General features: G+C 44.4%; 1 protein-coding gene across 1 annotated transcript; it reads left to right on the top strand.

Annotated features, from left to right (window-relative positions):
• Nucleotides 1–23,550: 23,550 nt before the first annotated feature.
• On the top strand, nt 23,551–110,221 carry cyp4t8 (cytochrome P450, family 4, subfamily T, polypeptide 8). Its single transcript, XM_068037241.1, has 12 exons — nt 23,551–23,895; nt 30,222–30,366; nt 51,381–51,425; nt 63,459–63,586; nt 76,662–76,789; nt 86,978–87,129; nt 89,847–89,953; nt 97,580–97,770; nt 103,315–103,448; nt 107,312–107,376; nt 108,593–108,675; nt 109,923–110,221. Exons 1-12 carry the CDS (start codon nt 23,674–23,676, stop codon nt 110,089–110,091), a joined length of 1,569 nt encoding a protein of 522 aa, XP_067893342.1. The 5' UTR covers nt 23,551–23,673; the 3' UTR covers nt 110,092–110,221.
• The last annotated feature ends 2,315 nt before the right edge of the window (nt 110,222–112,536 follow it).

The following is a 112,536-nucleotide window of genomic DNA, read 5'->3' as shown; positions in this document are numbered from 1 at the left end:
AACGGCCTCTCGACGCTGCGGGTCATGGCGCAGGGGCCGGTAAAATGCTACAGGGAGAGGCCCGCCTCGACTCGCGACATTGAGACGGGCCCGCCACATTTTACCAGGGGCGGCAGGACCTCGGTGCAACCCCCCGCCGCATGGCGGCAGCACCACAATTTGCATATGGTAATGATTACTTACCTATGCTGATTATGCAGCCTGCCGCCTCTCCACCAACACTGCCGGATTTTTCGTTGAACGGGTGGCCATCACGTGCCGTCCCATTCACGATCTGAAAAGCCGGCGAGTCCTCACTCTGCATTACAGAAGGGAGGAGGGACGGGGGATACACAGGCGTCTAATTCTGCATTCTGGAAGGGAGGGGGGATATGCAGGAGTCTAACTTTGCATTCTGGAAGGGAGGAAGGTAGGGGGATATGCTGGGATCCATCTCTGCATTATTAAAGTGAGGAGGGAGGGGGGGGATACGCAGGGGTTGTATTCTGCATTCTGAAAGGGAGGGGATGACTGGAAGGAAAGTTGTGCTGGCATGAAGAGAGGTACCATGTACCATCCCTCCGTTAACAGTGTACGCTCTGTGTTTTTTGAGGGGACTATGGCACACTCGGCACCCTGTGTGTGGGGAGGGTGCCAGAAAGGGCAGGAGCATTAAGGTATTCTGGATGGTGAGGGCAATCGATTCAGCTGGTAGGATCTTGGTGTGGTCATGTTGTGCCACTCTGAGTGTTGACCAAGATGGGCAATGCCATGGCATGCCACAAAGTTGATCCAGGAAAGCAGCTGTTGTACCCATCAACACCAATGCCCTGATAGGAACCTTCGAATACATGCAGGGTTCAACTTTATTTATCACCTGGAAATAGGTATGGCTCATACTACCTTGTGTGATCCTCTGCACGTGAGGATCTGTATGCGCCAAAGGCAATATCAACAGGCAGGTGTGATCCACGTAGAGGTCACCGGTCGTGAGCAGCAGCATCTACAGGCCCCACATGACAAGCCATCAGATGTCAGAGCACCAGTGTCAGAGGAGATTGCGCATATAGAGGGGGTGGTGACACATCTTTGTGCGCTGCTCAAGGATGACCTGCAGTCCACGGGCTCCGGTGGACATCCCATGCCTTTGTTCTTCTTCATAGTGGCAGCGGTTCTCAAGCCTGATGTCTCTGCAGCCTTTTAGGGGCTCACCAGAGACCTTTGTGACGTCACACAGTCAGCAGTGCACCGCTATATCAGGGAGGTCACCAATGCCCTGCACCGGAGGGCCAGTGAGGATGTCCGCTTCAGGACGGACTCTCACAGCCAGGCCCAGAGGGCAATTGGTTCTGGCACCATTGCCGGAGAATCATCGGTTGTAATGTTCATCGACTGTACTCATGTGGCCACCAGGCCTCCCGCCAGGCTACCACCTGCAGACGTCACCATTAAAGGAGCCCTCTCAAACAAGGTAAAGCTAGTATGTGAACACTGCAATTGCTTGCAGCGAATATGTGACCGCTTCTCAGGCAGCTGCCATGACACCTGGGTCTTGTGCCAGTCCCGGCTGCCACCGCTGTTCATTGAACTGGCTCAGATAGAGGGGTGGCTTCTTGGCGACAAGGGCTATCCTTTGCAGACATGGCTCCCGACACCGGTGAGAGACTCCACCACTGCTGCAGAGGAGAGATACAATGCCAGCCACTGAGCTACATGAGCCACCATTGAGCAGGAGATCAGTATGCTGAAAGAGCGCCTCCAATGCCTGTATAGGGTGATGCCCTGTACTATGGGCAAAAAGGCCAGCTCCTTTCTTTGCTGCTCTGCACAACTACACACCCAATAGGCCTGGCATGATGAGCAGAGACGTCAACAGGATTCCTCCTCAGACCATGAGGATGCTGAGGACATACAATACGAAAGATGCATGGGAGGGCAGATGGCGCCCAGGCTCTACACACAGGGCTAACAGTGAGCTAGAGCTGTACGGAAGTGGCTTATCAGACAAAGGCTGCCTGCTCCATAGGAACCGACATGAGCTCTGCAAGCCACACATCACCCTCGCTCACCTGCTGTGCACCAGTCCACATCTGCAGCATCCCTGTGTAAACCATTAGAAGCAGCAGCTGACTGAGCCAATGTCCATGTCACTGCATCCGTGGAGACGCTCGTGTGTAATGGTGGCATGGCAATGATATTGCATACATTGGCTCATCTGAAAGGCCAACGGTGCAAAGGAATGTGACATTGGCGCTACTTGCTGGCACATGTCATTCGCACAGAGAAAAGGACACACATGTTGGTGAGGAACATTTAGTGAAAGACGTAGTTACATTGCTGTGACACCTGTGCATCCCCATTTGTGTCAGTGTGTTCTCTGTAAATCTCTGTAATACCTTTTATGGTCTGGCCTGCTGGATTTCAGCAGCATTTTCTACTTTGCTGCCAGATTGACAGCAGCCCCACTCTTCAGCAGTCAGGTAAGTATTCTTTGACAGCTGTCAGGAAGCAGGTGCTGGGGTGCTTAAAATAGGGCTCCAGCACCAACTGCACAACTGTCAAAGGGTTCCTCACTGCACCGAATGTCCCACCTTTGCCCACATAATATCGGGGGGGGGGGGGAGGATCGGCGCAGTGATGCTAATGAGCCCCCGCACGGAATATCGCGGGGGCTCTGCCATGGCCGCTAAATGCGGGCACCGCGCTGAGTTCAAAGGGCGCCACCACGGATGGTGCGCCCCAATAAAATTCAGCCCAGTGTTAATCAATTGTTTCACCCATGCTTAATCAACAATATATTAAATTGTTTTGATGCCAGTAAATTCTTTGTGTATGAAAATATGAGAATGTTGAGTAATATTGCCAATAAGAAAGTCTTCAGGATCTAAATGTACAATGTTATCAGACCACCTTTTTTGTATTGGAGCTATAGAAAGCTGGTCCTATACTAATAAGACTCCCTGACATTCTCAAGTGCTTCAGAGATGAATTTATCACTGTAAATGGTTTCCATTTTAATCAATTTACTGCCATTATAAGGATTTCCAAAAGACATGTAATTCACCATTACTTTTAAAACATTTAGTACTATTAGGAACAGGTAGTTAATTTTGAAAACAAATTTCTCTATATTTTCAACAGCCTGGCCGTAAGCAGATTGTGATTTAAAATTTTCCCTTTTCAAAAAAAAACCCCTGATGGTGTATTTCACCACTCCCTCAATTTGTGAACCCTGACTTTTAAAGGATCGCAACAACACTGTTTTTAAAGATTTTTTAAAAACTAGTGTTTATTAACATCCTTAAACTCGGGAGGGGGTGAACTTTGCAATGAACGCTCACAAACATACAAGGAAAGGTAAAGGCATCAAAAGGGTAAGGACGTTTACCAAGTAGAAAATAGCTTGATTACAAATTGACAGAGGTCCAAGTTGAAACCATAATCCATTTTTTCTCAAACTAACATAAAGGTCCAAAGCTGGAATAAACCGACTGGAAATGCCAAGTGAGTTGTAGGAAATCTCTTCTCTTTAACTTTCTTATGCACTTTCAGAGATAAGCTGAGGCAGCTTAGTTTCTGATTTCACCCTTTCTGACGAGAGAGATACTGGCAAACAGCAGAGACAGATTTTTGCTGCTTTTAAGACTGTGGATTTTTCTTCTTGCAGTCCCTGGAGATAGAGAGGTGCAGGACTTCAAGGCAGCTGTTTCTTGTATGAGCTGTTCTCTTTAACTGAAACTGTTTCAAAATTAGACAGGCTAAAAAGGGTGGCTTCTAAGTCATGTGACTGGACCCCTTGAGTAGCTGTCCCACCTCCTGTTGGCCTTACTACATGTGAGAGTGAGTGAAGTGATCTTCTGCCTCCATTTTAAGGTGAACACAGAAGTAAAGCAACTTAACATGCTATGTATATACAGAGATCAGAGAAGAAAATGGCTGTTCTCAAACTCAAGATCCTTCAGTAAAAACATACCGCACCCACAACAAAAGGGTTAACGTGCAAATTAAGAACTGAGTTTTTAGCTTATTTGTATCCTAGTTCCTACTATTTTCACTGTGTCCAATGGCAACTGAAAATACCACCCACAAAAATACTATACAGTAGGTTTTCATTTGTTTGTGACAGTACCATATTTTGAATATTTCTTCTGTGCTGACATTTCATTACAGCTCATTTATTGAAAGCTGAATGTCTTCCTTCCAAGTGGCATATGATTTCATTTATGACTGAATACCAGAAAATCCCAACCATAGATTATGCGTAACTCAATATAAGCAGACTAATTTATTTTTTTTAGAACATTACAGCGCAGTACAGGCCCTTCGGCCCTCGATGTTGCGCCGATCTGTGAAACCATCTGACCTACACTATTCCATTTTCATCCATATGTCTATCCAATGACCACTTAAATGCCCTTAAAGTTGGCGAGTCTACTACTGTTGCAGGCAGGGCGTTCCACGCCCCTACTACTCTCTGAGTAAAGAAACTACCTCTAACATCTGTCCTATATCTATCACCCCTCAACTTAAAGCTATGTCCCCTCGTGTTTGCCATCACCATCCGAGGAAAAAGACTCTCACTATCCACCCTATCTAACCCTCTGATTATCTTATATGTCTCTATTAAGTCACCTCTCCTCCTGCTTCTCTCCAACGAAAACAACCTCAAGTCCCTCAGCCTTTCCTCGTAAGACCTTCCCTCCATACCAGGCAACATCCTAGTAAATCTCCTCTGCACCCTTTCCAAAGCTTCCACATCCTTCCTATAATGCGGTGACCAGAACTGCACGCAATACTCCAGGTGCGGCCTCACCAGAGTTTTGTACAGCTGCAGCATGACCTCGTGGCTGCGAAACTCGATCCCCCTACTAATAAAAGCTAACACACCATATGCCTTCTTAACAGCCCTATTAACCTGGGTAGCAACTTTCAGGGATTTATGTACCTGGACACCAAGATCTCTCTGTTCATCTACACTACCAAGAATCTTCCCATTAGCCCAGTACTCTGCATTCCTGTTACTCCTTCCAAAGTGAATCACCTCACACTTTCCCGCATTAAACTCCATTTGCCGTCTCTCAGCCCAGCTCTGCAGGCTATCTATGTCCCTCTGTACCCTACAACATCCTTCGGCACTATCCACAACTCCACTGACCTTCGTCTCATCCGCAAATTTACTAACCCACCCTTCTACACCCTCTTCCAGGTCATTTATAAAAATGACAAACAGCAGTGGCCCCAAAACAGATCCTTGCGGTACACCACTAGTAACTAAACTCCAGGATGAACATTTGCCATCAACCACCACCCTCTGTCTTCTTTCAGCTAGCCCATTTCTGATCCAAAGCTCTAAATCACCTTCAACCCCATACTTCCGTATTTTCTGCAATAGCCTACCGTGGGGAACCTTATCAAATGCCTTACTGAAATCCATATACACCACATCCACTGCTTTACCCTCATCCACCTGTTTGGTCACCTTCTCGAAAAACTCAATAAGGTTTGTGAGGCACGACCTACCCTTCACAAAACCGTGCTGACTATCGCTAATGAACTTATTCTTTTCAAGATGATTATAAATCCTGTCTCTTATAACCTTTTCCAACATTTTACCCACAACCGAAGTAAGGCTCACAGGTCTATAATTACCAGGGCTGTCTCTACTCCCCTTCTTGAACAAGGGGACAACATTTGCTATCCTCCAGTCTTCCGGCACTATTCCTGTCGACAATGACGACATAAAGATCAAGGACAAAGGCTCTGCAATCTCCTCCCTGGCTTCCCAGAGAATCCTAGGATAAATCCCATCTGGCCCAGGGGACCTATCTATTTTCACACTTTCCAAAATTGCTAACACCTCCTCTTTGTGAACCTCAATCCCACCTAGCCTAGTAGTCTGAATCTCAGTATTCTCCTCGACAACATTTTCTTTCTCTACTGTAAATACTGACGAAAAATATTCATTTAACGCTTCCCCTATCTCCTCTGATTCCACACACAACTTCCCACTACTATCCTTGATTGGCCCTAATCTAACTCTAGTCATTCTTTTATTCCTGATATACCTACAGAAAGCCTTAGGGTTTTCCTTGATCCTATCCGCCAATGACTTCTCGTGTCCTCTCCTTGCTCTTCTTAGCTCTCTCTTTAGATCCTTCCTGGCTAGCTTGTAACTCTCAAGCGCCCTAACTGAGCCTTCACGTCTCATCCTAACATAAGCTTTCTTCTTCCTCTTGACAAGCGCTTCAACTTCTTTAGTAAACCACGGCTCCCTCGCTCGACAACTTCCTCCCTGCCTGACAGGTACATACTTATCAAGGACACGCAGTAGCTGCTCCTTGAATAAGCTCCACATTCCGATTGTGCCCATCCCCTGCAGTTTCCTTCCCCATCCTACGCATCCTAAATCTTGCCTAATCGCATCATAATTTCCTTTCCCCCAGCTATAATTCTTGCCCTGCGGTATATACCTGTCCCTGCCCATCGCTAAGGTAAACCTAACCAAATTGTGATCACTATCACCAAAGTGCTCACCTACATCTAAATCTAACACCTGGCCGGGTTCATTACCCAGTACCAAATCCAATGTGGCATCGCCCCTGGTTGGCCTGTCTACATACTGTGTCAGAAAACCCTCCTGCACACACTGGACAAAAACTGACCCATCTAAAGTACTCGAACTATAGTGTTTCCAGTCAATATTTGGAAAGTTAAAGTCCTCCATAACAACTACCCTGTTACTCTCGCCCCTGTCGAGAATCATCTTCGCTATCCTTTCCTCTACATCTCTGGAACTATTTGGAGGTCTATAGAAGACTCCCAACAGGGTGACCTCTCCTCTCCTGTTTCTAACCTCGGCCCATACTACCTCAGTAGACGAGTCCTCAAACGTCCTTTCTGCCGCTGTAATACTCTCCTTGATTAACAATGCCACACCCCCCCCCTCTTTTACCATCTTCTCTGTTCTTACTGAAACATCTAAATCCCAGAACCTGCAACATCCATTCCTGCCCCTGCTCTACCCATGTCTCCGAAATGGCCACTACATCGAGATCCCAGGTACCAACCCATGCTGCAAGCTCACCCACCTTATTCCGGATGCTCCTGGCATTGAAGTAGACACACTTTAAACCAAGTTCTTGCTTGCCAGTGCCCTCTTGCGTCCTTGTAACCTTATCCCTGACCTCACTACTCTCAACATCCTGTACACTGGAACTACAATTTAGGTTCCCATTCCCCTGCTGACTTAGTTTAACCCCCCCCCCCGAAGAGCACTAGCAAATCTCCCCCCCAGGATATTGGTACCCTCTGGTTCAGGTGAAGACCATCCTGTTTCTAGAGGTCCCACCTACCCCAGAAAGAGCCCCAATTATCCAGGAAACCAAAACCCTCCCTCCTACACCATCCCTGCAGCCACGTGTTCAACTCCTCTCTCTCCCTATTCCTCGCTTCGCTATCGCGTGGCACGGGCAACAACCCAGAGATAACAACTCTGTTTGTTCTCGCTCTAAGCTTCCACTCTAGCTCCCTGAATTTCTGCCTTAAATCCCCATCTCTCTTCCTACCTATGTCGTTGGTGCCTATGTGGACCACGACTTGGGGCTGCTCCCCCTCCCCCTTAAGGATCCCAAAAACACGATCCGAGACATCACAAACCCTGGCACCTGGGAGGCAACACACCAACCGTGAGTCTCTCTCGTTCCCACAGAACCTCCTATCTGTTCCCCTAACTATGGAGTCCCCAATGACTAATGCTCTGCTCCTCTTCCCCCTTCCCTTCTGAGCAACAGGGACAGACTCTGTGCCAGATACCTGTACCCCATTTCTTACCCCTGGTAAGTCGTCCCCCGCAACAGTATCCAAAACGGTATACCTGTTGTTGAGGGAAACGGCCACAGGGGATCCCTGCACTGCCTGCTGGTTCCCTCTCCTTCCCCTGACGGTAACCCATCTACCTACTTCTTTTACCTGAGGTGTGACTACCTCCCCATAACTCCTCTCAATAACCCCCTCCGCCTCCCGAATGATCCGAAGTTCATCCAGCTCCAGCTCCAGTTCCCTAACGCGGTTCTCGAGGAGCTGGAGTTGGGTGCACTTCCCGCATATGCAGTCAGCAGGGACACTCTTGGCGACCCTTACCTCCCACATTCTGCAGGAGGAACATACAACTGCCTTAACCTCCATTCCCACTATTCTAAATTCCTAACAAATCTACTGAAAAACCAAAAAAAAAGTCAAAACTTGTTAGCTTAGCAATCCGACGGACAGAACTTTTTAAATAAAAAGCTGACCTTATCAACACACCAGAGTCCTTTTTTTTGGTTAGAAGAGGAGGGTGGGTGGGAGACACTACACGTGTAGTGTCTCGGGTACAGCCACCGCCCAAATATATAGTTTTTACTTATATATTTAATATATTCATTGTCACTGAATAACACAAAAGAGGTAATTTTAACTTAATCTTATCAACAGGAGACTGACAGGATTAGATTGACCACCTGTTTCACATGTGCGTTGAATTTGTTGAAAAGTAAAATCAGACAGTTTATAAAGTGGGAAAGCTTGAAGCTCTACCCACATCTGGGCCTCTGAGATTCTGCTAAGGTGTTTATCTTCTCGTTCTCGTGCAGCAGGCTGCATGTTTGCACACTCTGCTGGATTTCTGCTAAAGTTTACTTTTTTATGAGTTGGTCCCTTTGAAAACCTTTGGGGTCAATGAAGGCCCAAATCACAATTCCCCATCAAGTCACCTGTCAGCCGCTTTTACCCAGGGTGTATTACAAGCAGGATTTTTTTTTAAAGTTCAGTAAGACTCAGTATAACAATTAAATTAAAAATGTGCAGTCATAGGATTTTAGTTTTCATTAATTAGCAAGAAAATCCAATGTAGGGATTTCCCAGGATTCTTATAATATGGTTTTTTTTTTTAAAAAGTGGCCTGGCTTTTGAAGGTTTTACATTTCTTTATGGAAGTGAACAAAAAAATATATTTATGGACAGCCAGAAGAAATATTAGATGCAGTAGTTCTGTGGAGTTTTCCCAATCATTCAGCAGACTTTTTGAAAATTCTGAAGAACCAATTAGATCTCAGACTTTGGAATCTATTTTCAGCAGCTTTTACCATAGTTATTCTTGCAAAGACTATGCAAAAGAGAGGCTTGGGCAGAGAACACTAGAAATAGCAGTGACTTTGATGTATAAAAAATGGGAAGGATCAGCGAGACAGTAATTATGTAATGATATTTGCATTCAACACAATTACACAATTAGAAAAAAGGTATGTGGTGGCTAGTAAAATTAGAAAACCTTCTCATGTAATTTCTAGGTAATCTGAATTAAATTATTTACATCACAGAAACATTCAGACTAACAGCTCTATGCTGAGAACCTCCTCCCAGTTTACTTCGTCTCAACCTATCAACATATCGCTCTATTCTTTTTGACCCTCATGTGCTTATCTGACTTCCCCTTAAAAGTATCTATGCTGTTGACCTCAAATCACTTCTCAGTCTTCTCTTTTCTAGAAAAACAACCCCAACCTTTCAGTTTTTCTTGATAGTCGTATGCTCTCAATTCTGGCAACATCCTTGTATTTCTTTTTTGCATTTTCTCCATAGCTTCTATAATATGGTGGCCAGAACTCTGTACAGTGTAGTCTAAACAAAGTTCTATATAGATTTAGCATAACGTCTCTGCTTTTGAATTCTGTTTCTCTGGACATGAACTCCAGTGCTTTATTTGCATTTCACAGAATTGTTACAGTGCAGAAAGAGGCCATTCAGCCCATCGTGTCTGCACCAGCTCTCTAAGCAATTCACCTAATGCCATTTCCCTGCCTTCTCCCCATAACCTTGCACATTCTTCCTTTTCAGATTACCGTCTAATTCCCTTTTGTATGTCTTGATTTAACCTGCTCCCACCACACTCTCAGGCAGAGCATTCCAGACCTTAACCATTCGCTGCATGAAAACGTTTTTCCTTATGTCTCTTTTGACTCTTTTGCCAATTACATTAAATCTGTGCCCTCTCGTTCTCTATCCTTTTATGAGTGGGAACAGTTTCTCCCTATCTATTCTATCGAGACCCCTTATGATTCTGAATACCTCTATCAATTCTCCTCTCAGCATTCGCTTCACTAAGGAAAACAGTCCCAACTTCTCAAAACTGTTGTCATAACTGAAGTTCCTTAACACTGGAACCATTCTTGTTAATCTTTTCTGCACTCTCTTCAATGCCTTCACATCTTTCCTAAAGTGCAGCTCCCAGAACTGGATGCAATACTCCAGCTGAGGCCAAACTAGTGTCTTATACTAGTTCAACATAACCTCCTTGCTCTTGTATGCTATGTCCCTATTAATAAAGCCCAGGAGACTGTATACTTTATTAATCACGCTCTCAACCTGCCCTGCCACCTTCAATGACTTATGCACATATACAGCTAGGTCCCTCTGCTCCTGCACCCCCTTTAGAATTGTAGTCTTTATTTTATATTGTCTCTACATGCTCTTCCTACCGAAATGAATCACTTCACATTTCTCTGCATTGAACTTCATCTGCTACTTGCCTTCCCATTCCACCAACTTATCAATGTCCTTTTGAAGTTCTACACTACTCTCCTCATAGTCCACAAGACTTCAGTTTTTATGGCTTTGTTAAGCTTTGTGCTACTTCTAACAATTTGTAAATCTGTACCTCTAAACCCCATTGTTCCTGTACCTCATTTAGAGTCTTAGGGGACTTTTTGACCCACCACAAGCAAGGTGACCCAGTAATGCACAGGGCGGCACAGTGGCGCAGTGGTTAGCACCGCAGCCTCACAGCTCCAGCGACCCGGGTTCAAGTCTGGGTACTGCCTGTGCGGAGTTTGCAAGTTCTCCCTGTGTCTGCGTGGGTTTCCTCCGGGTGCTCCGGTTTCCTCCCACAAGCCAAAGACTTGCAGGTTGATAGGTAAATTGGCCATTATAAATTGCCCCTAGTATAGGTAGGTGGTAGGGGAATATAGGAACAGGTGAGGATGTGGTAGGAATATGGAATTAGTGTAGGATTAGTATAAATGGGTGGTTAATGGTCGGCACAGACTTGGTGGGCCGAAGGGCCTGTTTCAGTGCTGTATCTCTAAATCTAAACCCAGAAGTTGGGGTTTCCCTGGATGCTGCAGAGTTTTAACTCCATAGCATGCGTATGACATCATGGGTAGGTTCCCTGCCCAGAAGTCAGCCTGATTGACAGACTTGGCTTTCACTTGGGCAGGGGACACTGGAGAAGAGGATGCAGGATCAGCTATGGGGTCGAGTAGGCCAGTTCTTGACCCTGAAGGTAGGGGTCCAATCCCAGGAAGTGATGGGGTTGGAGACTTCAGGGGGAGATCAGATGCCTTGAAGGGATGGTCAGGGTTGGGGGAGATAAGAAGGGTCAGGGCAGTGTCCAATTGCAGAGGGTTGGTATGGCAAATATGCTGGAACCAGCAGTATTCGCCTTTCTTTAGCTGACAGTTTTCTTGAGGCTTCATTAAAACCAGAAGTTGGTGGGTTGGGGGTGGGATTCACATTTTTAATACTTTAGCATCCCACTCAACCCAAACCCGCACATTTTTTGGGTTTTAAATTCCGTCCTTAGTTTCCAAGTAGTATGTGGCTTCCTTTAGCTACCAAAATGCATTACCTCACACTTACTTATATTGAAATTAATTTGGCATTTACATGCCCATTCTGCAACTTTGTTACCGTTGATGACTTGCTTCCACTCCGTTTCAATGAGTCTCAGATGGCTGATAAGTTCAATGCGTGATCTGCAGACTCTGCCACATGAGGGGCAGGTGGTGCTTGAAGGGTCAGGTAGATGAGTAGTTTGGAGGATTGTGCGCTCCCTCCAACACCTCGATTTAGTTTCCGTATATTCGCAACGAGGTCCCTCAAGGTGTACGATGCCTTCTCGAATGAGCTTTCTCCATCTAGGATGGTCACAAGCCAGGGACTGCCACAAGTTGACAGGGATGTTTGATCTCTTCGGGGATGTTTTAAGGACATCTCTAAAGCATTTCCGTTGTCCTGGGAGTCTTCTGCCGTGACCAAGTTCTGAGTAGAACAGCTGCTTCGGGAGTCTGGTGTCAGGCATGCAAACGACATCTGTTGCTATTGGACCGTCTTTCTTGCCACTGAATTTGGAGGATCTTGCGGAGGCACCTCTGGTGGTACTTCTCCAGTGCTTTGAGGTGCCTGCTGTAGGTTGTCCAAGTCTCTGAAGTATATAGGAGTGCAGGAATCTCTGCTGCCTGGTAAACCAGGATCTTAGTCTCAGGGTTGAGATCCTGATCCTCAAATATTCTCTTCCTCAGTGAGCCCGAAGGCTGAGCTGGCACATGGAAGGCGATGCTAAACCTTGTCATCTATGTCTGTCTTTGCCAAGAGGAGGCTCCCATGATATGGAAAATTGTCTACATTTTCCAGGATCTCGGCATTGATCTTAATTGATGGGATGTTTTGTGCGATGTTGTGGGAGCTGGTTGGAAGAAGACCTTTGTTTTATGAATGTTTAATGAAAGACTCATTTTCTCATATGCTTCAGAGAGGAATCGACAATGATCTGGAGCTCAGTTTCAGAGTGAGTGCACGTTGTCTTGTATTTTGTCACTATCTTCCTCAGTATTAACTATACTCCCCAATTTGGTGTTGTCAGCAAATTTTGATATAGCACTTCCAATTCCTGAGTCCAAATCATTTATTTAATTGGCGAACAACAGGGGTCCCAGCACCAATCCCTGTGGAACACCACTTCCCATCTTCTACTAGTCTGAGTTACTACTTTTAACCCCTATTCTGTTTTCTAACCAGTTGCTATTCATTCTGCTACATGTTCCCTGACTCCACATGCTCTTAACCTTAGCCATGAGTCTACCTTATCGAAGGCCTTTTGTAAGTCCATTGTGTGGGTTTTACAAAATGAGCATATTATTCCAGTGAAGTGCAAATTTACTTTTAAAAATCATGCATGTTAACTGGCGCCCTTTCAAAGAACATCAGTTTGTCAGCACTTCACAGGAACAATGGCCTTTCTCAATGGCATTGGAATTTGTCAATATCACCCAATCATATCATTTGGAAGGTGGGACAGGAGTGTAATAAATTGGATGTTAATTTCTCCATTTGTTTGTTGTGCACAAACCAGAGATAGAAAAATTAAAATGGATTGTTAGTTTCTGAGAGTTCTAGTTGTGGGTGTGTTTATTTCATATTTGCCCTCAGTCATATGTACCAAATAATCTGCTAAAATGTAACTTCTAAACACTTTTTCATTTTCTTCAAAAGGAACTTTCTGGCACATCCCTGACTGGCTGGTTGCAGCTGCTTTTTAAAGATATGATGAATATTTCTTGATGTTAATGCATTTACTAACTTTATTTGTCAATTCCAGTCACTGAACTTGTGGTGTGGGATTGTAGTGATAGGTTTACTTAGTTTTTTAAAAAGAATATGCAGAGATGCTGCAGTCAGCTCGAAATGACAAGAAATGCACTGCATCTGCTGTCAAAAATCAAAATATTATATAGGTGGGCATGTGGTATAGAATGTAATTCTCATGCCTTCAGCAGTTGCATCCCCTTTCTAAATTGCCACAGCTGCTAACTTTGCTTCTTGGTACTGCAATGGAAGTATGGAATGTTGGTTAAATACTTGAGGGGAAAACATTTTCAGGACTATGGAGAAAGAGCAGAGGAGTGGGATTAATTGGATGGCTGTACCAAAGAGCTGGCACATGCATGATGGGCCGAATGGCCTCCTTCAGTGTGGTACCATTCCATGATTCTATGACTTGACGTGACATAGACACCTTGCAAATCATACTTAACAATAAGATGAGCCAATAGTTACATTAGTGGATCTGATCCTGCTGGGGTTTTTTTTTGCCAGCGCTGAATTAAGACTGCTGCTGAATTTATTATTTTTCTGTTGATTAGGATTTTGCTGTGGTGATAATTCAGTTTTATAAATGCCTGATATTAAGTAATTCCATAAACTGCAGCCAGATGGTGCAATCCAAACTTTGCAGGCAAGCAGCCACTGTCCAGAAAGCAAACTGCTGCTGAACTACATTTGAACCCTAGACCTGTTTGTATTTGGCTGTAGTCTTGAGGCTACATTCTCAATGAATTTAGCCAACTCCACTCCCAGCCCTGTTTATTCCTTCACAGCACCGCAGCCTCACAGCTCCAGCGACCCGGGTTCAATTCTGGGTACTGCTTGTGTGGAGTTTGCAAGTTCTCCCTGTGTCTGCGTGGGTTTCCTCCGGGTGCTCCGGTTTCCTCCCACATGCCAAAGACTTGCAGGTTGATAGGTAAATTGGCCATTATAAATTGCCCCTAGTATAGGTAGGTGGTAGGGAAATATAGGGACAGGTGGGGATGTGGTAGGAATATGGGATTAGTGTAGGATTAGTATAAATGGGTGGTTGATGGTCGGCACAGACTCGGTGGGCCGAAGGGCCTGTTTCAGTGCTGTATCTCTAAAACTAAAAACTAAAGTAACACTCCATTTTTTCCAGCAATTTTCCTGTTCACTCAATCCCATGCACCAGCTGTGACGGGCATACATGCCAACCATGCAAGTTTTAAGAGTCTAACCAGACAGATTCTACATATTAAAATATATATATGTTCAGCCATTAATCATTAGCCTAAATTTTCCAATTTTAGTTAATTGAAAATTGTCAGGCAGAGCACCCACAATTTTGATGCAGGGAGTGGAGTAGTGGTAATGTCACTGGACTAGTAATCCAGAGCCCAGGCTAATGACCTGGGGGCAAGGGTTCGAATCCCACCATGGCAGATGATGAAATTTGAATTCAATTAATAAATCTGTAATTAAAAGCTGGTCTAATGGTGATTGTTGTAAAAGCCCATCTGATTCACTAATGAATCAGTACGTACCTGGTCTGGGCAGTGACGCCCACAAGCGAATAAAAAAAGTGAGGTAGTTTGTTTCTGGTGCAGATTTAGAAAATTTACCCAACTATTTATTTTTACACGATGTTGGAGATTTATGGCAAGGGTTACAAATTTCCACAGCCCAAAAATGTCCAAATTCCATGGCAGTCCTCCTTATATGCTCATGATTTCATATTGATTGTTTCTATATTGATGAAAGGTGTTTTCATCCTTGTCAACTGAACGTACATTTAGTTAGTCAGTTTGAGAAGACATTTTTATATATTTCTTTCTAACTTTGCATTATGGTGAAGAGGTGATGCAAGAAAAGTTTGGTATTCTAGTTAATTATTGGGGTTGGGAGTTCATGTTGACAAATTATCTTATGATAAGCACTGCTTGCAAAACAATCCTTTTGTTGAGCTTAGTAAAAGGTAGGCAAGACAGTGGAACAGTTTTGCACCTAAAGCAGTAAAGTCCGAGTTCCAGAATGTGGATGTTCAATTCCAAGCATGCATTCTGGAACCTTACACTTCAAATCTCATTGATACAAACATAGCGTGAATTTTACAAGTTCATACTCTTGCTGCAGAATTTCGCACAATAAATGGACAGATAAGAGGTCAGCATTCCCAATTAGAAGCCATACAATTTTTCCAGTTAACAAGTAAACTTCACCCTATGAATGGCACATTTAAGAACAAAGTTGATTTGAGTTCTGGTTGGAGGCCTTTAAACAGGGATTTCAATTCTGATAGCTCCCATAGCCTCTCCAGATTTGCCAGTTTGGGACAGCTACTTCGTGACACTAACAAGTGATCAAAGTGAATAGAGGATTAGGTGGCAAAATGGAACAACAGTGGCCAGTAAACATGGAAACATACCCAAAAACATGTAATAGTACCCATAGTAAAGTTATGTGAAGAAAAGAGAAGCAACAGCAATATACTGTGAGCAACAATCTAAATTTTGCAGAAGACAGATGTTGTCACTGCTGCCCATGAATTTGACTTGTATAAGAAAAGTATATTATTGCAGGAAACAACAGCTGGTTGACATCTCCCTGTGACAAAAATCCAGTAATTAAGCATGAAATATGGTTACATAGAAAGGCATCTGACCTTCAATTTCACACAGTTCTTATTAGTCCTGTCAAAAAATGACAATGCAATAATAATTGAACCAAACACGGAAAACTGCAGAAAACAAAAAGTCAGATGATGAGTTTGAAAGAGGAATATACTGTTTAATAAGGACATGAGGGTGAATGATGAAACATGGGCAACTTAAAGCTACCAGGAAAAGAAGCTCAATAATTTCCATCTTCGCTGTATGCGGCACATTATTGGTTTATCCTGGCAGGACAAAATCACAAATGCAGCAGTCCTCTCAAAGGCAGAGCTCCCACGTGTGTTGGCACTAATCAAGCCGAGTTGGTTTCAGTGGATCAGACACGGCTGCAGGATAGAGGGTGCTCGCATATCCAAGGACCTTCTGTATGGTGAGGTAGCTGGGGCCAGATGACCAGTGGAGTGCCTAAAGCTTTGCTTCAAGGATGCTTGCAAGTGTGACATGGAGGCCCTAAATGTCGACTATCGCATCTGGGAATCACTAACTGGCAAAAGAAGGAAATGGAAACGCACCCTGTGGACTGATGTGCACTACCATGACGACCAGTTGCTACAGCAGCTTGGCAACAGGCACCAACATCAAAAACAACTCACAGCAACATATGGCAGCTTCACGTGCAGCACTTGTGGGAGAACCTGCCTCTCAAGGATTGGTCTTCACAGCCATCAGCAAATGTGCACCAAGAGAAGACACTGCAAGCCCATCATCTTTCGTAGATGGAAGGATGCCAACCTGTAGAGGATGAATGAAAGAAGATTCTCTACCACTTGCATTAGACTGCAGGAAACTCAAACCAGAGATGAACTGCCCTGTTGGCAAACATGGAAGATGCCAGGAAAGTATTCCATTTGTGATACTGAGATGAAAGACATTAAGCAAAGAAAAAATTCCACGGTTATCTGGAGCTAAGTGGCAAAATCCTAGCTTCCAGTGATAGATCTATCTTTCCATCTCCCATTGATGGTTGGTCAAACATCAGCAGTGCCCTGGAATACTGAAGAATCTGCCAGGCCCATGTATTAGATTAGAAAATCTGTATTCAAGGGTTAACTAGTTCCAATCTTTCATTGTCAGGTGTGTGATCTTCGAGCCAACTTACCTCAAAGGAAGTTTCAATTACTTATGGAAAAGAGTAATTTTTTGGCTGAGTTGACCATTAGACAACTGAGATCAGTAGTAGCCCAGGTGAGAAGCTTTAATTATAGAATGAGACACTTACACAGTCAGTTTCCATTATAAATGTGGAAAAGGAATACATACTGGAAATATAAAAATAAGGATAGAATGTATGACTTCAAAATGGGAACTGAATTCTGTCAGCGAAGCCTCGGTTTGGCCGCTTTCGCCTGAGACCTCACTTCAGCTGCAGAATTCCCCGCGTGAATGAGATCAGCTAGTAATATAGTAGAAATCTTGCACCTGCATACACTTCGTCTTACAAAATGTGACAGGAAGTAAGTTTTTGTATCAGCTTTCTCCATTAAAAATTTATATGTCCACATTTAGAATGAATAAAGTTGATGCAAAATTGTGACAAAAATGGAAACTTCATATGTAAATTTATCACTCTGCATTTACATATTTTAGCATATTCCAGTCTCCCAGTCTGGACTGCAAAGAAACATCTATGCACCAACCAATTCTATTTAGCTGTTTCATAAATTGTTATAAAGTTTTGTTATTTAACCTCAAGTGGCAATATAAAATATTCTAAAATATATGTAAGGGCAGAGTGTATGGGCTGAATTTTCATCCAGAGGTGCAGGTGGGTTCCGAGGCAGGTGTGCTGGCAATTTCATGCTTTTGGCCAGCATGTGGGTCTGCCAAAATGTTCCCTCCTACAATCTATTTTCTTGGAGGTGGTGGCAGTTTGCCAGTTGAGGGCACTCTTCACACACTGTCTGGATTTTCCAGATGGCTCCCTATATCATGGCTGATCCATCTCAATGCCATTTTCCCGCACTATCCCTATATCCCTTGATAACTTTAATATCTAGAAATCTATCGATCTCTGTCTTGAATACACTCAATGACTGAGCCGCCAGAGTCCTCTGGGGTAGAAAATGTAAAGATTCACCACCTTCTGAGTGAAGAAATTCCTCCTCATCTCAGGCCTAAATGGCCTACCTCTTATTCTGAGACTGTGTCCCCTAGTTCTAGACCTCCCAAACAGAGGAAACATCCTTCCTTCCTGCATCTACCCTGTCGAGCCCTGTAAGAATTTTATATGCTTCAATGAGATCACCTCTCATTTTTCAAAACTCTAGAGTATACAGGCCCAGTTTCCCCAATCTCTCTTCATAGGACAGTCCCGCCATCCCGGGAGCAAGTCTGGTGAACCTTTGTTGCACTACCTCTATGGCAATAATATCCTTCCTAAGATAAGGAGACCAAAACTGTTCACAATATTCCAGGTGTGGTCTCACCAAGGCTCTATACAATTGCAGCAATACCTCCTTACTCATGTACTTAAATCCTCTTGCAGTGAAGGCCAACATACCGTTTGCCTTCCTAATTGCTTGCTGCACCTGCATGTTAACTTTCAGTGACTTATGAGCAAGGACACCCAGATCCCTTTGGACATCAACATTTCCCAATCTTTCATCATTTAAGAAATACTATGCATTTCTGTTTCTCCTACCAAAGTGGATAACTTCACATTTTTCGACATTATATTCCATCTGCCACGTTCTTGCCCTGTCACTTAGCCAGTCTAAATCCCCTTGAAGCCTCTTTGCATCCTCCTCACAACTCTCAACCCCACCTAGTTTTATGTCATCAGCAAACTTGGAAATGTTACATTTCATCCCTGCATCCAAATCATTGATATAGAATGTGAATAGCTGGGGCCCAAGCACTGATCTTTGTGCTATTCCACGAGTCACAGCCTGCCAACCTGAGAATGACCCATTTATTCCTACTCTGTTTGCTGTCCATTAACTAATTCTCAGTCCAGGCCACAATATTGCCCCAATCCCATGTGCTCTAATTTTGTTTACCAACCTTCTAGATGAGACCTTATCGAAAGCCTTCTGAAAATCCAAATACACCACATCCACTGGTTCCCCATTATCTATTCTGCTGGTTACAACCTCAAAAAAACTTTAACAGGTTTGTCAAACATGATTTCCCTTTCCTAAATCCATTTTGACTCTGTGCAATCCTACCAATATGGCTGGAAGCTGTGGATGGCTTGGTGGCAGCCTCCCAGTGGCAGGCTGGGGGGCACAGAGTGGAGGGGGTGCCAGTCAGAGGCGCATCCTGCAAAGTAGCCCAGCACAGATCCACTGGCTGTGAGGGCTACTGCTGTGGCCGTAAGCCATCCTGTCAAGGGGTTCCCCTTCCTCCTTGATGACCTGGCACCTGTGACTACAGTATAATTTGTACAATTTACAAGTCTTCAGAGGGCACCTCCATCATGCAGCGCCCACGTGGCCACCCACTAACAGCAACAGCGCTCACCGCTACTGGTGGGGCTGCGGCAGCCTGGATGCTCTGGTGCTCCCATTGCTCTTCATGGCTGTGGATCCTGCCCGCCGTTTTAAATTTGTCGAGGCTCATGAATGCAGCTTCTTAATATAGAAACATAGAAAATAGGAGCAGGAGTAGGCCATTCGGCCCTTCGAGCCTGCTCCGCCATTCATTATGATCATGGCTGATCATCCAACTCAGTAGCCTGTTCCCGCTTTCGCCCAATACCCTTTGATCCCTTTAGACCCAAGAGCTATATCTAACTCCTTCTTGAAAACATACAATGTTTTGGCCACAACTGCTTTCTGTGGTAGTGAGTTCCACAGGCTCACCACTCTCTGGGTGAAGAAATATCTCCTCATCTCAGTCCTGAAAGGTTTACCCCGTATCCTTAGACTATGACCCCTGGTTCTGGACTCCCCCACCATCAGGAACATCCTTCCTGCACCAGGTCCTGTTAGAATTTTATAGGTTTCTATGAGATCCCCCCTCACTCTTCTCAACTCCAGCGAATATAATCCTAACCGACTCAATCTCTCCTTATACGTCAGTACCAACGTCCCAGGAATCAGTCTGGTAAACCTTCGCTGCACTCCCTCTATAGCAAAAACATCCTTCCTCAGATAAGGAGACCAAGACTGCACACAATATTCCAGGGGTGGCCTCACCAAGGCCCTGTTTAATTGCAGCAAGACATCCCTGCTTCTGTACTCGAATCCTCTCGCTATGAAGGCCAACATACCATTTGCCTTTATTACCACCTGTTGGACCTGCATGCTTACCTTCAGCGACTGCTGTATGAGAACACTCCAGTCTCGCTGCATATTCCCCTCTGTCAGTTTATAGCTGTTCAGATAATAATCTGCCTTCCTGTTTTCGCTATCAAAGTGGATAACCTCACATTTATCCACATTATACTGCATCTGCCATGCATTAGCCCACTCACTCAACTTGTCCAAATCACCCTGAAGCCTCTCTGCATCCTCCTCACAACTCACCCTCCCACCCAGTTTTGTGTCATCTGCAAATTTGGAGATATTACATTTAGTTCCCTCATCTAAATCATTAATGTATATTGTGAATAGCTGGGGTCCTAGCACTGCTCCCTGCGGTTCCCCATTAGTCACTGCCTGCCATTCGGAAAAAGACCCATTTATCCCTACTCTTTGTTTCCTGTCCACCAACCAATTTTCTATCCATCGCATACACTACCCCCATGCACTTTAATTTTACATGCGAATCTCTTATGTGGGACTTTGTCGAAAGCCTTCTGAAAGTCCAAATAAACCACATCCATTGGCTCCCCCTCATCAACTCTACTAGTTACATCCTCGAAGAATTCTGGTAGATTTGTCAAGCATGATTTCCCTTTCGTAAATCTATGCTGACTCTGCCCAATTCTGCCACTGTTCTCTAAGTGCTCTGCTATAATATCTTTGATAATGGACTCTAGAATTTACCCCACTACCGACGTCAGGCTGACTGGTTTATAATTCTCTGCTTTCTCTCTACCTCCCTTTTTTAAATAGTGAGGTTACATTAGTTACTCTCCAATCTGTAGGAACTGTTTCAGAGTCTATAGAATCTTGGAAGATGACCACCAATGCATCCACTATTTCTAGGGCCACTTCCTTAAGTACTCTGGGATGCATACCATCAGGCCCTGGGGATTTATTGGCCTTCAATCCCATCAATTTCCCTAACACCATTTCTCTACTAATACTGATTTCTTTCAGTTCCTCTCTCTCACTAAACCCTGTGTTCCCCAACATTCCTGGTATGATATTTGTGTCCTCCTTTGTGAAGACAGAACCAAAGTATGCATTTAGTTGGTCAGCCATTTCTTTATTCCCCATAATAAATTCCCCTGTTTCTGACTGTAGGGGACCTACATTTGTCTTCACCAATCTTTTTCTTTTCACATACCTATAGAAACTTGAACAGTCAGTTTTTATGTTCCCCGCAAGCTTGCTCTTGTACTCTATTTTCCTCTTCTTAATCAATCCCTTGGCCCTCCTTTGCTGAATTCTAAACTGCTCCCAAACCTCAGTTCTGTTGTTTTTCCTGGCAAATTTATAAGCCTCTTCCTTGGATCTAATGCTATCTCTAATTTCCCTTGTAAGCCATGGTTTGGCGACCTTTCCCGTTTTACTTTTGCGCCAGACAGGGATAAACAATTGTTGCAGTTCATCCATGCGCTCTTTAAATGTTTCCCATTGCCTATCCACTGTCATCCCTTTAAGTAACGTTTCCCAATCTGTCATGGCCAACTCACGTCTCATACCTTCGTAGTTTCCTTTACTAAGATTCAAGACCCTTGTCTCAGAATCAACTATGTCATTCTCCATTTCGATGAAGAATTCTATCATATTATGGTCGCTCGTCCCCAAGGGGTCTCGCACCACTAGATTGTCAATTATTCTTCTCTCATTGCACAATACCCAATCTAGGATGGCCTGTTCTGTAGTTGGTTCCTCAATGTATTGGTCCAGAAAACCATCCCGTATACACTCCAAGAATTCCTCCTCTACGGTATTGTGACTAATTTGATTTGCCCAATCTATATGCAAATTAAATTCACCCATAATTACAGATGTTCCTTTATTACATGCATCTCTAATTTCCTGTTTAATGCCATTCCCAACATCACCACTACAGTTTGGGGGTCTATATACAACCCCCACTAACGTTTTTTGCCCCTTAGTGTTTCTCAGCTCTACCCATACAGATTCCATACCGTCAGAGCTAATATCTTTCCTTACTTTTGCGTTAATTTCCTCTTTAACCAGCAATGCAACTCCACCACCTTTTGCTTTTTGTCTGTCCTTCCTAAATACTGAATATCCCTGGATGTTCATTTCCCATCCCTGGTCACCTTGCAGCCATGTCTTTGTAATCCTGACTATATCATACCCGTTTACATCTATTTGTGCGATTAATTCATCCATTCTATTGCGAATGCTCCGCGCGTTAAGGCACAAAGCCTTAAGGTTTGTCTTTTCAACATAATTTCCCACTATTTTTCACTGTGGCCCTGTTTGATTCTGGCCCTTGATTTCTCTGCCTATCACTTTTCTTATTCCCCTTACTGTCTTATTCCCCTTACTGGGCCAAGTGCTGGCAAATGGGATTAGGTAGACAGGTCAGGTGTCTTTAATGCATCGGTGCAGACTCGATGGGCCGAAGGGCCTCTTCTGCGCTGTATTATTCTGTGATTCTGATTCTGTCTTTTGTTCTTGTCTTTGATCCCCCATCCTCTGACTCCTTGCAAAGTTTCCCATCCCCCTGCCATTTTAGTTTAAACCCTCCCCAACCACACTAGCAAATACACCCCCTAGGACATCAGTCCTGGTCCTGCCCAGGTGTAACCCGTCCAGTTTGTACTGGTCCCACCTCCCCCAGAACAGGTCCCAATGCCCCAGGAATCTAAAACCCTCCCCCTCACACCATCTCTTCAGCCATGTATTCATCTGATATATCCTGCTATTTCTACTCTGACTAGCACGTGGCGCTGGTAGTAATCCTGAGATCACTACCTTTGAGGTCCTACTTTTCGACTTACTTCCTAGCTCCCTATATTCTGCTTTTAGGACCTCATCCTTTTTTCTACCTATGTCATTTGTACCAATGTGTACCACGACCACTGGCTGTTCACCCTCCCCCTTCAGAATATCCTGTAACTGCTCTGAGACATCCTTGACCCTAGCACCAGGGAGGCAACAGACCATCTGGGAGTCTCTTAATTGGCCAACTCCTCGACAGTCTCCCCCAGGGTCCCATGGCCAACTCAGTTCCTGATCTGAAATTCAGCCCGGCGTCAGAATTGGGACCCTTGAAGTAAAATTTAGCCCGATGAATTTAAACTGTGCACTAAAGTAGATTGTGTGCTCTGATGCAATTATCCACTCTCTAACCCCAGTTTTCCTGCAGACTACATTCGGTTTTGACTATGTTACAAAACATAGTGACACAAAAATGATGAGCAATGGGCAGGTGAATTGCCTGGAGTTGCTGTTGAGAATCACGGGGAGGGAATCTAGCTTTAAGAGTGAGCGCACGTACAGCGGAGGGTTGTCTCATTTATCGGCGTTGGGGCGCGGCTACAGACAAAGTCAAATGTAATGTTAATCCTGAGAGTGGGGGCATCAGATCTATTGGGCTTTTTTTGTGTATGATCCTTTTCTCTAACCGAGAGATGGCATTTATCGAAGCTTTGAAGACGCTGTGTTTTCCTGTCGAACTCTGTCGGCTGTTTCACTTGATCGCTGTGTTTTGTTTCGTGTCCTTCCTGGTCAAAACAGTGAAGCTCGTCCGTAGAAGATGGGACATGATTGAAGCGCTGAAACTTTTCCCGGGACCCGCAGCCCACTGGTTATTTGGCCACGTACTGGAGGTCAGTATTGATTACCATCGTAGACATTTGAATCTCTCTTTGTGGTTGAATGGGTCCGGATAAATAATGGCAATTCGAGGGGGAAAAATAACTGCAGTTAAATGCTTTAACAGTAAACCATTGACCCAATCCGAAGGAACGCAGAAATGAAAATTGTTTTCTAGCAGAAACGCCCGAGTGACTGCATTTTGGTGTAATTTAGAGAATAATGGATACATGTCAACAATCGGAGGGGTATGAATCTCACCACTTTCCTGCTGTATAAACATGAAACAGTTATAGAGTTAATCCACACAGAAACAGGCCCTTCGGCCCATCGTGTCCGTGCCGGCCATCAAACACCTAACTATTTTAATCCCATTTTCCAAGCACTTGGCCCGTAGCCTTGTATGCTAAGGCGTTTCAAGTGCTCATCTAAATACTTCTTAAATGTTGTGAGGGTTCCTGCCTCTACTACGCTTTCAGGCAGTGTATTCCAGTCAGGCTTGTTCCAGGGGTGTGCTTTGGTTTAACCTGAATTTATTCACATCTATTTAGTTGTGGTTTGCCTTGTCACACAGCTCCAAATGACTGCCTGGATAGCAATTATAGTCAAACCCGTGCTGAAGGACAGTCTGCAAGGAGTGATGACAAATATGTTTAAGAACGTAGACTGTTAGATTGTTTACTTATGACATAAGTCAAAAAGAACAATTCCAACTGTCTTCCCTTCACAGAGGTGACTCATACTGGAATAGGATTCCACCAGCACTTTGGTAACTCAGCCAAGTGGTTATTATGTGAGTTCAGGTACTGAGGAAATCTGTCCATGTAGGATGGCATAGCGTTATCCAATCTTGCCCTCATCCAATGCATGCATCTATCTGCAAGGATGGCTAGATAGGAATGGAGAGCAGCACAATTGTATTAGCTAGTTAGCAAGAAAAATAGTATGCAATGTCAATGTGAATTACTTTAGTTGAGAGAGTAGAGATAGCTACACCATGTCACGGGGTGGAAGATGGACCTTATCGGATCTCTGTGGATTCACACTGTGACTGGAGTGCAAATTCATCCAAGAAATCATGAAACTCAAGGAGAGGATTATTATTATGGTAATTGAGCTGAGGCAGTAGAAAAATCAGCAATAGGACGACATACCATTTCTCACACTGCTGTTGCCACGAGACAATTTAACTCGTGGTCAATGTTTGTGCAACTTCTCCACCAGCTTTCAATATGTGTCTGAAGACAGTGCAGTCAACAAAATGGTAGTGATCTCCAAATCAGGAGAATTTTATAGAATGGAGCAGATAGTACTTCAATAAAGTCAAGTAAAACAGAAAAGCAGAGTGGGACAGGAAGGGACAGAGAGATTAACAGTAGGTAGCCAAGACTAGTTTATTCATCTTGTCATGGCACTGTAGTTTTTTTTTCGGGAATATGTGGTTTGCGTTTAAGGCTTGCAAACGATCAGTATTGCTTTAAGAACCCAGCAAGCCTCAGGAGTTATAGGAAGGTGCATTTTCGTTGCCTTAGAAACAGCCATTTGGAGACTGCAATTCAAAGGGTGCATTCTCATTACCATAGATACAGCCACTGGGAGTGAGTATAAAGCGATACATTTGTTACAATTCAATTTTGAACTGGCTTTTTATTTGAAGACAGTTTGTTCTAACAGAAGACAGACACAGAGGACACACAGACAGACAGCTGTGGTGACAGCACCTGGAAGAAGAACTCTCAACCATTTAAACTGAAGGAATAGGATTTTAATCTGTTTAATTATGATCTCTCAAAATTCTAAAAAAATTCAATCCAAAAACTTGTGTCCCCCTCGCATGTGTCCCCCGCCCGTGTGTCCCCCGCCCGTGTGTCCCCCGGCGTGTCTCCCCCCCCTTGTATCTCTCCCCCCGTGCCCCCCACACTCTCCGTGGCCCCACTCTCTCTCTGCCCCCACTCTCTCCGCCCCCCCAATTTCTCTCCACTCCCCAACTCTCTCTCTGCCCCCCCACTCTCTCTCCGCCTCCCCCACTCTCTACCCCACTCTCACTGCCCCCCACTCTCTCTCTGCCCCCCACGCTCTCTCTGCCCCCCTCTCTCCACCTTCCACTCTCTCTCTGCCCCCCCACTCTCTCTCCGCCCCCCCCACTGTCTCTCCGCCCCCCTCGCTCTCCGCCCCCACTCTCTCTGCCTCCCGCCCTCTATCTCTGCCTCCCTTCCCCCCTCTTCTCTCCGCCTCCCCCCTCTTTCTGCCTCCCCCCCTCTCTCACTCTGCCCCTCCCCTCTGTCTGGCCCACTGTCCCTCCCTTCTGCACCCCCTTCCCTGCCTGCCCTTCCCCTCCCTCTCCACCCCCCCACCCCTCCGGTTAATCCAATCATAACGATTTATTTTGCTATCTGAAAATTTAAACGAAACATGGATAAAAACGTGCTTTCAACTCCCTGATTTCCTGCCTGTGAAAATACTTAATTGTGATTGGCTGCTTACTGATATCACTGCTGCTGCTTGCTAAGTCCTTGACTTGGCGCAAGATTTAAACTGCTATTGGGAAAGAGGAAAAACCATGCCACAGAGATTGCTGTGGGCACTTTCTTCGAGGTCAGTGCTGAATGCCGTTGCTTTACCGTTAAGTGCAAAATCCAGACCATTTTTCTGTTGTTTACTTTAATCTTAACAGGAACTATCTCCAGATTTAAAGGAAACACTTTCAGAGTGCTGATTGTTTTAAACTTACTTTCACCAAAGAATGGTTATTGAAATTGACTTTTAAATATTGTAATATTGTAATATTGACTTTTAAATATTGCCCATCCCTAATTGCCCTTGAGAAGGTGGTGGTGAGCTGCCTTCTTGAACTGCTGCAGTCCATGTGAGGTAGGTAAACCCACAGTGCTGTTAGGAAGGGAGTTCCAGGATTTTGACCCTGCGACAGTGAAGGAACGGCGATATAGTTCCAAGTCAGGATGGTGTGTCACTTGGAGGGGAATTGCAGCTGGTGGTGTTCCCAAGCATTTGCTGCCCTTTTCCTTCAAGTTGGTAGATGTCGCGGGTTTGGAAGGTGCTGTCTAAGGAGCCTTCGTGCGTTGCTGCAGTGCATCTTGTAGATGGTACACACTGCTGCCACTGTGCGTCGGTGGTGAAGGGAGAAAATGTTGAACTTGGTGGATGGGGTGCCAATCAGGCCAGCTGCTTTGTCCTGGATGGCGCTGAGCTTCTTGAGTGTTGTTGCAGCTGCACCCATCCAGGTAAGTGGAGAGTATTCCATCACACTCCTGACTTGTGCCTTGTAGATGGTGGACAGGCTTTGGGGAGTCAGGAGATGAGTTTCTTGCCGCAGGATTCCTAGCCTCTGACCTGCTCTTATAGTCACAGTATTTATATGGCTACTCCAGTTCAGTTTCTGGTCAATGATAACCCCTAGGATGTTCATACGAGGGGATTCAGCGATGGTAATGCCAAGGGGAGATGGTTAGATTCTCTCTTGTTGGAGATGGTCATTGCCTGGCACTTTTGTGGCGCAAATGTTACTTGCAACTTACCAGCCCAAGCCTGGCTATTGTGCATTTCTCCACGGACTGCTCCAGTATCTGAGGAGTCACGAATGGTGCTGAACATTGTGCAATCATCAGCAAACATCCCCACTTCTGACCTTATGATTGAAGCAAGGTCATTGATGAAGCAGCTGAAAATGGTTGGGCCTAGGACACTACCCTGAGGAACTCCTGCAGTGATGTCCTGGAGCTGAGATGATTGACTTCCAGCAACCACAACCATATTCCTTTGTGCTAGGTATGACTCCAACCAGCGGAGAGTTTCCCCCAGATTCCCTTTGACTTCAGTTTTGCTAGTGCTTCTCGATGCCACACTCGGTCAGATGCTGCCTTAATGGCTGGGGTGTCTCAGAACCAGGGGTCACAGTCTCAGGGTACGGGGTGTGCCATTTCGAACTGAGATGAGGAGAAATTTCTTCACTCAGAGGGTGGTGAACCTGTGGAATTCTATACTGTAGAAGGCACTGGAGGCCAAATCATTAAATATATTCAAGAAGGAGATAGATATATTTCTTAATGCCAAAGGGATCAAGGGATATGGAGAGAAAGCAGGAACAGGGTACTGAATTAGACGATCAACCACGATCTTTTTTGAATGGCGGAGCAGGCCCAAATGACCTACTGCTGCTCCTACTTTCTTTGTTTCTATGATGTCAAGGGCAGTCACTCTCACCTCACTGCTTGAGTTCAGCTCTTTTCTCCATGTTTGAACCAAGGCTGTAATGAAGTCAGGAGCTGAGTGGCCCTGGCGGAACCAAAACTGAGCGTCACTGAGCAGTTTATTGCTAAGCAAGTGCTGCTTGATGGCACTGTCGATGACACCTTCCTTCAGTTTACTGATGATTGAGAATAGGCTGATGGGACGGTATTTGGATGGGCTGGACTTGTCCTGCTTTTTGTGTACAGGACATAGCTGAGCAATTTTCCACATTGCGGGGTAGATGCCAGTATTGTAGCTGTACTGGAACAGCTTGGCTAGGGGCGCAGCAAGTTCTGGAGCGCAGGTCTTCAGTACTATTGCTGGAATATTGTCACGGCCCATAGCCTTTTCAGTATCCAGTGCCTTCAGCCGTTTCTTGATATCACGCGGAGTGAATTGAATTGGCTGAAGTCTAGCATATGTGATGCTTGGGACTTCAGGAGGAGACCGAGATGGATCATCCACTCGGCACTTCTGGCTGAAGATTGTTGCAAATGCTTCAGCCTTATCTTTCGCATTGATGTGCTGGGCTCCCCCATCATTGAGGATGGGGATATTTGTGGAGCCACCTCCTCCAGTTAGTTGTTTAGTGTCCGCCACCATTCACGGCTGGATGTGGCAGGACTGCAGAGCTTCGATCTAATTATCTAGTTATGGGATCACTTAGCTCTGTCTGTCGCATGCTGCTTATGCAGTTTGGCATGCAAGTAGTCCTGTGTTGTAGCTTCACCAGGTTGACAGCTCATTTTGAGGTATGTCTGGTGCTGCTCCTGCCATGCCTTCCTGCACTCTTCGTTGAACCAGGGTTGGTCTCATGGTAATGGAGAGTGGGGAATCTGCCAGGCCATAATGTTGCAGATTGTGGTTGAGTACAATTCTGCTGTTGCTGATGGCCCACAGTGCCTCATGGATGCCCAGTTTTGCATTGCTGAATTGCTAGGTGTTGAAGTAAGCAAGCTATTTAACTCAGGCACTAAGCACAGCACTAAAGAGCACAAGTACAAAATTCACAAGCCCCAAGCAAGTTTAGAGATTTCCCATAGGACACTGAATGCATTGGATAAACTCTGAGAGTAGGCAGTTTATTTAGCAGGAAAAGTACTTCCCAAAATATTCTTCTTTAATTAAATCCACCAAGACTTATGGTGTTTCTCCATCTTTTGCTGTTGTTTGTGGGGTAATGATAGGGGAAAATGTGATAGAGGGATGACAGCTAGTATGAAATTCCATTATTTTATTTGTAAAATTTTTATGCTCCCTGCTCAATAACTTTTAAATTTCAGCTCCTGGTTCTGATGTTGAATTTTCCCTTTTCTTTCTGTGTCCTTTATACAGCTATTGGTATGCAATGAAAAACAACCCAGAATTCACTAGGATTTATTTTTGCAGTGATGACTTCAGGCAGTAGCTTTTCTTCTTTTTCAGCACCTAACTGATGAAAGAACTAATGCCTAGGTTTTGTGGTCTGACCACTAAGAAAGCTGTCCACAAAGATCTAGCAATCTCTGTCAGTTGGATTTCCCCTTTCCTGACATTAGTTTGAATCTGGCGTCAAGTCAAGGGGACTTCAGACATCCAGCAACAATAATGTCATCAAGCAGGCTAAGCAGCCAATCGCTTTGAAGTATTCTCACAGACAGCAAACCAAGAATTAAAATGCAGTTATTAACCTTAATTTTGAATTAAATTTTCCAGAGTGAACTAAATGTTGAAATAGTGTAAAAAGATAAGTTCTCGCCCATTCAGTGATTTATCATTGACTGCAGGCTGGGGGAACTTAACAGTACACCTGATAGAGAAGTGTAGATTCCGTAACAGTAATTTGTGGATTTCTGCATATATGCATATACGCATGTATGGATTCTAGAGGTTGCTGTCCATTTCATAGGAATGCTGCCATCATGCAAAATCCGAGCCATTATTAACTTCTTGAAATGATCAAGAAAATATCCTTATGCTAGCTTAGTCTGCTTTGAGCCTTTTGTTTCTTATCTGGTGATTGCTCATCCTGAGAATGCCAACAAGGGCTTCCAGAGATAAAATCTTTCAAATTTGTTAATGTTTTGTTTCATCTTATTAAATCTCGTTACAGTTTCGTCAGGATGGGACAGATTTGGACAAGACCGTGACATGGACAAAACAATATCCATATGCCTACCCAATCTGGTTTGGTCCCTTTACAGCTTTCTTAAATATCAACCACCCTGACTATGTTAAAACTTTACTTACAACTGCAGGTAAGAATCTTAAAGAAGTTTTTATTGGAATGCAACCACTGAAATATTCCGAAGAAGGGTCACTGACCCGAAACGTTGACTCTGCTTCTCTTTCCACAGATGCTGCCAGACCTGCTGGGTGAGTCCAGCGTTTCTTGTTTTTGTTGCACTGAAATATTAACTCTGTTTTTCTGCACAGGAATTGCCAAGCATGCTGAGTATTTCCAGCATTTTCTGTTTTTCTTTCCGATTTCTAGGATCTGCAGTATTTTGCTTCTGCAGCAGTTATTTTAGTTGCAAGACCCAGCTTCTTACTCTTACTTATTTTCATCACCATTGCAAAGAGACGAACAGCAGTAAGATATTTTTGTGTTGCGCACAAGCAACTGATTTTAACTTTTAGCAACGGTGTAAAATAGGTGATATTGGATTGGCCGCTCATTATGTCTCATCCGACTTTCCTTACCAACAATGGGTGGCGGATCCGAAATCATTCTTTTACCGCATCACTGAAATTTAAAATTGCTTTCCCCAACCCTCTCCATGCTTTAATGACGCAATTATATTTTTGAACGCACATCAGATTCTGTTGCGTGTTTATCCAATGGTGAAGTAAGTTTGCCTAACAATATATTACAGTAACAATACCTCTTTAAAATGTTAGTTAATGATTTTTATTTTGATTTTATAAATGTTATTCAGTAGGCCACAGGTTTTTAATCATTTTTTTATGTCCAAGAAGCAGCTTAGACATTTATGCTGCAAAATCCAGTTCCATAGCGCTGCAAGTGGTGGCTAAATTGCTTCCAGCCACATCGGGCATGGTGCGCCATGCTTGTAAGGAAGTTAGCATGGTGTGCTGTGCATTCACCAGAAATATGCAGAGTGGGCAGATTGTGACATTAAACAGTGTCTAATTTGATGTCTGACCTGTCATTTTGGACCTCACAGGTCCTGTTAAAGCCCCTCTTAAACACTCCCATATTCAGGTGTATAAGGGAGCCATCGGTAGCACTATTTAAAGGCATCAGCTAGAGGTGAGATGCTTTTGACCTTTTTTTACGCGGCGGCAAAGTAAGTGGAAGTATTGCGTTCATTGTTGTTGGAGGAGTTTGAAAAGATTGTTGGATTCAGCAGGGAGTGGTGCTATGTTTTGACCAAGGAGGTCAGAGGCATTTGAAGGTCTGTCAGCAGAAATCCTGCTCTCATGAATGTGGTCCATAGTTGCAGTCCCTCTTGGGCTCCAGCACAATAGGGGTATTGAAGCACAGGCAGTGGAGAGGGGAAATTGTGCACCGAGGGAGGAGGAGGGCCCTGAATGGAAGACTGTATTCACCAAGGGTCTTCCTGGTGGCAGCATGCCTCTCATTGCAGGCAAGCATGGAATCTCTACCCAGCCAGGAACAGTGTCTGAGGCTACTCTGTTTTACCAAGGAGGTGGCCACAGAACCTCCTCCAGCTGGACCTACAGCTGCACAGCAGGACAAGGGCGGTGCTGCCAATGGCCAGTAAGTTCACTGTCACCTTCAGTTTCTACATTTCAGCACCCTTCCAGGTGGGAGCAGCTGGCATTGCCAAAATACTGTAGTTCATCATATATCGCTGCATCATGGAGGTGACAGATGTCCTGTACACCAGGACAGGGGACGTCATAGTATTTTACCTTACCAGAGAGAAGCAGGAGGAGTGGGCATGTGGCTTTGCCAAGCTAACTGGATTCACAATGGCGCAGGGAGCCATTGACTCTGTGGGCCCCAAATTTTAACAGGGAGACATACCACAACTGCAAGAGCTACCACTCCCTGAATGGGATGAAGTTAAAATGATCCTTTCATGAAAGATCCATAATGTTCAGCACTTACATCACACACATGCCTCAGGTAGTGGTTCTGCAATGATGATTGCCTCTCCCACCACTAGAAATTTCTTAAGCACTGGGTATGCTGTGAAGGTTTTGTACAAGCCAATGAGAGTGAAGGTGATTTTCTGACCTCTACAGAGTGGACATGAACAGTTCAACACTCAGTGTGCTAAGGGCAAAAACTTTACCTCCTCCAAAAGCAAATATTTATGTTCCTATCAGAGATTGTGCTACAGCCCAAGGTCTGGAATAAAATTGCGTTTTTTGATGATACACGCCAGTTTAACTGGTTGTAATCTACTTTGCAATCACACAGGCTGCCATCTCCTAGTAGGTGGAAAAGTTTTATTGTTTTCACTTGAGAGCTGTGATTCCTTTACAGGAGTGAAAGTGTTTTGTATTTTATCTCTGGAGTAGTACTCCATTTTCTGTGTAGGCAGTGTTAAACTCAGGCCACTCGCAATACTGTTTATTTGTGCTCAATGCAAATGCCAGCTTCCATAGACAATCATGTATTCCTAGGACCTGAAACATGACTTTGTGTGCAGTATATGTAGGATAGTGGGCCTCTGTACAAACAATGAATTCTTTTATCATTGGGGTATGCATTGGAAATAGTATGCAATACAGCTGTACCCTCTTCAAGTGATAGAAAACATCGGCCCAGATCATTAGATTAGAGATACAGCACTGAAACAGGCCCTTCGGCCCACCGAGTCTGTGCCGAACATCAACCACCCATTTATACTAATCCTACACTAATCCCATATTCCTACCAAACATCCCTACCTGTCCCTATATTTCCCTACCACCTACCTATACTAGTGACAATTTATAATGGCCAATTTACCTATCAACCTGCAAGTCTTTTGGCAGGAAACCGGAGCACCCGGAGAAAACCCACGCAGACACAGGGAGAACTTGCAAACTCCACACAGGCAGTACCCGGAATCGAACCCGGGTCCCTGGAGCTGTGAGGCTGCGGTGCTAACCACTGCGCCACTGTGCCGCCCATCATGCGGACCCAATAGCGACGAAAGCTGAGACTTTCGCCACTATTGAGGGCCACAACGGCACTACAATTTCTGGCGATTGCACTTGCACTGGAAACCAAAACTTGCAGCGTGCATCAAAGGGCTCCGGTGGAGCACACACTGATAGTTCCGCCGGGCCGCCGGGCTGGTTTCCAAAAGAGCTGGTACCTGTAAAATGGGAACTTGGACTGATTGCCCAGAGGTTACATATGTTTTCATGAAGATCTTTTTAGGGCTGATACTAGCAGGTGCAGAGCCAACTCTGGAGTGCATCGTTAAATACAAATCAACAGAAGTGTTGAAATATTATTGCTGTTGTATCTTCTGGTTCGCATAAGTTAGAAATAATCAAATTTTAAGCTTAGAAATACTGGAGTTCTATGTTTATTTCATTTAGCTTTCCTGCTCCCTGATAGGGATTACTCCAGAGTGGTGTAGTGTTACACATGACAGGATTGCAATGCAGCAGTGAATATGACCCCTCCCCGGAACACACTTACCCATAACAATTAGTTCCCAGCCAATTAGTTTCTAGTTCCATACAAATAATAAAACAATATATAAAATCCCTCTTTAAAAACATAATGCCTCTATATACTATAACTGTTCCAGTCGTTAACTTTTTTCTAAACTGAAGAAGATTAACAATCGACTTTGGAAATAAACTGAACCCCTTGTAGAGTTTTTTATAGCCTGTTTTCTTTTCTAAAAATATTATTCACAATGTCACTTCGGTGGAAAAATGTTCTGCCTCCATCTTGTAGATTTGGCATTTGTTGCTCTCAGTGGTGAGTTGGTAAAGTGCACAGGCGATGTGCGTGTTGCTCCTGGTGTTTTAGGAGTCATGCTGGCTGTTACTAATGTGTCACTTACTCGTGACGTTGTTAATGTTGTCTCATTGGATAGTAATGTTTCTGGTGTTGTTGATGGTCTTTTCTGCTTTTCCAGCTCAGGTGTACGTTGAATATGGACTCTGTTCCTTCTCACTTGTTTACCAGTTTCGGTCTCGATGATTATAACCTTGGAGCCTCAGCTTCACCAACAACTTTTGCTGCGCTCGAGGTTTTCATGATTGGATCCTGTAAATGTACAGTTTGTCCCTTCAACAGCTAAGGTAATGACTTAGCCTGCTTGTTGAAGTGTTGCTCTCCTCTTACCTGTGCTTCAGTGAGTTGTTGTTTCATTTCCTCCTGGTCACTTTGAGGGAGACAGTGGCGTAGAGGTAATGTCACTGAGCTCGTAGTCCAGGGGGCTGGGATAATGCCCTGGAACATGAGTTCAAATCCCACCATGGCAGCTGGTGGAACTTAAATTCAAATAATTAATTTTAAAAATTCTTGAATTGAAAGGTAATCTCAGTAATGGTGCCATGAAACTAGCATCAATTGTCATAGAAACCCATCTGGTTTATCGATATCCTTTAGGAAAGGAAATCTGCCCTCCATACCTGGTCTGGCCTACATATGACTCCAGACCCACAGCGATTTGGTTGACTCTTAACTGCCCTCTGAAATGGCTTAGCAAGCAATTCAGTTGTCGAGGGCAATTAGGGATGGGCAACAAATGCTGGCCTTGCCAGTGACTCCCACATCCCATGAAGACATTTTGAAAAAAACGTCCTCCTTTCCTCTTAAAGGATGTATTTTGCTTTGCCGAGTTATCTTATGCTTTTTTACATTCTACAGCTGTATAGGTGATTTCATGCCAGCCTTGAGAGGTGTAGATCGAAGTGACATTGAGGCAATTTTGAGTCACCTTCGTTCTTCCTTCGTCTCTCGGCATTTTGCAAGGGTTCTTTTGACTGCCTGGATGTGTCTTTCTATAAACCTGTGCCACCATGGATAGTGTGGTGATGAGGTGATGGTGTTGAACCCATACTGTTCAGTGAATTCCTTAAATTCTCTGGAGGTGAATTGGGTGCCATTGTCACATATTAATCTTTCAGGAATCCCTTGCTCAGTTTATTAGAACTCGTACTGCTGAGAGGAATGTTGTGGCTGTCAAATCTTTCACCTTCCAGATGAAAGGAAACTTTTAGCAGTAGTCTGCAACTATGAGATACCATTCTTCATTCTGTGTGAATAAATTGGCTCCTACAGGTATGCCAGGGTCTTCCTGGTACTTCAGTAGCTGTCATCTCCTCTTTCTGCTGTGTGTTTCTGTACTTCTGGCATACATTGCATGTAGTCACCATATTTTCGATGTCTTTGTATGTGCCTATCCAGTACTCAGCTGATCTGGCTCTGAGCTTACACTTCTCCATTCCCATGTGGCATTTCATGTATCTTCTGGAGAAGTTCTTCCTGCATTGTTTTGGATATGATTATTCTGGTTCCAGCCAGCAGAACACCATCTTCTAGTGAGATGTCACCTCTGATAGACCAGTATTGCTGTATTGCTGGCTGTGTTTGCTGTGTCTTATCAGACCATCCCTGGATCACTTGCTGAGAGAGCATCTCCTCGTCTTTGCTGGTCTCATCTCTAATTTGACTCAGTTTTGGTGATGTTTCGTTCACTAGGTGATGAGTCTTTATACTTGGATCTTCTGTCTCATGTTTCTCCTGTGATGACAACCCAGATAGGGTATCTGCCAGCACCATTTCTCTTCCTGGCTTGTATTTCAGAGTGAAATCGTAACTCTGAAGCCTCAAGAGTAACCTCTGCTGTCTTGCTGGTGCTTTACACGGATTTTTCTTGTAGACCTGCTCCAGCAGACGATGATCACTCTCCACTATGAACTTTCTCGCATGGAGATATGTGTGGAACTTCTCACATCCATACACTACTTTCTATATTGGCATATCTGGTCTCAGTTGAGGTTAAAGCTTTGGATGCAAATGCCATTGGCTTTCCTTCTTGTACCAGGGCTGCTTCCAGTCATTTTGTAGAAGCATCTACTTACAGAGTGACAGGTTTCTTTCTGTTGTAGTATGACAGACTTGTCTTCTTGCATACGACCTTTTAGATTTTGTTGAAACTCCTGTTTTGCGACTCTGACCACTGGTACTCTACATTTTCTTTCGGCAGCTCCTGCAGGTTTGCTGTGTGTTCTGACATATGCGGAATGAAGGAGCTCATGTATTGGATCAAGCCAAGGAAACTTCTCAACTCTCTCTTGTCTCTTGGGGCTTCCATACCAGAGATAGCTGAGATTCTTTCAAGACTCTGCTTGACTCCATTGGGTGTGTACACCATTCTGAAGAACTGGCATTCTGTCATTTTCAGTATGCATTTATCTGCGTTTAGCTAACCCCAGCTTCCTGGTTTTCTCCATGGCTTCATGTAGATGGTAGTCATGATCTTTTTCATCCACACCATATATCTGGATATCGTCTGCTATGCTGACTGTTCCTTTACATCCTCAGTATGTCTTGTTTACGTTCTGCTGGAACACATCCTGGCTCATTTTAAAGCCAAAAGGTAGACACAAGAATTTGTACCGACGAAAACGTGCATTGAATGTTGTCAACAGTGAAGATTCTTCATCAAGTTTCATGGTCCAGTAGCCATTTCTGGGATTAAAATTGCTGAAGACTTTTGCCCCTGCTGGTGCTGGTGTGATCTCTTCCAGTGTTGCAATTTGGTAGTGATTCTTCTTTTTATGGCTTGATTAAGATCTTTGGTATCCAGGCAAATTCCTAGCTGTCCGTTTGGCTTCTCTGTCACCACGATGGAATTTACCCAATCTGTAGGCTCTGTGACTCGGGCGATAAACTTCTTTTCTTCCATCTCTTGGAGCTCTCTTTCAATCTTTCCTTTTAGTTCTGTTGGCATTTTAAATGGGGGATGAATCACTGGTTTCATTGCTGGGTCTAAAGTGATGTGATGCACAAAATCTTCAAAGCATCCAACTGTCTTATCGAGACACTCTGGTACATTTATACCAGATCTTTTTTGATTCTGATCGGAGGGCACTTTTCATTAGGTGCACTACCTTCAGCCCTCAGTGTCACCTCCTTCCTTCACCCCATGGCTTACTGAGATAATCTGCAATTGCTTCACAATTACTCAACCCCAGGATAGCAGGACCATCTGTTTCAGTGATGTAGAACATACAGTTAGCATCTTTTCCTTCGTGTGCCCCTCTAATTTGGGTTGCTCTTTGCTGCCGAATCTCAGTTTTGCCCCCCACCCCACCCCCCGGATGCCATTAGCAAGGTGTTGTTTGATTTCAGAGCACCTTCCCTTGGATAACCATTTTCTTCTAAATTTTCAGGAAAAATCTGGTAAAGTCTGAGTGGGATGATGTTACTCTGTTCTCCAGTCTGGATGGTTGTGTGAACTGAATTTCGTTTCTCTGGGAACTGTCGCACCCAGACATTTCATGCAGTTGTATTGTTCTTATGTCTTTTTTATTCATTCATGGGAAGTGGGCATCGCTGGCCAGGCCAGCATTTATTGCCCATCCCTAATTGCCCTTGAGAAGGTGGTGGTGAGCTGCCTTCTTGAACCGCTGCAGTCCATGTGGAGTAGGTACACCCACAGTGCTGTTAAGAAGGGAGTTCTATGATTTTGACCCAGCGACCGTGAAGGAACGGCAATATAGTTCCAAGTCAGGATGGTGTGTGACTTGGAGGGGAACTTGCAGGTGGTGGTGTTCCCAAGCATTTGCTGCCCTTGTCCTTCTAGTTGGTAGAGGTCGCGGGTTTGGAAGGTGCTGTTTAAGGAGCCTTGGAGCGTTGCTGCAGTGCATCTTGTAGATGGTACACACTGCTGCCACTGTGCGTCGGTGGTGGAGGGAGTGAATGTTTGTAGATGGGGTGCCAATCAAGCAGGCTGCTTTGTCCTGGATGGTGTCAAGCTTCTTGAGTGTTGTTGGAGCTGCACCCATCCAGGCAAGTGGAGAGTATTCCATCACACTCCTGACTTGTGCCTTGTAGATGGTGGACAGGCTTTGGGGAATCAGGAGGTGAGTTACTCGCCGCAGGACTCCGAGCCTCTGATCTGCTCTTGTAGCCACGGTATTTATGTGGCTACTCCAGTTCAGTTTCTGGTCAGTGGTAGCCCCTAGGATGTTGATAGTGGGGAATTCAACGATGGTAATGCCGTTGAATGTCAAGGGGAGATGGTTAGATTCTCTCTTGTTGGAGATGGTCATTGCCTGGCACTTGTGTGGTGCGAATGTTACTTGCCACTTGCCAGCCCAATCCTAGATATTGTCCAAGTCTTGCTGCATTTCTACACAGAGTACTTCAGTATCTGAGGAGTCACGAATGGTGCTGAACATTGTGCAGTCATCAGCGAACATCCCCACTTCTGACCTTATGATTGAAGAAAGGTCATTGATGAAGCAGCTGAAGATGGTTGGGCCTAGGACACTACCCTGAGGAACTCCTGCAGTGATGTCCTGGAGCTCAGATGATTGACCTCCAACAACCACAGGCATCTTCCTTTGTGTTAGGTATGACTCCAACCAGCGGAGGGTTTTCCCCCTGATTCCCATTGACCTCACATTTTATTGCAACATTTAAACCAGACTGATTTTAATTGCTAGGGCTCCTTGATGTCATACTCAGTCAAATGCTGCCTTGATATCAAGGGCAGTCACTGTCACCTCACCTCTTGAGTTCAGCTCTTTTGTCCATGTTTGAACCAAGGCTGTAATGAGGTCAGGAGCTGAGTGGCCCTGGAGGAACCCAAAACTGAGTGTCATTGAGCAGGTTATTGCTAAGCAAGTGCCACTTGATGGCTCTGTTGATGACACCTTCCATCACTTTACTGATGATTGAGAGCAGGCTGATGGGGCAGTAATTGGCCGGGTCAGACTTGTCCTGCTTTTTGTGTACAGGACATACCTGGGCAATTTTCCACATTGCAGGGTAGATGCCAGTGTTGTAGCTGTACTGGAACAGCTTGGCTAGGGGCGCAGCAAGTTCTGGAGCGCAGGTCTTCAGTACTATTGCTGGAATGTTGTCATGGCCCGTAGCCTTTGCAGTATCCAGTGCCTTCAGTTGTTTCTTGATATCACGCGGAGTGAATCGAATTGGCTGGAGTCTGGCATCTGTGATGCTGGAGACTTCAGGAGGAGGCTGAGATGGATCATCAACTCGGCACTTCTGGCTGAAGATTGTTGCAAATGCTTCTGCCTTATCTTTCGCGCTGACGTGCTGGGCTCCACCATCATTGAGGATGGGGATATTTGTGGAGCCACCTCCTCCAGTTAGTTGTTTAATTGTCCACCACCATTCACAGCTGGATGTGGCAGGACTGCAGAGCTTAGATCTGATCTGTTGGTTATGGGATCGCTTAGCTCTGTCTATTACATGCTGCTTATGCAGTTTGGCTCGCAGATAGTCCTGTGTTGTAGCGTCACCAGGTTGACACCTCATTTTGAGGTATGCCTGGTGCTGCTCCTGGCATGCCATCCTGCACTCTTCATTGAACCAGGGTTGGTCTCCTGGCTTGATGGTTATGGTAGAGTGGGGGATATGCCAGGCCATGAGGTTACAGATTGTGGTTGAGTACAATTCTGCTGCTGCTGATGACCCACAGCACCTCATGGATGCCCAGTTTTGCATTGCTAGATCTGCTTGAAATTTATTCCATTTAGCACAGTGGTCGTGTCACACAGCACGAAGGAGGGTATGCTCAATGTGAAGGCGGGACTTCGTCTCCACAACGATTGTGCAGTGGTCACTCCTACCAATATTGTCATGGACAGATGCATCTTCGGCAGGCAGATTGGTGAGGACGAGGTCAAGTATGTTTTCCCCTCTTGTTGCTTCTTCACCACCTGCTGCATATCCAGTCTAGCAGCTCTGTCCTTTAGGACTTGGCCAGCTCGGTCAGTAGTGGTGCTACCAAGCCACTCTTGGTGATGGACATTGAATTCTCCCAGCTAGAGTACATTCTGTGCCCTTGCTACCCTTAGTGCTTCCTCCAAGTGATGTTCAACATGGAGGAGTACTGACTCATCAACTGAGGGAGGGCGGTAGGTGGTAATCAGCAGGAGGTTTCCTTGTCCATGTTTAACCTGATGCCATGAGACTTCATGTGGTCCAGACTTGATGTTGAGGACTCCCAGGGCAACTCCCTCCCTACTGTATACCATTGTGCCGCCACCTCTGCTGGGTCTGACCTGCTGGTGGGACAGGACATACCCGGGGATGGTGATGGCAGTGTCTGGGACATTGTCTGTCAGGTATGATTCCATGAGTATGACTATGTCAGGCTGTTGCCTGACTAGTCTGTGGGACAGTTCTCCCAACTTTGGCACAAGCCCCCAGATGTTAATAAGGAGGACTTTGCAGGGTCGACAGGGCTGGGTTTGCTATTGTCGTTTCCGGTGCCTAGGTTGTTGCCGGGTGGTCCGTCTGGTTTCATTCCTTTTTATTGACTTCGTAACGGTTAGATATAACTGAGTGGCTTGCTAGGCCATTTCAGAGAGCATGTAAGAGTCAGCCACATTGCTGTGGGTCTGGAGTCATATGTAGGCCAGACCAGGTAGCATCATGTTCTCAGACATCCTCACCTTCCAGGATATGAATGTTTTGGTTTCTTTTCCTACTCATTCACCCCGTTGCTCTGTCTCTAGTGACTCGTCTACCACCTTCTTCCTTTGTTTTGCACTTCTTTTCCCAGTGATTTGCCTTTTCGCAAGCTCTGCAGATTGATTCATATGCGGGACATTTCTTCTGTCTGAATTTGTGTGGTCATCCATTGCTCCTGCATGTCTTTCTCTCAGTTTGGTGTACATTCTTTTGTTGCTGTTTCACTGCATTAACTCTGTTGCCTTTCTCTTTGTGTAACTGAAGGCTAGGCGTTTGTCTAATCAGTGTCTTCATCTGTCGGCTCGTGGCTGCATGTGCTCTGGCAGTGTCTCTCTTTGGCCTCCTTATCTCGAGAGACAATGGGTAAGCGCCTGGAGGTGGTCAGTGGTGTGTGGAGCAGCGCCTGGAGTGGCTATAAAGGCCAATTCTAGAGTGACAGGCTCTTCCACAGGTGCTGCAGAAAAATTTGTTTGTCGGGGCTGTTACACAGTTGGCTCTCCCCTTGCGCCTCTGTCTTTTTTCCTGCCAACTACTAAGTCTCTTCGACTCGCCACAGTTTAGCCCCGCCTTTATGGCTGCCCGCCAGCTCTGGCGAACGCTGGCAACTGACTCCCACGACTTGTGATCAATGTCACAGGATTTCATGTCGCGTTTGCAGATGTCTTTAAAGCGGAGACATGGACGGCCGGTGGGTCTGATACCAGTGGCGAGCTCGCTGTACAATGTGTCTTTGGGGATCCTGCCATCTTCCATGCAGCTCACATGGCCAAGCCATCTCAAGCGCCGCTGACTCAGTAGTGTGTATAAACTGGGGATGTTGGCCACCTCGAGGACTTCTGTGTTGGAGATACGGTCCTGCCACCTGATGCCAAGTATTCTCCGGAGGCAGCGAAGATGGAATGAATTGAGACGTCGCTCTTGGCTGACATACGTTGTCCAGGCCTCGCTGCCATAGAGCAAGGTACTGAGGACACAGGCTTGATACACTCGGACTTTTGTGTTCCGTATCAGTGCCCCATTTTCCCACACTCTCTTGGCCAGTCTGGACATAGCAGTGGAAGCCTTTCCCATGCGCTTGTTGATTTCTGCATCTAGAGACAGGTTACTGGTGATAGTTGAGCCTAGGTAGGTGAACTCTTGAACCACTTCCAGAGCGTGGTCGCCAATATTGATGGATGGAGCATTTCTGACGTCCTGCCCCATGATGTTCGTTTTCTTGAGGCTGATGGTTAGGCCAACTTCATTGCAGGTAGCCGCAAACCTGTCGATGAGACTCTGAAGGCACTCTTCAGTGTGAGATGTTAAAGCAGCATCGTCAGCAAAGAGGAGTTCCCTGATGAGGACTTTCCGTACTTTGGACTTCGCTCTTAGACGGGCAAGGTTGAACAACCTGCCCCCTGATCTTGTGTGGAGGAAAATTCCTTCTTCAGAGGACTTGAACGCATGTGAAAGCAGCAGGGAGAAGAAAATCCCAAAAAGTGTGGGTGCGAGAACACAGCCCTGTTTCACGCCACTCAGGTTTAGGAAATAGCAGTGTCTACAACCTGCAATATTGTGAGTTTGTCCTTTCCAATTAGTGCTATTTGTACTTCAGGGTGTGTCGCCTTTCATCTGTGTCCTTAAATTTACATTTTCTGGCTGCATTTTTCAATCTAGTTACAAAATTGTCAATCGACTCATCTAATCCCTGTCTGAGACCTTGAAATTCATATTGTTAATCTGATGATTGATTTTGGCTGAAAATGGGTGCTGAATTTTTCAAAAAATTTGGTTTCTGCTGTCCTCTTCACTCAGCTCCCAGGTTTAAACAAATGTAATACTCCTGTCAACAGAAGGATATAGCTGACCCTCTCTTCATCATTCGTGCCTTTTAGAAAACTGCTGAATGTCAGTCTGTACTTTTGTTTAAACTTCTCAGATGTCTGTACAACATCAGCTTCCCAATTCATTATGGGCTCTGGCTGTGCATTCATTGCTCTGCCGGTTGATATTTAGTTTTTTTGTTTTCGCACATCTCTCAGTGTTTTTTCTCTCTCTGGCACTAATTTGGGTCGATTTGTCCCAATCTAATTCAGCATTAAATTCATTTAAAATGTTTTAGGCCTACTCACAGACACCTGCTGCCACCATATTATTTCTTCCGGTTGTCTTCTGCTTCCCATAAATTAGAAATAATCACATTTTAAACTTAAAAATACTGGAGCTCTTTATTTCATTCAGCTTCCCTGCTCCCTGATAGGGACTACTCCAGAGTGGTGTAGTGTTACACATGACACAAGACTGCAGTGCAGCAGTGAATGTGGCCCCCCCAGAACACACTTGCCCATAACAATTAGTTCCGAGCCAATTAGTTTCCAGTTCAATACAAATAATATAATAACATGTAACACTCACTCCTCTGGCTCATGCCCTGCCACTTTTCCCTGCCAGCACACCAGGCTCATCACAGGGTTCCTTCCCCTCACCCCCCTTCTCCAGCGGTTCCTCCCCTTGTGCCACCTGGCTTCACCCCACCCCTGCTCCTCACCAGCATGCCCAGCTCTCCCCAAGCTCCCCGCCACCCCCAGATTCTTCCCCGGCTTCCTGCCAGCACACCCAGCCCCCTTCTCCCCGGTTCCATGCTGGTGCACCCAGCTCCCTGCCAGCACAACCGGCTACCCTTCCCACCCCGGCTCTAGGCCAGCACACCTGTCTCCCCAATGGCACAATCGCCTTCTCCTCAGGGTCCTCCCCCCCCTCTGCTCCCTGCCAGCACACCTGGCACCCTATGGTGTTCCACTGGAATGCAATAAGTATAGTTTATATATAAGTCTTTGTTTTGATGAACCAACAAGGATTATGTAAATTGCATACCCATAAGGATTAGCTAAATCATTAGGAGTCGTTTTGATAAAAGGAGACTGGCTTGTCTAAAAACACTCCAAACTCCAGTTCAAATTTACTGGTTAGTTTGCCATCTCTTTGGAAAGGAGACCAGTTCTTTAATTCTGTTAAGGTTATCAGTCATAGAGGCAAAAAAGTTCATTAGGTACTAAGGACCTTCACTGCTTAAAACATGCTAAATTCAGTGTATTTATCCTTATAAGTTTCCTGTACAGTACAATCGATAAAGCTTATTTTATTCAAATGAGAGACACCCAGCTGTTACTCAAGGCACTATTTGCAAACATTAATTCATAGTAAAAACATTGGGAACGGATTGGGATTGTTTTAGTTTTGTTTTTATTTAAAACTGCTTCCTTTAATGGAGTGCTTAAACCATTAAAATCATTTTTTAAAAAATTACCTGTCAGTGAGCTAAACACAGACATCCTGGGGCATGTTTTCAGCTTGTGATGTCAAAAGGGGGCATGGCTTCGCCAGCAATGTACCATGCTGGAACCCCACGCTTCGTGTCCGTTTGGTAGGTTCTGCTGTAGAAAGAACAAGAAGTTCTCCTGCAAAACTATAAACCAGGTAAGTTTGTACTTTGTTGGGCAGTCAGTGGCATAAACTGCAGCTTCCCTGCTGACAGGAAGATCTGGGCCATCATGTTGACGGTCTGTTAGCTCAGAGTAACAACTGCTAATTTGTGCAAGAGCAAAGTAATGCGGATGCTGGAAATCTGAAATAAAAACAGAAAATGCTGGAAATACCCAGCAGGTCTGGCAGCATTTGTACTAATTTGTGTTTATTATGAAGTCAGATTAAATCAATGCAAGACCAAATCAGCAGATTATATTACTTCACTTAACTTTTCACCACCTGTTCCAAAGCAGTTATAAAAAATAATCTGTTTTGACAGTTCTCTTCAGTAATCTTGGATTATGTATCCCTGGCGTAAAGGAAGGGATGAAAAACACAAAGATACTGATTTGCCTTCTACTAATGTCATGGCACAGTGATGTGAAAAAAGAACATGGTCGTTTCTCTGCTTATTTTTCTCTTTTCACTTTGATGTTGGCATAATGCAAGATAAGAGGAGATCCAACTCAGTTAATCAAAACTGTTTCATTTTGAATCATGAATGCAGTAAGAGACATGGCAGTCAAGTGAGGTTTTGCCAAAGCGTCACATCTTGCCTCCTGGGCTGATACAATTTTTATACCTCCAAAACAAAGCAAAACTCCCATAATGGATGAGAATCTCTCCATTTATCTCTCTGCTGGGACTGCATTCGCTCTAGGGCTGTGTGTACCCAACCTTCGCCAATTATAGAGGGACAAAGAGCAGAATTTTGTAAGTGAAGCCATCCTCAAGTTGTTACAAATGTGGCTTGGGAAAAATTCTCACATTCGTATAATAATAGAGATTCAGAAAGAGGATAGATCATACAGGTCCATTACAATGTAGCTTCTCTTAGAACTATAAGGGTATCCTTTGTTCACATATAGCTAGCTGACAGCTGTTTGTTACTATTTCAAATACTTGAATGGTTTATGATGTAAGCATCAGAATTTTCTGATTAAAATTAATCTGCTATTTGTCAATGTCAGAATTTTAAAATCACCAAGATAAAACTTTCTCATAACATTTCCTCCCTCCTTTCAGAGATGCAGCTGGATTCTGTCATTCTGTTTATATTAGGAGCTTGCTTCAGCTGAGGGCTGCTGTTGGTAGCAAATTTATAATATCATTTTAGCAGTACAACTAGCATAATGCTGCTATAAATAGTACTTTTAATTTCAATTCAAGTTTCATTTATTATTTACTTGGAAGAAATAAATATTCTATTTGCTATTTCAGGTAAAATTATAAACATGTTCTTTACAAAAGTATTTATTGATGTTGCAACAGAGGCAATCTTCCCACATAACGAGGAACAATTAAGCAATACACAAGTTAACAGAATTATGATTGTACCTAAAAATTGTTCAGCAAAGATAGAAAATGCAAACATTTTAACAGTTAGTGACAAAGTATTTAAATAACAGTTGGATAAACCAACCAATAAAGATATTTTTCCTCTTACTCCACCTCATCTGACAAAGCTGTCATTGGATAGAAATTCGTCTTGCACGATAGTGTGAAGCAAGTGGTATTGCATTGGTTGCCCACTGTACATCCCATTTAATATTCGTTGCATTGACTTCAATTGAACTGATTATCGGGTGGGGTGCATAACAGACATTCAATGCGATTCCACCCATTTTATATGACTGTCAAAGATGAATTTCTGTCCCATCATGTCTACATTACGAAGAGGCCATTCTGAGTTTTACTCAGAAATTTCAGATTTTCGTTGTTCATTGATGGAATTAGTATTGAATATGTACTGTTGGCTCTTAAGGCAATGTTATAGAGCAACAAAAACTGATCCACAGCAAGCACATTGAATGAATTCTGTGCAACTGTTGTTTTAGCAGTTGGAAAAAAATGAATAAATCTAAAATAAAAGCAAAATACTGCAGATGCTGGAAATCTGAAATAAAAACAAGAAATGCTGAAAATACTCAGCAGGTCTGGCAGCATCTATGGAGAGAAAAGCAGAGTTAACATTTCAAGTCAGTGACCCTTCTTCAGAACTATCAAAAACTAGCAGAACTAGAATAAAATCTAAATGTGGGTTGTAGCCATTCCATTGGAACTGCATATTAATGGCCTTATCCATGGTTCAAGCATGATTTGTATCCACTTCACTGCCTTCGAAAATCATTCATTCAGCTGACTAGATTGGTTTGTCATGAATTTAAAAGCTCATTGGATTTTTTCCTGTTAACAGGCTTTACTGTGTCTATCTTGAATCATTTGGACATAGCTTGTAAAACCTCACATACTTGCAATCAGAATGTTGTGTAGCAGAGTAATTGAGGGCCGGTATGTCAGCCACAGGCTGATGAGGGCTTTGAACATGTTAAAGGATATGGCCCCTTCAAGAACCTCCCCTTTAAAGATAATTGCACCTGGAATAGGAGCACCTGAAGTGGGAAGAGACCTTCCCTAGTCAGGTGAGCATAAAAGGGGAGGTTCAGAAAAATAGGGGGCTGAAAGAAACTGGGAGTTGGAAATCTGAAAGATGTATGTTGTGCTCTGGCTCTGTGGTATATGCAGTAAAAGGAAAAGGGCTGCAAAATTGGGCTCTGGAACAAAAATGGCATCTGCGCCACACAAGTACACTTCTGGCATGGACTGCACTGAGTACCATCTTGGTGAGGGTGTTCAGAGCGTGCACCAGAAGTATGCAGAGCAGACAGATCGTGACTTCAGTCAGTGTGTAATGCCGATTTGGCACCAGTGCTGCCATGTTTGACTTCGCCACTCCAGCTAATAATCTGTCTCAAACACGCACAGCTGAACATGTGATCAGTAGCAGGAAGGACCCCTCCCTTCGCCCCCACTCCCGTACCAGTGTTATTTAAAGGGATCAATTTGCAAGTTAGTTGTTGATTAACTTCCACTGGCTCTGTTTGAGTTTGTAGAAGTGCTTGCAGAGTTGGTTAAAGTTGATGAAGTCTGCAGGAGTGGTGCTGCATATGGAGAAGGCCTTGGTTGTGACTTCAAGGGTTCTGGTTAGACCACTTGCTCCCAGGCATGGGTGCTATAGTTGCAATTCCCCTTGGGCTGCAACATGAAAATTAGATTTGCAGAGGCAGCAAAGAGGAGGGCAAGCTGCTTACAGAGGGAAGTGGTTGAAGTGGAGAAGGAGCAGGAAGCTTTATTCATCTACGATCTTCCAGTAGCACTTCTGTTGCCACCACCTAAGCCAGGAACAGTGTATGTGCCATGTGTGCTTGACGAAGGAAGTGCTCATAGACCTCTGCCACCTCTTGCAACCAGATCTGAAGCCTAAGAGCAGGGTAAGGACAGTGCTGCCAGATGGTCTGTGAAGATGACCATGGCATTGGATTTCTTCATGTCAGGATCCTTCCAGGCTAGAGCAGATGACATCGTTAACATTTCCCCAGCTAACTATCTACTGCTGCATCAGAGAGGTGACAGACACTCTTTATGCCAGGAGAAGGAAGTTCATTGTGTTTTCTCTGACTAGAGAGAGGCAGGCAGGGCATGCATGTGGCTTTGCTGGGATAGTGGTCTTCCCCATGGTACATGGTGCCATCAGACTGCACACATGTGGTTTTTCAGGGGTTGTTTCTCAATGCTGAGATGTACCATAACCACAAAGCGTTCCACTCCCTAAATGTGCAGTTGGTGTGCGATCACACTCAGCACAACACGCTGTTGAATGCCCACTATCCTGGCAGCAGTCATGATGCTTTCATTCTGTGCCAGTCCCCTGCTTCCTCAGTATTTGAGCCACCACGTCGCACAAGAGGGTGCTGGTGGGTGATGAGGGCTATCTGCTTAACATCTGGCTCATGATTTCACTCCACAACCCAACCACACATTGCCAGCATGTGTACAATAACAGCCCCCATGCTGCCACACGGAACATGATAGAGGACACCATTCGGGTGCTGAAGCACTGGTTCTGGTGGCTGGACTGCTCTGGAGGAGCTCACCAGTACTTGCTGGAGCATGTGTCCTGATTCATAGTGGTCTGCTGATAAACCTGGCAATCATGATGGCACAGCCCTTGCCACCAAGGTTACACTGAGCATCAGGAGGAGGAGAAAGGGAGGAAGCAGACAGCATATCTTCTTTCCAGCTGGGGTGTCCATGATCGTCTCATTTGACTACAGTTCCACTGAGCATGACCTCAAACTCCCAATGTACAACAGTCATACATCTTACCATCACTCTGTTATGGGTCATCACAGTGTCCTCTCGGCCACAATGTTGAAATTAAAACCACCACAAATAACCTATCCAAACCAAATTTAGCCAACAAACCATCCAGTATTACATACTAAACTGTTCAGCCTTGTGCATTCCCTTAGTGCCTGTCTTGCGAGTGCCTTAGCCTGGCCTAGTGTTCCTACACAATGCTACCTCAGTGGCTGCAACATGGCTGGTGGAAGGCTGCTCACTTTCAGTGGGAGAGACTGCAGATGGCCTCACAGGATGCCCTCAAGTAGCTCTGGACTTTGAATTCCTGGCTTCGAATGGCACCATCCTAGCTCAGGCAGCATCAGTCTAGCTGAGAGGCAACAGCTAGGATACGGATGGTGTGGCAATGGTGGGAGCATGAATGTGGTCATGCTGAGAGAGGATAGCACATTTGTCGTTCGTGCTCCACGGAGCCACTGCCACTTCCCCAGGGCAGCGCCTCAGCAGTCCTATTAATCTGCTGGAGCACAGTTTGCTGGACTTCTGTGAAAGCCTAAAAGCTTCTTTCAGCACTGTCTTCTGCATTCATATTGGCAGCAATCTGAGCTTGCATGGCACAAAGCTGAGATTTCATGACCTCAGCCGAAGATTCCAGTGCAGCACTCAGACATTAGGTGACTTCTGCTTGGGCTGCGGTGAAAGCTGCAACATTAGCCATCAGACTCTGAATAATGGTCCAGTCCACAAGTGTTCTCATGGAGTTCGCCACCACTTCAACACGGAAAAGGAGTCCGTGCTCTATGCAAAACCTTGTGCCAAGTTAGAGCTGGATTTCTCCATGCTTTTTTTTATTCATTCGTGGGATGTGGGCATCGCTGGCCAGGCCAACATTTATTGCCCATCCTAATTGCCCTTGAACTGAATGGCTTGCTCGGCCATTTCAGAGGGCATTTAAGAGTCAACCACATTGCTGTGGGTCTGGAGTCACATGTAGGCCAGACCAGGTAAGGACGACAGATTTCTTTTCCAAAAGGACATTAGTGAACCAAATGGATTTTTTTACAACAATTGACAATGGTTTCATGGTCACCATTAGACTAGCTTTTTAATTCCAGATTTATTAATTGAATTCAAATTTCACCATCTGCCATGGTGGATTTCGAACCTATGTCCCCAGAGCATTAGCCTGGGCCTCTGGATTACTAGTCCAGTGACATTAACACTATGCCACTGCCTCCCGACTTGACATTGACATCAGGTTTACTCGCAGGTCTGCCAATGCACCAAGCATTTTTCTGTATGCCACCTCATCGAGGTCCTCATCTGAGTCTTGTGCAGCAAAATTCATGTGCGACCTTGCCCTCGAGGGAGCTGCAGGCCACTTGTCTCCAGTGATTCACCATGTGCAGATCCCACCTCCATGTTACCCTAGTATCTGAGCTGATGGTTGCGAATATGTGATCGAGTGACAGTGTTTCATCATCTTCATTCCTTTGTTCCTCTTTAGTATCTGGGAGGATAAAGGCACAAGGGTAGGGTTGAGTAAGGGAAGGGAGGGAAAGCAAGCGGTGCTCACACCATGTGCTGCTTGTAAATCAGAAAAGATTGTGGAATGAGAACGAGTGGGATGTGAGAAGGAGGATTAGGTAGGAACATAACATCATCCTCTACGGTTTCAGCCCCATCGCTAGCCACGCCCTCAGTGATGGCCACTCCAATGATGGTGAATACCGACTCCTCCACGAGGCTGAGGATGTAGAGCTGTGCCTGCCCCCACCGATAAGCTCCTGCTGCCTCTGATTGTGGGTCACCTTGTCATGCAAGAGATAGTGAAGTGTATCAGTGAATGTGGTGCAATGCAATGTGTTTGGATGATGTGCCTATCATAGTTGAATAGCTGGAATGTGTTCAAGCTGTGAGATGTGAGTGAGAGGCTTGCAGCAATGTTAGGTGTGTGAGGGTGAGGTGAGGCTATGAATGTTAGGTATGAGTCATGCGTGATAAAGACTGTTGATTGGTAAGTGAAATGGATGCGGTGAATGGAGCACTGAGTAAGTCTAGTGGTTCAGTTGGTAGGTTCAGGTGCATTCACTCTCCTTGACGGCCCATGTGAGGTCATTGAACCTTTTGCAGCACTGCAGCCAGGTCCTCAGAGCTAGATTGCTGGCCTTGACCATGACAGCTGTCTGCTCCCACTGCCCTCGTAATGTCTGTCTGGAGGACCTCCTTACCCTTTGGAGATTCCTGGCTTCCAGGGAAAACAGGATCTCCTCCTGTCAGCCTCCTGCACCAAGGCCTCCAGTACTGCATCGGAGAATGTCTGGCTGTGTGGCCTGTTGCGCCATTTCCACTCCTCTTTCTGCTCATAAATATTTTAACCAGTTCCTGTACCTACTGCAGCCAGAATGCACTTCCCTTTAAGAGGTGCAGGCTGGCTTTAAATGTTGCAGGCTAGCACAAAACTTGGACCACCCCCCCCCCCCCACCCCCTTGCTGAGGCATGCAGCTACGCAGCAGCGTGCTTAGCACGGGGTTTTATGCTATCATTAAAATTCACAGGTAGCACCAAGTTTGTGTGCATCACAACAAACGGGCCCTGGTTAATCGTGCATCACGATTCCCACACCCGTTTTCTAGCCTGGTCCAATTTTCCCCCAATCCTCCAAATGTTGGATTGTTCAAAAAAAATTGTTTATAAAGGCAAGGAGGCTCTGAACTGATAAGAACCTGTAATAGTTGGTTTTGGACATTCTATCCAAATTACATTTTTGTTATTGCTGTTAATTAAACTTGTGATTCAATAGCAGTACTAGATTCCAAAGAATTTAATTCTTATGCTTGACTATCTTTCATGTGAAAGCATTTCTCAACGTGATAGAACGTTCCCTGATGATCACTTTATTTCCTGTACAATGTTTCAAATGGAATAATAGAAAAACCCAAGTAAAAGTTCACTTGTTTTTGTCTCTGACTTATATGTTGTTGTGCTTAAATGTTTTACAGAGCCAAAAGATGATGTGGTGTACCAGTTTATGAAACCCTGGATTGGTAAGTAGTGTAATTCTTACTTCCAGAAACATTACAGTTTTTTCCCTTCATTCATGGGATGGTGGCATCACTGGCAAGGTTGGCATTTATTGCCCATCCCTAATTGCCCTTGAGAAGGTGGTGGTGAGCTGCCTTCTTGAACCGCTGCAGTCCTTGGGGGTATCGGCACACCCAAAGTGCTGTTAGGAAGGGAGTTCCAGGATTTTGACCCAGTGACAGCGAGGGAACGGCAATATAGTTCCAAGTCAGGATAGTGTGTGATTTGGAGGGGAACTTGCACGTGGTGGTGTTCCCTTGCATCTGCTGCCTTTGTCCTTCTAGGTGGTAGAGTTCGCGAGTTTGGAAGGTGCTGTTGAAGGAGGCTCCATGAGATGTTGCAGTGCGTCTTGTGTGCTCGTGGTGGATGGAGTGAATGTTTAAGATGGTGGATGGGGTGCCAGTCAAGTGGGCTGCTTTTGCCTGGATGATGTCGAGCTTCTTGAGTGTCGTTGGAGCTGCACTCATCCAGGCAAGTGGAGAATATTCCATCACACTCCTGACTTGTGCCTTGTAGATGGTGGAAAGGCTTCAATGAGTCAGGTGAGTCATGTGCTGCAGAATTCCCTGCCTCTGACCAGCTCTTGTAGCCAAGGTATTTATGTGGCTGCTCCAGTTAAGTTTCTGGTCAATGGTAACCTCCAGGATGTTGATGCTGGAGGAATTCAGCAATAGTAATGCCATTGAATGTTGAGGGGAGTTGGTTAGATTCTGTCTTGTTGGAGATGTTCATTGCCTGGCACTGTACATTTAAAAAGTATGTGAAGCATTGGGCCATCATTACTACAGAAATCTGCCTATGTAAACTTGTCATGCAGAATTTTCTTGCCAGTGGAGGCAGGTATAATTGCAGCTTGACGAGCTTTACAGTGGCATGTGCAATTATAAATATGGTCATCAAAATATTTCATGGAAAATGCTGACATGAAGTGCATACAGATAGTAGGTTTCGAAAACTGCATTTTTCTCCTTTCTTAGCATTCTCCTCTTCTCATTCACCCCATTTTCTCCCATGCCCATTTCCCTTCGCCCACCCCCCGCGCCTCCCGTACCCTATTCTTTCACTGGCTACTTTATCCCTTTCCTTGTCTCTGCTAACCCCACCCCCACCCCACCCATCTATTTACCTCTTCCTTCCTTCTCGCACCTTGACAATGGTTCCAGTAACCCCCTCCTTCTCACCTTGCTTGACCTAAAGAATTTAAATTAGTCCTGTGCAGTGTGCTGGGAGATTAACGACACATAAACATTCACGGTGCTGCAGAAGGGGATTCAAGACCAAGTGTACTTCTCGAAGAAATGGAGATAGAGGGCAGAAGATAATTGGACCAGGGTGGACAGATATAATTCAGTCCTCATACCTCTGTCCTTATTTTTGTATTTCCACTATTATTTACTGCCAACATTACTGCAGAAATCTGCCTATGTAAGCTTTTCAGGCAGAATCTTCCTGCCAGTAGAGGCAGGTTTAATTGCAGCTTGACAAGCTTTACAGCAGCATGTACAATCATGAATATGGACATAAAAATATATATTGGAAAATGCTGACACGAAGTGTGTACAGACAGTAGGTTTTGAAAACTGCATTTGTTGTCTTTTTCTCCATCTTTGTGCCATCACACAGTTCAGATATTTTAATTGATTCACAGCATCATTTAGTTTGTTCTCCATGAAATAGGGATGTAGCTGCTGATATATTGAAAAATTACTGATAAATCATAGAATCTTAATGCATAGAAGCAAGCAATTTGGCTCATAGGAACATAGAAACAGGAGTAGCCACTCGAGCCCATTCTGCCATTCATTGAGAATCCAACCACCTCCCCTTGACATTCAACAGCATTACAGTTGCTGAATCCCCCACCACCCCACCATCAACATCCTGGGGTTATCATTGACCAGAAACTTAACTAGACTAGCCATATAACTATACTGTGGCTACAAGAGCAGGTCAGAGGCTGGGAATTCTGTGGCAAGTAAGTCACGTCCTGACTCCCCGAAGCCTGTCCACAAGGCACAAGTCAGGAGTGTGATGGAATACTCTCCACTTGCCTGGATGGGTGCAGCTCCAATGACACTCAAGAAGCTCAACACTATTCAGAACAAGGTAGCCTGCTTGATTGGCATTCCATCAACCACCTTAAACATTTACTCCCTCCATCACTGGCACACAGTAGAAACAATGTGTACTATCTACAAGATGCATTGCAGCAACTCACTAAGGATCCTTCGACAGCACCTTTCAAACCTGCAACCTCTACCACCTAGAAGGTCAAGGGCAGCAGACACATTGGAACACCAGCACTTGCAAGTTCCTCTCCAAGCCACACACAATCCTGACTTGGAACTATATCGGCGTTCCTTCACTGTAAAAACCCTGGAACTCCCTTCCTAACAGCACTGTGGGTGTACCTACAACACATGGACTGCAGCAGTTCAAGAATGCAGCTCACCACCACCTTCTCAAGTGCAATTAGGGATGGGCAACAAATGCTGGCCTAGCCAGCAACAGTCGCATCCCATGAAGAAATTAATGAAAAATTTGTATTATGGTTAATCTATACCAGGGTTCACCAACCTTTTCTTTATTGAGAGCTACTTCTGACAAATGAAAAATATCATAAGCCACTTAAACACATATTGAAAAAATATGGATAGATAAATGTAAACTAAATATGTAGCTGTTCTAATTACATTATAATATATTTAATATGAAGGAAAACTGATCTTAATATTATTTCAATGTGATACTTGACACTGCATGCAAGCCTGGTCAAGAGATCACTGTACTTGTTAGTGTCCAGAAGCCCAGCAGCGGCTTCATTGAGTGATTACAGTCCATTTAGTAATGTCATCTCCCCTGGAACCTATCTCCCTTGACAGTCTCACATTGGAAATTGTTGGGCCCAACTGGGCTCAAAAATACTCTGGGTTAAACCCAGCAGCTTTTCCTCCATCTGCGCTCCAGCTCAAATTGATGCAACAAAAAAGACCTACACAGGAGGCCAGGGACCAAATTCTGCATCCAACACACACCCTGATACAAACTGGCTGTGTTTCTCGATTCAGTTCCGTGAGCAATGCCTGCAATAAAACGAAAGCATAATACTGCGGATGCTGGAAATCTGAAATAAAAGGAGAAAATGCGGGAAATACTCAGCAGGTCAGGCAGCATCTGTGGAGTGAAACAGAGTTAATGTTTCATAGCAAACATAGGAACGTAGGAGCAGGAATAGGCCATTAAACCCATCAAGCCTGCCCCGCCATTCAATATGATCATGGCTGACCTTCCACTTCAGTGCCTTTTTCCTACACTATCCTCATCTCCTTATGTCATTTGTATTTAGAAATCTGTCAATGTCTGCTTTAAACATACTCAATGACTAAGCTTCCATAGCCCTCTGGGGTAAAGAATTCCAAAGATTCACAACCCTCTGAGTAAAAAATTTCTCCTCATCTTGGTCCGAAGTGGCTTCCCCCTTATTTTGATATTGTGTCCCCTGGTTCTAGACTCCCCAACCAGGGGAAACATCTTAGCTGCATCCATCCTGTTTATCCCTTTAAGTATTTTGTAGGCTTCAGTGAGATCACCTCTCATTCTTCGAAACTCTAGAGTATACAGGCCCAGTTTCCCCAATCTCTCTTCATAGGACAGTCCCGCCATCCCAAAAACAAGTCTGGTGAACCTTCGTTGAACTCCCTCTATGGCAATAATATCCTTCCTAAGGTAAGGGGACCAAAACTGCACACAGTACTCCAGGTGTGGTCTCACCAAGGTTCTATACAATTGAAGCAAGACTTCACTACTCCTGTACTCAAATCCTCTTGCAATAAAGGCTAACATACTATTAGCCTTCTTAATTGCTTGCTGCACCTGTATGTTAGCTTTCAGTAACTTATTGACAAAGATACCCAGGTCCCTTTGTACATCTACACTTCCTAATTGCTTATCATTTAAGAAATACTCTGCACATCTATTCCTCCGACCAAAGTGGATAACATTTTTCCACATTATATTTCTTCCCCATTCACTACGTCTGTCCAAATCCCCTTGAAGCCGCTTTGGATCTTCTTAACAACACACATTCCCACCTTGTTTTGTGTCATCTGCGAACTTGGAAATACTACATTTGGTCCCCACATCTAAATCATTGCTATATATTGTGAACAGCTGGGGCCCAAGCACTGATCCCTGCGGTACCCCACTAGTCACAGCCTGCCAACGCGAGAATGACCCGTTTATTCCTACTCTCGACTTTCTGCCTGTTAACCAATCCTTAATCCATGCCAGCATATTATCTCCTATCCCATGTGCTTTCATTTTGCTAACCAACCTCCTGTGGGGAACATTATCAAGAGCCTTCTGAAAATCCAATTATACCTCGTCCACCCACTCCCCTTTATCAATTCAATTAGTAACATCCTGAAAAAGACTCCCAACAGGTTCGTTTAACATGATTTCCCATTCATAAATCCACGTTGACTCTGCCCAATCAGATCATTATTAACCAAGTGTCCATTTATCACATCCTTTCGAATAGATTCTAGCATTTTCCCAAAGACTGATGTAAGGCTGACAGGTCTGTATTTCCCTGTTTTCTCTCTCCCTCCCTTCTTAAATAGTGGGGTGACATTTGCCACCTTCCAATCTGCAGGAACCACTCCAGGATCTATAGAATTTTGGAAGATGATCACCAATGAATCCACTATCTCCATAGCTACCTCTTTCAACATTCTGAGATGTAGAATATCAGGTCCTTGTCAACCTTCAACCCCATTAATTTCTCCAATACAACCTTCTTACTAATACAAATTTCCTTCAATTCCTCATTCCCCCTAATTCCCCCCCTTGGATCTCTAATTCTAGGAGATTTCTTGTATCTTCCTCAGTGACGACAGACACAAAGTAATCATTTAGCTTCTCTGCCATTTCTCTATTCCCCATTATAAATTCTGCTGACTCTGCCTGTAATGGACCCACATTTGTCTTAACCAAACGTTTCTTTTTAACGTACCTATCGAAGCTTTTACAGTCCATTTTTATATTTTTTGCTCGCTTACATTCATATTCTATTTTTCCTTTCTTTATTAGTTTCTTCATCCTCCTTTGCTGTATTCTAAAATCCTCTCAATCCTCTGTCAAATTTATAGGCCTTTTTAAATCTTATACAATCCTTAACTTCCTTTGTTATCCACACTTGACTGCCTTTACCTTTGGGGTTTTTGTGCCTTGAAGGAATGTATAGATGCTGTAAACTATGTAATATTTCTTTAAAGACTATCCATTGCCTATGTAATGTCATACCTTTGAATGTATTTTCCCAATCCACCTCAGCCAATTTGCCCCTCCTACCTTCATAATTTCCTTTGTTCAAATTTAACACCCTGGCTTCAGATTGAATTACCTCACTTTCAAACATAATGTAAAATTCTATCATATTATGGTCACTCATCCCTAAGATTACTAATTAGCCCTTTCTCATTACATAAAACTAGATCTAAAATAGCCTGTTCTCTAGTCGGTTCCTCAACATACTGCTGTAGCAGACCATCCCTAACACACGTCAGAAACTCGTCCTCCACAGCATTAGTGCTCATTAGGTTTACCCAGTCTAAATGCAGATTGAAGTCACCCATGATTACTGTATTATCCATGCCACATGCTTCTCTAATCTCTTGATTAATACCATGCCCCACATTACCACTGCTGTTAAGTGGCCTGTAAACAACTCCTACCAATGTTTGCTGCCCCTTTCTGTTTCTTAACTCCACCCAAACAGATTCCACACTGTGTTCTTCTGATCTGAGATCCTCCCTTACTAAGTACTGATCCCATCCCTTATTATCAGTACAACACCACCTCTATTTCCTTTTGCCTGTCCTTCCTAAATGTCGAATATCCTGGAATATTCAGTTCCCAGTCTTGGTCACCCTGTAGCCACATTTCTGTTATAATAATTAGATCATACCCATTTACCTCTATTTGGGCTTTCAAATCATCTACCTTGTTGCCAGTGCTGCATGCATTCAGGTCGAGTGCCCTTAACCTTGACTTCTGGACATTCTGCATTCTAAACCCAGTTGATGCTCACCTTTGTTTCCCCTTCCCTCTAATGTCACCTTTTGCTTTTCTACCTCCTGTTACCAGCTTTACTTCCTTCCAATTTGAGCTACCCTCAGTTTCTCATCCCTTTGACAAGCTAGTTTAAATCCTCCCCCACAACATTCGCAAATCTCCCTGCGAGGATGTTCGATCCAATCCTTTTAAGGTGTATCCCATCCATCTTATACAGGTCCCACCTGCCCCAGACCCAGTCCCAATGCCTCAGAAATCTGATGCCCTCCCTCCTACACCTATTGTCCAGCCATGTGTTCAATCAGTCAATCCTCCTATTCCTATGCTCATTAGCACGTGGCACTGGGATTAATCCTGAGATTACTGCTTTGGAGGTCCTGCTTTTTAATTTCCTTCCTAACTCCCTAAAATCTGCTTTCAGGACCTCTTCCTATCTGTGTCATTGGTACCAATGTGGATCACGACCTCTGGCTGTTCACCCTCCCTACAGCCACTCCAGGACATCCTTGATCCCGGCACCAGGGAGGCAACACACCTTCCTGGAGTCACGTTTACTGCTGCAGAAACGCCTGTCTGATCCCCTGACTATCGAATCCCCCATCATTATTGCTCTTCCACTCTTCTTCCTGCCCTCCTGTGCAACTGAGTCACCCGTGGTGCCATGGACTTTGCTCTGGCTGTGCTCCCCTGAGGAGCTATCGCTCTCATCAGTATCCAAAATGGAAAACTGATTAGCAAGCAAAGTAGACTCAGGGGACTCCTGCACTGCCTGCCTGCCTGGTTCTCTTAGACTGCCTGGCGGTCACGCATTCCCTCTCTGCCTGCATGCTCCTAATCTGCAGTGTGACCAACTCCCTAAACGTGCTATCCACGTAGTCCTCTGCCTCGCAGATGCACAACAGTGACTCCAGCTGCCGGTCAAATTCCGAAACCCGAAGCTCAAGCTTCTGCAGCCGGTGACACTTACTGCAGATGTGTTCATCTAGGAGACGTGGTGCGTCCATGACTTCCACATACCGCAGGACGTACATTCCACTTGGCCGAGCTGACCTGCCATAATGTAACTTTAAAAAAATTTTATTCCAATGAGAAGTAAAATAACTCACCAGTTACTCACCAATCAACGTCTTCCCCTGTACCGAAGAGAGAGGCAGCTACTAGAGGTTCCTCCCTCCCCTCCCCCAAGCCCCTTTATAACTGAGCTAAGTTTCCTTTAAAGTTTTGGAGTTTGATGCTACAATTTATTAATCCTTAGTTCCTCCAAAAGAGCTAGAAAGCTGGTGGTTGTTAACCGAGGCCTGTCACTGGGAGAAGCCCCAGTGCAAACACGGGCCCAGTAGCTTCTTCTTGGGGGTGTTTGAGGCCTACACCAGGTGTTTATGAAGCCTCCCCACCTACCCGACAGCTTCACTCCTCTCCTGCACTCGGCAGTTTCTCACCCGCTGCAGATCTGACACGACTGCCTCTGCCCAGCTCCCAGCTCCAGCACCCAACTACGCATGCTCCACACAGCCCCCCGTGACCCCCAGTGGACCTGTGGTTTCATCAAAGCTTTATGTGAGCTACTCAAAGACCGTCACTGAGCTACCAGTAGCTCGTGATCGATGTGTTGCCGATCCCTGATCTATATCTTGCCTCCATTCACTCGCCCTTGATTCCTATCCTTTGCGGGAGCACAGTCTCAGGATAAGGGGCCAATCATTCAGGAATGAAGTGAGGAGAAATTACTTCAATTAAAGGGTTGTGAATCTCTGGAATTCTCTACGTCAGAGGGTTGTGGATACTCCATCGTCAAATATATTTAAGGCTGGAATAGATAGATTTTTGGTCTTGCAGGGAACCAAGGGATATGGGGAGCGGGCAGGAAAGTGGAATTGAAGCCCAAGATCAACCATGATTGTATTGAATGGCGAAGCAGGCTGGATGGGACATGTGGCCTACTTCTCCTATTTCTTATGTTCTTGATACCTTTCACCCGACAAAATGTCTCAAACTCAAGACCTGAAAATTTCAATTGTCCCTGCCTTTCAAGATTGATAATTCCAGATTTCCATTATCTTTTGTGTTTATATATTTAAAAAAGCTTCCTGATTTCACTCCTAACTGGCCTAGCTCTGCTATAAAGATTATGCACTCTTGTTCTGGATTCCCCACCAGAAGCGATAGTTTCTCTGTATAAACCTTATTGAATCTCTTTATCGTTTTAAGCACCTCAGTTAAATCATCCTCAAGCTTGTAAACTCATGGGGTCTAAAGCCTCGCTACCCAATCTGAACCCAACTAGATCCGACTACATGTTTCAGGTTTGAGTCGGGTCGGGTCTATATTCCGAATCCAGCATTCGGATTCGAGTTGGATCGGGCTGGACAGTGCTGCCCTTGGGAACTCACGGGATCAGGCTCACCCATGATTCCCCACAACTTGATCTGCAGGAATAGCCTGCTGCCGGAATGGATGAACAGGATCACAAGTATTACAATTTGGACAAAGTAGAGCACAATAACATGTTTGATATCATTAAATTTATTGCGATATTCGTGTCAGGTCAGGTCGGGCACGAAAAACAATTAACGAACTTGGGACGGGTCGGGAGCAGGCATTTAATGGGGAATACAGTTACAACTGAGGTGAGAGGAGTACACTGTTCATTCTAGTCCCACTTCTCCACAGGTCGTAACATATATTTAAATTTTCCCACTTACCAATACGATTAGTCGTGTACTCTATTTTTCCAAGAATAAAACACACTAACAAGGTTTCTTTAATAAACAACAAAATTATAAATTTATTACAAAACAAGTCTTAACCAGTAATGAAGTAAAGCATAAACACACAGATGGAAATATTAAAGTTCCCTTTTTACCTTAGCCCCTCACACTCATACACATATAACATATACCCAAAAAAAAGGGATTTTTGTTTTTAGAGCTCTATTACAGGCAAAAAAAAAGCACTTGGGCTGAATACTTGCTCATTATTGAAGAAACAGCAGTTGCGATATGTTCTGTTCCAAAACTGGCATTCAGTCTGGCCTCCAAATACACGTAGATGGGTTACTGGGATCTTTTAGAACAGGCGGCACAGTAGCACAGTGGTTAGCACCGCAGCCTCACAGCTCCAGTGACCCGGGTTCAATTCTGGGTTCTGCCTGTGCAGAGTTTGCAAGTTCTCCCTGTGTCTGCGTGGGTTTTCGCCGGGTGCTCCGGTTTCCTCCCACCGCCAAAGACTTGCAGGTGATAGGTAAATTGGCCATTGTAAATTGCCCCTAGTTTAGGTAGGTGGTAGGGAATATGGGATTACTGTAGGGTTAGTATAAATGGGTGGTTCTTGGTCGGCACAGACTCAGTGGGCCGAAGGGCCTGTTTCAGTGCTGTATCTCTACATATAAAATATATAAATATAGTTCTTTTCAGGAAATGTTGAGAATTAATTTAGCAGGCTTTTCTTCAAAGACAGGAGATGAGATGAGTTTACACAGGCTTCTCAGGGTCTTTTAGAGAGGTGCTGGAAAGCTGAGCTGGGTTGTCGCCTTCCCTCCTTCCTTGGGAATTCTCTTCTCTCCTCGTAAGTTCCCTTTTTATGCAGTTCAATCCCAGCTCAAAACAATTCAAAAGTGAAACCAAAACCAGGAGGTCAACCTTTTGACCTCCACCAGTCTTGACCTGTCGCTTCTTTATAAACAACTTCTCCAGGTGTCCAAAGTACTCTGTTGCTTATTGAGCTGAAAGTCAGCTGGTTTCCCGGAAAGACTTGTTTTCCTCATAATTTCTCTCAGTGCCCCTTTTAAAAAAACATTTCCAGGGACTGTTTTTCAAAGTCATGGGGCCTTTACATGATCCCCTTTGAAAACTCCAAAGTTTAACATTTCTTCAATCTTTCAAAAATGAATCCTCAAAAAAATATATTTAACAAAACACAGAGACACTTTCATAACAATACAAACCTAGTTTATGCAACCTGCCCTCATAATTTAATCATTGAAACCTTAGTACTGTTCTGATGAATCTGCTCTGTATACCTTCCTAGGTCTATATGTTTCCTGAGGTTTGGTATATAAAACGGAATGCAATACTGCAGATTGGATCTGATCAACACAGTACAACTGAAGCATCACTTTCTCACTTTTGAGTACCAGCTCCTTTAAGATAAAAGCTAACATTCCTTTAGTTTTTTGATTGTTTTTTGTACCTATGCACTGGCTTTTAGTGATTTGTGTACATGGACACCCAGATCCCTTTACCCCATCCACAGCAGTTCCTAGTCTCTCACCATTAAGAAAATATTCTGATTTGTCTTCGATGCAAGAAAGTGGCCTTAAAATCCTCCCACTGACTCCATCTGTCATAGTTCTGTTCACTCACTTAGTCTGTCCAGTAATTTCCGACTCCCTCAGTGAGGAACAACAGAAGTTTATATTTTTTATTCAGCCAAGCGGTCTTGCCTGCTTGCCTGGCGATGCTCACTACTGCGGGCTTACAGTTACAAGACTACCAATGGCTTTCCAGTACCTCTCCCAGATAACTATTCATACTTGGATCAAAACAGTGACAAGGCCTTCAATAGTACTGAAGTGCCAGCCTGGTTTGTGTGCTCAAGTCCTGGAATGGGACTTGGACTTGGGAAGCAATTTCATTCTCTACATGAATTAGTAAAAATGTGGAACAGACACTGGTTATAAATAACTGAAAATCAGTTGGATAAGTATAGGCAAAAATCGTGAAATATCTCATGAAATGCTACAGACTCGGTTTTGTTGGGAAACATGGAACTAGCCATCCCATCCTTTATAAAACTACTATTACTTCATCTGAATAATTTGAACTAAAAGCTGGACACAGTTTTCTTCCCCTAATGCCAGATTCTACATCCTGAATGGCCAGCTCAGTTCTAGTTGCATGTTTAATTATGGAAGGCTTGTCTTCTGGGTAAAAATTTGAGGAGATACTCTTCCTTTTCAACAGAAGTTTATAATTTTTATTCAGTCAGGTGGTCTTACCTGCTTGTCTGGCGATGCTCACTCCTGCAGGCTTACAATTCCAAGGCTACCAATGGCCTTGCAGTACCTCTCCCAGATAGCTATTCATACTTGGATCAATACAGTGAGCATTAGCAGAATCTGAGCATGGAGGATGTCTCAGCGATGCCAAGTCTTGTTCTTGCCCAAAACCTGTCCACTCACTTTTCGAACATGAGTAATTGGATAGAGATCAGGAGGAGTAGTCCTGTTTGATCTATTTCCTTCCCTAGCACAGGGTTGGTGAGACCAATTGTAATGCCCAACAGTTGCCCAGCTACAATCAACTCAGTCAGCACAGAAAAGCAACTGAATCTAGGACTGTTTTGGCTGTGTAGGTTAGTACTATACCTTAACCACTATATTTTTCTTCTGGAGGGGGGGCATTTCTAAACACAATGTATATCAGAACATGTAGGTTCTTAGCCTTTGGAGCATGTCTTATAAGAGGAGCACAAATATTTTGACCCAAAATTATATGCTTGTCTGTCAACTAGGCTGTTGTTTTGTAGTTTTCCATGTGTATCACCTGTCATGAAAACCTCAGCCAACTGTAATTGTAGACAACAATTGTTTGCAATTATAGAGGCCATTGTATCTAACTAAATCTTGTTCTCACCTGACATCATTGCAGTTGGGAGCAAGCACTCTCGCTAGTTTTTTTTCTCTCCTTAGTCAATCCTGCTGAAGCCAATTGTACTGCCCCGGCCACCAACCTAACTGAAGATCAGCAATTCCATAGAGATCAATGATTTGAACCTGGCCTGTGTGGTTCAATCAGATGAATAGTACATTTGCTGATTGAATCACTGAAAAAAACCAGGATAAGGGGCAAATGATTTCACTGGAAAATTGAGATATACATTTTAAAAATTGATGTTCAAGAGTGAATATCTTTGATTCCCAGGTGAGGGTTTACTGGTGAGCTCTGGACAGAAATGGTTCCGCCATAGACGACTGTTAACGCCTGGATTTCACTACGATGTTTTGAAGCCATATGTAAGACTGGTTGCAGATTCCACCAAAATCATGCTGGTATGTTCTTTTGGGAGATCTCTGATGATGTTTAACTCATGATAATTTCATTGTTCTCTTCTGATTAAAAACTGTTTCTTAATTATTTTATGTTTTAATTTTCCAGAAAACACTTAGTAATTTCCTCTGGTGGTAAAGAGATCATTTTAGTACAAGTATATTCACAAATTGCAACTAGTGCATATTTTACATGTGTTTTTTTTGCTTGTGTAATAAACAGTAATGGTACCTGAAAGAGGAATAGTGCTATTGAGGAAGGAATAAGGGAACATTCATCTGAGTGAAGTATAGGCTAGAGGTAATCCCCCACCCTCCCCACCACCCCTCACAAAAGCTGTAAAGATATATGCCTGTGTCCTGAATCACTGGAAAATACAATTGAGCCAACCCCAGCCTTACAATGGGAAAAGGGAGACTCTGGGGGCTAAATTGGATACTCCCCTGAAAATGAGCGCAGGGATCATGATGCACAGTTAACTCACGTCCATAATGCAGGTAGCATGCCAATTTTGTGTTGCCTGCTTGGTTGAATGATCACTGCGTGCAGTCAGTGCTAACTGCCCTGTTCATCGCTGGCGCATCAGCAGCGGGCCCAAAATCGTAATTTCCAGGTGCGCTTAGAGTAGCCTGCACCTCTTAAAGGGAATGTGCATTGTGGCTGGAGCAAGTCCTGGCAGTCGTTCAGGAAGTGAACATGGGAAACATTGAATAATGGCAAAACGTGGGAGAGAGTGGACTCCCAAGTTTTTCAGACGCTGCACTGGAGGCCTTAGTGGTAGAGGTGAAAAATAGGAGAGATGTCCTGCATCTACAGAATGCCCTCTAGACAAACTCAAAAGGCAGTGGGAGCAGATAGCCATGGAGTCAGACACTGAGGACCTGGATGCAGTGCCACAAGAAGTTTTATGTCATCGTACAAATGGTCACGGTCAGTGAATGCATCTTAAAATGCCATATCCCACCAGCTGCTCCAGTCGCCGCAGGTATTGCTCAATTCACCATACTTACCAACACTTACCTACCAACAATCTCTATCAATCAGGACTCATCCTAACATTCATATGCTTCATCTCACCTCACACACTTAGCACTGCTACAAGCTTCACACCCACATTTCATAGCTTGCACACACTGCCAGCTATTCAACCATGGCAGCCATATCATCCAAACATATTGCACAACCCTCACTGATATATTTCATGCTCTTACAGGGCACTGTGACACACAACTGGAGGGAACAGGAGCTAACCAGAGGGGGACAGGTGCAGCTGCAGCCCAGGTCACACATGAGTTTTGTTGCAGAGGGCTCAGATGAAGACTTCAGTGGGGAGGCTACAGAAGAAGGCTGATGGGTATGAACAATAAAATGCTTGGTGCATTGGGAAGCCTGCCTGAAAGCCTGTGCTCAATGTCAAGGACTGTGGAGAAATCTGGCATCAGCTTGGCAAAGGGCTTTGCACATAGCTTAGAGCCCATCCTTTCCAACATGGAAGTGGTAGCCAACTCTATTTTCCCACTTGTAGGCCCAACCATGATGTAGTGTCTGATGGCCAATGTCACAGCTTCCATTGCAGCACAAGCAGCACACTTCCAATGTGAGAGTACTGTAAGGAAGCGCAGACTGTTGCCATGCAAGGATTACAGTGCAGAGGGTCTTGCTGAGTATCACAGCAGTTGCATGCCAGGTTTACTTGTTGACTGTTTAATTGAGCTGCACATGTATATCGGGCATTGGCAAGGTGTTCCCACAGTGAAGCTCATTCCTTTCTCGGGAACTCAGTGACAGTTTAATGTAGGTCAAAGCCCTCCCTCTCTGCAATTCTTTTCCTTTATGCCATAAATCCATCTCAGCTAAGGTTCTGAAATTTGCCTGTCCATTGCATGGCTGGGAGGTCTGGGAATAACCAGAGATGTTTGGATATGTCTTATAAGCCACAAACCTGATCTCTACTGTGGCTTTGCTGGCATTGAGGAAAGGCAAGACTGAAGTATCCTATACCCCATCTCAGCATTGTCCCAAAGCACTGTGACCAGGCTGAAGGCAGTATCCTTTATGGCTCCAAGTTCTAATGTGAATCAACAATTGAACCCCGAGTATTCTCTAGTCAATGAATTTAAGCCATCCTCTTGAGTCCCCATACTAAGCCATTACTAAGCACCACTAAATCTCACTGTTCAATTATTCAGGATTGAGTACAGTACACTAGATTTCCAGATGAGACCAATAATAACACAGTATCTGCAAAAATGAGTTAAATGCAATGCACAATGCAATGTAATAAAACACGGGAACTGGAGACAATAACACCTTGCGAGAAACCAGAGATAGCAGTGATTACTGAGAAATAGCTACAGAAAAATCAGAACTGGGAATTAAACATTGCAAGGTAGAACATATTTAGAACAGAAAAAGTAAGACTTGCATTTATATAGTACCTTTCACAACCACAGGATTTCCCAAAGTGCACTACAGCCAATGAAGTACTTGTGAAGTGTAGTCACTTTTGTAATGTCGGAAACACGGCAGCCAATTGGCATGCGGCAAGGTCCCTCAAACTGCAATATGATAATGACCAGATCATCTGTTTTTTGTGATGACACGAATATGAGGTCAGAAGCTCATCTCAAAAATCCAACCCTTGAACCCACCACTCTTGCAAACTACCATCCCATCTCCAACCTCCCTTTCCTCTCAAGTCCTTGAATGTGTTTTCGCCTTCCAAATCCATTCCCATCTTTCCTGGAAGTCCATGTTTGAATCCCTCCAATCAGGTGACCACCTCTGCTACAGTACTGAAATAGCTTTTATCAAAGTTACAAATGACATCCTATGTGACTGCAACAAAGGTAAATGATCCCTTCTTGACCTGTCTGCAGCTTTTGATATGGTTGACCACACCGTCCTCCTCCAATGCCTCTCCATTGTAGTCCACCTGGGTGGGACTGCTCTCACCGGTTCCACTCTTATCTATCTAATTGTAGCCAGGGAATCACTTGCAATGGATTTTATTCCTGCTGCCACACCTTTACCTCTGGTGTTCCCCAAGGATCTATCCTTGGCTCCCTCCTATTTCTTATGCTGCCCTTCAGTGATATCATCTGAAAGCACAGCGTTAGTTTTCACATTTATGCTGATGATACTCAGCTTACCTCATCACTGCTTTTCTCTACTCCTCCACTGTTGCTAAATTACCAGACTGCCTATCTGACATCCAGTACTGGATGAGCAGAAATTTGCTCCAATTAAATATTGGGCAGACTGTTTTCCGTCCTTGCTCCAAACTCAGTTCCCTAGCTACCGACTCCATTCTTCTCCCTGGCAGCAGTCTGAAATTAAGCTAGTCTGATTGCAACCTTGGTGTCACATTTGACCCCGAGATGAGCTCCCAACCTGATATTTGTGCCATCACTAAGACCGCCTATTTCCACCCCCGTAAAATTGCCTGACTTTGCCCCTGTCTCAGCTCATCTGCTGCTGAAACCCTCATTCGTGCCTTTGTTATCTCTAGACATGACTATTCCAATGCATTCCTGGCTGGTCTCCCATATTCTATCCTCTGTAATCTTGAGGTCATCCAAAATTCTGCTGCCCGTGTCTTAACTCACATCAAGTCCCATTCCCCTATCACCCCTGTGTTCACGGACCTACATTGACTCCTGGTCAAGCAACATCCTGAATTTAAAATTCTCGTCCTTGTTTTCAAATCCCTCCATGGCCTTACCCAGCCCTATCTCTGTAATCTCCTCCAGCCCCACAACCCTCCAAGATAACTACGCTCATCTAATTCTGGCCTCTTTTGCATCTCTGATTTTAATTGCTTCTCCATTGGTGGCCGTGCCTTCTGTTGTCGAGGCCCCAACCTCTGGAATACCCTCCCTACACCTCTCTGCCCCTCCTTCTCACTTTCCTCCTTTAAGACACTCCTTAAAACCTACCTCTTTCACCAAGCTTTTGGTCATCTGACCTAATATCTCCTTTTGTGGCTCAGTGTCATATTTTGCTTTATAATGCCTTTGTGAAGTGCCTTGGGACATTGTATTACATTAAAGACGCTATATAAATATCAGTTATTGATGTTGATTGTGGAATAAATATTGGCCAGGAATAACTGCTCTGCTGTTCTTTGAAATAGTGCCGTGGGATCTTTTACATCCACCTGAGAGGGCAAACAGGGCTTCGGTTAAATGACTCATCCAAAAGACGGCACCTTTGACAGTGCAGCACTGCCTCAGTACTGCACTGTAGTGTCAGCTTAGATTTTTTTTTTGCTCAAGTCCTGGAGTGAAACTTGAACCTACAACCTTCTGACTTAGTGGCGAAAATGCTGTCCATATGCTGAGTGTATGCCTCTTTCCTTACCCTCAATTTTTCTCATGTATTATTCATCCACGATGTCTCTTTGGGATTTAGTTTGTTCTTGTTTTGTTGTGGACTTTTTTTTCCCTGGGCTCTGCTGAAACTGAGCTGACACAAGATAGAGATGATATAACCACATTTAAAATAACAGAAACATTGAATAAACTAATCAGATTCAAAAAGGATAAAACCCCTGGTGTGGATGGATTGCATCCATGCATTTTAAAAGAATCTAGAGAGGAGATAGCAGAGGCACTATTACACATATTTAATAATTCACTAGAAAAAGATGTAGTGCCACAGGACTGGTGGATAGCTAACATTGTACCTTTATCTAAGAAGGGAGATAGAACATGTCCAGACAACTTAACATCAGTGGTAGGAAAAATAATGGAATCCCTACTAAAAGAGAAAATAGAAAAACATCTAGAAACCAAAAGTAGAATAAAGAGTAATCAGCGTGGAATTCAAAAGAGAAAGTCTTGCTTGATCAAGCTCATTAAATTATTTGAAGAGGTAACAGAGAGCATAGACAAATGTAATGTAGTAGAAATCATTTATTTAGATTTCCAAAGGCCTTCAATAAGATGTCACATAATAGACCGTGGCTACAAGAGCAGGTCAGAGGCTAGGAATCCTGCAGTGAGTAACTCAACTCCTGACTCCCCAAAGCCTGTCCACCATCTATAAGGCACAAGTCAGGAGTGTGATGGAATACTCTCCACTTACCTGGATGGGTGCAGCTCCAGCGACACTCAGGAAGGTCACCACCCTCCAGGACAAAGCAGCCCACTTGATTGGCACCCCATCCACAAACATTCACTCCCTCCACCATTGACACACAATGGCAGCAGTGTGTACCATCTAAAAGATGCACTGCAGCAACACACCAAGTCTCCTTAGACAGCACCTTCCAAACCCACGACCTCTACCACCTCGAAGGACAAGGGCAGCAAATGCATGGGAACACCACCATCTGCAAATTCCCCTCAAGTCACACACCATCCTGACTTGGAACTATATCGCCGTTGCTTCACTATCTCTGGGTCAAAATCCTGGAATTCCCTTCCTAATAGCACTGTGGGTGTACCTACCCCACATGTACTGCAGCGGTTCAAGAAGGCAGCTCACCACCACCTTCTCAAGGGCAATTAGGGATGGACAATAAATGCTGGCCTCGCTTGCGACACCCACGTCCCATGAATGAATAAAACGAAAGACTAATGAATAAGGTCAGAGCATGTGGAGTCAGGGGAGTAGCAGAATGGATTGCAAGCTGGTTGCAGGACAGAAAGCTGAGAGTAGGGGTGAAGGATAGCTATTCAGGGTGACAAATGGTGGAAAGTGCCCCCATAAGGATTAGTGCTGGGATCACTGTTGTTCACAATATATATTAACAACTTAAACCTAGGAATCAAAAATACAATTTCTAACTTTGTGGGTGATACTAAGTTGGCAGGTGGGGTCGGAGGTGGGCTGTGGAGGACTGCAACAAATTACAAGAAGGCATTAATAAACTTGTAGAATGGGCAAATGAATTTCAATACGGATAGGTATTATATTTTTCTAAGAAAATTAAGGAGGTCACATATTACTTGGAAAATAAGAATTGAAATGGGGTAAAGGACCAAAGGGATCTATAATACAAGTTCACAAATCACTGAGCTTAACAACACAAGTTAATAGAGCTATACCAAAAACAAACCAAGTACTAGGCTTTATTTCTAGAGGGATTGAATTTAGAAGTAGGGAAGTTATGTTAAAATTGTATCGAACCTTGGTTGGAGTACCCTTGGAATACTCCTTATAGTTATTGTCATCATATTATAAACAGGATACAGGTGCACTGGAGAGGATGTAAAAAAGATTTACAAGGATAAAAACAGAAATGTCAGGTTATACCAATCAGGAAAGGGTGAACTGACTGGGTCTCTTTTCTCTTAAAAAGAGAAGGTTGAGTGGGACCTAATGGAGGTCTTTAATATTTTGAAAGGTTTGGTACAGTAAACATAGAGAGAGGGTTTCCACTTGTGGGGAAGAGCAAAACTAGGCCAGTTTTAAGGTAGTCACCAAAAAATCAAAGAGGAAATTTAGAACAAACTTCTTTACCCAGAGAGTGGTGAGAATATGGAACTCGCTACCAAAGGGAGTAATTGAGGCAAATCGGTTAGATACATTCAAGGAAGGATGGGAGGAGGTTTCTGTGATGCATAAACGCTGGCATGGACTGGTTGGACTGAATGGCCTGTTTCTGTGCTATATATTCTGTGTTTTTTTTTCTTTTTTTTTCTTTGGCCTCCTTATCTCGAGAGACAATGGGTAAGCCCCTGGAGGTGGTCAGTGGTGTGTGGAGCAGCGCCTGGAGTGGCTATAAAGGCCAATTCTAGAGTGACAGGCTCTTCCACAGGTGATGCAGAAAAATTTGTTTGTCGGGGCTGTTACACAGTTGGCTTTCCCCTTGCGCCTCTGTCTTTTTTCCTGCCAACTGCTAAGTCTCTTCGACTTGCCACACTTTAGCCCCGCCTTTATGGCTGCCCGCCAGCTCTGGATAATGCTGGATATTCTATGTAGTTCTACGTAAAAAGGAGCACACCAATATATTCAGAAGTGCCTGAAGCAGATACTCCAAAGCCATTTTTTATGTTGTCATCCAACATATCTTGAGCACATTTTAAGATGTCTTGCAACACATCCTACATGTATAATGCTGTTTTGGTAGGCACAGTGAGTACAATCTGAGCCACATAAATTGACTAACAATCTTTGACCTGTGAGGTTGATTTATATCAGACAAAGCAGAGATTGATATTAGAAATCTTTTGCAGACTTTGTCCCATGAAAATTCTGCTGGATAATTGGGATGGCAGATTGTTGGAGGTTTCCCTGTCGCTTGTTGATATTACTGTATACTGCAAAGCATGCCCTTCGACCCCATGAAGTTGCATTCGCGCAACTTAAAAATGTCAGTGAATCCTTTTTGAATGATTTTATGCTTGCTCCTTTGATGAAAATAATCCAGTGTATCTGGATAGAGCTGTTAATTGTTCCATTCTCCACATTTGAAATGCTGAGGTCAAAGTCCCTGTTGTTATTGGCGAGATAGGAATGTACAACAGATGCAGCTCAATTTTGAGTGTCAGATTTAAGGGTGGGACCTGTTTCTGCCGGTATCATTACAGCAAAATTTTCAGATCAGGTGCAAGGGATCATTTCTTTTGCCTGTCACTATACATGCAACCATGACAGATGGTGTAACATGTCAGAATTTCCATAATTTTGCACCGATTAGACATCATTTCTGTCAGTGCAGATTCCAAGGAGGTGATGTAACTTTGTCATAAACAGATCCATCCAGTATAAATTATCAATTTAAAAGGTGCTCACTGCTGGACAACTTCAGCCCATAGGTTTGCCTGCTTCTTTCAGAAAATATTTCTTTTAAGCTTTGGGGAGCTGTTAAACTACACTTTAAACTGCCAGAGTGAGTGACTGTCTGGTCACCAGGACATTTTGGCCCACAACCACAGCATGAGATTTGCTATGAGGATTCCTTTGTTTGCATTCTTGATGGAGGAGGTCAATGGAAAGGAGCCAACAACAACAACATATTTATATAGTGCCTTTAACATTATAAGGTACCTCACAGGAGCATTATAAAACAAAATATGACACAGAGCCAAATAAGGAGACAATAGGTCAGGTGACCAAAAGTTTGGTCAAAAGGTAGGTTTTTAAGGAGTGTCATAAAGGAAAAAAGTGAGGCAGAGAGGTGTAGGGAGGGTAAAAATACAATGAGGCTGCACCAAAGGCGGATAAGGCCAACCTACTATTATGTCCACTATCCAACCATTAATCTATAGGCCCTGGAGATATTACAAGGAACTCAATGATGATCTGTGCCTTCATCAACTTCCATTCTCTAATGAAGTTCTGGATCAACTTTGTCACTTTCTATACAATGACCTGAAGCCCAGATCAATAAAAGAACAGCTATGCCAATAGCTTCAGTCAGTACAGCTCAAAACTTTTATGTCAGTGAGTCCTTCCAAGCTGCAACCAGGAGCTAATGCACCATTAGCCAGGATGCCATGTGATCCTGCATAAGACAGGCCACTAGCACCATCCTCCGAAAAGCTGTTTAATCAGCTATTTTGAAATGACTCCTAATCAGCAGCAAGGCAGTTCTGGTTTCTTCAAATTTCAGAGAGCAACAAATAGCTTTGTGATTTGGAAGTTATATTTAAGCTTTGAGAAAACGTAAGAATCTCTCAGAAGCAACATGTGTGGCTTTTTGTACAAGATTAATTTGAAATTGTATTGCAGAGTGTCTGTGCTGCATGCAGATTAGTAATCTTCCAATGTCCTTAACAGTTTATTACTTGCTTATCTCTATACCCTCTCTGTCAAGTTTAGAAGAATTTATACACAAGAATAAATAATTTAAACATACCCAAATGTATTTAATTTCTTGTCCAGGTACTTAGTAAAACCACAAATTATCAGGGGAAACATTGAGGAACCTGTCCCAAATTTCCATGTAGTTGGAAGGTTGATTTAACAGTTGACTTTTCCACTTGCTAATAGCTTATCTCATCCACTGGAAAGTTAATTTTTTGTCTCCGATCGGATGATTTACAGAATCGCCAACAAAAGTCTGCAGTCCTGTTTAATTCTCCCTACCCAGGTAACAGCATCTTGTTAAAGGAACCAGAGTCGGATTGGACCCAACAAAAAGGAAAAGAATTACCCAAAATAAAACTGAATTCTTATGTGGATTGCTACATGTTTACAACCCAGTTTTACAATGGATTTGCCTGTTGTCCTTTAGTAATACTTTTCTCACTGGCACCTACTGACTGCAGGAATAAGGCGGGTTAGAGAAGATGGTAGCAATTCCATTTCATATCACTTTGATCAGGAAAGAATGGTAATAACAGTTCACAGAGGGTGAGAAATTGACCTTGCTAACACCCATTCTTGGACACTGCGAGTGCCCTTAGAGCTGCAAAATTGTGTCTGCGGCATGCACACACACGTGGGGAAAATCGCAACAGATGCCATATCGGTGGGGGCATTAGTGTGTGTGAAGTGACCATCCACTGGAAGCGGATGAAGACCAGGCATATCATGATGTTAATCAGCATGCAACTCTGATTTAACGCCTGCAGTGCCATTCTGAAACTCAGTACTTCAGCTAACACCCTTTCTTAATCTGCATAGTAGAACACACACTCAGCACCTGGAAGGACTCCCTCCCCTCCACCCCCTGACAATCCACCAGTGCTATTTAAAGGGTTCATCAATTACTTATAGGTCACTGGCTGATTTCTGCTGCCTATTGCTCGATTCTGAAAGTGTTTGCTTTTTATAGATGTTTCAAGTTATAAAAGTCTACAGGGAGTGGTGTGACAGGTGGTGAAGGACATTTTGTTGATTTTAAGGCTTCTGCACAAACTAGTTGCTCCCAGGCAAGGGTGCACTAATAGGCATTTCCTTTGAAATACAGCAAGACTTGGAGAATGAACAGAGGTGACACAGAGCAGGACAAGCTGCTGGAAGAGGGAGAAGGATTCTCAGCGGGAAGTATATCCACCCAGGTTGTTAAGGAAGCAATTCTCCTACCTGAACCTCTTTGCTTCAGTAAGGACATCCTCAGTGAAATCAGCCACCTGCTGCCGCTACAATCCAACCTGGGAGCTAGGCAAGGATGCCACTGCCAGTGACTCTGAAGGTGACTGTGGCAATGAACTTCTATGCGTCTGGCTCCTTCCGGGCTAGATGTTTGCAACATCTCATAGTTTGCCATCCATTGTTCCATAAGGGAGGTCACTGAGATTTCTTACTCAATGAGAACTAATTACATTGCATTCTGTCTTGCCGGAGACAAGCAGGCAGAATGAGCAAGTGGCTTTTCTAGGATTGCAGGCTTCCCCATGGTGCAGGGTGCCGTTGACTGCACGCATGTTGCTTTGTGGGCTTCACATGTCAACTCTACCCTATACTGGAACCGAAAACAACTCCACTCCCTCAACATCCAGTTGGCGTGTGATAGGTATTGAATCATGCAGGTCAGTGCACGGTATCCTGGCAGCAGTTATGATGCTTTCACTTGCAGCAGTCTGCTGTGCCAACTACATCTGAGTTACAACGACAAGCTAAAGGGTGGTTACTGTGCGACAAGGAATATCTTCTGATGGCATGGCTGATGCCTCCGGTGTTCAACCTACACACGTGTGCAACATTCATACAGTGAAAGCCATACTGCCACAAGAAATGATTGGCAAGCTAAAACCATGCTTCCACTGCCTAGACCACCTTGGAGGAACACGGCAGTACTCTGCAGAGTGGGTGTCAAGATGAGTGGTGGTCCGCTGCTTACTGCACAACTTTACCACCATGAGGGAACAGCCCTTGCCACCAGCTATATGATGAGCAGCTGAGGAACATCAGCATGAAGATGAAGAGGAAAGGAGGAGGCAACCTAGACAGCCGCTTTCTGCCTGGAATGTCAACCCAAATTCCCCATTCGTAAACACTCCCACCCCTTTCTATCCATCTGTCAATGATCATCACATGTCTGCTTGGCCACAATGCAAAACTAACAACTACCACAAAATAAACATTCCAGGCTAGATTTATAAATGAAAACATGTCATATTGCATACAAAAGTCAACTAACCATCCTTGTGCATTCCCTTAGCGCTTGCCTTCGGTGTACCTTCTGGTGCTCCTATGCAGTGCTATCCCAATGGCTGCAGCATAGCTGGTGGAAGGCTGCTGACTTTCAGTGGGGGAGGAGACTGCAGATGGCCTGGGAGAATGACCTCAAGCAGCTCTGATCTAAAAGGCCCAGCTGTGGATTGAATCACCTTGACGTTGGAGGCAGCAGTCTGGGCTGGCTGGCTGACAGGCAACAGCAAGGACACTGGCAGAGTAGCAGGAATGGGAGGACCCCAGGGCAACGCCTCATCAATCCTAGTCATCTATTGGAAGCCAGATTGCAGGGCTGCTATGACACCCTGCAAGCCTCTTTGCGCACTGAAATCCACAGCCATGATGACAGCAAGTTGACCTTGCATGAGCTTCCACTGTAGCACTCAGACATTGGCTAGCTTCTGCTTGTACTGCAGTGGAATTCGCAACATCAGCCATAAGGCGCTGCATCATGGTTGGGTCCACAAATGTGCAAACGGAGTTGGCTACCACTTCCTGGAAAGGATAGGCTCCAAGCTCTGCACAAAGCCCTGTGCCAAGTTGGTACTGGTCTGTCTCCTCCATGCTTTTTAACATTGACCACAGTCTTTCTCGCAGGCATCCCAATGCAGCAAGCATTTTGTTGTTAAAATGACCGCAGTCTTTCTGGCAGGCATCCCAATGCAGCAAGCATTTTGCTGTTAAAATGGCAAGCTGGCACCTGTACTACCATTGCTGTCTGCCTTGGCTGCAGGCCATTAGTGCCTGGTGTCTCACCACGTGCAGATCCACCTCTTATCTATCGTCTACGATATGTGCAGTGTCTGTATCTCAGCTGGTGGCTGCAAGCATGAAATCAAGTGACAATGCTGTCAATATTTCCCAGGGTAGCTGCACTTCCTGCATGACTGTCTGCATCTGCTCCAGCCATAAGATGCTTCTCCTATAAGAGGTTCAGGCTAACTTTAAGTGGTGTTAGCTACTCATGATATTGGCCTCCTGCTGATGCATCCGGCCATTCAACAGCAAGACTATATTAAAGACAGAAAGTGTTGGTAATACTCAGCAGGTTCAGGTAGCATGTGTGGAGTGAGAAACAAGAGTTAGCATTTCAGATTGATGACCTTTCATCAGAATCATGGAACGGTTACAGCACAGAAGGAGGCCATTCAGCCCATTGTGTCTTTGCTAGCTCTCGCACGAGCACCTCAGCTAGTCCCACTCCCGCCCTTTCCAAACATAAAATCTGGATTGTCAACTGGGAAAAGTGAGAAATGTAATAGTTTTTAAGCAAGTGAAAGGGGGAGAGTGAGGGGGGAGGGGAATGAACAAAAGGGAAGGACTTTGTTCGAGTGGAAGACAGGAGACATTAAATGACAAAAGAGTTGGTGGTGCAGGGGCAAAGAAAGTGGTAATGGGACAAGGCTGGTATTGGCTTGACTCTGAAAATGATTGAAATGAGTAGGCAGCACAAAGTTAGCATGCTGTCTTTATTGCAATCAATGGGCGTGGGTCAATCCCCCATCTCAATCCCCCCGCCCATTTTTGGGGGCTGTCATGCAGTAACGCATGAGCTCATCGTAGCTTAAGCTGCAGACATAAAGTTAATGACTTTGATTACTTTTATTATTGGATGTTTATTTGCCATCTTTTGCTCTAAACTTTACTGCTGGACCTCACCAGTCACAAAATTTTACCTGACATAGGCTGCCCTGCCTGCCCCCTGGACACCAGTAATCTCCTGCCTCACTTTTGCACAAAACACACAGTTGAAACTCTGCCACCAACATGAACTGCAGTACTACTTAAAGAAGCAGCACCAGCACGTTTGTGTTCCTGCCCAGAAAATCCTTACCTCTGCACCAACTGTATTTAAATAAGAGGCTAGAGAAAGAGGAAGTAGAGAAAAGAAAAATAAATGCGAGTAGTGCATTGTGTTTTTTCAATGCTGATTAATAACCTAATACCTGTTTGTTTATAAATGGATTTGTAAAATGAGCTAAAAATAAATGACTCTCTGCACAGGATAAATGGGAACAACTTTGCACAAAAGAAAATTGTACACTGGAGCTCTACCAGCATGTGAGCCTCATGACATTGGATAGTATTCTGAAATGTGCCTTCAGTTACCGTGGCAACTGCCAGATTGAAAGGTAAGCATTTGAAAGCGTTACAAATTAACTTGCAGTGCATATTTTACTTATTGATTTAAAGGAAAGCACGCAAAAGCTTGTTTGGAATAATTTATGGCTGTCTGTTATTTGAATCAAATTCTATAATATGTATGCACTAATGCCAATGTCACGCTCTCAGAAATTAGGAGTCATATTTTGTTTTATAATACTCCTGCGAAGCGCCTTGGGTCGTTTCCTTATGTTAAAGGCACTATATAAATACAAATTATGTTGTTGTCTGAAAGCGGAAAATCAGAAGGGGAAAGTTGGTGTGACGGAAGTAGGGTGAGGTGGAAAGCAAGAGGTCTATGGTCACACCATCAGCCGATTACTCATTGTGCCATATATGCAAGGTGAGGGTGTGCTGAGAGTTGAGAAGGTGTTTGGGTGGTGTGCCTGCCACAGCTGAATAACTGGAGGTATGTAGAGGCAGTGAGAGGTGGATGTGAGGCTGGCAGGATTGGTAGGTGTGGGAGGGTGAGGCGGAGTATCTAGATGCTACGTATGAGTCCTGAATGCCAGGGAGTGCTGCTGGATGAGTGATGGGGATGTGGTGAATTGAGCAGCATGTGAGGTTGGTGATATGGAGTGTAGGAGATGTCATCTGAAGATGCAGTCATTGTTCTTGACCACCCACATGAGGTCATTAGACTTCTCATTAGACCTCTGGTGGCACTGCTGATAGGTCCTCGGGTCCAGATGTCAGGACTTGCCCTCCCTGGCCACCTACTTCCAATCCCTTCTGAGGGTCATTCTTGAGGTCCCCCCACCAAACCATATTGTCTCTCCGCCTGTCTATCTCCATCACTAGGACCACTTGAGCAACTGCCATAACCCTGGTGCCCTCTCCTTGTTTAGAATTGCAGCAATAGTATTCAGTAGGAGCCTCGTGTCATTCAGTGCAGCTTCCCTTTACGGGGAACAAACTAACTTTAAGAACAGAAAGCTGGCTACACCACGTGCTGCCAGCACAATGCTGCTCAGCTCCTTGCTGAGCTTAGAAGCAGCTGGCAGCGCGGGAGCTGCTCGGGCCAACGCTACTATCATGCTGATGAGGTAGGTGCACCAAATTCGCATGCTGCCCACTTGCATCGGAACCAGTGCGGACAGTTCGCGAATCACAAATGCCATATCCAAATGACAGTGCAATTCAGATTTTAGCCCTGGATACCCACATCCCCAACCTCAATGATGGCAGAGCCCAGCATTTGAGAACAAAAGACAAGACTGAACCATTTGCAACCACCTTAAACCAGAAGCGCAGAGTGGATGATCCATCTCGGTCTCCACTGAGATCCCGACCATCACAGGGGTCAGTCTTTAACTAGTTCGATTCACTCCACATGATGTCAAGAAATGGCTGAGCTCACTGCCTACAGCAAAAGCTATGGGCCCTGATAACATTTGCACTGTAGTGCTGAAGACCTGTGCTCCAGAACTAGCTGTGCCCCGAGCCATGCTGTTCCAGTACAGTTACAACACTGGCATGTAACAGAAAAAGTGGAAAATTGTCCAGTTACTCCTGCCCATAAAAAGCAGGACAAATCCAATCCACCTAATTACTACTCTCAATCATCAGCAAAGTGATGGAAGGTAGCGTATAAAGTGCATTTACTGAGCAATAACCCTGATTAGTCAGGATATTGCTGCTCAGCTGCATTGTTGGAAATCATCTGGTAAAAGCTTTCTATGTGCCAGAGTTGAAGTCAATTGCCACAAAAAATTTGACAGAATTTTTTGTTGGAAGCTGAATATTGTGGAATGAATTACTCAGTTTGGGTTCTGCCAAGACTACTTCACTCCATACCTTGTTACTGTCTCTGTCCACATGGATAAAAAAGCTGAACTCCAGAGGTGAGGCGAGAGTGACTGACCTTGACATTGAGGCAGCATTTGACTAAGTGTGGCATAAAGGAGCCCTAACAAAAAAAAAACTAAGGGAATCGGGCTGGAGACATACCTAGCACAAAGGAAGCTGGTTGTTGGAGGCCAGTCATCTCAGCCCTAGGACATGAGTGCAGGGATTCCTCAGGGAAGTGGACCGGGCCCAATTGTCTTCACCTGCTTCTGTATTGATCTTCCTTCCATCATAAGGTCAGGAGTGGGATATTCACTGATGATTGCACAGTGTTCAGTACCATTCACAATTCCTCAGGTAATGAAGCAGTCTGTGCCTGCATGCAGCAAGACATGGACATCATTCAGGCTTGGGCTGATAAGTGGCAAATAATATTCGTGCCGCACAAGTTCCAGGCAATGACCATCTCTAACACGAAAGAATCTAACTATCTCCCCTTGGCATTCAATAGCATTATCATCGTTGAATCCCCTACCATCAACATTCTGGAGATCACCATTGACCAGAAACTTAACTGAACCAGCCCTACAAATACTTTGGCTACAAGAGCAGGTCAGAGGTTGGGAATTCTGTGACAAGTATCTCAACTCCTGACTCCCCAAAGCCTTTCCATCACCTACAAGGTACAAGTCAAGTGTGTGATGGAATGCTCTCCACTTGCCTGGATGAGTGCAGCTCCAACAACACTCAAGAAGCTCAACACCATCCAGGACGAAGCAGCCCGCTTGATTGGCACCCCTTCTACAACCTTAAACATTCACTCCCTCCATCAACGGCACACAGTGGCAGCAGTGTGTACCATGTACAAGTTGCACTGCAGCAATTCTCCAAGGCTCCTTCAACAGCACCTTTCAAACCTACAACCTCTACCACCAACAAGTACAAAGGAAGCAGGTACATGGGAACACCACCACCTGCAAGTTCCCCTCCAAGTCACACACTATTCTGATTTGGAAATGTATCGCCATTGCTTCATCATCATTGGGTCAAAATTCTGGAACTCCCTCCCTAATAGCACTGTGGATATAGCTGCACCCGTGGATTACAGTGGTTTAAGAAGGTGGTGTCAAAGGCAATTAAGGATGGGCAATAAATGTTGGCTTTGCCAGTGACACCCACATCCCATGAATGAATGTAAATAAATTTTAAAAATGCATACTGTAGTAGAACTTTTGTCCTGCATTATCAGAGACCCCAAAGCAGCAAAGGGAATACGAGAAATAGCAACAATAACGTAATAAGGCTGCAGAACAGAATGAGACTGCTTCTAACTTTACTATTTTCCTGTTGCATTAACAGTCCTGCCTATATTTTCCCATATCTTTCACCCGTACAGCCTTCAGGAAACTCACAAACCTCCCACTTCTGTCACTTTATGAATATGCTTGCAGAACTTTGCATGAACACCATGAGCAGAATCATCTGCTGATTGTTTGCTTATCTTCAGGAATCAGGACGATATGATTTCCTGGTCCCGATCCTGCACCAGTTTGAAATCTGCACTCCAAAACGATCTTCAGGGAGGCAGCCTCCTAACTGGCCGCCTCTGCATCTGCCATCAATTAAGGATATCGGTGGGGTTTCCAAGACTGCAGGCCCAGTCAGAGGGACCGCAGCTATGGAAGGCCAGCAGCCCCACAGGCAGAAAAAAATGGAGGCAGCTTCAGAAGTGTGCTTAAAAGTTTAGAAAATAATATGGTGACGCTCATCTCCCAGTAACTGATCCTGAGATGGACCAGATACCTACTCTGTCACATCTGCAATTGCATAGGTGACCTGGCTTTGCGTGTTTGTAACGTGCAAAACCACCAGAGGGGATTGGCAGGGCTGTCTGGATGTGTTGCCGTGGCAAAGCACACAGCTCACTATGTAAAGAAATGTCTCTTAGCCTCTCTTCCCCACACTGTATGACAATTTTGAATTGATCTCACGTTACTGATCACTCAAAGAGAGGAAATAGTCTTTCCTTATTCATTGAATAAAAATCTTTCCTAACTTTCTGTAAGTTCCACTGAAATCTTTCCTTCATTTTCTGTTCCATTGTAAATAAACCTAGTATCTGAGGTCACTTCTCAATTATAGTTTCCCATTTTTGATATGATCCTAATGCATGTATGCTAAAATCTCTCCACAGCTTTAATGTCCTTTCTATAAAGGAATGTCCAGAACTGTGGCCTAACTAATGTTTTGTACAAATTTGTCATAACACATTGGCTGGTACTTCCTGCAATTCGTTGTGAGCAAATTGTCTGGCGGGCAAGTGAAAAGAAACTTAAAAATAAAGAAACATTGGGCGAGATTTACTTATGACCATCAGAGGAATTGCAAGGCAAAAACCCTGTCTGTCCACATGATCCCAGCTAGACCTGACTGCACTTTCCCTGAGGGGAGCCTCATTGAGTATGCAGGGTGGGTTTACCACTGTCGGAAGGGAGGGAATTTGGTCTAACTGCAGTAGTTAATAGGTTAATGGCCAAACGCACAGCAGGAGGATGAGAAGTGGGGAAAAAGTGAGAGAAACTAGAGCTGGACCTTAAAGCAAAATTGTGATGGTAGAGGAGCGTTATCTGGAGAGTGTGCAATGATTTGGGCCCCAAGGTTTTCAGAAGCTGCAGAACTGATAATACTGGCAGATATAAGATCAAGAAGAGAAAGACTCTTTGACGCCCAAGGAATCATGCCCCTGAAAAAGGATGTGTAGGCAGTCTGGAGGGACAAGGCACTGTTCTCAGTGCCAACTGTACAACTTTATGAATTACTATGCAATGCTAAAAACATTTAATTACGTTTCAATTATGTTTGGGGGCATAGTCTGTATATAGTCTGTAGAGACCATACTCTTGTGATGGTGTACAAGTTGAAGAAGTCCGCACATTACATTTGCAACACCGTGCAAGAGGTATGCATGATATGAGGAACAACCTGGTGAGTGTTGCAGTCCAGTTGAATACAGCCATGAGGAAGAGGCCCTGAAGGCAGTTGTCATTTTCAGAGTGACAGCAATGACTCTTCCACAAATACCTCAAAGAGCATCAGCACTCAGAGCTTTCAGAACTTGATTGGATCTATTCTGTCTGCTCTCACTCAGACCATTAAAAACAACTGTGCTAATCACCAGGACTGAAAGAAGTAGTCACAAATGTTAAAGCAAAATGCTGCAGAGGCTAGAAATTTGAAATAGAAACAGAAAATGCTAGAAATACTCAGCTGATCTGGTAGAATCTGTGAAGAGAGAAACAGAGTTAAGGTTTCAGTTTGTGGCTTGTCATCAGAACTCAGAATGGTTCTGATGAAAGGTCACAGACCTGAAAAGTTAACTCTGGGCTGAATTTTCCCAGTTCCACAGAGACGGGTTAGGAGGCAGGACTGGGAACAAAAGTGGAAAAGAATGCGTCGGGTCAGCTACCCGATGGGTTGCAGCCTTCGAGCAGTCTTGCCCGGCAGTGGCAGGTAACCAATCAGGCCCATTGTTGGGCCAAGTGTGGGAGTCATGCTGCCACCAGGATGCTGCTGACAGTGGACAGGCCCTCTGCTGAGGCCGGAGCCCGTCATTTAACTAAAGGCAGCCGGCCAGGAGGCTATCAACACCTCCTCATCCCAGCATGGACCCGCTGGGATGCGACGGCCAGGGCCACAGGCCATCCAGTCGAGGATTCCTCTTCCATGCTGATGGCCTGACAGCTGTGGCCATGAGAGATTTTAACCTTTTACAATCCTGCAGAGAATGCCTCCATTTGAGGCATCCTCGCAGTCTCCTGCCTGTCTCAGCAGCACCCATCTCTCCTGGTGGGGCAGCAGACCGGACATCGCTCTCCCACTGGGCCTCCCACTTCACTGGTCCTCCTGCCGTCCTCAATTGTCCGACCTGGAATTGAGACTGATGTTGGGATCACAACCCAGCCGGTAAAATCCAGTCCTCTGTTTCTCTGTCCACAGATGCTGCCAGACCTCCTGAGTATTTCCAACATTTTCTGTTTTTAGTCGCAGATGCTGCTGTTTCTCATAACAGTGATGATGTACTGGCAACAATTTAGCCCCTTCAAGTCCCAGTACAAATGGGAACTGCCAGCCTGGGTTGCATAGGTATGGATATAGAAAATGGTATGCCACTGGAAGCAACTCCTGCAAGGACATCAGTATCTGTGCTGAGTGGCACTCCTGCTCCTATTTCTTATGTTCTTAAGTAGATGGGCCTTAATAGCCACATGAATTGCATTATTGGCACCCTGCACTTGTGGGAATCCAAGCACTTTAAAGAAGTTGACAGCTCTCTCTTTCTGCTTTGCTGGGACCCTGCAGAACTGATTAATTGAGAAGTCAGACTGAATAGAACATCTGTGATATGTATAATTTTTTTTTATTCACTCATGGGATGTGGGTGACACTGGCCAGGCCAGCATTTATTGCCCATCCCTAATTGCCCTTTAGAAGGTGGTGATGAGCTGCCTTCTTGAACCGCTGCAGTCCATGTGAGGTAGGTATACCCACAGTGCTGTTAGGAAGGGAGTTCCAGGATTTTGACCCAGCGACAGTGAAGGAACGGCGATATAGTTCCAAGTCAGGATGGTGTGTGACTTGGTTGGGAACTTGCAGATGGTGATGTTCCCAAGCATTTGCTGCCCTTTTCCTTCAAGTTGGTAGATGTCGCGGGTTTGGAAGGTGCTGTCTAAGGAGCCTTCGTGCGTTGCTGCAGTGCATCTTGTAGATGGTACACACTGCTGCCACTGTGCGTCGGTGGTGAAGGGAGTGAATGTTTGTGGATGGTGTGCCAATCAAGCGGGCTGCTTTGTCCTGGATGGTGTCGAGCTTCTTGAGTGTTGTTGGAGCTGCACCCATCCAGGCAAGTGGAGAGTATTCCATCACACTCCTGACTTGTGCCTTGTAGATGGTGGACAGGCTTTGGGGAGTCAGGAGGTGAGTTACTCACCGCAGGATTCCTAGCCTCTGACCTGCTCTTGTAGCCACGGTATTTATATGGCTACTCCAGTTCAGTTTCTGATCAATGGTAAGCCCCTAGGATGTTGATAGTGGGGGATTCAGCAATGGTAATGCCATTGAATGTCAAGGGGAGATGGTTAGATTCTCTCTTGTTGGAGATGGTCATTGCCTGGCACTTGTGTGGCGCAAATGTTACTTGCCACTTATCAGCCCAAGCCTGGATATTGTCCAGGTCTTGCTGCATTTCTACATGGACTGCTTCAGTATCTGAGGAGTCACGAATGGTGCTGAACATTGTGCATTCATCAGCGAACATCTCCACTTCTGACCTTATGATTGAAGGAAGGTCATTGATGAAGCAGCTGAAGATGGGCCTCGGACACTACCCTGAGGAACTCCTGCAGTGATGTCCTGGAGCTCAGATGATTGACCTCCAACAACCACAACCATCTTCCTTTGTGCTAGGTATGACTCTAACCAGCAGAGAGTTTTCCCACCTGATTCCCATTGACTCCAGTTTTACTAGGGCTCCTTGATGCCATACTCGGTCAAATGCTGCCTTGATGTCAAGGGCAGTCACTCTCACCTCACCTCTTGAGTTCAGCTCTTTTGTCCGTGTTTGAACCAAGGCTGTAATGAAGTCAGGTGCTGAGTGGCCCTGTCGGAACCCAAACTGGGTATCACTGGTTATTGCTAAGCAAGTGCTGCTTGATGGCACTATTGATGACACCGTCCATCACTTTGCTGATGATTGAGAGTAGACTGATGGGGCGGTAATTGGCCGGGTTGGACTTGTCCTGCTTTTTGTGTACAGGACAGACCTGGGCAATTTTCCACATTGCCGGGTAGATGCCAGTGTTGTAGCTATACTGGAACACCTTGGCTAGGGGTACGGCAAGTTCTGGAGCACAGGTCTTCAGTACGATTGCTGGAATATTGTCAGGACCCATAGCCTTTGCAGTATCCAGTGCCTTCAGTTGTTTCTTGATATCACGCGAGTGAATCGAATTGGCTGAAGACTGGCATTTGTGATGCTGGGGACTTCAGGAGGGGGCCAAGATGGATCATCAACCCGGCACTTCTGGCTGAAGATTGTTGCAAATGCTTCTGCCTTATCTTTCACACTGATGTGCTGGGCTGCCCCATCATAGAAGATGGGGATATTTGTGGAGCCACCTCCTCCAGTTAGTTGTTTAAATGTCCACCACCATTCACTGCTGGATGTGGTAGGACTGCAGAGCTTAGATTTGAACCGTTGGTTATGGGATCTCTGAGCTCTGTCTATTGCATGCTGCTTATGCAGTTTGGCATGCAAGTAATCCTGAGTTGTAGCTTCACCAGGTTGACACCTCATGTTGAGGTATGCCTGGTGCTGCTTCTGGTATGCTTGATGGTAATGGTAGAGTAGGGGATATGCCGGGCCATAAGGTTACAGATTGTGGTTGAGTACAATTCTGCTGCTGCTGATGGCCCACAGCGCCTCATGGATGCCCAGTTTTGCATTGCTAGATCTGTTCGAAATCTATCCCATTTGCCACGGTGATAGTGCCACACAACACGATGGACGGTATCCTCAATGTGAAGGCAGGACTTCGTCTCCACAAGGACTGTACGGTGGTCACTCCTACCAATACAGTCATGGACAGATGCATCTGCGGCAGGCAGATTGGTGAGGACGGGGTCAAGTATGTTTTTCCCTCGTGTTGGTTCCCCCACCAGCACCTGCCGCAGGCCCAGTCTAGCAGCTATGTCCTTTAGTACTCGGCCAGCTCGGTCAGTGGTGGTGCTACCAAGCCACTCTTGGTGATGGACTTTGAAGTCCCCCACCCAGAGTACATTTTGTGCCCTTGCCACCCTCAGTGCTTCCTTCAAGTGTTGTTCAACATAGAGGAGTACTGAGTCATCAGCTGAGGGAGAGTGGTAGGTGGTAATCAGTAGGAGGTTACCTTGCCCATGTTTGACCTGATGCCATGAGACTTCATGGGATCTGGAGCCGATGTTGAGGACTCCCAGGGCAACTCCCTCCCTACTGTAGACCACTGTCCCGCCACCTCTGCTGGGCCTGTCCTGCTGGTGGGACAGGACATACCCAGGGATAATGATTGCAATATCTGGGACATTGTCTGTAAGGTATGATTCCGTGAGTATGACTATGTCAGGCTGTTGCTTGACAAGTCTGTGGGACAGCTCTCCCAACTTTGGCACAAGCCCCCAGATGTTAGTAAGGAGGACTTTGCAGGGTCGACAGGGCTGGGTTTGCCGTTGCCTTTCCCTATTCCTTCTGCCAAATTTCATCACTTCATACTTGTCAGTATTAAATTCCATCTGTCACCTCACTGCCCTTTCTGCTGTGTCCTGTTGCAGGTGGTGCATATCCCCACTGTTTGCCTCACCTCCAAGTTTGCTGTCATCAGCAAATTTTGTGATAGTATTCCAAGATCCAAGTAATTTATATATAGCAAAAAAGCAATGGTCCCAGCACTGACCCTTGGGGAACACCAATCTCTACCATCCTCCAGTCTGAAAAACAACCATTTACTACGACTCGCTGTTTCTGTCCTTAAGCCAATTTTTAAAATCCAATTTGACACTGACCCTCCTATTCCATGAGCCTCAATTTTGTTAACCAGCCTTTTTATGTGGTACCTTATCAAACACTTTCTTGAAATCCATATAAACAACATCCACCACATTCCCTTCATTAATCTTCTCTGCTCATTTATCAAAAAATTCAATTAGATTAGTGAAGCATGATCTGTCTTTTACAAATCTGTGCTGGCTATCCTCAATTAACCCAAACCTCTCCAATGTGTGTGTTGATTTTTCCTCCGATTATTGATACTAAAACCTTACCCACCACTGATGTTAAACTAATTGGTCTGTATATGCTAGGATTGTCCTTATACCCTTTCTTGAGTAAAGGTGTCACAGAGGGATCCATATTTTTCATGTTCTTCTGGGGCTTGTACACTCACAGATCATTACTTTATACAGGCTGAAGAGGAGGCAGTGGCAAAGCTCCATCCCCAGTCTGATACGACACCCCAGTGAATGCACAAAATATAAATTACCCCAAGGCTGGAACATGAGCCAGAATCAGGGGAAGGTTGAGTCCTACCCTTTTTTCTGCCTCCCCGGCTATCCCTGTAGATGTGCCTCAATCACAGGAGGTAATTTCTGACCTAGTATCTTGGATCCCTGTCTGAATTACTGCACAACCCTGTCTCAATCATTATTCACAAGCTAATGAATTTCCTTCTCAAAATAGATATTTCAAATGTGATATCATTATAAATGTTAGCATTTTAATTGCATGATATGTGAAAATGACTATTAACTGGAATTTCAAGGACTCACTCTTAATTTTCCAGTGACAGCTCGTATATCCAGGCTGTGTATGAGCTGTGCTTCCTCTCCAATCAGCGGTTTAGAATCTTTCCATATCATAGTAACCTCATCTACAATCTGAGTCCACATGGATTTCGTTTTCGGAAAGCCTGCAACCTGGCACACCGTCACACTGGTAAGTGTGAAGCACTTACCCAAATTAAAGTGGCACAGGTAAACTATGTTAATTAGATGAGCTCACTACCTGTAAGGTTGTGAAGATTACCCAGTTTGGCACTAGGCATAGTTTTGTTTTTTAAATTTGGATATTTTTAGTGAATTTTCATTCTCAACAAATTGAGAGATGTCAGTAGTGAGAATAAAAAACTTTCATCCCGCTTTTGGCCCACAGCTGTGATATTTGTAAGATGCTGAGCAGAGATCCAAGGAACATGTATTACATACAAACATATGTACAAACATACATACAAACATACATACGAGCATACGAATTAGGAGCAGGAGGAGGCCAGTAAGATCATGGCTGATCTGATTGTAGCCTCAACTCCACATTCCTGCCTACCCCCAATAAACTTCCACCCCCTTGCTTATCAAGAATCTATCTACCTCTGCCTTAAAAATATTCAGAGACTCTGCTTCCATTGCCTTTGGAGGAAGAGAGTTCCAAAGACTCACGACCCTCTGAGAGAAAAAATTTCTCCTCATCTCTGTCTTAATGAGTGGCCCCTTATTTTTAAACAGTGACCCCTATTTCTAGAGTCTCCCTCAAGAGGAAACATCCTTTCCACATTCACCCTGTCAAGACCCCTCGGAATCTTATATGTTTCAATCAAGTCACCTCTTACTCTTCGAAACTCCAGCGAATACAAACCTGGCCTGTCCAACCTTTCCTCAAAGACAACCTGCCCATTCCAGGTATTAGTCTAGTAAACCTTCTCTGAACTGCTTCCAACACATTTACATCCTTCCTTAAATAAGGAGACCAATACTGTACACAGTACTCCAGATATGGTCTCACCAATGCCCTATATAACTGAAGCATAACCTCCCTACTTTTGTATTCAATTCCCCTCGCAATAAATGATAACTTTCTATTAACTTTCCTAATTACTTGCTGTACCTGCATACTAACCTTTTGTGATTCATGCACTCGGACACCCAGATCCCTCTGCATCTCAGAGCTCTGCAATCTTTCACCATTTAGATAATATGCTTTTTTATTCTTCTTGCAAAATGGACAATTTCACATTTTCCCACATTATACTCCATTTGACAGATCTTTGCCCACTCACTTAGCCTATCTTTTTCCCTTTGGAGCCTCCTTGTTAAAATTACAAGGCTAATTATCCTTATCTACTCTCCTTAAAACATTGGCAAGGGAAGGTACTAAAGTGAGAAGCTAATCTACACACCATCTTGGCCAAGGAAGAATGTAGGGGCACTTAAAAGCAAAGAGCAAACAAAATAATTAGCTTTTGTTTCTTATTGCATTTGAGCTGTTGTATATGTGAAGAATGCTAAGGAAGAACTTGCATTTATATATTGACTTTCACAACCTCAGGATGTCCTAAAACCAATGAAATACTTTTGAAGTGAATACTGTTGTAATATAGGCATACACGGTAGCCAATTAGCACAATGAAGTAGATAATAACCAAATAATTAATTTTAGTGATGTCGGTTGGCCATTACATTTTGGCTAGAATTCACCTGCTCTTTCAAATATGGGATATGGGAACTTTTACATCCATCTGAGAGGGCAGATGGGATCTCATTTTAAAGTCTACATTGCCAGAAGGATAATATTGAGGCAATAAACAGAGTACAGCGCAGATTTATTTGCTGCCAGGTATTGGACTCGAAAAATTAGGGCTGTTTTTGGTAGAGGAGATTATGAGTGATTTGATAGAGGTTTTTAAAGTAAGAATAATGGGACAAAATAGAAAGGAACAGGCTGTTTTCATTAGTTGAGGAATCCAGAATGAGGAGATGTAGGTATAAGATTAGATGTAAGAAATTTAGGATGGAGAGTAGGTGAAACTTCTCTTACAGCGTGTTGTGAAGCTATAAAATTAGTGATTAAAGCAGAAATTGTGTCACTATTTAAGAATAGGTTGTTAAATGGTTGAAAGAAATTGTGATAAAGGGATAGGGGAATAGAACATGAGATTAAGACTACTACTCATGTGGGGGATAAACATTAACATGGATTAGATTGAATGCCGTGCTTCCATGTTAAAGTTCTTTGTAATATTTTTAATGTGATTTACTCTGCTTCTAATTTTGCAATCCTTGACCTGAAAGCACTTGCTGTTGATAGTAAGAACATAAGAAATAAAGGTAGGAGTAGGCCATATGGCCCCTCGAGCCTGCTCTGCCATTCAATAAGATCCTGGCTGATCTACATCAATTCTATTTTCCCACCCTACCCCATAAGCCTTGATTGCCTTGGTGCCTAAAAATCTATCAATCTCAATCTTAAATATACTCATTGACTGTGCATCTGCAGCTCTCTAGGATAGCGAATTCCAAAGATTCACAACCCTCCAACTGAAGAAATTTGGTCTCATCTCAGTACTACATAGGCAATCCCCTATCCTGAGATTATGACCCCTTGTTCATGACTTTCCAGCCAGGGGAAGCAGCCTCTCAGCATCTAGTGTGTGAAATATGCTTGTTCTGTTCCCCAGTATCAACATGCCTAACTTTGATGAACACAGGCATTTTTTAAACTAATTAAAAGAAACATTTAAAAAGGACAAAAGCAAAACATCAATAACATTTTTGCAAAGAATTATTGCTTTCCTGGGCTAGTGAAATCAGCAAGCACACAGAGGATAATAATATAGTTTGTATATACATTTAGTCCCAATGAGACTTTCTGTTTGATAGAGGAAGTGATACGCCAAAGGAAGGAGACACTGAAAAATGAGAAGGAATTGGAAAAAATCAAGGACAAGAGGTACCTGGATTTTTTGGATATTCTGCTTTGTGCAAGGGTAAGTGTCTATATGCAGTAATAGTTAATTGTCCTCATTAACCATTTGATCGATGCTTTCCTACTAGCTTTATCTAACTTTTGTAATCAAATCAGCAGTGGTTTCAACTATTCTCTGTAAATGATGAAGCATATCTCAGGAATGCTTCTACCAATGTTAAGGTATTGATGTCAGCATGGCGAATCTGATTAAAACTATCTTCAGTGCACCTGGAGACAGACTTTAGGTAACATCATGAATGAAGGAATCACTGACCTCATAGTGGTACTGTGAGCAGAGCAGTAGTTGAGGGTAAGGCCTTGGCCTTCAGCAAGGTCTAGAAGCAGAGGTTGGTGGCTCTCAGCTCACCACCTGTCCCTTGCCTGCAGCTGCCTCTAAATGGGTCACCAAAGAAGCTGACAAGCCCTCACAAATAGCTAGACCAGGACAGTCTGTTCCTAGCATCTGAAGTAATTAGCCAGTTGAATCATACTGGGCTTAAGCTTCTGTACCTACTCCTTGAAGTAATGCATCAGATAGGAGTAGAAACCTGTTGCATTTGTTTATGTCCCACAACAGGTATTTACATCATATTAATCACCTGTTATATTTCACTATTATTTTCAGTAAATGCTCATAACATCACCTTCAACTTTACCGTAGTGCAGATGAATTTTACATCCTACAGAATCATCCCAGCCAACACAATTTGGTACAGGGACCAGGAATATTGGAAATTTCTCCACCTTCGCCAGCTCCCCATTGGATTATACAGCATACTATTTTATGGCTGGCTTTTGATTAGTTTAATGATAAGCTATGGTGCAATTTCTCATGTTTTATGAAAGAATTATATTGCACTCAACCAGTTCATATAAAATGGGCCTTAAAGACCAGTCACATCCTGCTCTTCCAGGAAGCTGTTTCTTAAAGCTGGACTGCTGAAATTTTCATTCCTGCAGCCAAAATTGTGAAAATGGGTATAGCATTCAATGTTTCCCTAGCCCTGTGATCTTTGGAGACAAAGCAATGCCAGGAAGGTGCACCTGAGCCAGAAGCATTCCTGCTGTGCCTACACTGAGATATATCATCATGTCACGCCCCCTCCCGCGTGACCACATCCAAGCTGCAAAGAGGGAATGGGTATGGAGGACTCATCTCGGCGGAGCGAAGGAAGTCATTGACCCTCTTGCGCGACTGGACCCAGTATCGGACAGTGACCCCATGGCTGCTTATCTCCTCTATGATCTCCATCCAGGCTGGCTAGGTCAGACAGAAGGGTCTTGTCCTACCGTCCCTTGGGAAGAGGAGCTCCTGCCTTTCCCTTACTGCCTGGAGGAGAATTCGCAGGGAGTCATGGCTGAACCGTGGGGATACCTGGTTTCTTCTGCCTGACACGGTCCCACTTGGCTTCCAGTCAGCCCCTGGCCTTATGAGGCCTTCGTCAACAGTGCAGCAGCACAGGGACGCCATCTGGGGGCAGGGGGTGGGAGTGGTCAGCAGCACAGCAGCACAGGGACTCCAACCAGGGGAGCAGAGTCAGCAGCACAGGGACTCCAGGTGGGGGGAGGGTGTCAGCAGCACAGCTGCACATAGCAACAGCAAAGTCACTCAGTGAAGCAGCAATTTAAGCAGGTCTGGCAACTCCTTAAATATGACGCCAGCATCTATGTTCGTCTCTGCTGATGTGGCCATCGGTGTCTCGCTGCACACCCCATCCTCCAGTGGAATGAGCCCCTCGCCTCCTGCATTCAAATGGGCTGGCCACCACAAGATTGCAGTCGACCGGCCATACATGTGACGAGTGGTGACGCCACCCTCATCTCGCCCCGCTACTGGGACTCACAGTGGGCTGATAAAATTCAACCCACCGTGTGTAGATCCCGCCTCTATGGTACCCTCTAAAGTACATGTAATGCCAGTTCTGAGCTGGTGTATGAGATTGAGTTATGCTCTCCCCTGTGGCGTGTTTGGAGGCGGGGAGAGGATGAAATCGGGTGGGATGATGACAGAGGGAGGGGATTCCTGCCATCATCCCACCCTCACTGAAATTTAGTCCGAGGCGGGAAGGCCTGTGAATGGCCTTCCTGCCCTGCCACCAATTGAGGCCCTAAAATGGGCAGTTAATCCCCAATTAAGGGCCTCTTCCTGCTGCAGCCACAATTATCCGTGTGGTGGGCGACCCTGTCACTGCAAGGGAAGCACGGTAGGGAAAACCATGCGGGCTGCTTCCCGGCTCTTTGGTGGGGGCTGGTGTGCGGGGGAGTTTCCTCGTTAAAAGGCACTTAGTGCCTAAACAAGGGACCCGGCATCGGGAAGAGGGGGGCCCGCTGAGAGCTGCCCTTGCTGCCAACCCCCCTCACCCGCAACCCCCATCCCAGGAGACCCCTCACGCCCTGAACTACCTGAGGCCTGGCTCCAGCAATGCTCCTCGGCCTCCAGGACAATCACCTTCAGCAGCAGCCACCGCCTCCACCTCTAATTGGCCTGCAGTTCTCCAAGGGTGGGACTTGCGGCGACGGAGTGTTAAATCCTATGGAAGGCCCGCCGCTGTCCACTTATGTGCCTGGTGGTGCCTTCCAGAAAAAAGGCGACGCGCGGATCTCGATGTCAATTTCTCCCGACGTCGAGACCCTCACCGCCAGGATAAAATTCCCCCCACAGTGTTTCTTCTTCGTTCTCTTGTCCCTCTTGGACCACATTACTGCACCAGGTCTTTGACCAGGTAACAATTCTCAGGTATCTGAAAGGATAAAGGCACAACAGTAGGCTTGGGGAAAAGGAAGGGAGGGAAAGCAAGAGGCACATGGTTACACCATCTGCAGCTTGCAAATCAGAAGAGATTGTGGGATGAGATTCAAGTGGGATGTTAGAAAGTGGATTAGATAGGAACATACTGTCGTCCTCTGTAGCTTAAGCCTCGCTACAGGCCACAGCCTCAGTCGTGACCACACTGATGATTGCCAGCACTATCGCTACCATGGGGGTAAAGATATGCAACCATGCCTGTCTCTGCCACTTAGCTCCTGCTGCCTCCAGTTATTCACCACCTTGTCCTCCAAGAGAAAAGGAAGTGTGTCAGTGAGTGTAGTGCATTGTGTTTGGGTGCCATGCCTGCCATAGTCGAATAGCCAACAGTGTGTGCAAGCTGAGAGATGTAAGTGTGAGGCTTGCAGCTGTTCTAAGTTTGTTACGGTGAGGTGAGGCTGTGAGTGTTGGGTATGAGTTGTGCTGGATCAAGATTGGAGTTAGGTGAGTGAAGTGAGTATGGTGAATGGAATCTTGTGTGAGGCTTGTGGTTCATTTCTAAGGATATGTCATGTGAAGATGCATTAACTGGCCTTGACCACTGCTGTTCTTCCACAAACGAGAATATGCAACTTTCAATCACATTGTTATGCATCATGTAGCACACCACTGCCATTCTGCCAGCTCAGATATTATAGAGCATTCCAGTTTAGTTCAGTTTAGTTTAGAGATACAGCACTGAAACAGGCCCATCGGCCCACCGAGTCTGTGCCGACCATCAACCACCCATTTATACTAATCCTACACTAATCCCATATTCCTACCACATCCCCACCTGTCCCTATATTTCCCTACCACGTACCTATACTAGGGGCAATTGCTAATGGCCAATTTACCTATCAACCTGCAAGTCTTTGGCATGTGGGAGGAAACCGGAGCACCCGGAGGAAACCCACGCAAACACAGGGAGAACTTGCAAACTCCACACAGGCAGTACCCAGAATTTGAACCCGGGTCACTGGAGCTGTGAGGCTGCGGTGCTAACCACTGCGCCACTGTGCCGCCCATTCATACATCCAAACCATTGTTTGAGCCCATTAATGTATGATTAGGCTTCTGTCTCTGAAATATTCATCATTGAATGCTAGTTACCAGGAGTTGTGCAGCAGTGTTGTGAGCCATGTTTCAAGCTATGGTCAGCTCTATTTTGAAGAAGCCAGCTACCAAGCTTCTATTGCCCTGGAATAATGGGGGAACCCATCTACGCAACTTATCTTTAACTTGGAATACTGGGGATCCCACAACTCCTTTAAGATATGAACCTTCTGGGCATTTCCTGGAAATCATCCACTCACTTGTCTAATAATTTGGTGATTGTCAAAGAACATTTGAATATTTGTTGAGTAGTATCCTTTTCTGCTAATGAATGCACCAGGATGTCACACTCGTGCTTTGGGTGATCACATGGGACGCAGTTGCATCTCTGTCTTGGAGGTTTACGGCATACAAGTGGGAAGGAATAAAGGTTTCTTTCTACTTATAGAAACATAGAAATATAGAAAATAGGAGCAGGAGTAGGCCTTTGGGCCTGCTCCACCATTCAAAAAAGATCATGGCTGATCGTTTAATTCAGTACCCTGTTCCCACTTTTTCCCCATATCCCTTGCTCTCTTTGGCATTAAGAAATATATCTATCTTCTTCTTGAATATATGTAATGACTTGGCCTCCACTGCCTTCTGTGGTAGAGAATTCCACAGGTTCACCACGCTCTGAGTGAAGAAATTTCTCCTCATCTCGGTTCTAAATGGCATACCCTGTATCCTGAGACTGTAACCCCTGGTTCTGGACTCTCTAGCCATCGGAAACATCCTCCCTGCAGGATTTTCCCTGTGGGCTCCTGAACTCTGCTGCCAGGCTGAAATGTGGGTTAGAAGCCTGCACTATGTGGGAAACACACATTGTGGGCTGGATTTTGTTCTCCCCCAGGCGTCTGGTTCCGAGGCGGGTGTGGGGGGGAGCCTGAAGATGGCTCTGGATGAGGCCCGCCATAGACCTCGACACCGGGGGGGTCCGGCCTGATCCTCCTGGCGGGGCGAGGCTCCATGGCATCCCCTGCTGGCCGCTGGGTGACGGGACCACAATTATTCAAATCAATAAAATGAATACTTTTAAATGGACTTACCTGTGATCTTGAGGGCTGCTGCGATCTGCGGCACGGCAGCCGGCATTCCCACGCCTTCAGATCCCTGTATGGGGAAACACGGGATCATACGGTAGGGAGGAGGTAGGTTTTTCAGTGTAGGGATGGGGAACAGGGTCAAATAAACGTATTGGTTGTTGAGGATGGTGGGAAGTGTTGAGCTTTAAACTTTATGCAGTTTGGGGGGGTGAGGTCAGATGTAGAAGGTGTTTTGTGGGGGAAGGGCAAATAGTTAATGTATTGGAGTGTGGGAAAAGGGCATTTCAAATTTATTTATTTAATTTTGTTGGGGAGGTTACTTCTTTAAAAATTTAAATATGCTGGCAGGTCTGGCTGCTCTTTAAAAATGGCACCAGTGCCTGTGCACAGGCAGCTGACACCATTGCCGGAGACAGACAGACCGCCCCCTCCATGTGATTTGGGGGTGGGGGGGAAGGCCGCCCCGGCCATTTAAATGAGCCGCTGTGTGGGAGATTGCGGTGGCTCTTTGGAATGCAGCCCGTGCGGCTGGGCCACCATTTTTTGAGCTATCAGCGGTGAGCTCTTAACATCCAACCCTGTGATTTTCACTAAGGCAGCCCCAATTAATGGTCAGAGGGCAGGCTCGCCATGCAATTAAGGATGGCGGGTGAGCTCTTGCAGCTGGAGGGCCAATCAGAGGCCTTGCAGTTTGAAAGGAGCAGCAGGATGCCATGAAAGGTAAGTAAGGGAGAGGGTACTTCAAAATGGAGGTGCTCTCCAAATTTTTAAAATTTAAATTAAAAAATGGCTTTTGCAGCCAGGCCAGCACTGTTATGGGGGGAGAAATCAAAGAATCACAGAATAGTTACAGCACAGAAGGAGGCCTTTCGGCCTGTCGTGTCTGCACGGGCTCTCCAAAAGAGTAATTTACCTCGTGCCACTCCCCTGCTGGGGTAGGGGAGCTCCTCTGCAGGGCAGCCTACAGCTGCTGCAGCACCCCAGGCAGGCAGGTAGAGCCTCTCGGCCTGCCTGGAGCACTTCACCCAACTCCCCTCCTCCACCCCCTAGTCTGCCGCCAGGAGGCTGCTTCCAAGCAGTTAAACTGGGCCCGCCCACCTGCGGAACCCTGGAGGCTAACTGAAAATCTTGGTTGGCCTTTTTTAATTGATCTTACTAGGCTGTTAATGACTGTAATCAGCTACCTGCTGTTTGCAGGCAGGTGGCCCTGTCGTCGTCCATTCTGCTTCCATAAAAATGGCCTGGATGCGGATGGAACCAGGGAACTGGTACGCAGTGCGGCGATGCTATTTTTAGCGCCTGCCTGCCTACGATCGTTGCCCCGACGGCGCCTAGAAATCAAGCTCATAGTCTCATTGGTGACATGCTCATTTTAAACCTGTGTCCTCTTGTCTAAAATCCAAGTTAGATATTCTACATTATCGACAATTATCTGTACTGCTAATCATTTTAAGGATGCGGTCAGTGAGTTTGGATCCTTAAAGCCTGTAAGTTTTTAGGACACTTAGCTGTGGATCATTAAAGGTTTATGGCCGATTTGCTCTGGCTGGTTTACGCACAATTTTACTAGTTTCAGTTTGAGTAAAAGTGTGGGCATGCTTTGAGTAGCCAGTGTGAAGAGAGCAGCACTGATCCTCGAAAGCAGCTGTAATCTGTAATTAGAAGCCAGTTAAGCATTCAAAATGGCACTGGAAAGGCAAAGGTTAGCTGACAATTTGCCAGTTTGCCTTGGGTTTATATAGATCTGGATGTGACAGACATACATGCAAACTCGCACAGCACAAGTTCAGGGAGGTCTCAGGTCACCAGATTCCTGCAATTTGTAAGTGAAACTCTGCAGCTAGCAAAATCACTTACTACTTCAGCAAGGGAATTGCTTGGAAGGAGTTAAATGTTAGGTGTCACACATCTGGAATAAAGTGCAAACCACTAAGGGGCAGCACCATACCAACTTAAACTGCCCACATTCATGCAGTACACAGTACAGGAATTTCAGAGGTAATTTGGCAGCTTTGCACTCCTTGTGGAGAGCCTCAGTCTTCAGGGGCACATATCAGAAATTCAGGAACACACTGCACACAATCTTCTTACCATTCATTTCAATAGTCTGAAAAGCACGGGTAAATTTATCCTAATTTCCAAAATCTATTCAGGATGATAAGGTTCTCCGCCATGAACAAAAGTTTGAAAAATTAGCTCCTAGTTGCTATACATTGGACTGAAAGATTGTGTTGAATATTTATTTGTCACTGGTTACAATATGATCCCAACGTAACAGCAATTTCTGGTATTTAAACAAGCTGTTGGGTGTAAATTTTTTTGTGTTCCATTGCCATTCAAAGTCTCTGTTGGCTACTGTTAAAAAAAAAGTTGTGGAGAGATGATTTCTTCATGTTGTATAGTGATGCTGTAAACAGATTTGGGTAGATTTCCTTGGTTCAGTATTTCTGGAGAAATTGTAAACATGGTCGAAAGGATTTCGCTATACTCACTGAAGGAAATCTTCCTGATTGTGAGTATGATTTGACTACAAATGACTCCAGGGAAAATCATCCTCATTGAGTGCAATCCAGAATGAACGATTGTATGCTGTGTAGTTGGGAAGACATGAGCATAACTGCTGCTTAAAGGCAGGTTTTTTTTGTCCTGTCTGTTAAAAATTCCTAATTGTACATAAAGGCTGAGGTTCTTTCAAAGGCCATCTACTGTTGTGCTGCAGGATGAAGATGGAAAAGGATTATCGGATGAAGAACTTCGAGCAGAGGTGGACACGTTCATGTTTGAAGGCCATGACACTACAGCAAGTGGAATCTCTTGGCTCTTGTACTGTCTGGCCCAAAACCCAGAACACCAGCAAAAATGTAGAGAAGAAATCCGGGAACTTCTGGAAGGGCACAAACAAATCGAGTGGTGAGTTTTAAGCTTTTATCTGTTGTTACGTGATACAGAACCAACTGCACTTAGTCAGGTTTTGACGTCATTGTGTTAACATAAAGTGTCAGAATGATTCTGCAGAATTTCTCTTGGTCACAAAACAGCCGCTGGTCTGTGGATGGGTTTGGCTGCAGATTATTTTCCAGTATTTGGCACAACACCCTCCCTTGTGAACCACAGACTGTGCAACTTTTGCTCCTCTGACACTTCCATAATTTTATAGTTACCTGTGCTACTGAAACAATATTAATGACAGCTGGTGATCACTTTGCACTGTAGCACTAGTATGCTGGAACAATTTGTACCATTACAACTTGTTCTTATTTGTACTATTTTTCCACGATACATACTTCTGCTGCTGTCTTTCGGATGAGACATTAAAACCAAGGTCTCATCTGCCTTCTCAGGTGGATGTAAAAGATCCTATTGTATTATTTTGAAGATGAGCAGGAGAGTTTTCCAGTCTGTCCTGGCCAGCATTTATCCCTTGACCATCACCATTAAAATCAACAGCTTATCAAGTCATTATCACATTACTGTTTGTGCGAGCTTGCTGTGCACAAATTGGTTGCCGCATTTCCTACATTATCACAGTGACTAGGCTTAATTGGCTATAAAGTGCTTTGGGAAGTCCTGTCGTTGTGAAAGGCACTAAATAAAATGCAAGTCTTTCAGTTTTAGAAAGGGACAAGGTAATAAACGACAGACTGAGATCAAGTAGTATTTAATATATAAAATCTGGGCAGAGGTAAATGGGTATGATCTAATTGCCGTAATGGAAACATGGCTACAGGGTGACCAAGACTGGGAACTGAATATTCAAGGATATTCGACTTTTAGGAAGGACAGACAAAAAGGAAAAGGAGGTGCTATTGCGCTGATAATATGGGATGGGATCAGTACATTAGTAAGGGAGGATCTCAGATCAGAAGAATAAAATGTGGAATCTGGGTGGAGCTAAGAAACAGAAGGGGCAGCAAACATTGTTAGGAGTTGTTCATAGGCCACCAAACAGCAGTGGTAGTGTGAGACATGGTATTAATCGGGAGATTAGAGAAGCATGTGGCATGGGTAATACAGTAATCATGGATGACTTCAATCAGCATATTGACTGGGTAAACCTAATAAGCACTAATGCTGTGGAGGACAAGTTTCTGGAGTGTTTTAGGGATGGTTTTCTAGAGCAGTATGTTGAGGAAGCGACCAATGAATATGCTATTTTAGATCTAGTTTCATGTAATGAGAAAGTGCCAATTAATAATCTTGTTGTAAAAGAATCTTTAGGGATGAGTGACCATAATATGATAGAATTTTACATTCTGTTTGAAAGTGAGCTAGTTCAATCTGAAGCCAGGCTGTTAAATTTGAACAAAGGAAATTATGAAGGTAGGAGGGGCAAATTGGCTGAGGTGGATTGGGAAAATACATAAAAAGGTATGACATTACATAGGCAATGGATAGTCTTTAAAGAAATATTACACCGTTTACAGAAACTATACATTCCTTCAAGGCACAAAAACCTCAAAAGTAAAGGAAGTTAATGATTGCATAAGACTAAAAGAAAAGGCCTATAAAGTTGACAGAAATAGTAGCAAACCTGAGGATTGGGAGGATTTTAGAATACAGCAAAGGAGGACGAAGAAATTGATGAAGAAAGGGAGCATAGAATATGATTGCAAACATATAAAAACAGACTGTACAAACTTCTACAGGTACGTAAAAAGGAAATGTTTGGCTAAGACAAATGTAGGTCCATTACAGGCAGAGTCGGCAGAATTTATAGTGGGAAATAGAGAGATGGCAGAGAAGCTAAATGATTACTTTATGTCTGTCTTCACTGAGGAAGATACAAGAAATCTCCCAGAATTAGAGATCTAAGGGATTAGGGAGAATGAGGAATTGAAGGAAATTAGTATTGTAAGAAGGTTGTATTGGAGAAATTAATGGGGCTGAAGGTTGACAAGTCCCCAGGACCTGATATTCTACATCCCAGAGTGTTCAAAGAGGTAGCTGTGGAGATAGTGGGCGCATTGATGATCTTCTTCCAACATTCTATAGATTCTGGAGCGGTTCCTGCAGATTGGAAGGTTGCAAATGTCACTCCACAATTTAAGAAGAGAGGGAGAGAGTAAACAGGGAATTACAGACCTGTTAGCCTTACATCAGTCGTTGGGAAAATGCTAGAATCTATTCTGAAGGATGTGATAAATGGACACTTGGATAATAATGATCTGATCGGGCAGAGTCAATATGGATTTATGAATGGGAAATCCTGTTTGATGAACCTGTTGGAGTTTTTTGAGAATGTTACTAACTGAATTGATAAAGGGGAGTTGGTGGGCGTGGTATACTTGGATTTTCAGAAGGCTTTTGATAAAGTCCCTGACAGGAGGTTGTTTAGCAAAATGAAAGCACATGGGATCAGAGGTAATATACTGGATTAGATTAAGGATTGGTTAACAGATAGAAAACAGAGAGTAGGAATAAACGGTTCATTCTTGCATTGGTAGGCAGTGACTAGGAATCAATGCTTGGGCCCCTGCTGTTCACAATGTATATCAATGATTTGGATGTAGGGACCAAATGTAGTATTTCCAAGTTCGCGGATGGCACAAAACTAGGTGGAAATGTGTGTTGTGAGAAAGATGCAAAGCTGCTTCAAGGGCATTTGGACAGACTGAGTGAGTGGGCAAGAATGTAGCAGATGGAGTACAAAGTGGAAAAATGTGAAGTTATCCACTTTGGTAGGAGGAACAGATGTGCAGAGTATTTCTTAATGGTTTGAGGTTAGAAAGTGTAGATGTACAAAGGGACCTGGGTGTCCTTGTCAATAAGTCACTGAAAGCTAACATGCAGGTGCAGCAAGCAATTAGGAAGGCTAATGGTATGTTAGCCTTTATCATAAGAGGATTTGAGTACAGGAGTAGTGAAGTCTTGCTTCAATTCTAGTTAGACTGCACTTGGAGTACTGTGTGCGGCTTTGTTCCCCTGACTTTAGGAAGGACATTATTGCCATAGAGGGAGTGCAACGAAGGTTCACAAGACTTGTTCCTGGGATGGCGGGACTGTCCTATGAAGAGAGATTGGGGAAGCTGGGCCTGTATTCTCGAGAGTTTCAAAGAATGAGAGGTGATCTCATTGAAACCTACAAAATACTTAAAGGGATAGACAGGGTAGATGCAGCTAAGATGTTTCCGCTGGTTGGAGAGTCTAGAACCAGGGGACACAATTTCAAAAGAAGGGGGAAGTCACTTAGGACAGAGATGAGGAGAAATTTCTTTACTCAAAGGGTTGTGAATCTTTGGAATTCTCTACCCCAGAGGGCTGTGGAAGCTCAGTCACTGAGTATGTTTAGAGCAGAGATTGACAGATTTCTAAATACAAATGACATTAGAGGATATGAGGAGAGTGTGCGAAAAAGGCATTGAAATGGATGATGAGCCATTATCATATTGAATGACGGGGCAGTCTTGATGGCCTGAATGGCCCACTGCTGCTCCCATGTTCCTAGAACAATGGCAGATGACACATGTAAAGTACTACATAGAGAAAGGAAAATGCACAGTGCATATACTCTAGTGTTGAAATAGCTAAAGAGGATAATAAACGAGACAGGGGAGAAATTCAACATTGTTTCACCTGTTTTATGGGTGTAAAATGAACGTTGAGATACCAATTTTATGTCTCAATCTCTTGCACTCAATCAGCCCTAGAAGTATGTCAGCCTCCAAATTTGGATAGGGTGGCTTTTAGGTGTCCGAGGTACCCACCTGGAACAGGAATTAGGCATCTTACATGCAAATTGTGGTCCTCACACCAATTGTAAGATCCTTATTGAAATTTGTGTCTTGAGCGGTTGAGCCAGTGGCCCTTAAAGGCCGCTCAAACAATGGCCAGGAGACAGCCATTGACCTGTGAATGAGTTTGGCTCCAAGTCAGATTTCAGCATGTGGCACCAAGTCAAATTCCAACATGTGGCACGTCCCTCCTGAACCATTGGGTGTGCAACTGTTGCTGCTTTGACATTTGTCGGTGTATCTGTCCATATATGTGTATATATGTGGGTACAGAATGGCAGCAGAGTGCATTTAATGCTGCCTGACCTGCTTTGCACCCCTTCATTTGGCCGCCTTGCTTCAGAAAGCACAGGTAGGAGGATGTCAATGGGGAAATTCATTATGACACTTTTGTAGCTGCTGTGATTAAAGAAAGGCCTGTGCCACAATTGACACAAATACTCCCAAACACCTGAAGGACAGCAGGAAAAGAAAAATAGAAGAACAAGAAATATGTTTGAGTAATTCGACTGGAAGTTACACAAAGGAGTGGCGCAGTGGTTAGCACCACAGCCTCACAGCTCCAGGGACCCAGATTCGATTCTGGGTACTGCCTGTGTGGAGTTTGCAAGTTCTCCCTGTGTCTGCGTGGGTTTTCCCCGGGTGCTCCAGCCAAAGACTTGCAGGTGATAGGTAAATTGGCCATTGTAAATTGCCCCTAGTGTAGGTAGGTGATAGGGAATATGGGATTACTGTAGGGTTAGTATAAATGGGTGGTCGTTGGTCGGCACAGACTCGGTGGGCCGAAGGGCCTGTTTCAGTGCTGTATCTCTAAATAAAAATAAATAAATAAAGTGAACTTCTGTTTACAGCTCAATCCCCAGCAACCTTTGTGTAAATATCACTCTGCATGAAGCATATACAAATGTCAGGAAATTGTACAGTCATCTAACTGCTGTCAGTAAGGCAGCATATCGAAATGATTCTCCCACCTGTTTCATGTGGGAGCTTCCTGTGGCCATCATGTAACCCTCCAGAAATATGCATGATGCACTAAATGAGCAGAGAGAGCATTACAGAGCTCCACCGTATTTTCCGATCGGTTAACTTCACTTTACACCTGGTGTAACCAGTTGAAAAATCTAATCTGCAATCTCAGTCTCATCTGTCTCTACACAAGGAAGAATTCAGTAACTAACCATATCAAGAGCTGAACTTGCCAGCCTTGTGTAAAAAGAGTGTTTCACAATCTTCACGTGAATCAATGCAGAAAATCACTGCCACTTGTAAGCAAACATAACAGAAATGAGATTAAAATTCAATAGAAACTGTGGGGGGAATTTTAAACCATTCTCTCTCCCCAACAATGGGCAGGAGGGGTTAAACTGGCAAATATGCAAAGCCATTCAGGATTTTTAAGCAGTCACTGGACAACTACCACCAAAAGAAAATTTGCTGTTGAGTCAGAAGGGGCAGGAGTACTTCCCTGACTCCACATTATGTTGATCGCAAGTGACTCTGAATTCACTTTTTCAAATGGACCAGTTGTCACAAGGGTGAGTAGTTTGCTCAATTAATATTGATGAAGCCTGAGGCGCAATTTTGGGCCAGCATTGAGCCTCCCAGTTTGAGCCCATGTTGCGGCCTTATCAGGTGCTGACAAATTTGTACCCCTCTGCTCTTCAGTATTTGCACACACATTCACCCTTGTCTTACTAAATCACATCCTTTTGTTACTTGGCAGGGAATTGCTCAGTAAGATGCCTTACCTTACAATGTGCATAAAGGAGTCTCTGCGACTTTGCCCCCCTGTCCCAGGAATATCCAGGAGGCTGACCAAACCACTCACATTCTTTGATGGGAGGAAGTTACCCGAAGGTTTCATTTATAAATACATTTATGATATAAGAGAATTCTTATTAAACTCTGATCTTTTTATATTGTACAAACAACTCTGAATCTACTTTCAAGCACCTGCAGAGAATACAATGGGGACAACATCATGATGAGCATGACAATATAGTTATGTCAGGCGGAATTTAACAGACCCTGGGGAGACAGGATGGGAGGCAGTGGGGGGGCCCCAAAGAATTGCGACGGGGGGTGGAGGGCCCATCGCCTTCCCTTCACACTGCAATTAAGTCAGGGGTGGAAAAGGCGGAAGATGGCCTTCCCGTCCAGAGGCCAATTAAGGCCCTTAAATGGCTAATCACTAGTCACTTAAGGGCCTCTTCCCGGCACCGCTGGAATTACACCAACAATGGGAGTGGAGGGGCCTCCATATGGGGAGGTTGCTCAGTAAAACAAAGCAGCCTCCCTGTGGGCTTGGGTGGTGGGGGGGTGCCTGCTCCCAGAGGCCAACCGAGGACCCCGGCGGCAAAGGCCGCCCCTCCGTTAACCCCTTCCGCTAACCACCTCCGTCCTCACAGATTACCCTTGACTGGACCCAGTGACCCCGCCACATTCACCTTGTGTCTAGGGCTGTAGCGCTGGGCCTGGTCGCAGGCCTCCCGTAGTACCAGCAGTGGTCACCACTTCCAGTAGTGCTGTCGATACTACTGAGCTGCTGGCCCTCTGATTGGCTGGCAGCTCTTGGAGGTAGGATCCCTGTCCTTAAAGGGAAAAGTACCCCAGCGCTGGGTAGTTAAGTGCTCAAGTGCCATTGAATTGTGCTGGGGGAGCTCCAAAGGGCTGAGGCGGGGTTCTCCTCACCGTTTTGGCATGTCATCGGGACGCCTGCCGGCTCCACTAAATTCAGCCCATTGTGCCAGCATAGCGATAGTGGATTGTCGAATCAAAATCATAACTTTGTGAGCTAAGCTTAAGAATGATCAGACCCCTTTAAACACAGAAGGTTAAAGGTTTGAGTTTAACTGCACAGGTGGTCTTATTGTTGCCAGGTCTGTGAAATATTTGCACACCTTGCACTGCCTCCTTTGTGCCTTTTGCTTTTTCCTTCTCTACTTTCATAACTTGTGTTACCCATCATGTTATTAGGTCCAGATAAGGACAGCAGGCAGGTTCCTGATGCAAGCGACCCAATAGAAGGGCCCACAGGTCTGGACAGATGGCAATCCCATTGGTAGAGGTGGTCGCTGCTGAGGCAGTTAGGGAAGTGCGAAGGCACTTCAAGGTGGAGGCACTCATTTTTAATATTTGAGAAAACGGCAAGTCCACAGCTCGTAGAGCCATCAATATGGGGCAGAAACCCCTCCACAGGAAGGGTTACGGCCAAGGCTGCAGCTTTTGCACTTTTGAAGTGCATTGTTGGGGCCAGTGACAGGAGGTCCTGATGACCCTCCCACCTGCTGCTGGGAGGCCGCTTCCAAACTACGGTTGGCCTTCTAATTCAGCGGGCAGCTGGTCTGACGCTGGGAAGATCCTGGCGGCATCAGCAACTTGCCCTTAATTGGTCCTTTAAATATTCTAATTGGCTACCCAACACTGCAAAGTGGGTCGCCACTGCTGCGTTAACCCCACCTCCAGCAAGATCAGTCGGAGGTGGATATGCGTGGGGGAGCCAAATAGATGTGCAAGTTTCAAATTTTGATCCAGTCCCACCTCCAAACCTGCCTTCGCAGGGCCAGGAGAATTCCGCCCAAGTTGTTGGATTCAACAACTGTTTATATGCTTAAATGTATTATAATTTTCACTGCCCTGTCGAGTAAGCCTTACTGAAGAACAGATTGTTGAGTGCTGATAAGCTGTTTTCTTTCTGTGCTTATGCTTCTGTTAGATTTGCAAACAAATAACTGATAGGTTTTATGGCTAGGTTGGTGCTTGCGCTCACACTGAGAAGTATGAAATATGCTCCTATCAAACACAGTTAATGCTATGTCAAGACATTCTTTTAAATATTGAGATGTTGTAAAGATAATGGTCGATATGGAATTGTCCGTCAAAGGCTGCTGTGATCGTCTAGGGAAAGCATTGGTCAAGTTTGAAAAATGTGGATCATTAAGTTTATTTGATGCCCTCAGCTACCTTTGAGCCAGTGGAGAAATTTCACAAGGTTAATCATTTCAGCTGCTCAACCCGTCTTTATTCACCCCTGAAGAATTTGAATCGTTTGTACTATCATGTATTCTGGCTTCCAAGGTGGATAAAGTACATGATACTACAAACTGTACTTTGATTGTTGTAGGCTGAATTTCATCCCTGCTTTAACTGCAGACTTAACCATGGCTCTTCATTCATCAAGGAGATGGATTGTAGTTGAGTTCAATTCAGAAACCTTTGGGTAGATTTAAACTGTAGGCCTGGAATATTCCTGCCAGCAGGAAGCCTAAGTCATTTTGAGGCTGGTACATCATAGCACCCCAGTTTGCACACGGCAATGAGGAAGGTGTCTTGGCTGATCAGTGGAAAACCCCAGTAAATATGGCAGTTGGAGCAGTAATGGAGCGTTAAGTACACAACATTTCAGCTTTGCTCCTGCCCCATTTCTGAGTCGAAGATTGCCACTCCTAATGTCAAACACTGCCAGGTCACATGCTTAAACCCAGAGTAATCTTCCTCTAGTCATCCCCAGCATGTACCTTAGCCTTAACTTCAGAAAAGCATGCTCTACTCTACCATTGAATCATTTTTTAAATTCCTGTCAGAGTGAGAATACGCGTTTGGTGCTGAATTAACAGCAGTTTTATGCTTTGGGCTCATGCCATTGGATCTGAAATAAATGGCCAAACACATTTTATGGGGTAATTTTAACCACAAAAAAATAGGTGGTTTGGTGTCAGGTGGAATGTTAAAATTTAAAAAATATCTCAAACCTACCTATAATCCCACCACTTCCGGTTTTAACATAAGTGGGATGGGCTGGGGAGGGGTGGCTGGCAACCAGCACTCCTGAGAGGCGGTTTAGACATTTAAATATTATAATGAGGCTGCATGCTTCATATTGAAAGTTTTTTCCAGGTTTAACCCTGGCCAGTTGAGTTTCCAGGGCCCTAGGAATCCTGGCAGTTAAAAGGAAGTGAGAACTGCTTTATGGGAGAGATAAATGACTTTATAGCACTGCTGTGGACCAGGAGGAGCAGGAGTGCTTCCTCCCAACCTACCAAGCTTACCTGCTTCCCTTCCCAGCATTGGACCTCCCCGCCACGGGTCCAAAGACCCCATGTCCCAGGATCAACCTTCCCAGAGGAGAGAGTCATGCTGAATTTGTGCCCAGGCCATTGAGGTGAAAGACCAAAATCTAACCCATTATGCTATTCAACCCAAAAAATATATTTAAAAAATTATACAGAGCACAGCAAAAACACTTTTCCTCAATGCTATTGGAACAAAAATCTTTCTGTGCCTTTTTGCCACTTTTGAAATGAGGACAGAATGAGAGTGACTTTCATGTGCTCACCATCCTTCTGCACCTAAAACACTGGGCAGTGCCTAGTTGTGGAAGCAAATTTATCAGATAAAAGTGCTGGCCTGTGTGTCTGCCTGTTCTGAGTTTTGGATGGATCTTAACTTAGATAGTCACTGATTTCACTTGAAGCAGGTTGAATCCTTGAGAATATGTTCAAATTAGGATCAAATTACATGTTAGGACCCCCAACGCCATCTTTGTCTCTGCCTGCGTTACTGATCCTGCTTACCAAACAGAGGCAGGAGCAGTTTATTTTGAGCATACATGAATGGCAGGAAAATGATGCACAGTGTAGGAGACCTTAAAAACCAGAAGGAAGCAGTATATCTCTGCATGGTTGTGGAGCTGTTGCTAATATTCAGTTGTATTTTCACAGGTTGTTTGGTTGGTGTAAGTATCTACTGCATTCACAGAAATTCTATGATCTGGGATAATCCAGAGGTAACTTCCTCCTCCATTTCTAGAATACAAAGGATTCACACCATTACCTTAACAATATGCACACTTTGCTTTAGTATACTGTGCCAGTGCCTCCATACTAGTGCCACTGAATGCTTTCCATTGAATTAACCGACCATATCATTGCTAACTCATAGCAAGTACAGTTTGAATCATAAATATAGATGTAACTTAAAAAAAAACTATTGGATGTATTTATATTTTATTGGATTCAATTATTATAATGTCGCATATTGAGGTGATATATCACAATTAAAGATGGTATGCTTAGAATGTGTATCCAATTGTTGTGAGGGTATGTATATCTGCATTATGTTAAAAAACCATAGGATGATACTTGGTGCTGCTTAAACATTCTAATATCCAGCACCATACTGGAAGACAAAGAGCTGCACAAGGAAGAAAGCAAATACAAAATGTCCTTATATTAAATTGGACTTACAGATGTGCTTCCATGGGTCTTTTGCAGCTTTACAGAATGTTAGTTGCGACCACTTCCTCCCTCTGGTTTCGTCTGGGAAGCCTTGGACTTCTACCTACTGCCCACCCCCTTTAACTCTAACTCTCTCTAGTCTTTTACTATGCTTTACCTTCCTCTTCCGCCCTCCAGTCTCTCATGCTCTTCTATCCTCCTTCCCAAACTCCCCACCTCTCGCTGTAACTCTACATTCCTCCTCCCCAACACTCCACTCCGCATCTGGCCTCCTGCATCAGTCCTTACTTGGCTCTGTCACAATATCGGCTGGCCTTCTAACACTGCTCAATTGAAGACTGAACTTAGTCTTGACTGCCCATGTGCAGTGCTTTGGGAGATTGACAAGTATATATTGAAGAATGTTCTCATTTGGTACAAACAGAATAATCAATGTCAAGTTATTGATATGGAATTGACCTCACTCATGAGTAGGATACTGAGTTACTCGCTCCCTATCTTTTGAGATAAATTCCACGTTCAATTTCTGTCTGAACATTCTTAATTTCTGAGCAGTACATTTGAATTAGTAATCAGGATGACCAAAGCTGGTTTTGGAGTAATGTAACTTGTGCAATACTGGTTTGAACCAGTACTGACAAGCAAATTCTTTACAGATCTGATTAGCAGTTACCTAGCAATGGCCAGTGTTTGTATGCATTTGAGATCTCATGAAGAATGTATTTCTGAACAATACAGGTTGATAATACCTCATTTCTTTTGTAGGTATTTGATCCTTTAAGATTTTCCCCAGAAAATTCAGCAAATAGACACGCACATGCCTTCGTACCCTTTTCTGCTGGACCAAGGTAGCAAAATATTTCAAATATTGGTGAAATAGTGTAGCTAATTGTCAATTTAGTGTTGTTCTTGCGCAAATTATCTTCTATGAAGTCTTGGCTTATAGTTCATCAAATGGGAGGGTTCCAGTTCACTGGAACAGTTCCAAATTCTTTGTTAATGTTGACTAATACTTGATATTGGGAGTAACTGCACAAAGATCAATGTTCAAGGGAAAATAATACTCTAGCATTGCCGGGTTGTTTTGTGAGCCAATACCTCCCACAATAAGATTTATTGTTTAAAAATGTAGGTGCAACACCACATTTTCCATTGTGCAGAATGGAATTCAGGCAGCTTTCTTGGAACTCCCAGTTGTGTATCTATGTCACTGATATTTGTTTTTTACCTCAGGGTGCTGCCAACTATATAGTCAGAACATGGGGTGGGGTGGAGAGAAAGGAGTGAAAGTCTCTAGCAACAATACATGAACTGTGTGGCACTAAAATTAACTGTTGACTGTCTTCATGACAGTTGTTGCTAGAAATTTCTTGTGATGCAGATTGCCCTCTTTGGTCCCTAATAATGTGCTATATTTTCTGACAACCATGGCATAATGCAAGTCTCAAATTCTAAGAGGTGTTCGACATACTGAAGAGTTATTTCTTTCTTTTGGGCCTCCTTATCTCGAGAGACAATGGATACGCGCCTGGAGGTGGAAGAGTTATAACTTGAGGAATTGTACATATAAGAAATGAACCAACGATTTTAGGGGAAGTCGATCACGGTTTTCATGGGATGAGGTTAGAATAATAAAGGAGAATGGTATTTTACCAAGTGGCTTCATAATAGTAAACATTGTAGTACTCCATACCTGATTTCTTCCAGGTCTCCGGTTTCTGTATTTTTTGCTTTGAAACTGCTGAGTGAGAGGCAATTAGGAGCTGAGGTTTGGTAGTAAATTCCTCTCCAGCAACATAATGAATAAGGGCATTGAACTGTTGACAGTACCTCCTGTTTGTGTAATCCAAGAGAGGAACTTCATATCATTCAAGAAATCAATTTACACACATGTCTTCTCTCAATCTGCATTTGACTAGTCATTTGAAAGTGTAAAACACAGAAACAGTGTAAGACTGAGAAGCACTATTAAATATGTAGGTACCTCCCCCATTTATATTTAGGATTATGTAGTAATCCAATAAAATACATTTTCTTCAATTATTTCACATGGAGTTGGATTCAAAACCTGTTTCCTGTTTCGCTTTTTTTGTAGGAATTGTATTGGTCAGCACTTTGCCATGAATGAAATGAAGGTGGCTGTCGCACTGATTCTTAATCGATTTGAACTGGAAATTGATGAAACAAAACCACCAATTAAAATACCTCAGCTGGTCCTCCGATCTAAAAATGGAATACACCTAAAGATTAAAAAGGTGGATTAACACCAGCTGCAAGGAAAAGTAAATTTGACAAAAACGTAAGGAAAGCAATAACTTCAAAATTGGACAAATCAATCTGTGAGATAATTGTGGCATAATTTATGTGGCATTAAAGAGTATTAAATAACTGTAATACCTGTAATGAAGATGTTTATTACCAGTCCCTGCAGTATCATTTCATAAATGTGTTCATGTTGCAGTCACAGCAAGGGTTCAAATCATCTCAGAAAATGCAAGTTATTGCTGTTTATAACCATCATCTGATTCCCACAATCATTATATTTCTGCCTAGCATGCCATATATCTCATGTATCATCTGGTGTCCATTATCGAAATCTTTATTCTGTTTCCATCAATTGTTGAAGGTAAATATCCTGGTACACTTGACAGCTAGACAGCTTCATATAATTCATGCATGATGAAATTGACACAGAACAATAAACTGTTGTGATTTAATTATTTCACAGTAAACAAGCAATAGTAGATTACTGGGAAATAACAGTACTTCTTAATTATCACTTGAGTTAGTTAACAACCTCAGGTCACAGAGTCTGAACAGGGTTATAAACAAAAATTGAGGGCTGGATATGATCCGGACAATGGGGTTCCAGACAGCGGGCTAGAAGGTGGGGGTGGGAAGTAACCCTGTTGCTGTTTAGTGGTGGGCAGCCAATTAACTGCCCACCGTCGGGGATGCCGTCGCTTTAAGGGACAAGCTCCCGTCTCCAGAGCAGCTGGCTGTTTGGAAGGCTGGAAGCTCTGCAGTACCAGCAGCATACCAGGAGCAGTGGCCACTGAGGGAACCCCTCAAACTGCAAGTCTTACCTGGTGGCATCTCCATGCAGCGGTGGGCCCCTACATCCTCCATAAAATTAGAGTGGAGGCAGAAAGAGACCCTTAAGTGGCCATTAATTGGTCACTTAAGGGCCTCAATTGGCTTGGGGCGGGAAGGCTGTCCTCAGACAACGTTGGGAACGGCACCCCTTGCCATTTTGTTTGCCCCCACCTCCCCCCACCCATTCCCCCCCAGCCTCTGTACCTGTCTCCAAGGGCAGCATAAGTTCCTGCCGTTTTTGTTTGAATCATTCCGTTTTATTGGAAATTCAGTAAGGATACAACTAAATAGAACCATTTACAGAGAAAGGATGGGAAGAACATTTAACCAACATTACTCAGAGCAGCTTGTTTCCCTGACGCAGCTGTTCACTGTTTCTGATATGATTGAATGCACAAAAGGATATGTCGTCACATCATGGGAGAATGAAAACAAAGTAAAAGTGGTTGTTAGCAATAGAGACCACCATTTTGTGATTAAAGAAAGTTTAAAGGCCTCCTTTCACTCATGTAACTCAATCTGTAATGAAACTTAGCACATTGTTCCATTGTGGGACAAATTTACCTGCGTCATGTCCAATTATTTGACACGAAATGAGTGTTTGGGGAATGGATGTTATCCTCAGATTCTCAGTTCTCTGGACTATAATAATGCTTGTGGTTCGAATATTACCCCTTCACTGACTTCATTATGTGTGGCTCTGAATTTTCCCTGGACTTTTTAATCTATTTTACTCCCAGTCCATCATATATCAAATAAACCCAGCATCAGTATAAAATTTAGAACAGCAGCTGGAGTGACTGAATATGGCAGTCTGTCATCTTTCAAGTGCCAAAGGAATGTCTTTTTCCTCAAAAGTGGTAGCATTTTAATTGTTAGTTGTTAAAGGAGGAAGATGCTATATTGGAAAATACTTTCAATGCAAAGCAATATTACTGATAAATGATGGATTATTTAATGATTGTACTTTCATATTTCTTTGGGTAGTGTGATAATTTCACCTAAAAATTCAGAGATCTTTAATAAATAATATGACTAAGACAAATTATAGTTGCATTTTACATTGAAAGCACTTCTCTCCCATCCAACTACCCTTTAAAATTTTTAGAAGCAACTTAACGGGCTGGATTTTAAGTGCAAAAATGGTGGCCCACACGTGCGGGCTGCGCGCCACTGAGCCGCCACTATCTCCTGTGCGACGGCTCACTTAAATGCCCCGGTCGGCCCACCTCCCCCCCCCAATCACATGGAGGGGCGGGCTCTCCGATGCCAGCAATGGTGTCACCTGCCTATGCCAAGGCGCTGGTGCCATTTCTAAAGGACAGCCAGCCTTGCTGGTTAATTTAAATTTTTAAAGGTAAGCATCCTCCCCCCACTGTTCACATCAAAATTCTAATGCCCCTTTCGCACCCCCCAATAACAATAAAATTAAGTATTTGCCGTTCCCCAAAAAACACTTACAAATATGGCCCCCCCCCCCAACCCTGTAGACGGTACAAAGTTCACAGTTCATCCCATCCCACCATCCCCTACAGTAATGACGAGAGTTTGACCCCGTTCCCCCGCCCCCGCACTGAAAATCTCATGTTCCCCCACCTTCCCCACCAGTGTGG

The sequence above is a fragment of the Heterodontus francisci genome, chromosome 8, assembly GCF_036365525.1.
Source record: "Heterodontus francisci isolate sHetFra1 chromosome 8, sHetFra1.hap1, whole genome shotgun sequence".
Lineage (NCBI taxonomy): Eukaryota > Metazoa > Chordata > Chondrichthyes > Heterodontiformes > Heterodontidae > Heterodontus > Heterodontus francisci.
Note: the sequence above shows the minus strand (reverse complement) of the source record. Positions and strands in the feature narration are given on the sequence as shown.

What these genes read in the sequence shown, in the direction of transcription:
- cyp4t8 (XM_068037241.1), top strand. Translation starts at nt 23,674, where the DNA reads ATGATCCTTTTCTCTAACCGAGAGATGGCATTTATCGAAGCTTTGAAG. An exon ending in GGGCACAAACAAATCGAGTG is followed by an intron (nt 97,771 to 103,314) that starts GTGAGTTTTAAG and finishes GTTACTTGGCAG; the next exon opens with GGAATTGCTCAGTAAGATGC. An exon ending in TGGGAGGAAGTTACCCGAAG is followed by an intron (nt 103,449 to 107,311) that starts GTTTCATTTATA and finishes GTATTTTCACAG; the next exon opens with GTTGTTTGGTTGGTGTAAGT.